Below are 144179 nucleotides of genomic sequence, written 5' to 3' on the forward strand. Positions count from 1 at the left end.
GGCTCAAACCCGTGTCGCCTGCATTGGCAGGTGGATTCTTAACCACTGCACCTCCAGGGAAGCCCTTATTTTCTTTCTAGTCATACCTCCAGATGTAGAGTCAAAGAGTAATAGCAGAAATCTTAGAAGGACGAACAGAGTATTTTAGCTGGTGAGGGGGTAAACAGGTAGAGATATGTCAGCTGATAAGGATTAAAGAAAAGCTCTGGTCTGAAATAAGTATGCACAACCTATGTGATGCAGACAGAATCCATAGGAGTCAGACCCTATGTCCTGAGTGAGTTAATTTAACTCACACTCGGGGGCTGAATTAGGTCACTTAAGAAACAATGAATAGGACTCCCCTGGTGGCACAGTGGTTAAGAATCCTCCTGCCAGTGCAGGGGACACGGGTTAGAGCTCTGGTCCGGGAAGATCCCACATGCCGCGGAGCAACTAAGCCCGTGCACCACAACTACTGAGCCGGTGCTCTAGAGCCCGTGAGCCACAACTACTGAAGCCCACGCACCTAGAGCCCGTGCTCTGCAACAAGAGAAGCCACCGCAATGAGAAGCCCGCTCACCGCACCCAAGAGTAGACCCCGCTCACCGCAACTAGAGAAAGCCTGCGTGCAGCAACGAAGACCCAACGCAGTCAAAAATAAATAAATAAAATGAAAAATAAAAAAGAAACAATGATAAGTTGTTGGTTAATGAGAGAGGCTGGGTAGCATTTAAAGTTTTGTATTTTTTTATTCTAAGTTGTGCCTTATTTATAGATAATAGTTTTGACACTACTGATCAAAGCACTGTTTTAAAAATAATGTTCTGGGCTTCCCTGGTGGTGCAGTGGTTAAGAATCCGCCTGCCAATGCAGGGGACACGGGTTCGAGCCCTGGTCTGGGAAGATCCTACATGCAACAGAGCAACTAAGCCTGTGCACCACAACTATTGAGCCTGTGCTCTAGAGCTCACGAGCCACAACTACTGAAGCCCATGGCCTAGAGCTCGGGCTCCGCAACAAGTGAAGCCACCGCAATGAGAAGCCCTCACACTGCAACGAAGACCCAACACAGCCAAAAATAAATAAATATAATAAATAAATTTATAAAAATAATGTTCTATATTCTAGAAATGCCATTACCAGGTAGGAAAAGCTTATTATTCTCCTACTTTCAGTTAACTATTTCTCTGGGAAGCCTAGGTGTTTAGAGTTTAAGTCCAAGGGAGTATACCAACTGTTAGCTCCTCGGTCTCACTGAGAACCTAGAAAGAAATAACACCTGCATTGTTGGCCTTGCAAAGCCAAATCTAAAAAGTGCTGCCTAAAAAAGGAAATTCATGGATTTTTTTTTCCAAAATACATCTCCCCTTAACCAGCAGCCTTTTCTTCTCTAATTCCACCATTACAGATTCATTCCTTTGGGTTAATAAAAGTTAAAATATTAAGCTTTAACTCATGCTTTAGTGTGACTTTGTTTTTTTAATTAATATTTCTTTATAGCTAGCTGACAAAAGGGCCTTAAGGAGAGAAGACCCTGAAGCTGGAAGAGAGGACTGGGGGAGTGGATTCTGGAATGAAGGCAATACCCTAGAAAGGTCTGGTTGGGTAGGAAGCTCTGTAGGGCAGTATCTCTTACTTATTTATGGGTATTGTATACAGATGGCATTTGGTACATATGTATTGACTGTGTGAAGCAGCACCTTGAAGTGAGGAAGGAAAATAGAAAATGGGACGTCAGAGAACTCAGAGACAAGCTTACTTGGCAATTTTGCGTCAGATGGTCCTGCTAGACCATGATTGTATAGTTCTGCATCATGTATTATGCATTATGTATATATCCTGTGTGCTGGTCTTGACTGGCCCAGTGTATTGTAAAGCCTTAAAAGCAAAACTTTAGCTCCTGTTTTGTTTTCAGTTCTCTTTGGTCTCTGGACACCATGGGCACTCCACAAACATTGCTGAGTGACTGACAGCCTGTGCTGGCAGCTATCAGCCAGAGGGAGGAAGAAAGCATCTGAGCCAGCCTAGAGTCAGTCAAGAAATACAGTCAAGTGTAATTTTCTGCATAAACATTACAGGACCTTCTCATGCTCAAAAACAAACAAAAATCTGAAGGACACATTTTATAGGAATGAACCTTAGCCATGCTCTATTTCAGCATAGCTGTAAGAAATAAAGGAAAATGAAAACTGAATCAGTATCTTCAGGAGCGTAAACATCTCCCTAGAAAGAATAAGTCAATCAAAAATTCCAGCTAGAGATCATTTCTAAAAATAGTTTTTATATCCTCTGACTTTTATTAAAGAGGGCCTATGGTTGGTTTTCACAGCTGGAGCAGGGCCCACCACCCCTGCCATTTGCTGGCCTAACGAGGCCCCTTCTGATGCAGGACTTAGATATAAACTTGATACCAAAAACTTGGTTTCCTCAGGACCCCATTATTTTAAATTATCAGGTTAAAATAAGTCAGCATTATACAAATTTGTTTGCTCTCTCATTATACTTTGTGTGTCTAATCTTTTTTTGCATGCAATCTACATGGAATTAAAGGTTTACAATTCACATTTAATAGTAATAACAAATACCTCTTTAGTGCTTATTTTGTGCCAGTCTCTGCTGAAAACATTTTCGGTGTGTTATTTCATCTTATCCTCACAATAATCTTAAGAGGGAGGTAGCTGTCCTTAGTCTGCAAAGGAGAAAAAGAAACCCAGGGAGGTTAAGCAACTTGCCCCAGTCAGAGGCAATGGTTTTTAGTATATTTACAAGGCTGTGCAACTATCAACATGGTCAATTTTAGAACATTTTCATCTCCCCAAGGAATCTGTACCCATTAGCAATCACTTCCCATTCCTCCCTCCCGTCATTCTTAGGCAACCACTAATCTACTTTCTGTTTCTATAGATTTGCCTAGTCTGGACATTGCGAAAACATCAAATAATACAATATATGATCTTCTGTAACTGACTTCTTTGTTGGACATTTGGGTTGTTTACGTTTTTTGGCTATTTTGAATAACGCTCCTATGACCATTCATGTACCAGTTTTTGTGTGAACATAAATTTTCAATTCTTTTGGGTACACACCTAGGAGTGAAATTGCTGGATCATATGGCAACTCTATGTTTAATCTTTGGAGGAAATGCCAGACTATTTTTCAACACAGCTGCATCATCTCTACCAGCAGTGTGTGAAGGTTCCAATTTCTCTACATCTTTGTCAACATTTATTATTATCTGGCTCTTTGATTCTAGCCATCCTATGCCTATGTCTAGCCAGACCATGAAGTGGTATCTTAACTGTGGTTTTGATTTGCATTTGTTTCATGGCTAGTAATATTGAATATCTTTTCATGTGTTTATTGGCCATTTGTATATCTTCTTTGGAGAAATGTCTATTCAGATCTTTTGCCCATTTTTAATTGGATTATTTGTCTTTTATTACTGAGTCGTAAGAGTTGTTTATATATTCTAGATACAAGTCCCTTGTGAGGTATATGATTTGCAAATATTTTCTCCCATTCTTTGGGTTGTCTTTTCGCTTCTTGATGCTGTCCTTGGGAACCAAATTTTTCTTCAACCTTGTCTTCTTTATTTCCATTATATAGATGCTGTTATGATGAGTTGAATTGTGTGCCCTCAAAATTCATATGTTGAAATCATAACCCCCAGCACCTCAGAATGTGACGTTATTTGGAAATACGGTTGGAAATGTAACTAGTTAAGATGAGGTCATACTGGAGCAGGATGGACCCCTGCTTCAATCTGACTAGTGTCCTTATTAAAAGGGGAAATATGGACACAGACATGCACACAGGGAGAAGGCCTTGTGAAGACTGGAGTTATACTGTCACAAGTCAAGGAACTACCAGAAACTAGAAGAGAGGCCTGCCTGGAACATATCTTTCCCTGGTGCCTTCAGAGGGAACATGGCCCCACTGACACCTTGATCTTGGGTTTCCAACCTCCAGAACTATGAGACAACAGCTTTCTATTTTTTAAGTCACTCAGATTATGGTATTTTTTTATAGCAACCCTAGCAAACTAATACAAATGCCTAAGATATTTTTCCATTTTGGTAGTTACTTTCAGTTCAAAATTCAAGGTTGAATAATATATCATTTCTAGGTTTGTAATCCTAGTTATATTGGTCAACCATATGAAAAATTACATTGAATTGGGCTCTGTCTTTACATTTCCTGTACAAGTGTCTTAGGGTTTTGAAAAAATTATCAAAATATCATTAAAATATATCAGTATTCATAACATTAAGTGGACCTACCTAACATTTTGGTTGCTTAACCCCTTTTCCTTTCTGAATAATAAAAATGATCTTGTCCAAGTGTTCTCTTGTTCCCCCATATGAAATAAGGGAAGTGATGCTAGACTCTGCTTTGTCTAAGACACCAATCGCAGGAACCCCATTTTCATTTCCGTGGACTGGCTTACAGTTTTGGCCAGTGAAACCTAAGAAGAGTTCTAGTAGGGTGTTTCTGAGAAAAGTTTCCTTGCTCTTAAGAAAGAGACATCAAAGAAAAGGTTCTTTCTTCTTCCCTGACACAGCCACCTTGTTGACTACACGGTCCTCAGACTTTCAGAAAACTGCTCAGAGCGTACACAGAGAGAGAAGCTGGATTTTTATGAGGTTGGGGAGCTCCGACTGGGGACGGCCTTACCTCTGCACTTGTTATGTGAGATGGTAAATTTGCATATTGTTCCAACTAGTTTAATTCAGCATTTTGGTTTTGTAGTCCAAAGCATCTGAGCTAGTATATAACTGCCCCTTCCTGATAACCTTTCACTTCATTTGGCTGAATCTTTTTGCTAAAGTCTAAGCTATACCAGAACTCTGTTGGAGAATTATTCTGCTTTCCTCTGTGCTCTAAACATTTCTTAATTAGATACAATTTCAAGCATCATAATTGATGCAGAGCATGTGTGCTGCAAATATTACAGGAGTAATGAGATACTGACCTCTCCAGTCCTTGAAGTGGCTGGAAACCTCACGGTGGTCATCTGTGTCCTGGCAGCAAGCTGCATCCACCACTTATTCAAGAGTGTTGAACAAATATCATTTTCAAATGTGTACACTGAACCAGTGTATTTTTAATTATTTATTTCAAAATAATTAGGAAGCATATTTAATAATGCTACGCCTAAGTGTGACATGGAACTCAGTAAATTATATTGGAATATCAACTGAACGATGAAATAGCAGTCCAGTAGCCTGAAGTTAGCTATATTTCTCTATTTCATATCCCTCCCATGGATTATTGTCATTGACCTTAATTTCCCTGTGGGAATAGGGAAGAAACAGGAAACTCCAGAGCTCTGGTTTAGAACACAGACCACCTGAGTTCTAGTTTGTCTGCCACTGGACTGTGCGTAAATCCTCTAACCTCTTAGACTTCTGTCCCCTCCTCTGTTAAATGAGGTCTGGGTTAGCTGATCCATGGTATAGGAAGTGCTTTATTTTGATGAAAAAAAAAGTTCCTGTTTTCACTGATCAGCACGTTTGTTGCTTCTTTATAAATAAATGCTGTTCGTTATTCAAGGAGCTCATATTTTCCTTTCATGCTATTTATTATATATTATAATTAGCCCTCAAAATTTTTGGTTTGCAAATGTTAAATGGTAGACATCAAAGATTCTGAAAATAGTAAATGAATATAGTAGATAATGTCACACTATCTCCTCTGATAGTAAATAGTTATTTCATAATAATTTAAAGTATTATGCCCTTAACTAAAAAGGAAGTAATGAGATACTGACTAAGTTCTGTGTGGGAGGGTAGGAGGAGGTTAAAGACTGAAACATAATGGGTTTCAGTAGTGAATTCGTGAAATTGTGTTCCCTCAAAAAGGCTTTATGAAGTGAAATGTAAAATGGTATCCAAAAAATAAAAACCCAGAATCAAACAAAACAAAATTCACTTTCATTCTTTTGAGGGTAGGTAGGATTCTGAAACATTTTGATTTTCTTTCCTCTTTTTACCTCCAGTGCCAACCCATAAGCCTTTAAATGGTCCTTAATGTATTTGTGTGTGTGTGTGTTTGTGTGTGTGTGTGTAGGAGCAGGAAGGATGGGAGGCAAGAGGTGGGCAAAGGGAGGATAAAGAAGTTATTTGTCTCTATGCCATAGAAATCTCAAAAGACATGATGATCCACCTATATTTGCTAGTGCAATGGTGAAGTCTTTTTACAAGTCTCTGTAGAACTGAAGTATTTAAGACCAAACACAAGGTAACGTGTTTCACACTTAAAAGCATGATAGACTCTAGCTTACAGGTGAGGTGAGGTGAGATGAGGGGATTTAACAAGCTGTGGAGTTTTAAATATCTCTGATACTAAGTGCTTTGATTGCAAAAATAACTCCAAAGGAACATGACATGACCTAAAATATAGGTAAGAGCCTCTTATCTAAGCAATACAATGTGTGGGGTCCTTTTAACAAAATCCAGCACTGCATATACTATATAATATTTGAACACTTATGTACCAGCCCCTGTGGTTCACTTCCTATTTTTGGTTCTGAAGTTGGGAGGGGGGCATTGAGGAGGCAGCCTAAAGGCTCTGATTATCTTTAACACAATGGGAAGAGAGCAGCTTTGAGGTATCATATGATATAGACACCTTCTCTGTACTGATCACAAACACACCACTCAATATAGAAATGTTCTCTGGAAGGGTTTTCAACATTGCACGTGAACTAGAACTCAAAATACCATTGCATCCATTCACAAATTATTTATTGCATACTTATCTAGGGATTAGGATACAGCCCTTTATGAAGGTAATGACCCTGACTTCGTGGAGCTTGCATTCTTGAGAGGGAGATTGATAATAATGAAAGAACAAACAAAAACATTGTTTTAGACAGCGATGACTGTTGTGAAGGTATTAAAGCAGGGCTCAGTCTTTTTAGAGTAGACCATGTTTGGACCTATTTTCGATTGTGTGGTCAGGGAAGAGCTCTCTGCAGAGATGACATTTGAGTTGAGACCTTAAAGACAAGAAGGAACTGGCAGGTAAGGTACCAGGTAGAAGGAACAGTTCTTGCACGAGGAACATGCAACAGGAATGATTGGATGTAACTTGGTGACTAACAGCCAGAAGGCCTCTGTAGACAAAGTATCGTGAGCACGTGCAGGAGAAGAGGTCCCAGAGTTAAGAGTTTCGCTTTTATTCTAAGTGATTGGTATCCACGGGAGGTTTTAAAGCGGAAGTGGGTGATTTAATACAATCGACACTTAAAAATACAACATTGCAAAATACAATATTGCACTTCGATTCTACTTCTTTGAAACCTAATTTCTAATTCCCACGCGGGTCAAAACACCGCGGGCATCCCTGTTTGCCCGGGCAGTTTGCGCTCGCCTGCAGCTTGTTTGCAACCGACGCCCTGCCGTTGACAGCCTCGGAGGAGCGTGTGACAGTTGGCAGGCGCAGTGAGGCATCGCGGGAGCCAAGTTACTGCTGGGGCCAGGGCTGCGCTAGGGGAGGAGGGAAGAGGCACAGTTGGCGGTGGCAGCACTCTGGGAGGGCTGCGAACTCCGCAGCGTGGCGGCGATGCGCACGCTGAGCAAGGGATGAAGAAGCCGGGCCCCGACGAGCCTCCCGGGGCTCACGGGGCCCCTGGTTATTTCATCCCGAAGGTTCGCTGTGCCTGCCCGGGTTTGCCACTGGAAACAATGGGGGCTGGAGGCTAGAGCGCGAGTGCTGTGCGGCGGGGGCGACCAAGAGAGTTTCCGCTTCTCCGGCCTAGCTCTGCCTGGCCTGGCCGCGGGCCGCAGAGGCGGCACCCCGGGGAGCCGCAGGTGTTGATTTAAGGCTCTGCTGGGCTGCCTTCTGCCCACATCCTGCGGCGCCCGCGGCCCCGGCGGATCCAGTGCCGGGTTTTGTGATCCGCCTGCACGTAGAGGCCGCGCCCCAAACCGCTAGCCCGAGGACAGGACCGCGGGTGCCCTCTGCTCCGCTGGGGTCCCCGCCTCCCTTCTGTCTCCAGGCCACCGAGCGCTTGGGACCACTGTGCTGTGAGCACGCAGCCCTACAGAGACGACCCACAGTGTCTGCTCCCTCGAGCCTTGGCGGAGTGAGCTCCCGGAGTCGGACTCCCCAGGGAAAGCGAAGCTTCGCTGTCAGGGGAGCGACCTTCGCCCGCAGCCTCCTACTCTGCCTTCAGATCTCGGCTACAGTGGCATCTCCCAGCCAGGCTTCTCCTCACCAAGCCATCCGAATTAGCGACCCTCTCGTTCTCCATCACATCACCCTAATTTAATGCTCAACGGGGCATTTATTTCAGCCTCGTGTGTCTTGTGTTAGTTTATTGTCTGTCTCTGGAATGTCTGCTCCACGGGGCAATGACCGTGTTTTACCGGCGCGGTGCCGGGTTCCTGGCGCCTACGGCCCAGCCCGGCCGGACGCAACAGGGCATCACATTTGCTTGATGACTGACCGCTGTTCTGAGCCCTGGACGAGACAGAGCCGCCGGCCTTTCTGCCAGGGGCGGGGCTTGCTCCGGCCACGCCCATGGACCCGCCCCCAGATCTAACCCGCTCCTCCAGCTCCTCTCCCAGGAGTCAGCCAAGGCCTGTGTGGTGCTTTTTCCTCTAGTTTCCCTCGCTCTTTCTGCAGCTGTCGCGAAAACCCGGAGCGGCGGATCTCAGAGCGGGCGGAGCGGCGCCGCCCCTCGCGGCACCTCCCCGACAGCCTTCGGCGCCGCGCTGGGCATGCTCAGTCGGCAGGGCCGCTTCAGCGCTTGGAGTAGGAAGCTTGGGCTCTCCGGCCGAAAGGAGCCGCGGCGGGGGGAAAATGGAGCCCTTCACGGATGGTGAGTGGGCGGCCAGAGGAGCCAGGGCCGGTACCGGTGCTCTCTGGGGCCCAGAGGGTCGTGGGCAGTCGTGACACGCGAGGTCGAGCTGCAGTCGCCCCCGCCGCGGTTTTCCCGCGAGCGTTTGGGGGCGGTGGAAGGGGACCGGGGGAGGCAGTTCGAGGCTCGGGGGAGGGGGCGGGCGGCAGCGGTCGCTGGCCGGGGGCTGGCGTGAAGGTCAGCGCCGCCGCCTGCCCCGGGTGGGGGCGGTGTCGGGTGCGGCCGGACCCCACGCTCCGCTGCGCGCCCAGGTGGGCGAACAGCAAAGTTTGGGCTGCTGTGCGCAGAGGAGGGGGCAGCGGGAAAGTTGGCGGCCTGGGTTTGCCCCGGGTGAAGGGGGTGTCGGCTATGGCTCTGGGGCAGGAAGGGTTAAACCGCGACCAAACCCAACTTCTGTGGCGCGCTGGGAGCTGTCCCCCCCGTCCTTCAGCGAGTTGCTGGTGTGACTTTTCCTAATAGGACGGGGTGGGGGCTTGGCAGGTTAATTTAGTGGAAGGAAGAGAAACTTGCGGAAAGGCTTGATCACCCCTGCTGGGTGCCGAGGAGGTTCCTGCCGGCATTGCCACCCTCCCGTCTGTTGCGGACGCACTCCGCAGGGCGTTCAAGCCTCGTTTCCCTGGCTCCCGAGAATGTCAGTTTTTCAGTCGAAGACTCATTAAACATCAAGGGTCCGTCACGGTGATAGCACGGTGTGACTTGAGGCAAGAGTCAAAGCAGGAGCCTGCAGGATGTTCTGCTAACAGCCACAGCCCTTTACTGAATGGAGCGAACAAATCCCACCCTACTTAAAACGATGGCTTTTGTTTGGACCAGAAGTGCCAGAGTCACAGTGTAGGGGTGAGATGTCTTACAGTTTGCGGCGTTGAGTAAATGGATTCCCTTTTGGGATAGAAAGTAGGAAAACTGCCAGTAAGGGAGAATTCACACTAAAATGAGAGGGTTCACTTTCTAGTTGACATGTTTTCCTGCGGGTGGTTGGTTACTTAGATAACCAACCAGTAGATAGATATCAGTAGTTTGTCGCATTAATAGAAGACAAAATATATCCCTGTTTGGGTGGGTCCGTTGCCACCCAGGAGACAGAGACGTTGTCCAGTATGTCCTAAACCCTAGCCAGACTTTGTTGTATGCGGTGTTTCATTCATGGGACTGCGAACTACTCATTATGTTCTCCCTGTCCCTAATTCAGGATGCTTTATTCTACTGCCATCTTCCTGTCTGTACTGTTTAATTAGGCTTAATGATGACAACTTTAATTCTGAATTTTCTTTCTCATTCAGGTTCTATTTGTAATTACTAAGGCTCTAAGAATAGTCTGGTAAGGTTACTAAGAAAAATAAGGAAGATTTGAGCTGAAAGGAAGCTTAGAGACCATCTAGTATTTTGGTATAGAATATGTTTAATACAAATCCTTAAATCCCTTCCAATGAGTATTCCAAGGCTTTTTCTTTGTTCTAGATAGAAAGCTTGGAGATTCCATGTTTGTAGGATTTTAAACGAGAAGTTTCCTCTAAATTAAAAAAAAAAACCTCACAACAAGGCTGAGTCACCCAGTTGGTCAAGATTTTTGCTAGCTGATTTGGTGAACCTGTGCCTACAGAATTAAAGTACATTCTCAAGTCTTAAAATTGGGGCCTTTTCTCCCGTCTTAGAATAGTTTTAGAATATGCTCCTCTAGATGTGAATATTTGCAAATTGTCACATTTGGGAGGGCAGTGGAAAAGCCCCAGAGAGGAGAACAAAAAAGAAGCAATGCTTCAACTTTCATGTAGGAAATTGGATTTCTAATCCTTTCCTGTCTATCTTCCAAATTTTTCAGAGTCTGTGCTGGAGACAGTTTAGCAATGCATCATTTTAGTTAATGTATTAATCACTCCTCATCTAGCGTCCTTTAACAAGGAGAATAGAAACTACAACATCTAAAGTCAACAAGAAATTAGGTCCTAGCAATTTGAGGTGCTTTTCAGGTTTAAGGTGGACTCATTATTTATTTCAGAACTTTTGAAGAATAACTGTAGAATTTTCTAGTATCTTCAAACAGGACAGGGTATAGCGTAAAGTATGTTTATCTTTGTACTTAATCCTTTTGAGTACAAAGAATAGGTACATCTAATTCTCCCATAGGTCTGGGTGTTCTGGTGCAGAGTATTCCATTACCCATAGAATTTATTATTGCAGCGTTTATCAAGTTTGGTGTGGGCTTTTGTTACACATTTATTCTCTTTTAATAAAATCGTCACCACTTACATTTTCTCATATATCCCTGTATATGGAGAGAGGTGTGAGAGCTTAACAAAAAAGTTTCAGTAACTTGGGACCCACGTATCTTTCAGTTAAAATCTTGTCAATGATTTCACCGCCTGAAAAGGGGCAAATTTAGTTTGTTTTGCTAATTTGGTTTTCAGTACTCATCTGTTCCAGTAAGGCTTTTTCTGCTTTCCGTGTTTTCTGTCAAAAGTTGCTTCAGGTATGGCTCATTTTTCTTGGACCCTGCTCTCTGCCTGCTGATAATGGATTTATTTGATGACCATCCTATGTTAACCTGTCGAGGTAACACACTGCTGTAATCCATTTAAGATGCACATCTCCAGAAAGGGCTTACAAGGAGGCACCTTATTGCCAAGAATTTCCATTTGGCTCAGGAGGTATTTTTGGTCTTGCCCTTGGTGGGGACTCCTGACTATTATGCTGAAGACTAGATATCCAGTCTGGCTTTGGATCTTTGGTGCCTTTTTTATGGGGAGAGAAATGTGCTGGACTAGTACTCAAGATTGGTTTGGTAGTAACTATTATGTTCTGTTAGGCGGGTAGAAGTGAAACTGCTAGGGAGCAGTGATTGATATATTACCAAAAACCAAACAAAAAATAGATAGCAACTCTAGAGGTCTTTTGATAGGTGTACTAGATTAGGGCAAGTAATTATTTGATGACCACCTAGTTTTATTTGTTCTCATTTGCATAAAGGGTTGGGGTATTTTAGAGTAATTTAAATTTATGTTAAGGAATGGAAATACAGAGCTCACCCTCAGAATCTGATTGAGGAGGTCTGAGGTTGGGTCTAGGAATCTGCACTTCATTTTGAGCATACTAGAAGTATTCACCAGAAGGAAGCTTTTGAGAAGTTTACTAGATAAGCAAATTCCGTATGTATATATTTGTGTGTATATGTGTGTGTGTATTTTTAAATGCTTTCTAGTTTGTGGTATGGCCCAAAGTAAATCTTCAGAGGGTGGAAAAGGATGATATTTGGAAGCTCCAGCACTGAAAACATAATTTAAACAGTTTTTTTTCCCCAAAGCCCCCAATAATCACTTTAGTACTACAGCCTTGTGCATAATCAAACAAGGGGCACTTTCCTGTCTTATAAAACTATTTTTTTGTTGTTATCAGATTGGCATTCAAATGCAAGTATTTCCCAACTTCCAAAATGGGAAGTCTGGACAACTAATTAGATATTCATGGATTGTAAGGCAGTATAAAATTGTGATTTCACCTTTTTAATCTTACAAATAACATTTATCCTATAGGTATGCATTTGTTTTAAATTTTTTTTTTTAGCAACTATCAAAAATGTGAGCTTACCACATTCTGTTCATGTACAGTTTTCTTTTGTTCTGTGATAACTTACCATATTGAGAAAAAAACGTTAAAAATGGAAGATAATAGTTTCTCTATATGATGGGATATAAGTTAAATTCTGCTTTTATCCTTCTGTCTTAAGTATTTATTTCAGTTAAGGGAAATAGGAGTGTACTGGATTCGAATGTCAACATCATTTAATAGTATAAGGTTGAGGCTGTAACTAGAAACCAATCCAGTTTTTAACTGGAAAGCAGAGGTGGAAAAGTTCTTTACTTTACATAACAACTTCCCCACAAAAGTATCTTGAGACAAGATAAATAGACAGCATATTTTAGAAACAATTAAAACCAGTGATTATCATTTATCTGTAGATGATTCTTGAGAACTCAGTTTGAAAAAGATAGAACCATAAAGATTGGTTATAAGGGGGCTTCTCTGGTGGCGCAGTGGTTGAGAATTTGCTTGCCAATGCAGGGGACACGGGTTCGAGCCCTGGTCTGGGAAGATCCCACATGCCGCGGAGCAACTAGGCCCGTGAGCCACAATTGCTGAGCCTGCGCGTCTGGAGCCTGTGCTCCGCAACAAGAGAGGCCGCGACAGTGAGAGGCCCGCGCACCGCGATGAAGAGTGGCCCCCGCTTGCCGCAACTAGAGAAAGCCCTCGCACAGAAACGAAGACCCAACACAGCCATAAATAAATAAGTAAATAAATAAATAATTTAAAAAAAAAGATTGGTTATAAGGAAATTATCATATAGAAAATAAGCAAGGGGTGATTTCCTCCTCAGTAATTCAGTCAGACACCATTTTTGAAATGCCTGTTTACAAGTAGATTTTCTGCTAGGCACAGTTACAAAAAGCCCCACAAACCTGCTATCAGTTAATGCTAACCTCAATAAGAGAAATGAAATGGAATAATCTAGTTTTATTTTCATGCTAATATGAAAATAATAGAATATAGAAGAATATGAAAATAATAGAATACAGAAGAAGAATATATAGATTTATAATTATGAAATAAATGTACAGGATTGTCTTTATAACCTGTTCATATAATATCTGTCAACAATAAGTTCACATTTCTACTGATTAAGTGTAACACTTCTGTTAGAAAACAGCCTCATTTTGACTCTCTCTGTGAAAATGTTAGGAGATTGAGATATAGAGGAGTTTAGCCAGAGTTACCCCAGAAGTTGGGATGGAGCTAAATCAGACCTGTGGTTCTTGGCATTTGAGGTGAGGAGGACAGTGCAGCCATGTTCTGTTAATTAGCGACCACATGTCTTGAAAACTGTAGGAGGTTGGAGTTGGAGCTAATGCCACTACACTTTTCCATAATGTCATTGGAGCAAGCTGAGAAACAGGTTTTGTTTTTTTTTTTTTAATTTGAATTCCTAGATATGTGCCTTTTAAGAGTGTTCACTGGAAACTAGGGATGGGAATGAGGGAAATTTTGGAGCCCTTGGTGGTACAGCTCCTTTTTTATCCAGTGGTCTTTGTAGAGAAGGCTGCTCATTGCCCTGGTGTTTCTGTGCAGTAAATGTGACAGTAGGAGTTCCTGTGTCTATGAAAGAGTGGTCAGGATTCCCCTGTAACCTGATTCATTGTTGTAATCCATTTGTGATTATCCTGGGAGTGCCTGTAGGACTCTGAATCCAGAGATCTTTGGGGAAAATTGGGACTTAAGAGAATTAGTGATGAAGGTGAGAGCTATGTAGGGATTTAAGGCAAGGAGGAAGCTGATAGGCAGAGATTTTCAAAATGGTCATACCTTGAGCCTTGCAAGTCTTTGGCTTGGAAATGAGTCTCTTTTGGAGAGTAGGACACTGTTGTGTGAGGTTGAAAGATAGAGTCAAGGTTGGAAAGGGGAAGTAGGTGGGTCTGGTTGGACAAAAGGAATGGAGGGGTGAGGGGATGAATGAGTTAAGACTGGCATTTGGAGGCCCTAGAAAGAGATAGAAAACATTTGCCATGAGTTTAATCATACTGTGTACTTCTCTTTCCTAGTCAGAAAAGTCATAGTTACTTGTAAGTTGGTACTCTTCACTTTCCTGAATGTTTCAGATTTCAAGAAAAAAAAAAAAAAATACAAAGTACTGTTGAGCCGTTGACCTTGTGGGACCATCGTGGTGGCAGTCACTGTTCTTTATTGCCTTGTTTTGTTTCACCTTTCTACTGATGCTTATGGTTGAACAATGAACCAGTTTTTTTAAAATTCCAGGGCTTCCCTGGTGGCGCAGTGGTTGAGAATCTGCCTGCCAATGCAGGGGACACGGGTTCGAGCCCTGGTCTGGGAAGATCCCACATGCCGCGGAGCAACTGGGCCCGTGAGCCACAATTACTGAGCCTGCGCGTCTGGAGCCTGTGCTCCGCAACAAGAGAGGCTGCGATAGTGAGAGACCCGCGCACTGCGATGAAGAGTGGCCCCCGCTTGCCACAACTGGAGAAAGCCCTCGCACAGAAACGAAGACCCAACACAGTCATAAATAAATAAAAATTAAAAAAAAAAAAAAAATTCCAACATTGCATCTAAACTAGAAATCAGTTCATTTTCCAAATAAAGAAAATGTAGGCTTCCAAGGGAGTTTGAAAAAACAGTGGAGAATCAAGTTCAAATGTAGAAGACCCTTTGAAGCTCTTTTCCTTAATGAAGGTCCTCCTGGGAATTCCTCCCACTTAGTTAAAGAATGAAGTCACCAAAGCAAAACTCCAGCCAATTGTCTGGACTTCTGTAGATTGGGGGATTTGATGGTCCAGAGTCTTCTCCAGACCTCTGGTGCTATTGGGGGAGGCCAAGCCAGAGATCTGGGAGGAAGGGTGTTTAAGGAGGTTTTCTGATGTTCTACAGGGAGAGCTTCATAAGCTGGGAGAACAGGAGAATGGGAAGTGCATTGAGAGAACTGGTACCTCTGTGGGTTGGATGTGCTCCTTTCCTTCCTGGATCTCACAGCAAATGATGACCAGGACTGTGTGGTAGTGTTTCCCAGACAACTGCCTCAGGTGTCATTTGGTGTCATAGAGGAACTTTCTGGCGGGTAAGGAGGCTTTGGGTCACAGCTGAAATTGTTATTTTATAAGATTTAAAACAGTTGTTAGAGTATTCATCACCTCAACAACATTACACCATTCCAGAATTCTGTTTAGAGGAAAAATGGAGTTTAGTGGGAGTGATTAAGGAGAGCTAAATGTTTAAAAGATCTTTAAGTTGGTATTAGTAGTGTGATTTGAAGACAGAAGTAGTATAATATTTGTCTAGTTTCTTCTTGTCCCATAATTGTCAAAAGGGCCTCAGTGGTTAAGTAAGGCCCTTGGGGCTTGGTGGGAGGAACTAGCGTGTCCTAGATATATTAAGATCATGCCTGTAAGTTTGGGCTGGTTTCCCCTTATACTTTTAGCAGTAGTTTCTCCACTCTTTAAACGCTTAGTACCTAAACCTTTTGGGGCACTGACATTGTCCTTTCAGTATCTAGATTGGACACCTAGATTAAGAAAACAGCTCAAACTGAGGGTAGAGTGTTGGGTGTTTGTGGGAATAAGAAATGCATTGCTGTTTAAAACAGCAGCCTCACTTCCATCTGCATCCATACAAGCTACCAAGACGCTTAGTAATTTTCCATTTGGAGGAAGCACACAGAAAAATAATTCAATGTAGGAAGGAGGGTCTAGTGTGACTTGGAGATTAGATAAAAATCATAGTGTGCTGAGTTGGATAGAAATAAATGCACGTTCACTAAAGTGTGGCTAGCCTAGAGTGCAGTTGTTCATTGCAGTTGGGTACATAGTTCTGTTGTAATTAATTGCCAATTTGGGAAATGCTATTGAGATAAAGACTTGAAGAATTCATATATAGAAGCTTTTCTTGGCAAATAATCAAGTGACAATAACTATGGGTAGAAAAAATGTGGTTACAATCCCAGACTTATGAATAATCACTATTTTTAAAAAAAATAGGTTCATGATAATCAAACTGACTCTCAGTAAGTTGTGTATTGACGGCAAAGTTTTTGCTGTAGATTTGGTACTATCATTTACTTTGTGTTTTATCAATCTGATGGAGAAGTATTTCAGAATTATCAGTAAAATAATTATTTGTTCAAATCCATCTGAGATCAAGTCTAGCAAATTTATTCACCAACTGAGGTATTATCTAACTCATAAGCATTCTGTATATTGAAGAGTTCTTATAAACTTCTTCTGCAGGTCTCATGCAGTGATATGCACTCTCTGTTAAATCACTCATAATAGACACTCATAATAAAACTCATAATTTATTATGCTGAATGCCATTTTTCATGTTAACTAAGGAATTATGCAGTTAAGATTTTTTTGAAACAATATCCAGGTAGTTGATGGAATTAAAGATAAACTTTTTAGCTTTAGATTTTACAAAGCTATGTAGCTTTGCCCGAGAGATTAATGAGCATAAATATTTAGTCATCAATGACATTTTCAATTACTTTTTATAGCTAAATCTTTTTAAGAGGTGCCCTGAGGATTGTCAAGGACTGTGGGACCTATGTTATGAGGAAAGATTTTTAGAAATATTTTGTAAGATAAAGATTATAAGTTTGGCTGGAGGACATATTTGATATAAATATAAACATTAGGATAAAATAATTAGCCTAGAAAAGGAAAAGAAAATTGAAAATTAAGCTAAAATAATTTTATTTTCCCCACAAGGATATTGGCTAACTTTTAAGTGACTAAAATGGCATATCTTTATGTGAATTCTGATCATTGTCATAATAATAAATATAAGGATAAAGGAACTAAATGCTCTCAGTATTCTGAACTGGTCTATTTTTAGTCCCTGGACTATTATGTTGCACTAACTTGATGCTTTTTGGTGTCTTCTAGCCAGAATTGTTTAACTAGATTATTTCCTCTGTGGAATTGACACTGTTTTTGAGTGCTATTCAGTAGAATTAAATGGTTATTGTTAGAAACTTGTACATTATCGTAAATTTTACATTTTCTCTTGGTTCCATATTAATTCCACTGTGGATAACAACCAGAGAAAATAAATGCAGAAATATATAGTACAAAAAATTTTGAAGAAGATGAGTGCTTTGGGTTTAATTCTTTTTCACTGAAACCGGGTAGTGCTGGGGTTCAAATCTACTTAATTATTTTCTTCTCTTTTTTGTTGTTGTTATTTTCCCCTTTTTTTCATTTTGAATTTCTTCCTGTTTACATCATGCTAAGAATTTTTCTTCACCTCTTATTTTTATCACCAAGATTAAAAATATAACAAACCAAAATTAGTTTTCCGTGTCTCCTTGCTGCATTCTTCTGCATTGGCGAGTCAGGAGTGGGGGTCAGAGAAGAAGCATACTGTGAATATTTTAATACAAATTTTCTTGCATAACATTTTAGACTACCTCAATTAACAGATTTTTTTTTAATTTGTCTTTGACACATCCCCACTTAACTCTTTTTTAAAAGATAATAGTTTTTAAAAAGATACCCCCTCAAATAAATACCTTCACTGTATGCTAACTTAGTCCAAGCTTTATTCTTAAAGCTGGAGTACAGTATGAATGCAGAATGGTCTCTGCCCTTGAGGAGCTTACACTCCAGTAGAATTAATTTTTTTTAAAGGTATACGGATGCACAAATCAGTACACTCTCTTCAAAGACTTTCAGACTTTGAGAAGGACAGGTCCCATCCCACACCATTTTCCTTGGGTACATTTGGTTTTGTACTTTTATTTCTTTTTTTTTTTTAATTTAATTTTATTTTTTTTACAGCAGGTTCTTATTCATTATCTATTTTATACATATTAGTGTATATATGTCAATCAGTACTTTTATTTCTTCATTTTGGAGATCTGTCCATGAATCTACCTCATTTCATAAGACTACTGCATAGTGTAGCGTAATAGTGAAGAGCAGGTCAGACTGCTGCATTCAAATCCTAGCTCCTCACTCACTAGCTCTGTAATTCTTATTTAAGGATATTACCGAGATGTTTTAATATCTTTAGTTAAAAAACTAAAATATGCACAGAAACTCAAAAATTTTTCTGATATTCACTGAAGTTTAAGATACATGATGGTTTGGCATATTCCAGCCATGGTGAGATTTTGAAATGGTGAACATATGGTATGTCTTGTATCTTGTTTACTAAAGGCTTGAGGCTAGTATAAGGGAGGATTCTTTCCATTTCATATTTATTAACAATTATTATGCATTTGTAACACTTTCAGGGAAGTGTTGCCTAACTAGAGGAACTACTCATTTCTACACCCAATTTAATTCTGGCTTAGGTGCGTTCTTCCTGTTCCTTCAAGCAAATGTAATATGCACCACCTCATTATTCGTACAAGTACAACTTATTTCAGTCTTAGGTATTATATATATTTTGTCTGTTAGGTGGGGTTGAAATAGTGAGGAATTAAAGACCAAAAGGGGTAGTGTTAACATGAGGATATAGAATAAACGTACTTCATTTACTGGCAACAAGACCTACAAATATCATAGGCATCAGGAATGCAAACAAACATGTCTATAATATAGTGTATATTTAAATTCATACCTATTTTGTTATGTTTCCTCACAGGAAGCTTACTAAGAAGCTAGTTTTACTAGTGAATTTGTATTTCTGCTAGTGACAGTGACACCCTTATTTTATTATTATTTTTGCTGAATAAATGTAACTTGGCAGCAGCTTTTGGCTCTAAGAATCTATTATGAATTATGGCAGTTTACCTCCTTACTTCAACACTGCCAGGAGGCTCTGGGTCTGGTTTTTGTTTGTTTTCCTCACAAAGATAACATTTTGAACTTCTGAAACATATAAGGTAGTGATTTTGATCAAACATCAAGGTAAAGGATGTAAGGAATAATCCTTCAAGTGTTTGGTGGCTATATGGATGGATTGCATGGGAATGAGGAGAGGTATTCCTCATCTTGGGCTATAATTGCCCCTGGGATACCTCAGGGTTAAGAAGATAGTGTTTTCCCACAGGAATAAGTTACTGGAGTCCACATTTATTCCCAGGGATGCTCAAAGAAGCATAAAGTATGTTATGAAAGCAGAGGTACCACTAGTTTAGGATTCATTTTCTCTGGTTAAAACCACATTTTGAATTCTGTGTGAAGAACATACATGCTTGTTCAGCCAGGAACTGTCAATCACATTTAACAGATTAAAAACACAGTTCTCTTGTATTTGGTTGCTACTAGAGTTGGCACCTAATATAGTGTTTCATACATATTGGATATTCAGTAAATGTTATCTAAGACTAATATTACATCAAACAACTAAAACATTTAAATAGCAATTTTGTTTTGTTTGTGCTCTTTTAATTCGGAGGTTTTTTTCTTTTATTTTTTGCAAGTAAAGTTGAATTTCAGTGCTCTTCCTTTTTCTATAAATATCTCTATAACAAATAGAGTAATTTCAAGGCACTTTTTTTGAATATTCTTATCAATGTTCATTCAGCTTCCCTTTCCATTGAAATGCATTTTGAGCACTTGCTGTGTTTCAGACCCTGTGCTTTGTACCGGGAAGATAGTGCTAAATAAGACATGGTCCCTGTGTTTGAGGGGAGGGAAGATGATGCTTAGAGAGAGGGTGTCTCTTACTCTGAAGCATTTTCAAAATCAAAATTAAAGAATGACCCAACATTTTCCTCCCTTGTCCTTTCATCTTCCCTGCCTTTTTCATAGCTAGAGAGCTGCTGTGCATTTGAGACCAAAGTGGTGCAGTTAAATCAATTTCTTTTCCTGCAGTGCTGTAGGGCCTTCTGGCTGACCTGCCATTGGGCTATTTTGCCCTTCATTAGAGAGCCACAAAAACAATTACCAAGCCAATTAGATTTGACTTTTAGAAAGGAATTTCCTAATATCCAAGAATTGGTAAGAGGCATGAATTGGTTATGCATGAGCATTCAGGTGGCCTTAGGGAAAGAGTAAAGGAGGTGAAGCTGTGTCATGGCTGTCAAGTAGGTAAAGCCATTGACAGGCAGGGCTCTCTTGACAAAATAGAATAACTAATGGTATGAGTTAGTTATAGTATGAACTGAAATATGAAAGCATGAATTTTAGACCTGAGAGTAACCAGTAGGAAAAAATGTGGATGTTTCTGTCCTGATATTAATCAAAGGTAAAAAAATAGGTGACATTTTGAGAAGAACAACACTTAAAACATCTGCTTAGTGGCCATGTAACATAAATAATGGTGTGTGAACTGTAAAGACATTTATTCAACATCTCCTTCCCACTTAAAAAGTCTCCTTTTCCCCCTCTTACTCAGTATATTTATGGAGTGCTTATATGGAAACAGAGTATAGGCAGGGTACCACAGACTGGGTAGCTTAACAAAAGTTTTCCTACAGTGTGAGGGTTAGGAGTTCAAGATTAAGATGCCGGCATGGTTGGTTTCTGGTGAAAGTCCTCTTCCTGGCTTGCAGATGGCTGCCTTCTTGCTGTGTCCTCACATGGCCTTTCTTCTGTGTGTATAGAGAGCACTGGTGTCTCTTCCTCTGATCAGAACACCAGTTCTGTCAGCCTGCTCTTACGACCTCATTTCACCTTAATCACCTCCTTAAAGGCCCTGTCTCCCAAAACAGTCACACTGGGGATTAGTGCTTCAATATATGAAGCTGGGGGTGGGGGAGGAACAATTCAGTCCATAATAGGCAGCCTTCGTTTTGGATAATTTTGTTTACCTCAAGGTAAAGAAGGTTGTGTTTTTTCATAGGGACAAATTATTGAAGTCCACATTCCTGCCTGAGGATGCTCAAAGGAGCATATATGGTTAAAATCCTTTGTCCCTTCCGGCCCTACTATAGAGTGATTCAGACCTTCTATATTTACTTTCCTTACTTTATGTGTTTACTCTATATACATTTTCTAACAATATACTGAGACGTCCATGCTTGAATCAAGATGTCTGGCGAGTTTGGGAATTTTTTTATCTTTGAAGGCACAGTTACGCTTCTCAAACTTTTTCGTCTCAGGACCCCTTTTATATACTCTTAAAAATTATTGTGGACCCCTAAGAGCTTTTGTTTGTGTGGGTTATGTCTCTAGATACTTACCGTATCTGGATACTTAGAACACTGAGAGATTTTTTTAAATGTTTATTAACATATTTCATAATAACAATAAAAAGCCTTTTACATGTTAACATAAATAACGTTTTTAATAAAATAACTATTTCCAAAACAAAAATATTAGTGAGAGACATTATTTTACATTGTTGCAATTTGTTTTAATGTCTGGCGTGACAGAAGGCAACTGGATTTTCACATTTGCTTCTGTGTTTAGTCTGTTATATGAAGCGTCATGTAGCCTATGGAAAACTCCACTGTACACTCATGAGAGAATGGGCATGAAAACAGCAAATAACATCTGAATATGAAAATAGTTTTGACCTTGAAGACCAGCTGAAAGAGTATCAGAAATTCCCAGGGGTACCCATACCACATCTTGAGAACTGTTACTCTAAACATTAAACCTGTCTTTTATAGAGACTGGGGTAGAATACCTTAGGAATCCACAGCAGGTAGAAAGTGGGGCTGTTGGAATTGGGCAGCAAGTTTCTTAAGACAGATCTAGGTCACAGGAGAAGGAAATGTTCTAGCCAGGCATATCTGACAAACCACACATCAGATGCCTTTGTTACTTGAGTATTCTACCGTCATTTATTTCATCCCTGGATGGTTCTAAACTAGGGAGGACACAGAATTATTTAAAATTTTTTAATTAGCTTTAAAAAATAATAATTGATTTTATCTATTTTCTGTTTATACCTGAAGGGTTTTCTTCTTTTTTATTATTAAAAAAGAAAAACAACTTTATTGTTATTTTTTGGTGGTTGCCAAGCCATGATGTTCCATTTGGCTCAATCATTTTACATTTATTAGTTCCTATCAGATCTATCCATTTATTGAAGTATAGTTGATTTACAATATTGTGTTAGTTTCAGGTGTGCAGCAAAGTGATTCAGTTTGTTTTATATATATATTTCAGATTATTTTCCATTATAGGTTATTACAAGATACTGAATATAGTTCCCTGTGCTATACAGTAAATCCTTGTAATTAACCTATTTTATGTATAGTAGTGTGTATCTGTTAATCTCATACTCCTAATTTATCCCTCTCCCCCTCCCCCCTTTTCCCTTTTGGTGACCATAAACTTGTTTCCTATGTCTGTGAGCCTGTTTCTGTTTTGTAAATAGATTCATTAGTATTATTTTTTAGATTCCACATGTAAGTGATATTATATAATACTTGCCTTTGTCTGTCTGACTTACTTCACTAAGTATGATTTTCTTTAGATCCATTCATGTTGCTGCAGGTGGCAATATTTCATTCTTTTTTTATGACTGAGTAATATATATACCCATATATATATATCCACCACATCTTCTTAAACCAGTTGTCTGTTGATGGGCACTTGGGTTTTCAACAAGCTGCCCCTCTTTCCCAAAACCCTCTCCCTCCAGCATACACATAATATGGAAATATCATTTAACTTCTCAGTCCTTTGGTGATTTCTTAGACTTATCTTAATTTTGATGAATTAAAGTCCTACAAGGTTAAGTTTAATTATTTTTTTCTACTTGTCCTGATCTACTGAGTCCAGAATGATAGAAAATCCTTTGTCCCATGCCTGTCCCACCATAGAATGATTTAGACCTTTAAGAGAACTAGAATCAACTCTCTTTTTTTCTCTGGGTTCTTTGGGGCCATGAATGACTAGGATTGATCTACTTAAACTATCTTCCCCTTCAAAAAATATCTGTACCCACCATGTTCATAGCAGCATTATTTTCTGTAGCCAAGACATGGAAACAACCTAAATGTTCATCTGTGGATGAATGGATAAAGAAGTTGTGGGGGGGGGGTGTGTGTGTATGTACGCATATGTATATATGTATGTATATATGTGTGTGTATATATACACACATGCACACACACGCAGTGGAATATTATTCAGCCATAAAAAGAGGAAATCCTACAATTTGCAACAACATGAATGGACCTAGAGGCTAAGTGAAATAAGTCAGGGAAAGACATATACTGTATGATCTCACTTATATATGGAATCTAAGAAAAAAAAAAACAAACCACACACAAACACACATCAAACTCATAGGAAAAGAAATCAGATTTGTGGTTACCAGAGGTGCAGGGGAGGGGGAGGAGAAGTTGGAGGAAAGTGAACAAAAAGTACAAACTTACAGTTATAAGGTAAATAAGTACTAGGGATATAATGTGCAACATGATGACTGTAGTTAAGACTACTTTGTGATATATAGGAAAGTTGTTAAGAGAGTAGATCCTAAGAGTTCTCATCATGAGCAGAAAGTTTTTTTTTTTTTTATTATATCTATATGAGGTGATGGATGGTAAATAAACCTATTGTGGTAATCATTTCACAATATGTGTAAATCAAACCATCATATTGATACCTTAAATTTACACAGTGATGTATGTCAATTGTTTCTCAGTAAAACTGGGGGAAAAAAACTGTCTTCTCTTTCTCTACCCCCCAAATAAGACATATGGTGAACTGTGATGAAATGCAGACACGGACATCCTGGCATGTGCATGTATGTTAAGCCAATTGAACTTAAAAGTTCTCTAAAACTTCTGTAAAAGTAGATGATATACCCACCCATCCTAACCCATCTATTTAAAGTACCTTGAAATATTTGTATACTTACTAATATTATAGAGAATTAGCCCTTCACTGTGTTCGTGTTTATAGTGTCAGGAATATTTTTGAACAGAAGACCTTTTATGGTTCCTTTGGGTTAGTGGACAAAAAATACTTGTGGAACAAAGGCCTGGAGTGTGGCATGTGAATGTGCAGTAATTGTTCAAATGAATAAACCTCTCAGATTGGTCTTTGTATAATTAAAATCAGAGTACCGAAATGTTGTATATTCCTGATTCTTGGTGTTACATTTTTTAAAGTCAAAGAAAATAAAATCCCTCCCTCTTTCCCCATTCCTAGGCAACCACTGATCTGTTTTCTCTCACTATAGATTAGCTTACATTTTCTAGAATTTTACGTAAATGGAATTATATAGATTTTACGTAAATGGAATCATATACTATTGTTTTTGGCCTGGCTTCTTTCACTCAGCATAATTATTTTATTTTGAGACTCATCCAAATAATATCAGTAGTTTCCCCCCCCCTTTTCTTTGCTTTTTTTATTGCTGAATAGTATTCCATTATATGGATAAATCATAATTTGTTTATCCATTCACCTCTTAATGGACATTTGTTTCCAGTTTTGGATTATTATAAATCTCCTGTGATCATTCAAGTACAAGTCTTTGTGTAGACATTTGTTTTTGTTTCTCTTGGGTAAATACCTAGGATATGATTGGTTGGGTCATCTAGTAGCTGTATGTTTCAGCTTTTTAAGAAACTGCCAACTGTTTTCCATACTGGTTTTACCACTTCACATTTCCATCAGCAGTGTATGATAATGCTTATTCTTCACATCCCTGCCAAAATTTGGTATGATTAGTCTTTTTAATTTTAACCAATCCAAATGGGTGTGTAATGGTATCTCTTTGGTTTTAATTGGCATTTCCCTGATGACTACTGATGTTAAGCATGTTTTCATGTGTTTTTTTGGCCATTAGTTCATTTTCTTTTGTGAAGTGGCTGTTCAAATCTTCTGCCCACTATTTTGAGTTGTAAGAGTTCTTTATGTATTCTGGATACTAGTTTATGCAAAGATATAAATATATTTGTGTACTATATGTAACATATGTATCATATGTATTGTACAAACATATATAATAGTTCCACAAATATAAAAACACTAAAGACTATCATTTTCTGGTCTCCATAGTTTTTTGTTAAGAAATCCATGGTATTTGAATTGTTGTTATCCTGTATGTCACCTTTTTTTTTCCTAGCTGGTTTCAAGTTTTCCTTTACTTTTGATTCTTAGGAATTCAATTGTGTCTTGGCTTGGTTTTCTTTGGACTTAGTCTTTTTTGATGTTCATTGAACTTCATGAATCTGTAAATTTGTGTCTTTCACCATATTTACAAAGTTTTGGGCCATTGTTTCTTTGGATAATATTTTTGCCCGAGTATTTTATTTTTTTCCTGTAATTCTGGGACTCCAATTACATATGTGTTTTTAGTTCTTTTGGTATTTCCTAACGGTATTTGAGGCACTGCTTATTTTTTCTCAATCATTCTCTCTCTGTTCTTCAAATTGAATGATTTCTGTTTATCTTTAGGAAATGTTTACTGTCTGCTATGAGAGTCATAATTAAAATTGACCTTCAGTTGAGCTTCTAATCCCCTGAAAAATAGCTGGAGTTAACAGCTGCAGCGAAACTTGGTTCAATGAATAAATCTAAACTATAACTTTAAAAAAAATCCTATGCAGTATGATTTGTTGTAAACTTTGTTGTTAATTGAAATGCATTTTTAAGCAAATTGGCCAAATTATGAGGTACAGGGGTATCATTTCCTATATTGGTACTCTTATCATCCAGCACACTGAGTTCTATGTCCCAACAAGCTTCAGTGCAGTTATTCTTTCCCAATGATGACCGTATGTTACGTCTAGTCTTTGTAAGAAGATGGGAAAGTAGTAAAATGTGTTAGAAATATTTGCATCAAAAAACAAATTTTAAAAATTAGTAAAGTTTCATCACTTAGCCAGAAAACGCCTATATTAGTAATTATACAGATTCTCTCATCTCAATGATCATGTTTTACTGTACCAGGATTCAACTAGTACTACAGGGAAAAAAGGAGACACACACAGATACATTTTCTCAAAAAATCAACTACAAGGATGACGTGAGAAATTTCTCCAAAAATATAATTTTCCAATACATATCGATCTCTGTTTTGTCTGAGATCAGGATGAAACCATGCTTCTCAGTCTTGAACTGTCAGCTTGTCTCTTCCTTTCAATGACTTTTATTCTTCTGGTTTGGTCTTAAAGTCTTGAGAATTCATTTTATTGTAAATTGTAAAAACTGATTAAAAAAATTATTCTCTTTGTTCTTTTTAAAGGAAAGAAGGATATCTAGATTAGCGTAATAACTTGTAGCATCTTGTAGACTTGTTATTTTAGTTGATGGGTGCTTGGACAATGTTAAGATGTTGTATTACCTAGAAAGGACTCATTAAAAAAAAAAAATGTCTCCCACAGTGCAAGAACACATGACTTCTCTGAGGTTGCTTAACCATTTCCGTTAAGTCTGAGAAAGTGGTTGTTTTCAAAATCACCCAGCTGAAATTTGGGTAGAACTAAACTTAGCTGAACAGTTCTGTGGGTTAAGCTCACTTATTGTTTCACTTCCACCTTCCTGTAGAAAAGTTAAAGTTTAAAAATTAAAAAAAGAAATCTCCTTGGTTCCAGTCATTTTTGCTAATCAGCTAAATGACTTTAGACAAAAGTTCATTGTTTTATCTGTAAAACATAGTAGGCTTAGAGGATCTCTAAAAAAGCTTCTGTTTTTCTGAAATAGCAAACAATAAAGTTTCAGTAAAATGAGCACGCATTGTTTTATATTTGGATAATTTCATAATCATAATGGGCAGGGGGAGAGAGGGAGTTAAACTTACTGCCCATAATGGAATAGTAATACAGTGAATGCAGTTGGACAAAATCAAACAGCACTCTTTGAGTACCTACTAAGTGCTGGCTCAGAGAATTGTGGAACCACAGTGCCATTGTCTGACACATTGTTGTGTTAATCTCTGAGGCCATCCTGAACCTCAGCTCTTCAGCTCTGATCTAGAGGTGGCTCTGTGATCACCCTTGCCCAACTCCAGAGGCTGTGAAGACATGCAACATGTCCTGGCACAAGGAGTCTGGTTTGACACTCCTCAGCTACTTTAAGTTATGTCACATGGTGCTGAAGGGTTTAGCTACTGCAGTTCAGAAAAATGTGAGTTTGGAACTCAGTGCCACTTCCTAGCAAGTTCTTCACCTCCCTGACACTTCTGCATCCATAGAATGTTGTGGGGATTAAATTAAATGAGATGACACATGTAAAATGTTGATTACATAATACAGAAAACTAATAATTATTGAGCACTTACTGTGTGCTAGGCTCTGTTCTAAATGTTTTACACGTATCTCATTTAATTCTCACAACTCAGTGAGATAGATACTGTTATTATCTCCATTTTACAAATAAGCAAACTGAGCTTGGAAAGATGAAGTAACTTGCTCAAGGTTACACAGGAAATGGCAGAGCAGTCTGGATCCAGAGACATTCTTAACTACTTCGCTGTGTTCAGCCCATTGCTAGCATGTGCTAAACCCCTCAGTGAATGTTGAGTTTTATCATCATCATTATTGGTGGTGGTGTTAGAATGGTGGGTAGTGATTGTGAACTTGGTTTTACTTTTTCAGTGTCTAACCTGGTCCTGTTCTGGGACACCAGGCAGAGCAGCCTCACATCCACTGATGAGGGAGTGAGAAACTATGAAGTCAGGTACATCAAGGCCCTTGGGCTTTGGAAGAAAAGACCACAGCTGCACACAGGATTTTTGTATAAAGAATGTGAAGTGTTCTGAATACCCAGTGTTCCATTCTCTCCTTATGTGTCTGAGTTGAAATCTAAAATAACCATGAGGCCCTGCATATGTTCCATTTCAAAGATGCCAGAGAATCATAGAACTAGTATGTACAGTATAATCTTAATTTTGTTTTAGGAGGATAAATTAGTCTATAAGAATAGTACATCCAAAACATGAATAGTATACTATGTGGATGATGGGTAAATTAGTCATCTTTTGCTGCGTAATAGATCACAGAACTTAATGGCTTAAAACAGCAACCATTTATTTGCTCATGATGTTGTATGTCAGCAATTTGTGCTGGGCTCAGCTGGATGTTTCTTCCACCGTTCTTGCCTGAGGTTACTTGTAGCAGCCATCATCTGGAGCTTAATTTGGAGCTGGAAGATTCACTCCCATATCTGGCAGTTAGCACTGTCTGTTGGCTGGGCTTGTTTTTCCATGTGATTCCTCACCCACAAGGAGGCTAGCTCAGATTTCTTCTAATGGGGCTCCCAGGTCAGCAAAAGAGAAATAGTGAAAGCTACAAGGTCTCTTAAAACCTGGCATTGGAAATTTTACAGTGTTGCTTCTGCTGCATTCCATTGCTTAAAGCAAGTTACAAGGCCAGTACAGATTTAAGGGTTGGAGATACAGACTCCAATTTCTAATAGGAGGTCCCATGAGAGATTAATAGCAAATTCTATCCTGGTATCCAGGTTTGTCGATTTCACTATCTAGGGCCATTTCTAAGACACCTCAACAGTGTTGACAATTTTTCATTAATTTAATAAATTAAATTGACAGATTAAAACATGATCTGTACATGTTGGAAGGCGTTTCCTGTTTTCTATGTATAAAAAGTAGAAAATATAAATAATAAAAACACCCAACATACCTATAACTCCACCTTTCAGAAATAACCACTAACATTTTTATTTACAGTGTATCCAGCAAGATGAATGTTCATTTAAAATTCTATAACCTGCCTCTTAATACTATATTTTGAACACCTTTTCAAAGGTGTTCAGCAGTGTAAAATAGATGTAAAAATTTTTATGTATGCATAATACTTTATTGGGTGTGAATACACCTATCCCCTGATGTTACACATATAGGTTTTTTCCTTTTTCTTGCTATGTAAACAAAACTACTGTGAACACTCGTATACATATGTGTCTGTGCAGTTACTCTTAGGAGAAATTCCTCTTGTGGAGTTACTTGTTCAAAGAACGTATTTTAGGCTTTTGATGTGTATTGATGAGACATGATTTTTAAAATTACCTGGTTTAAACTCACTAATGAGTATAACATTGCAGAGCTAGGTTCTTAAGTGTTATAGTAAAATTGTTCTTTAGACGTTCACAAGTAAATGCATACATTATAGTTTGTGTTTGGGGAAACAGATGTGTGCTCTTGACTGTCAGGATGAACTCCTAGGTGTGAGCCTTAGACTTATATCAACTTCCCTTTAACATGATCTCAAACATAATGAATAATTTTTAAAACCTTGTTAAAAATGGAAACCATAAAGAAAACTACATTCCTTTAGCATTTCAAGTCAAAATGTGTAAACTTAGTTGCTAATAACATCTTATCAGCTAAAGCTTTTATTTTGCATGTGGGTCCACTGATTAGAGTTCTACTTCCATCTTCTTCCATATGTATGTGCTACCCGCGATACATCTGTCATTTCCAGGTCCTTTTTTTTTTTTTTTTTTTTTCAAGTGGTTTGAGAACTTAAACACTTTGGAGCCTGGGGTAAACATTTTTCTAGGACACCCTCTCGCCCAATCTTTTTTGTTTTTCTTGGCTAATACTTAATTTGGCAGCAGTGTTAATTTTGGGGACTCGCCTTTGTAGGGTCTTTCTGGTGCATAGCTCAGTTTTCATAGGAACAATTTTCTTTTTGTATTTTTTTCATTTAATGCAATACTTAATTATTGCATAACTGTAATTATAATGTTAACTAGCATAAACTGACTTGCAAGCAGACACTAATTCTTGGTGTCTGCTTTGGTGGGGGAATAAGTGCTTGAACCTTCTAGAGAGTAGCCCTTTAGTTGGAGATATTCAGTGGGCACTTGGCATCAGAAAATGTTGCACAGAGGGAATGGGGAACGTTGCTTAATTTGGAGTTTTATTAAGTGCGCATAGGTTAAAAGAACATATACCTTGTTTGTTGAGGTAGAAAATGTCCTTCCTTTACTGAAGGAAATGACTCCTTCCTCATTTTTTAATTCTTGTTTTACAGTTAAGGTTTGTATTAAACTTCAGGTGTTTATTTGTTCCTCTTGTCGATCCTTTACATTAAATTCTATATCTGAAGCATTTCACGGTGGGATTCTTTATGTGCTATGGCTCTTGTTTCTGTTTGGTACTCTCCTTGGTCTTTGGCATTCTCTGGCAAAACACCTCCTTTTCATTTTAAATGTTCTCCTTGATATTTAAAATAATGTACTTCATAGCTGCAACATTAAACTAGCAAGTAGTTCATCTTCTTTACTCCTTCCCTGTAGCAATGAAATGTTGATTTTTGCTCATAGGACCACAAAACTGCACAGAAAAATAGCAGCTGTGATTAGACTCAGTAAATATAATGCAGTGTAGAATTTGAAAATGGTAGGAAATTTATGGACTGAATGTTTTAGTTTGGTAAAGTAAAATCAGTGTCTGTGTAATGCTGCCTTTTAGGTTATTTCAGCCAGAAAATGTTGGGCATTATATAAGTTTAAATTGCCTTCTTACAAATTGTAGCTGTCATTGGATATCTGAGTAAGTGCAATTATAGCAAATGAGTGTGGCCTTTAGATACACTTAATCCCTAGAGATATTTTGGGAAGAGTTGTAGTGTCTTTACAATCAAGGCAACCATTTGACAAATGTCTTAGGAGTCAGATGACTTAAAATGTAAAACCTGTGTATTAAAATCTCTGAGAATCAGATACAATTATCTGAAGTTATCCTGTTCCACACTGGCTGACGTCCTCTATGGACATTGCTGTTGCTGAGCCTAAAAGACATCAAGAGGTCAGAGTTGTTGCTTATGCTGTCATTTGATATTTATGGTATAGAAGACAAAATGAGGTTTCCAGACTCTTCTTCCTTTATGAATTTATTTACTGATATGTGCCAGGAGTGACATTTAAGCATCATATTTTATAATAAAAGATGTGAGGGGGGAAATTATACTGATGGCTCTTAAAGAGAAATACTAGTGTGCTTGGCTGAAAAGTAGAAGATACATTTATTTGCTTATGATTTTGAAATTCCTACCCTAATTATGTAATATGTTAGCAATAAACTATTAACGTAGCACTAAATAATTTGCATAGTGTTATGACCCACTTACCTTATTTGACCCTTAGGATAAAGCAGACAGGGAAGTTGTTATTCCCATTTTAACAAGGAGGAAAGTGAGGTTCCAACACACACTAAGTGGTGGAGCCAGAGCTAGAACCCCCAGCTTCTCTTCACTATACTTTATGCCTCCTAAACCATAATTGATTTAAATTATATGCTGGCTTTGAGGAGTGAAGAGGAAATGTAGTCTGTAGAATCAATGTCCAGTAAAAATGAAGTGCAGTGACTCAGAGCTCATAATCACTGAAGTACTACTAAACCTAGCCTCATAACAGGTGTTAGAGAAGGACTTCCTTAACCTCATAGCTAGCATATTAATCCTGTCTTATGCCAAGCTTCAGTAAACCTGGGTTTAGCTCTCAAAGAGTTTATGAACGGACATGGATGTAATTTTCTTTAATTAATACTTCATTTTAATGTGTTGGGTATTGCTGCTTTGATTTCAACATTTATTGCAGCCTTCTTCCCTGCTAGGTACCAGGCATACAAAGATGAATGAGATAAGAGCCCCTCCCTGGAGCAATTATCTAAGTGTGAAGCAAAATTTAAAATTATAGTTCACTTACGCAGAAATTCTCCTCTCTATAGGATAAACGAGGCCTTGAAAATTTTCTAAACCTTCTCTTCCTCAACCTGTAATTCTTTGCTAAGCAAAAATTTACCAGGATTAAAATGTATTTTAGAAAGTATATGGAACAGGTTTTGGAACTTAGTATTTCATGCTAAATGTGAGAGGCTATGTAAGCATGTAGTGTGCACAACTTCCATTTTCCAGGTTTGAGAGGCTGCCAGTGGTGTGTAGTGTGGAGAGGCTGCAGTGACTCATAACTGGGGAATGATTGTTTTGATCTCTCGCTGTAGTCTCTGTAGAACATTGGCAGGGCAGCCAGCATAATTAACACTACACAGTCTAATAATAAATAAAACGTTATGGACAATGGCTACCAAGAAGCAAGCCTGCACTGGATAATCTTCCAAGCTGGCAGGATTACTTTAGAGAGATGACCAGATAATGTCAGGTTTACTATAAATCAAGCTGCTTTTCCTAGATTGTCCATGGAGTTACCGTTGAGGGGGCAAAGAATATCATCTGTGGAAGTCTCACTGAGTTAATTTTTTCAGGGCTCATTTAAGCATTTTATTATTGCAGTCCTTCTAACCTTTTCATCCTAAGAGAACAGTTAGGCATCTTAGTTTTTATACTATTTTAAAATAGTGTACTATTTAGGGAGGGTAGTGGAAGAGGTCAGAGTAGGACATTTGTTGAATTGATTTTAAAAAGCTGAAAGAAACTAGGGATTTGAAAAGATTACATTGGACTAGTGTATTAAAGAGGGAGAAAAGAGAGGCCTTTGGGCTAAGGAGAGTGGAGAGGTTGGGATACGGGTACGAAGATGAAGTGGCCACACCAGCCATGCGTGTTTGAGAGAAACTGAGATGTTTGCAACATGTGATGGTCTCACATATGGGTCAGAGGCAGAGCAGGCACTGTGCCTGGTGGCTGTGTGTCCTTTCAGGATTTGAGGAAGCATCGCTTAGAGCCAAGGACTAACTTAGTTTATATATAGGTTTGGCCATTGGGTCACTGAGATTCAGAACAAAGGTGCTAGCTATGAAGATTCCTTTCACATAACTGTAACCTGAACTACTGCAGGATGGTTATATTTCTGCATAATGAGACCCAGAGTTGTGATTACCCTAAATGAAGTGAGCACTTTAAAGCAAATGCTTAAAAATGAGGCCAGTTTTTTTTTCTTTTGCATTTTCCTACTGAGAAGTACTCAGTTAAAATTTTAAATGGAAACTTAAAATAAAAAGGGATTTCCCTTTTTAAGAAAAAATGTACAAAAATCTAAATACAGAAATAGTTAAGTATAGTTTTTTGCTTAAGAATATTTTACTTTTGAAGAGATCATAAGAGGTTTCCTTTAAATAGTAGCTCTCTAATCCATTTTAAATACTAGGATTTACCACTGTGCCCCCCGCCTCAAAGAAAAAAAATTCCCTAGTTTTTTATTTAAGAGGAAGGGTAGAACATATGTTTTTTCTAATTTTGGGTATAGCTAGCATTATCGCTGGCTAAATGGTTTTGTGTTTGCCAGGTCTTCTTGAAAGAGGGACAGAGATGTAAGACTGTTGGGCTCTCTGCCTGTAGCTTAGGAGCTAGTTCTGATCTGTCTCTGTAATGCAATTAGACTTTTGAGGAGTAGTAGAATTTCGTCTTGGAGATCCACCAGGACTTGATATATGTGGATTTTTAGGCCAGTTTCTGGGAAAATATGAATTAGAGCCAATAACACTGGTTTCTTGCCCTCCACCAGCATGTTTTGTTTAATTTTCTATTGTTTCTCTGTTTTCTATTTCATTGATTTCTGCCCTTTATTATTTCTCCTTCTTACTTATGTTTAATTTGCTATTCTTTCCTAGTTTCTTAGGGTGGAAACTTAGATCATTGATTTTAAACCTTTTTCTTTTTCTTTTTTTTTTTTAACATCTTTATTGGAGTATAATTGCTTTACAATGGTGTGTTAGTTTCTGCTGTATAACAAAGTGAATCACCTATACATATACATATATCCCAATATCCCCTCCCTCTTGCGCCTCCCTCCCACCCTCCCTATCCCACCCCTCTAGGTGGTCACAAAGCACCAAGCTGATCTCCCTGTGCTATGCGACTGCTTCCCACTACCTATCTATTTTATATTTGGCAGTGTATATATGTCCATGCCACTCTCTCACTTCGTCCCAGCTTTCCTTCCCCCTCCCTGTGTCCTCAAGTCCATTCTCTACATCTGTGTCTTTATTCTTCTCCTGCCCCTAGGTTCTTCAGAACCATATATATATATATATATATATATATATATATTTTTTTTTTTTTTTTTTTTTTTTTTAGATTCCATATATATGTGTTAGCATACAGTATTTGTTTTTCTCTTTCTGACTTGCTTCACTCTGTATGACAGACTCTAGGTCCATCCACCTCACTGCAAATAACTCAATTTTGTTTCTTTTTATGGCTGAGTAATATTCCATTGTATATATGTGCCACATCTTCTTTATCCATTCATCTGTCGATGGACACTTAGGTTGCTTCCATGTCCTGGCTATTGTAAGTCGAGCTGCAGTGAACATTGTGGTACATGACTCTTTCTGAATTATAGTTTTCTCAGGGTATATGCCCAGTAGTGGGATTGCTGGGTCGTATGGTAGTTCTATTTTTAGTTTTTTAAGGAACCTCCATACTGTTCTCCATAGTGGCTGTATCAATTTACATTCCCACCAACAGTGCAAGAGGGTTCCCTTTTCTCCACACCCTCTCCAGCATTTATTGTTTGTAGATTTTTGGATGATGGCCATTCTGAATGGTGTGAGGTGATACCTCATTGTAGTTTTGATTTGCATTTCTCTAATGATTAGTGATGTTGAACATCCTTTCATGTGTTTGTTAGCAATCTGTATATCTTCTTTGGAGAAATGTCTATTTAGGTCTTCTGACCATTTTTGGATTGGGTTGTTTGTTTTTCTGATATTGAGCTGCATGAGCTGCTTGTATATTTTGGAGATTAATCCTTTGTCAGTTGCTTCATTTGCAAATATTTTCTCCCATTCTGAGGGTTGTCTTTTCGTCTTGTTTATGGTTTCCCTTGCTGTGCAAAAGCTTTTAAGTTTCATTAGGTCCCATTTGTTTATTTTTGTTGTTACTTCCATTTCTTTAGGAGGTGGGTCAAAAAGGATCTTGCTGTGATTTATGTCATAGAGTATGCTGCCTGTATTTTTCTCTAAGAGTTTCATAGTGCCTGGCCTTACATTTAGGTCTTTAATCCATTTTGAGTTTATTTTTGTGTATTGTGTTAGGGAGTGTTCTAATTTCATTCTTTTACATGTAGCTGTACAGTTTTCCCAGCACCACTTATTGAAGACGCTGTCATTTCTCCATTGTATATTCTTGCCTCCTTAATCAAAAATAAGGTGACCATATGTGCGTGGGTTTACCTCTGGGCTTTCTATCCTGTTCCGTTGATCTATATTTCTGTTTTGGTGCCAGTAACATACTGTCTTGATTACTGTAGATATGTGGTATAGTCTGAAGTCCAAGAGCGTGATTCCTCTAGCTCCGTTTTTCTTTCTCAAGATTGCTTTAGCTTTTCTGGGTCTTTGTGTTTCCATACGAATTGTGAAATTTTTTGTTCTAGCTCTGTGAAAAATACCATTGGTAGTTTGATAGGGATTGCACTGAATCTGTAGATTGCTTTGGGTAGTATAGTCATTTTCACAATGTTGATTCTTCCAATCCAAGAACATGGTATATCTCTCCATCTGTTTGTATCATCTTTAATTTCTTTCATCAGTGTCTTATAGTTTTCTGCATAGAGGTCTTTGGTCTCCTTAGGTAGGTTTATTCCTAGGTATTTTATTCTTTTTGTTGCAATGGTAAATGGGAGTGTTTCCTTAATTTCTCTTTCAGATTTTTCATCATCAGTGTATAGGAATGCAAGAGATTTCTGTGCATTAATTTTGTATCCTGCTACTTTACCAAATTCATTGATTAGCTCTAGTAGTTTTCTGGTAACATCTTTAGGATTCTCTATGTATAGTATCATGTCATCTGCAAACAGTGACAGCTTTACTTCTTCTTTTCCGATTTGGACTCCTTTTATTTCTTTTTCTTCTCTGATTGCTGTGGCTAAAACTTCCAAAACAATGTTGAATAATAATGGTGAGAGTGGGCAACCTTGTCTTGTTCCTGATCCTAGTGGAAATGGTTTCAGTTTTTCACCGTTGAGGACGATGTTGGCTGTGGGTTTGTCATATATAGCCTTTATTATGTTGAGGTAAGTTCCCTCTATGCCTACTTTCTGGAGGGTTTTTATCACAAATGGGTGTTGAATTTTGTCAAAAGCTTTTTCTGCATCTACTGAGATGATTGTATGGTTTTTATTCTTCAATTTGTTAATATGGTGTATCACATTGATTGATTTGTGTATATTGAAGAATCCTTGCATTCCTGGGATAAACCCCACTTGATCATGGTGTGTGATCCTTTTAATATGGTGTTGGATTCTTTTTGCTAGTATTTTGTTGAGGATTTTTGCATCTATGTTCATCAGTGATATTGGCCTGTAGTTTTCTTTCTTTGTGACATCTTTGTCTGGTTTTGGTATCAGAGTGATGGTGACCTTGTAGAATGAGTTTGGGAGTGTTCCTCCCTCAGCTCTATTTTGGAAGAGTTTGAGAAGGATGGGAGTTAGCTCTTCTCTAAATGTTTGATAGAATTCGCCTGTGAAGCCATCTGGTCCTGGGTTTTTGTTTGTTGGGAGATTGTAAATCACAGTCTCAATTTCAGTGCTTGTGATTCGTCTGTTTATATTTTCTATTTCTTCCTGGTTCGGTCTCTGAAGGTTGTGCTTTTCTAAGAATTTGTCCATTTCTTCCAGGTTGTCCATTTTATTGGGATATACTTGCTTGTAGTAATCTCTCATGATCCTTTGTATTTCTGCAGTGTCAGTTGTTACTGCTCCTTTTTGATTTCTAATTCTATTGATTTGAGTCTTGTCCCCTTTTTCTTGATCAGTCTGGCTAATGGTTTGTCAATTTTGTTTATCTTCTCAAAGAACCAGCTTTTAGTTTTATTGATCTTTGCTATCATTTCCTTCATTTCTTTTTCATTTATTTCTGATCTGATCTTTATGATTTCTTTCCTTCTGCTACCTTTGGGGTTTTTTTGTTTTTCTTTCTCTAATTGCTTTAGGTGTAAGGTTAGGTTGTTTATATGAGATGTTTGTTTTTTCTTGAGGTAGGATTGTATTGCTATAAACTTCCCTCTTAGAGCTGCTTTGGCTGCATCTCATAGGTTTTGGGTCGTCGTGTTTTCATTGTCATTTGTTTCTCGGTATTTTTTGATTTCCTCTTTGATTTCTTCAGTGATCTCTTGGTTATTAAGTAGTATATTGTTTAGCCTCCATGTGTTTATATTTTTTACAGATTTTTTCCTGTAATTGATATCTAGTCTCACAGCATTGTGGTCGGAAAAGATACTTGATACGATTTCAATTTTCTTAAATTTACCAAGACTTGATTTGTGACCCAAGATAAGAACTATCCTGGAGAATGTTCCATGAGCACTTGAGAAGAAAGTGTATTGTGTTGTTTTTGGATGGAATGCCCTTAAATATCAATTAAGTCCATCTTGTTTAATGTATCATTTAAATCTTGTGTTTCCTTATTTATTTTCATTTTGGATAATCTGTCCATTGGTGAAACTGGGGTATTAAAACCCCCTACTATGATTGTGTTACTGTCGATTTCCCCTTTTATGGCTGTTAGCATTTGCCTTATGTATTGAGGTGCTCCTATGCTGGGTGCATAAGTATTTACAATTGTTATACCTTCCTCTTGGATCGATCCCTTGATCATTATGTAGTGTCCTTCTTTGTCTCTTGTAATAGTCTTTATTTTAAAGTCTGTTTTGTCTGATATGAGAATTGCTACTCCAGCTTTCTTTTGATTTCCATTTGCATGCAATATCTTTTTCCATCCCCTCACTTTCAGTCTGTATGTGTCCCTAGGTCTGAAGTGGGTCTCTTGTAGACAGCATATATATGGGTCTTGTTTTTGTATCCATTCATCCAGTCTGTGTCTTTTGGTGGGAGCATTTAATCCATTTACATTTAAGGTAATTATCGATATGCATGTTCCTATTACCATTTTCTTAATTGTTTTGTGTTTGTTATTGTAGGTCTTTTCCTTCTCTTGTGTTTCCCGCCTAGAGAAGTTCCTTTAGCATTTGTTGTAAAGCTGGTTTTAGCGGTGCTGAATTCTCTTAGCTTTTCCTTGTCTGTAAAGGTTTTAATTTCTCCATTGAATCTGAATGAGATCCTTGCTGGGTAGAGTAATCGTGGTTGTAGGTTTTTCCCTTTCATCACTTTAAATATGTCTTGCCACTCCCTTCTGGCTTGCAGTTTCTGCTGAAAGACCAGCTGTTAACCTTATGGGGATTGTATGTTATTTGTTGTTTTTCCCTTGCTGCTTTTAATATTTTTTCTTTGTATTTAATTTTTGATAGTTTGATTAATATGTGTCTTGGCGTGTTTCTCCTTGGATTTATCCTGTATGGGGCTCTCTGCGCTTCCTGGACTTGATTGACTATTTCCTTTCCCATATTAGGGAAGTTTTGAACTATAATCTCTTCAAATATTTTCTCAGTCCCTTTCTTTTTCTCTTCTTCTTCTGGGACCCCTATAATTCGAATGTTGGTGCGTTTAATGTTGTTCCAGAGGTCTCTAAGACTGTCCTCAATTCTTTTCATTCTTTTTTCTTTATTCTGCTCTGCAGTAGTTATTTCCACTCTTTTCTCTTCCAGGTCACTTATCCGTTCTTCTATCTCAGTTATTCTGCTATTGATTCTTTGTAGAGAATTTTTAATTTCATTTATTGTGTTGTTCATCATCGTTTGTTTGCTCTTTAGTTCTTCTAGGTCCTTCTTAAACGTTTCTTGTATTTTCTCCATTCTATTTCCAAGATTTTGGATCGTCTTTACTATCATTAGTCTTAATTCTTTTTCAGGTAGACTGCCTATTTGTTCTTCATTTGTTTGGTCTCGTGGGTTTTTACCTTCCTCCTTCATCTGCTGTGTTTCTTTGTCTTCTCATTTTGCTTAAGTTACTGTGTTTGGGGTCTCCTTTTCGCAGGCTGCAGGTTCATAGTTCCCATTGTTTTTGGTGTCTGCCCCAGTGGCTTAGGTTGGTTCCATGGCTTGTGTAGGCTTCCTGGTGGAGGGGACTAGTGCCTGTGTTCTGGTGCATAAGCCTAGATCTTGTCTTTCTGGTGGGTAGGACTGCAACTGGTGGTGTGTTTTGGGGTGTCTGTGACCTTATGATTTTAGGCAGCCTCTCTGCTAATGGGTGGGGTTGTGTTCCTGTCTTGCTTTGTCATAGGGTGTCCAGCACTGTAGCTTGCTGGTTGTTGAGTGGAGCTTTGTCTTAGAATTGAGATGGAGATCTCTGGGAGAGCTTTTGCCGTTTGATATTATGTAGAGTCGGGAGGTCTCTGGTGGACCAATGTCCTGAACTTGGCTCTCCCACCTCAAAGGCACAGGCCTGACATCCCACCAGAGCACGAAGACCCTGTCAGCCACACGGCTCAGGAGAAAAGGAAGGGTGGGAGGGAGGGCGGAAGGAAGGAAGGAAGGAAGGAAGGAAATAAACAGAAATAGTTATTAAAGTTAAGAAATTTAAAATATTATTAAAAATTAAAAAATTAGAAAGTAATAAAAAAATAGAAAAAAGAAAGAAAGAAGCGTGCAACCAAACCAAAAAACAAATCCACCAATGATAACAAGCAGTAAAAACTATACTAAAAAAAAAAAAAAAAAAAGACGGACAGACAGAACCCTAGGACAAATGGTAAAAGGAAAGCTATACAGACAAAATCACACAAAGAAGCATACACATAGACACTCACAAAAAGAGAAAAAGGAAAAAAATATATATATCTATATGTAAAAAAATAAAATAAAATAAAGGAAGAGAGCAACCAAATCAATAAACAAATCTATCAGTGATAATAAACTTGAAATACTAAACTAAGATAAACATAAAACCAGAAACTTGTCAGTCGCATACAGCAAACCCCCAGTCTACAGTTGCTCCCAAAGTCCACTGCCTCGATTTTGGGATGATTTGTTGTCTATTCAGGTATTCCACAGATGCAGGGTATATCAAATTGATTGTGAAGATTGAATCCGCTGCTCCTGAGGCTGCTGGGAGAAATTTCCCTTTCTCTTCTTTGTTCACACAGCTCCTGGGGTTCAGCTTTGGATTGGCCCCGCCTCTGCGTGTAGGTCACCAGAGGGTGTCTGTTCCCACCCAGACAGGATGGGGTTAAAGGGGCAGCTGATTAGGGGGCTCTGGCTCACTCAGGCTGGGAGGAGGGAGGGGTACAGAATGTGGTGTGAGCCTGCGGCAGCAGAGGCCAGCATAACGTTGCAGCAGCCTGAGGCGCACCATGTGTTCTCCCGGGGAAGTTGTCCCTGGATCACAGGACCCTGCCTGTGGCGGTCTGCACAGGCTCCCGGGAGTGGAGGTGTGGATAGTGACCTGTGCTTACACACAGGCTTCTTGGTGGCTGCAGCAGCAGCCTTAGCATTTCATGCCCGTCTCTGGTGTCTGCGCTGATAGCCACGGCTTGCGCCTGTCCCTGGAGCTCGTTTAGGCGGTGCTCTGAGTCCCCTCTCCTCACGCACCCTGAAACAACTGTCTCTTGCCTCTCAGGCAGTTTTCCTGGACTCCCTCCCGGGTAGCTGTGGCGCACTAGCCCCCTTCAGGCTGTGTTCATGCATCCAACCCCAGTCCTCTCCCTGGGATCTGACCTCTGAAGCTGGAGCCTCAGCTTCCAGCCCCCGCCCGCCCTGGCGGGTGAGCAGACAAGCCTCTCAGGCTGGTGAGTGTGGGTCGGCACCGATCCTCTGTGCGGGAATCTCTCCGCTTTGCCCTCTGCACCCCTATTGCTGCGCTGTCCTCCGTGGTTCCAAAGCTTCCCCCCTCCGTCACCCCCTGTCTCCACCAGTGAAGGGGCTTCCTAGTGTGTGGAAACTTTCCTCCTTCACAGCTCCCTCCCTGAGGTGCAGATCCCATCCCTTTTCTTTTGTCTCTGTTGCTTTTTTCTTTTGCCCTACCCAGGTACATGGGCAGTTTCTTGCCTTTTGGGAAGTCTGAGGTCTTCTGCCAGCGTTCAGTAGGTGTTCTGTAGGAGTTGCTCCACATGTAGAAGTATTTCTGATGTATTTGTGGGCAGGAAGGTGATCTCCACGTCTTACTCCTCTGCCATCTTGAACGTCTTAAACCTTTTTCTAATACAGGTATTTAAAGCAGTAAATGTCTCTCAAGTTTTGATATCTTGTGTTTTTATTATTTGTTTCAAATATTTTCTAAATTCCTTGTGGTTTATTTTTGACTCATGGATTATTTAGAAGTGTATTTTCTATTTTCCAAACACCTAGAGATTGTCTAGATTCACTATTATTGGATTTTAATTGTTTCCATTGTGGTCAGAGAACATAGTCTCTAAAAAGACTGTTCCAGTCTTTTGAAGTTTATTGAGATTTATGGCCCAGCATATCGTCCATCTTGGTGAATGATCCATATGTATTCTGTAGTTGTTTGGCATAATGTTCTTTAAATGTCAGTTAGGCATTTAAATTGGTTGATAGTATCTTTCATATATTCTATGGCTGTACTTTTTTGTTGTCTACTTGTACTTTTTTGTTGTCTACTATCAATTATGAAGAGAAAGATGATAAAATCTTCAGTTATGGTTGTGGATGTTTCTATTTCTCTTGAGTTTTGCCATTTTCTGTTTATGAATTTTGAAGCTTTATTATTGGGTACATACATATTTAAGAATGGTGTCTTATCCTTATATCATTGTAAAATTTCATTCTACTTTGTTAACCTATTTGTGTCTTTAAATTTTAAATTTGTCTCTTATAGACAGCGTATAGTTGAATCTTGCTTTTTTTTTTGTTAATACAGTATGACAGTCTCTGCCCTTTAGTTGGAATGTTTAATCCACTTACAGTTCATGAAATTATTTATGTGGTTGGGTTTAAGTCTACCATTTTACCATTGTTTTCATTTGTCCCTTTTGTTTCTGTTTCTTTCTCTTCTAATGCCTTCTTTTTGGGTTAATTGAGTATTTTTTTAATATTTCCTTTTATTTACAATATTGGTTTTGTACCTATGCATGTATTAAATTACTTTTTCATTGATTATTCTAGGGCTAATAATACGCAACCTTAACTTTTCTTTTTTTTTTAAGGGAACTAGGAGAGTTGTATAGGTTTTTTTTTTTAATTTTTATTTATTTTTATTTATTTATTATTTTTGGCTGTGTTGGGTCTTCGTTTCTGTGCGAGGGCTTTCTCTAGTTGCAGCGAGTGGGGGCCACTCTTCATCGCGGTGCGCGGACCTCTCACTGTCGCGGCCTCTCTTGTTGCGGAGCACAGGCTCCAGACGTGCAGACTCAGTAGCTGTGGCTCACGGGTCCAGTTGCTCTGCGGCATGTGGGATCTTCCCAGACTGGGGCTCGAACCCGTGTGCCCTGCATTGGCAGGCAGATTCTCAACCACTGCGCCACCAGGGAAGCCCCGCAACCTTAACTTTTTAAAGTCTGTTTATAGTCAGAATTGTACCACTTCACATTTTACACCTGACCTTTCTCACTTCCTGCTTCACAGCTCCTACTCCTCAGTTGACACGTCCATTTCTCCTTCTCAATTCACAAATATACTTTAATATAATTCTTATTCACCCTCTCCATTTTTCATGCTCTTGTTATCATACCTTTTATTTTTATATATGTTCAAAACTGCTCACATGTTATTCTTGTTTTATGCAGATAGTTTTTTGTTTTTTTGTTTTTTTGGGTTTTTTTTCCGGGCTGGGCTCTGGCTTGTGGGACTTGGCGTTCATGCAGATGTTGAGCAGCTCGCGCCCAGCCCACGTGGGTGGGACTGCCCACAGCCCCAGCAGGAACTGCCACCAACACCCCATGGCTTGCTACAGAGAGGAGCCCCGTTTTCAAAGCAGGAGCGGCGCTCTCCCGCCTCCAGAGATTGTGAGGCTGCAGATAGTTTTAAAACATAGTCTTTTAAAGAAACTTTAAGAAGAATAAAAAATATAAACTTTTATTTTGTAATAACTTATTCATCATTTTTTGGTATCCTCTTTCTTTCCTGAAGATCTGAGTTTCCATATGGTATCATTTCCCTCCAGCTTGAAGAACCTTTTTTATAATTTCTTGTAGTGCACATCTGCTTGAGAAGAACTTTGTCAGCTTTCATTTTATTTGAAAGTACGTTTATCTTGTTTTTGAAGGATTTTTCACTGATATAGTATTCTGAATGGACAATTTTTTTTCTTCTAGCCCCTTAAAAATGTTGTTCTATCATCTTGTGGTCTTCATGGTTGTGATGAGAAGTTAGCATTCTTTGAATTATTTTTCTCCTGTATGTAACATATTGTTTTCGGGCTCCTTTAAAGATTTTCTCTTTATCTTTAATTTTCAGTAGTTTAACCATGATGAAGCTAGATATGATTTTCTTTGTATTTATTGTCTTGGAGTTTGATCAGCTTTTAAGTTTGGGATCTGGTAAATAGTGTTTTCATCAAACAATAAAATTTTAACTATTATTTCTTCAGATATTTTTTTCTACTTTATTCTCATGGTCTTCTTCTGGGGCTCCTATTACATATGTGTTAAACCATCTGATATTGTCCCACAAATCTCTGATGCTGTGTTCATTTTTCTTCGACTCTTTTTTTTCTTTTTATTCCTCAAATTGGTAATTGATAGTGATCTGTCAAGTTCATAGACTCTTTCTTCTGCTATGTCCAATCCAGTATTAAGTCTATTCAATGACTTGTTCATCTTAGTTATTGAACCTTTCAGTCCTAGAAGTTCCATTTTTTTCTGCCATTTGGTTCTTTTTTCTAGTTTTGATTTTTCTGCTGAGATTCCCATCTGTTCATATATTCTCCTCTGTTGTTGTTTATAAACACATTTTCCTTTACTTTTTGAGACATGTTTATAATAGCTGCTCTAAAGTCCTTACCTAGTTTAGATACTGTATTTTTAAAAAATTGCTCTGTAGAGTGTTGATTTTTGTTTTAGTGGGCAGTTTAGTTCCTGGCTGATCATCTTGTGTAGGCTTGGCTTTATATTTTGCTATGGCAGATCTGTGGAAAGCTCAAGGTTTTTTCTCAGGCTCCTTTAACCTAGCAAGACTCATCATCCATATTCTGTTTCTACTGTGGATTTTTATTAGGGCTTGGTTTTAGACTTTGTTAGTGTGAATCTAGAGTAGGCCTTACTCTGGGTGTGTCTTTACTCCTAAAGGGAAGCCTTTCTAGTGTCTCATGCTCAGAGTGTTAATGAGTTCTCTTTGTTAAGACTGGGTCAGACTGCCAGTGTTTCCCTTAAGCTGCTTGACCTCTCGTATTTCTATTCCATATTAACCTTAATACAGCCACTCTTTTGTAAGCCTTACGTAATTATGTGTCCTGCATTGGTTAAGGACTCTCAGGAAACCCTTATACAAACTTCTGTGGTCCCCCCTCTGTACACCTCCCTCCTCTGCAGTGCCCTGTCTCCGCCTCCCAGCCCTGCTCTGCTTGGACTCCAGCTCACTGTACTACAGTTAAGAATATGTCCCAAGGCAGAGAACCAAGCAAATGTGGGCTCACGCTTTCCTTCTCTCAGAGGTCACATTCTCGCTCTGTCTGTTAGTGGGTACCTGAAAATAGTTGCATCATTTTGTCCAGTTTAGTAGTTGTTTATGAGAGGAGGGAAAGTCTGGTACCAATTACTCTGTCATATTGGAAGTGGAAGTCTCCCACAGCATTTTTATATGTACTGAAGTGAACTTTAGGGTAGCTTGAAAGGGAAAAATAAATCTTAGTCTCTCTTAGAACCAAATAGGTAAAGTGAGCTTATGGTGCTTATGAACTGAATCATTTCTCTCTGATCTTCCCACCTCCCACCCCCAATTGTCCATTCACTTCTCTTCTCTCTTCACAAGGGAGACAAGGGGGGTGAGGGGAATGGAAGAGAGAGGGACCTTACTTGGATCCTGCATCCTGGGCTCTGAACCTTGGGCCTGTCAACTGGAAAATTAAATGAGGTTTGTGAAAACGCATTGTTATTAGTGGCAAAAGTAAGAATGTATGCAGGACTTTCTGTGTTTGTATTTTATGACCCTGCTTATACTTTGAGGTGTAAGCAAACAGGATGTGTCAGAGAAAGGAACTACAGTACTTAAAACTTCTTCCAAAGTTATTCAGTGTTAATGACCGCCCTTCAGATTCTGGTGAGAAAATTATATATCTAAACTTGTAACTTATTAAAGTGGGCATTGTGGTTAATAGGAAGAGGTTTTCTTTGATTGTGGTCTGGGGGTTGGGTAATGTTTTGCCAGATAAGACTTGTATAGAAAAATCAATTTTTTGTTATAAATTCTAGTCTTTTCCTTTTCTTTTTCAGCTTAAACTTCTTTAAAATAAAGCCTCTTTTTGATGGAAAAGGATTGCTCATTAGAGAAATAGTTACTTTATTTGATAATTAGCCATCCCTTCAGAAATTTAGTGAAGTTTCCATTTGGAAATGGTCTAGAAGATACAAATGCTGTCTCACACATAGAGCTTTTAGTTCTATTCAAATATGTCTTAACGGCCTCAGAAGAAGAGTACTCCTTTATTGTTAGGGCCTAGTTTGAATATAGCAAGTTGCTATAGTATACCTAATTGAATATACCAATTCTTGTATCTGCCCAAGAAGCCTTATTTAGATTAGGCTTATTCTTTAAAGTTGTTTTGGTTTGTTGATTTGAAAATACATCCCATTTCATTTCATTTTGTCAGAAAATGTGATAGCAGTTTAAAGGGACTAATGTCTGTGGGAAGTTTGCTCTTTTTATTCGAATCGTTCACTATGTTGTTTGCCATAGCTTTACTTTTTGTCCCCTTTTCTAAACTGAACCCCTCATTTAAGCACTTACTCTCTTGCCACCACCCTCTGTGCATTTTCCCTTTAGCTTCTCATCACGTCCTCCCTACATGTTTAACCCTGGATTAACCATCTGCTTTCTCTCTCTTTTTAAATTTTCATTTTTTTAAATTTTTAATTATGGTAAAATACTACATATAATACGCTTTCTCTTCTTTTAGACCTGGGCTGGTAAGCACTCTAAAGACATATTTATAGAGACTGGAGGTATGACAAATTCCGGTGGGCTTACTGAACTTCCAGGCATGCTTTGTCCCTGGGTCACCCCTGCCTGCTCCTCTCCCATAGCATCTGTTTTTTATTTTTCTCCTCAAGCCTCCTATGCCTCCTCCACAACTGCCTTGGCTCTGGGCAGATGGCCTTGCCACCTCTGTCACAGAGAACATGGAGGCTGTCTGCTGTTCACCCCCTCAGCTTGGCGTGCTCCTGTGTATCCACACCTCTTCCCTAAACTCCACCCCCTGTCCTCCAGGCCTGGAGGAGAGTGCCCAGCTCCCATCGAAGTTAGTGCCTCTACTGGAGTTCTTGATGTCTTCCTAGCCCTCTGGAATATTCCTCCAGCGTTGCCTCTTGTCTGCTCCACCTTCACATTTTGTTGTTCTTTGCTTTTCCTTCCTCACAAAAATACACCTTATTTCCATCTTAGACGCAAACAAAAACAAAAGGATTTAACACTTCTCTATGCCGTATTTTCTTTTAGTTTGACCCTATGTTTTCTCTTGGTGCACAGCTGTGTACCTTGGAAGAATTGTCTGTAGCACTTGCCTTGCCTGGTTAACTTCCCATCCTTTCTTTGGGCCACCGAGGTCAGGCTTCCGTTCCCACTGCTCCACTGAAAGTGCCTCGTAAGAGTCACTGATTCTCTGGTTGCCAAATCTAGTGGCCTCTCTCAGCTTCATCGTACTTGACCTTTCTTTCTTTTTTTTTTTTTTTTTTTTGGCCACACCCCATGGCATGCAAGACCTTAGTTCCCCAACCAGGGATCGAACCCGTGCCCCCTGCACTGGAAGCGTGGAGTCTTAACCCCACTGGACCACCAGGGAAGTCCCCTGTACTTGACCTTTCTAAGACATTTAACACCAACCACTTCCTTCTTCATGAAACTCTTCCTTTGCTTTCTACTGTCCTGATTTTCCTACCTCTGGTACATTCTTCTTCTCCTTTGCTGCCCCTCTTCAATGGTGATGTTCTCTGACTCTTACTTCCCTTTCAGTAGTCTCATCTATCTGCATGATTTTAATTATCACGTATACGCAGCTGATTCTGAAATCAGAATTTTCCACCCAGATGCTTCTTTTGAGTCCAGGCCCACATAACATAATCCTTATAACAGTCCTACAAAATAGTATTGTTTTCCATATGTATAGGTGAGGAAATTGAAGCTAAGGGATGTTTGTTAACCAGTTTGAGATCAAGCAGTCAGTGGAAGAGCCAGGATTTGAACCTCTGTCTAAAGTTAGGCTTTTAACTCTAAAGTATGCTATTAATCAAACATCTCCATCTGGCTCTCTGACAGATAAATATGTCATGTCCCATACCAAATGCCATCTCACAACTCCATTCTCAGTCCCCCACCACCACCCACACACACAAAACCAAGAGGGAGAATATGAAACCTGTATTCTCATCTCAGTGAGTGGCATTCCTTCTTCCAGTTGACGTCCAAGCCAGAATGTCATAGGGAATTGAATAGATTTCCCTCTGTCTCCATCCTACAGGCCTGTCCAGCCCAACAGAGCATCAGTTCCTGTGTATTCTCACTCTTTAACGTAACTTGTACTCATTCCCTCCTTTTCACTTCCACTGCTACCGTAATAGTTGTTAACTTTATATCCACCTGGATTGCCGTAATAGTGACAATCCAGCCCATTGCTTCTCATGTTATCTGAGCTGAAGAATCAAGGTTCCTTGTTTCTTTGTTGCAGAAATTTTGTAGCATAAAAAAATGAATAATTGGAAAACTGAAATGAAAAAAGACATGTAAAATATAAGCTCCATTTCTAAAATTACTAAATTCGATAGACATAACATTACCATCAATTAGCTATAAAAGTTTTTAAATACCAATTTTCTGTGTGTATCCTGTCGCAGACGGGTAACAAACAGTTTGTGGATTGGCACTGGTCCACAGACAACATCGAGGAGCACCCGTTCACGGTATCTGATGAAAAGAAATATCTTCAGTTTTCTTAGATTATAACCACATGGGCCTATGTTATTTAAAACTGAAATATTTCAACTAGGACGTTCTTTGTTTTGGGCTTATAGTTAGCTTGTATATGTGGATTGAAGAGGTTTTAGAAAATTTCCTGTTTCTTTAGGCTCCCTTCTTTCAATACAAATAAATCCCTTTAGAACAAAGGGTAGTCGTGTGTTACATTAAAATTTTAATGCTGAGATCAAAGTGTACTCACTTAAGAATCCAAAACAAGATTTCTTAAATAGACTTGAAGTACAGTCTTCATGGGCTACCTTAATAAAAGTGTTTTCCCTTGGTTTGATGTATTTAACTTGATATGATTGTACACACATACAAAAGTTTGCTTCTAATATGCAGTAAAAATACAGCAGATGGGTTGATGTGTTCCATTTACGAAAGATTAAAATTCTACATAGGTATTAACCTGATTGGGTGATAAATAATTAAATTAAGTTATCTGGGTGTTGCCAGGCATCTGACTAAGCCCTGGTCAAAAGATTTGGAAGTTAATGAAGTGTAGACAGGAGATGCTAAAATGGTCAGACTGCAGAATACCCCTTGGCTTTAAACAGGGCATGGCTGAGAAATCAAAGACAGAACAGCAAAGTTCCAAGGGGGTGGAATTCAGGTATGAGAATGCTGTAAATATTAAGCTGAGATTATACCTACAGTTAGTTTAGAAATTTATTAATTAAAACCGTACTGCTCAGACCCCATAGTTGTCTACATCAGGCATCAGGTCTGATAAAGAACAGAGCACATGGGCAAATACCTAAGAGAACATAATCTTCCTATATGAGGTAAAAAAAGTCAGAAAGGCCTTTTAGACATTTTAAAGTGAAAAAGCAAATTAAGCAACTAACCTGCATTACTGTACCAGGTACTTAAAACTACCACAGAAAATTTCTAACCACTGAGAGTTCATTAATAATTAAAAAATTTTTTTGAGTTCAATTACAGCAGTATTTGCTTTGTTAATGAAATGAATGAGTCTCAAACACAATTAATTATCAAAACAAAACAAAATTATGTCACAAGAAGTTGGGGCACTATAGGAAGTTTAGGAGATTAAATTCCCAAAGCAGAATGTTATAACTGTCACCCTTCTTACATTTCTAGACAAGTCACAGGAGATGGGTAGACGGCAGATTGCTGAACCCACACACCTGGAAAGTGATTAAAAGTTTTATTCAAAGAAAACTTTTAAAGCAGCATAGCTTTTATAAATTTGGGGATGGAGAGGAGGTAGGAAAAGGCAACCTCATTGGAGTCTCTATGCTCCCCAAAGCTAAAAGGAGTGAGATGAAGTGAAAAGAAAATGTATTTTTGAAAGGTAATAAAGAGAAAGGAAGAAACAAAAAGAAAATAACTTTTTAAATTTACACTGTAGCAAGTTGAGTTATGGAATAACAAGTGTTCACCAGGTGGACTGGGGTGGGAGAAATGATGACATTGCAGGCAAAGGGAACAGACAGGAAAACGGAAGTGGAGCATGGCGTAGAAGAGCAGCCTGTCTTGTCTCAGACGAGCGAGCAGTTGGGATGGCCAGAGCACACGCGAGGATGCAAAGTCCCATGCTGCCCAGGATCTGACCATGGAGAAGGCTTAGACCAGTGCTTCTCAAACTTATGTGCACATAAATCTCCTGAGGATTTGTTAAAATTCAGATTAAGGGAAGGGACTTGAGAGTCTGCTCTTCTAAATAGTTGCTGTGTGATGTAGATGCTCTGGTTCGCAGACCACACTTGGAGTAGTAAGACACCAAATTTTATCCTGATGTTTATTGGCACTTGGTTTCATGTATTATGAGCTGCCACTCTTTAGTTAGTACTTATTGAGTAGCACTAAACACATGGCATTTATGTCAAGCTAGATATTAAGGAATTTTATGTAAGTTTTGCCTTGCTGATGGTGAAATAATACTCTAAGCAACTTCATTGCCAAATACAAAAGAAATAAATAGGTACAAGCTCTCATCCTTTGAGCTAATTGAGTAGGGAGATGCAGTATAATAATCGAAAGAATCTAAAATTTGGAATCAGAGTTTTAGACCTGAGCTCTAGTATCAGTTTTGTGACTAAATAACTGTGACTTTGTGAAGGTAAATCAACTCTTATTTCTGTTTTTGGCTCGTTTGTTTTCTTGTGTCTGAAATTGTATAATACTTGCCATTTTATAGAATTATTGTGAGGATTAGAAATGATATGTATAAAGTACCTTGTAGGGAAAGGTTAATGGGGGTTTCATTTATCAAACTTTCAATCTAACCGTAGGAATTATTGATCTGTATGCTATTATTTACTCCTCTACTTTTGGAGTCTTTTTTTTTTCTTAGTGATTCTTGGCAAGTTGGAGAGTGCAGCTTTTTTGTGTGGTTTTAAAAGTTCCTACCACTACCCCACCCCAGAATCCACTTACACTTATGGTGTATTATGTGGTTGTTACAGAGGGGAATCTCTTGTACTTCTAAATGCTCTGGAAGCATGAAAAGACAGGTTGGATTGTAGTTTTATCTGATTTTTATAGTTCTTTTGTCTTTTTAAAAATTATTTCTTTTCTTTTTTTTTTTTATAAATTTATTTATTTATTTTTGGCTACATTGGGTCTTTCGTTGCTGCGTGTAGGCTTTCTCTTGTTGCGGCGAGCGGGGGCTACTCTTTGTTGCGGTGCCCGGGCTTCTCATTGCTGTGCCTTCTCCTGTTGCGGAGCACGGGCTCTAGGCGCGCGGGCTGCAGTAGTTGTGGCACATGGACTCAGAAGTTGTGGCTCGCGGGCTCTAGAGCGCAGGCTCAGTAGTTGTGGCACACGGGCTTAGTCGCTCCGCGGCATGTGGGATCTTCCCAGACCAGGGCTCGAACCCATGTCCCCTGCATTGGCAGGTGGATTCTTAACCACTGTGCCAGCAGGGAAGTCCTAAAAATTATTTCTTGATTATGGAAATTTTCTATATAATTTGCCCCTTGCAGTTTGCCGTGGAACAAAAACATCCCTCTTCCAAGGGGGAAAAAGTAATCCAACCTGTTGCTTACCCATCATTCAAACTATGAATGGGCATTCCAGCTGTGGTCCTCCCTAGGGAGAATGGAACTCAGAGAGGAGACCCACAAAGGCCATAGAAGCAGGTTTGAGCCTTTTAGGCAGGAATTCTGGGGATTCTGGTACCTAGACTGCAGAAGAGGGACATGGACTATGGATGGGCATTCTTTGATCTTACTGACTCCTCACCCTGTTGGGGACATGCACAGCTAGAGACGGGCAAAAGCCTCTAAAGCTCAGGACAAGGGCCCAGGTTGTTGGGCAGGAGTGTATTAAGGAAATCAGTATTTAATCTCGGCTGCCTTTTTTGATACTAGCCTGTTTGTTTAGCTTTCTTATTTTAAGACTGTGATATGCTCTTATCTATGCTTGAGTTTTTAATGGATGATACAAGAATATTATAAGCATCTTATTTAATTCAGCAGCTCTGAGACGGAAATAAGTCTTAGTGATTAAAAAAAAATCCTGAGATTAAACGTGGTATTATGAGCTTTTTTTTTTTTCTAACTCTGTGCCTGGTCCTTATGTTTTGGTTTTTTTAGATCGGCTTCAGCTCCCCAGGAATATGATTGAAAACAGCATGTTTGAGGAAGAACCAGATGTGGTGGATTTAGCCAAAGAACCTTGTTTACATCCTCTAGAGCCTGATGAGGTGGAATATGAGCCCCGGGGTTCACGACTGCTGGTGCGGGGTCTTGGTGAGCATGAGATGGATGAGGACGAAGAGGATTATGAGTCGTCTGCAAAGCTGCTGGGCATGTCCTTCATGAACAGGAGCTCGGGCCTTCGAAACAGTGCAGCCGGCTACAGGCAGAGCTCAGATGGGACTTGTTCAGTACCCTCTGCGAGGACCATGGTGGTCTGTGCTTTTGTCATTGTGGTTGCTGTTTCTGTAATCATGGTGATTTATCTACTGCCCAGATGTACCTTTACCAAAGAAGGCTGCCATAAAAAAAACCAATCAATGGGATTAATTCAGCCAATTGCAACTAATGGGAAGTTGTTTCCATGGGCACAAATCAGGCTTCCCACTGCCATTATGCCAGTACGCTATGAACTTAACCTACACCCAAACCTAACCTCGATGACATTCAGGGGCTCTGTGACAATTTCACTTCAGGCTCTTCAGGCCACATGGAACATAGTTCTTCACAGCACAGGCCATAATATTTCAAGAGTGACCTTTATGTCAGCAGTTTCAAGCCAAGAAAAACAAGTTGATGTCCTGGAATATCCATTTCATGAACAAATCGCCATTGTTGCCCCTGAGGCCCTTCTTGAAGGGCACAATTATACCTTGAAGATAGAGTATTCGGCAAATATATCTCGTTCTTACTATGGGTTTTATGGCATCTCCTACACAGATGAAAATAATGAGAAAAAGTATGTAGCCCTCTTAAATGATTCTGCTTCTTTGCTCTCTGATGACTTCTGCAATATGGATCCCTTTGCCCACACTAGAGACATTAACTGCAATTTTTTTTTTTAAATTTAAGAGGTTAGGTGCAAAATAGTAGAATGGTGATTTGGAAGAGTATACTCTTTCTCTCTTAGTCAAAGCCTTGAGTATGTATCATATATATGATATGTCACGGTGGGGCTGGGGGCATGCTGATGGAAGGAAATGGACAAGGATTATATCAGTTACATTCTCTATCACAAACACTTAAGTTATCTTGAGCTTTTCATATCTTATAAGATGAATCTAGTTTTCTATCACCTTCAAAGTCTCCATGTGAACCAAATATAGAAGAATACGGGTTATTCTTTCAGTCTTAGTTTCCCATTGTGTGGAACTTTTAGGAGGTGCTTACTGAGATGGAGAAAGAAAGCATGAAGAAGTGTTGTATGCTTACATATGTAATTTTTGGTATCCTTAATCTTTGCTTTTTTTTTTTTTAATGCCATTCTATTTTGGATTTCTGATGGAAAAGTAAAAGAAAAAGACATCTTGGAGAGATTAATTTTTAAAAAGTGACTTAAAACATAAAATTATTCAGCTCCCCATTTAAACCACATATTTTGTTCTTTAATCTTAGTATTCATAGATGTAGTTTGAATTTCTGGAAAGATGCAGTGCACAGTTGCATACAGACTATTCTTAAGTAGCAGTAATGTCACTTCTCTTACGAGTACAAAGTCCTTGTCAGATCTGCTTAGTGCATTGGAGCATTCTCTCATGTTCCTTTGCAAACCAGTATGTGAATTACCATTGATGGCCATTTCGCTAATGTATGTTGGTATATTGAGAAAAATAGAAATGAATATTTTAAATCTGTCTTAAGTTTTTTGATCCTTCTTAACTAGAGAAAGAGACAAAGCAAGATCTATAGTCCTATTCAGATATGTAATTTTTCTCTTTCCCCTTAATGTAATACTTTTAAAATAAATGGCATGCTGGCTCTTGCCATGAGATCTGACATGAAAAGCAAATTTATAATTGCAGGGGTAGCTTGAGGCTTCTCGGCTTTACTTCTCCTTCTATAATCTCCATCATCTCTAGGAATTATAGGATATACATAAAAACAGTGTTCTTAGTATGCAATCAGACCTTTAAGACAAATACCCTAGTCATCTCTTCCAATCAGATTATTGCCCTTGGATTCTCTTGGGCCTGTCTGTATATAATGGGAAGAATCAGTGTTGTGTGGCAGAGTGAGGTGGTTTTGGATATGGTCACTTGTTGACCCTTTGCTGTGGGCTGGATTGAGTTGTGGAAAATGCTAGCAAAATGGAAGACATTCTTTTTTTTTTTCCACACACACACTATTTTATTTTTACAAGAGATAAATAAACTGACACCAAGCATTGTAAATGGATGACCACAACAGAAGCAACAATGATTGCAATTACCAAACACGAAACACACTCATACTATGGGAAGACATTCTTAAAATTACGAAATAGAGTATTTTTTTTTAAATAGTACTTTAAAATTTGTGAAACTCTGCTATTACAAAAAATATATAAATCCATTAACCTACCTGGTTCCATAAAATGAATGCCCCACATGATTGTATATCTTGATGCAACATAGAAGTTTAGAAGATTATTTATACCTTTCAAGAGGTCTGAAAACTGTAATTCAAAACAAGTAGATAAAGTAATTAAGGGATATATTTCTTATTGATTGGAAAATCAAAGTATGTGTAAATGTCAAACGTACTGACACTGCTTGTGGTAAAGGAACTTTACCTGTGTCCTCTAAGAAGTGGAGATGATCAGTAACCTTGCAGTTAAATCTAGAAGTTGTTGACCATAGATTTAAGGTTCTAGATAACAAACTGATACTAAAAAACTAGCAAAGGAATTTAGGGTGGAGATGTGTTTTATTTCTTTGTCCTTCAATCTCTCAGTGTCTTTTTCTCGAACTCTTGAGTCATCTTCTTAACTGGACCCCTGACCTCTAATCTTACTACAGCTTTCCCCCTCCTCTATCCCCCATCTTCCACACTGCTGCCAGACTATTTCTAGAAGTACAGACCTGACCATGTTGGTCTTTGGTTTACGATCCTTCAGCAGTTCCTCATTTTTAACAAGATTTAGTTCAATTTCTTTCAAGATCTGGGCCTTTTTTTTTTTTTTTTCTCTCACAGCCCTCACCTGCCTTAATGAACTTCATGTGCACTTTCCTGAATTCCAGTGATAATGGCAGCCCATATTTACTTGAGAACTGAAGTGCTAGAAACTGTTGCAAGCATTTTATATGTTTAGTCTTTTATCTTGTCAAACTCACTAAGAGGTGGAAATTATATTTTACTCACTTTACAGATGAGGAAGCAGAGGCACATGAAGTAATTCATTCAGCATCTTATGGCTAGCAAGTAGCAGAGGGGAACTCAAACCCAAAGTCGTTTTAACTGCAAAGACCACATTCTTAACCACTGTGGTGCACTGCCTCCTTAGTTTTCACCTCTTTACCCATTGTTATCACCAGTGCTTAGAATTCTCTTACTGACCCTCAGCTAATTCATAACTGTCCTCAGTGCTCCTGGAGGTGGTGCTCAAACTGCAACTAGTATTTCTGAAGGCAAATGCAGTCGCTAATGAAAGAACAAGCTTTGAGGTATTCAGCTTAGATAGAATAGATTGTAAGTATCATCAAGCAGAGCAGCCTTTTCAAAGGGACTTCTCTGTAAGATAGTTCTTATTGCATCTCTTTTAACAATAATTTAAGATCTTATTTGTCTTAGAACATTATAATCCAGTTTTTATCCAAAATGATGGTCCAAGTAGACTCTCATATGAATAGTATGGATGTCATCAGACTTTATCCCTTGGTCCCTTGTGGCCTTCTTCCAAAATCTTCAGTTAACTGGGTAAGAATTTGGGAGTTGGGTGAAGAAATGGAATGTTCGAAACATATTTTTAAATTGTTTCATGTACGTTGATTGCTGTCGTTCTTGCAGTTTACCCTAACAAACAGTTATTTGGGCAAATCCTTACTAGGACAGAAGCACAGTAATTCTAAGCGTGAAGGAAGAGTTATGACTATCCAGCATTTATAATAGACATCTGTGTAGGGATTTATGGCATACAGGTGGTTGTTACTATGAATAGTCTTATTCGATTCTAGCAAAAACCCTAAATGTTTGGTAGGGGATCCTACCTTGATCCTAGTTTAACAAATAAGGAAATGAGATGTAGATCACTGATTTGCTGAAGTCATATGGCTGGTAAGTTGCAGAGTTTGGGTCTTCTGACTCTAAATCTTACACTCTTTTCTACTTTCCTTTTTTTTTTTAACATCTTTATTGGAGTATAATTGCTTTACATTGTTGTGTTAGTTGCTGCTGTATAATAAAGTGAATCAGCTATACGTATACATACATCCCCATATCCCCTCCCTCTTGCGTCTCCCTCCCACACTCCCTATCCCACCCCTCTAGGTGGACTAAGTCCTAAGCAAGCGAGGCAATCATGTCCACAGTGGTGGTTATCTATGTACCATATTGACTGGTAGCTGATATGTGCATACCAGGGCCACACTTGTCCTGATTCCTTATGACCATGTTTGTATGATTTCCCAAATGCAGATCTATTTTATTCCTCTGCTTAACTAAAAATCTGCATTTCTCCTCTTTTTATGCTTTTCTCCCAATCTTTAATTGAGGACTTATAGTTAAATTCTCAAGTGTTGTTGCTGTAGGAGAGGAGGAAAATTTTTGATTCGTTTCTGAAGAGAGTAAAGAACACCAGCATACTATAGGACACCTAGTTTTTTCAGTCCTCATGAAAGTGCAGGTTGTGAGTTTGAGGTTTAGTGTTATGAAGCCATAGTCTGTACAGAGAATAATGGCAATGGATGACAATCTTTTATAGTGATCTTTCATCAGAAACCTTTTTAAGACCTCAGTGGCCAGCTGTAGCCTATCTTTGTGGCTTCATCTCCAGCCACATTGGACACCCACCCCCAGTCCCTGAATATGCACTGCTCAGTCCTTCCTTGTGCTTCCTACTCTTTCTAGGCTGCACTGTCTTCCTTTCTCTACCTTTTCAAATATTCCTCATTTTTAAAGGCCCTCTTCATATTTTGTCACCAGTTTTCTTACAGTGTCTCTACCGCTAGGCAGAATTTGTTTCCTACCCTTTGTTTCCACCACTTTGTTCGCACTATTAGGACATGATTCGCAGCCTGATAACTTTCTACTGTATAACCTCTGCCTCTCCCAGTTGATTGAGAATCCTTTAATGTCTGGGCTTGTATGATATCTATCTTAGTACCCCTAGAACTTGGCAAGATGCCTTGAATAGTAGGTACTCAATAACTATTGGATGGATTTGCATTTGTTTTAGGTACTTTGCAGCAACTCAGTTTGAACCCTTGGCAGCAAGATCTGCTTTTCCTTGTTTTGATGAACCAGCATTTAAAGCCACATTTATCATCAGGATCATAAGAGATGAGCAATACACTACTTTATCAAATATGCCTAAGGTACTGTTCTATTCCTTGAATGTAAAATCTTTGAGTGGTCTCTTTCTTTGTTTTGAATACTTGAATTCTTCTTTGCCATACTGTTGAGAATGATTAAAGTCATATACATTCTTATTCTTTCTTAAAATGCTTAAATAAAAGTAAAATATGTATTGGAATCAATTGGGAAGTCAGCCTGAGAAGCACTTGAGGAAAGAGAAAGACTGGATGTGGAAGGTATGGGCAGGAAATGTGAAGTCTGTGCTATTGTACTAAAGTTCTGCAAATATTAATACTGTGAACTGCTACTAAAGAGCACAGTGATATTTTCAAAGACATGGTGAATTTGCTATTCTAAACAGTGATATTTGGTAGTGTTGAATCATGATTGACCTTGGTGTTTTACTGGTTACTGAGAAATCGAGATTGTAACATGGAGGTTGAACAACAAGAACATGGACATCTTTCTTGGCTGTGAGCTCTGCGTGGAAGTAGTGGGGGTGAAATCAGGCAGAATTGTTTTTATGCTAAACAGAACTTGGGGGGGGGTCCTTTTGTTACACCTGAGAGCTATGTGCAGCCGATAGGAACCTCTCAGAAGCCATGTGACTGGGGGGGGAGGAGCAGCCACATCTAACAGACTATGAGTCAGCCCTTGAGTCAAGGAGAGGACATGGGCTGTCCTTCGACAAGGACATCACTTCAGCAGCTCTACTCCTAGCCGTACTCTTCACCTTAGTCTTTCTCTAAGAGAGGTCAAATGCTTACTTGCCTAGTAACCCAAAACATATTTTAAATTCATGGTTGGAAAATCCTGCAAGGTTGCCCGCCTTCCCTTATCTTGTGTCTGCTGCAGACTTTTCTAGTGACTTATCACCTTTAATCCCACTAAGCCTTCTTGTGGTCATCAACACGGTCCTTTACGAAGCCATTTCAGATTGTTTGGAGGGATTAACCAGCTGTAGCTCCTTCTTGTGTGAATGTATTTGTAGCAGTAGCATGGAGTACTCCTAGGTCATAAGGAAGGATTTTTGGTTTTGATGGTGTTTTAAAGGGGAGAAACAGAGCCACTGCTACTTACTGTTTCTAACTTACATTTATTTAAAGCCATTGTTTGAGACTAGGAACTTCTTAAGGATTTTTGCTGTACTCAGTATGTCCTCATGATGAAGGATGGTAGAACAGACTGAGACTGAGGGCCGTGTTGTTTGGAAACTTGTGCTGAGAGATTAAAATATGCCAGCATCTTCACTACTTATTTCCTATTTGAATCTTCAGTTTCCCAGTCTATATGTCACTGTCGTTTATTCTCATAGTTACAGAACTGTCATTTTCCCCATTGCTTGTAGAAGTCATCAGTCATTATGGAAGATGGACTTGTTCAGGATGAGTTTTCTGAGAGTGTGAAGATGAGCACTTACCTGGTTGCTTTCATTGTGGGGGAGTTGAAGAATCTGAGTCAGGACATAAATGGAACCCTGGTATGTATGTTGTTGTGGTAATTGTCTTGAAAACCTGTATTCACAGGAGGTTGAGAGGAATCCTTTCATGATATCTGGTAGCTGCTTTATGAAGGAAAACAAGCTTTTGGTTCACAACTGACATTTTATACCAGCAGTGTTACTTTTTACTTAGTTGTTATTTACTGTTATTATTTGAATACCTAAAAAATCAATAATTTTTAAGTTCCTTTAAATTTTACTTTTATAAGAGAATTTCAGTAAGACAATATATGTATAAGAAAGCCTCTAGAACTGTGCTGTATAATATGAAAACACAGAAAGACAATTTAATTAAATCAAGAAACAGTACATGAACAAAATGAGATGTTTAACGGAGACATAGAAATCATAAAAAAAAAAAAGAACCAAACAGAAATTCTGGGTCTGAAAAATACGGTGAATGAAATGAAAAATGCAATACAGACCATCAGCAGCAGAGTGGATCAAGCAAGAAAAACAATTTGCGAGTTAGAAGACAGGAAATTTTATATTATCTGGTCAGGGAAGAACAAAGGAACAAAGGATGAAAAAGAAGTGAAGAAAGCCTACGTGATTTGTGGGACACCACCAGAAGAAACAATTTGTGAATTATTGGAGTTTCAGAAGGAGAACATAGGGAGCAGGGGGCAGAAAGCTTACTTTAAAAAATAATTGCTGAGAACTTAGCAAATCTGGGGAGAAATTTGGATATCCAAGTTCATGAAGCTCATAGGTTACCAAACACACTCAGCTTAAAGAGGTCTTCTCCAAGACACGTTATAATAAAATCGTCAGAAGTCAAAGAGAATCTTAAAAGCAGCAAAAGAAAAGAAGCTTATAACTTATAAGGGAACTACCATAAATCTATCAGTGGATTTCTGAGAAGAAGCCTTAGAACACAAGAGAGAATCAAATGATATATTCAGAGTGCTGAAAGGAAAAAACTGCCAACCAAAAATACTCTATCCAGCAAAGTTATCCTTCAGAAATGAAAGAGTGAGAAAGACTTTTCCATACAAGGAAGAAAAGCTGAGAGATCCCCTTACCCCTAGACCTGCCTTAGAAGAAATGCTGAAAGGAGTGCTTCCAGCTGAATTGAAAGGACACTAGTTAGTAACATGAAAACATGAAAATGTACAACACACTGGAAAAGGTATTTATATAGTAAAATTCAGAATGTTCTAATAGTATAATGTAGTGGTATATGCATTCTATGGGATGTATCAAAAGCAGTTCTAGGAGGGAACTTTAGAGTGATAAATGCCTACATTAAGAAAAAAGAAGATCTCAAATAAACAACCTAACTTTACACCTCAAGGAACTAGAAAAAGAATAACAAACTGAGCCCAAAGTTAGCAGAAGGAAGGAAATAAGCAAAGATCAGAGCAGATAAATGAAATAGATACCAGAAAGAGAGTAGAAAATATCAACAAAATGAAGAGCTGGATTTTTAGAAAGGTAAATGAAATTGACAAACCTTTAGCTAGACTAACTAGTAAAAAAAGAAGACTCAAAATAGAAATGAAAGGAGACATTACAGCTGATACCACAGAAATACAAAGGATCATAAGAGCCTACTGTGAATAACTACAGACCAAGAAATTGGATAACCTAGAAGAAATGTATAAACTCCTAGGAACATACAATCTACCAAGACTAAATCATGTAGACATAAAAAAATCTGAACAGATCAGTAATATAAAGAGAGACTGAATTAATAATCAAAAACATCCCAACAAAGAAAAGCCCAGGATCAGATCAGTTTCTCTGGTGAATTCTACCAAGCATTAAAAAAAAAAAATCTATAGATTCAATGCAACAGAATTCCAATGGCATTTTTCACAGAAATAGAAAAAAATAATCCTAAAATTTGTATGGAACCACAGAGACCTCAAATAGCTAGAGCAATCTTGAGAAAAAAGAACAAAGTTGGAGGTATCACACTTCCTTGATTTCAAACTATACTACAGAGATAAAGTAATCAAAATCATATGCATAGTAATCAAAGAGAGTGGTACTGGCATAAAAATAGACACAGACCAATGGAAAAGAATCAAGACCCCAAAAATAAACTCCTGCAAAAATGGTCAACTAATATATGACAAGGAAGCCAAGAATACCCAGTGGGGAAAGGGTAGTCTCTTCAATAAATGGTGCTGGGAAAACTGGATCATCACATGCAGAAGAATGAAATTGGACCCTTATCTTTCACCACTCACAAAAATTAACTGGAAATGGATTAAAGACTTAAATGTAAGATCTGAAAGTATAAAACTCCTAGAAGAAAACAGAGAGAAAAAGCTCTTTGACATGGGTCTTGGCGACAATTTTTTGTATATGACACCAAAGCACATGCAACAAAAGCCAAAATCAACAAGTAGGAGAACCTCAAACTAAAAATTTCTGCACTGCAAAAGAAACAGTCAACAAAATTAAAAGGTAACCTGTGGAATGGAAGAACATATCAAATATCTGATAAGAGATTAATATTCAAAATATATAAGGAACTCATACAACGCAGTGGCAAAAAAACAAACAATCTGGTTAAAAAAGGGCAGAGGAACTGAATAGACATTTTTCCAAAGAAGACATGCAGATGACCAACAGATACATCAAAAGGTGCTCAGTATCACTAATGAGAAGGAAAATGCAAATCAAAACCTCAGTGAGATACCACCTCACACCTGTTAGAATGACTGCCATCAAAAAGGCAGATAACAAGTAACAAGTGTTGGTGAGAATGTGGAGAAAAGGGAACCTTTGTGCACTATTAGTGGGAATGTAAATTGGTGTAGCCACTGTGGAAAACAATATGAGGGTTCCTCAAAAAATTAAAAATAGTACCATCATATGATCCAGCAATCCCACTTCTGGGTTTATATCCACAGGATATATGTCAAATCAGGATCTTAAAGAGATCTGCACTTCCATGTTTGTTGCAGCATTACTAACAATAATAATATTATTATTCATAATAATAACAACCTAAGTGTCTGCAGATGAATGGATAAAGAAGATGTCGTGTGTGTATATATATATATATATATATATACACACACATACATACACACACACACACACACAATGGAGTGTTATTCAGCCATGAGAAAGAAAGAAGGAAATCTTGCCATTTGGGACAACATATATGGACCTTGAGGGCATTATGCTAAGTGAAATAAGTCAGACAGACAAAGACAAAGATATATGACCTCACTTATGTGTGGAATCTAAAACTGAACTCATGGAAACAGTGGACTCGTGGTTGCCAGGGCCTGAGGGGTGGGGGAGATGGGGAGATGTTGGTCAAAGGGTCCAAACTTCCAGTTATAAATAAGTTCTGGGGAGCTAATGTACAGCATGGTGATTATAGTTAACACTGTATTATATATTTGAAAGTTGCAAAGACAGTTGCTTAAATGTTTTCACCATGCAAAAGAAATGGTAGTTATGTGAAGTGATGGAAGTGTTAACTCGTGCTACTGTGGTAATCATTTCACAATATATAAGTGTATCTAATGAACATGTTGTATACCTTAAACTTACATAATATTATATGTTAATTATATCATTAAAGCTGCAAAAATTAATTAAATTTAAAATTCACTTCCTTAGTCTCAGTAGCCACATTTCTAGCATTCTTGTGGCTAGTGGCTACCTTATTGGATATCAAAGATATTGAATATTTCCATCAATGCAGAAAATTTTATTGGACAGCAGCAAATCTAGAACATTGTGCAGACTTAAAAGATAGCATAAAAATTTAGTTAGAAGAAGAACTCCAAGTTGTAAAAGTCATTTGAATGCACCTTTTGAAAAAGCAAGTCCTGATTGAATTTTCTTCATCTTAAAGAGAGAAGATTGTTTAAATGTCTGGTATGTCTGTAATTTGTCAAAATTGACCCTTTGTCCTAATTAGGCTCCTCCGCTTTTCTTCGTCATTTGAATCTGTCTGTAAATGATTGTTTGATTGGATTTTATGCCTTAATTTCACTGTAAAGACCTTAAAAAGCTAATATCTTCACATACTAACAACATAGGAGAAAAGGGTCTTTCAAAGCTAAAAATGATTATTTTTCATGATAGAAATATGATGGAATTCTTTAATTTTTTTTTTCATATTTTTGATCCCCACCAGGGTATGTTTTCTACCCTTTGAACACATCCACTTGGATTTGGGCTTCCTTTCCAGACCAAAGAACTTTATTTTAATCACAGTGTATTTGGATCTTATTATTTGCTAATTAAGAGGGGCATACTCCTGTTAGAAAAGATTATCATGTCTGCTCCATTAACTCTTAGAGAGAAGGGGTGAGGTGAGGATTATCTGGCTCTTCATCAGCAATAACGCTGCCATATGACTTTATGCTCAAAGGGTGGAGACCTGTTTGTGTTCAAGGGTAATGTGGACTACATTGAGTGAGTGCTCAATGTCATTTACTCACCTTTGGGTTTAAAAGAGTTTTTGGCAAGTCTAAACCAAAGAGTTTTTCGAAATCCTTTCGGAAGGATATTAAGACTGGTTTAATCCTGAAAAAAATTAAATTAATCTCTCTTCAAGTTTTGCACCCCACATTTAGCCCTTGATGCAGATGTTGCAGCCTTGATAAAACCTAAAAGGTTCCATCTTAAGTCAGGTTGCTTCTTCAAGAGCCAGCTGAGTACCACCCTCTCCTTGAAGCTTTTCATTCTTTCCCCAGCTGGGATTAATCATTCCCTCTCTGATATTTCATAGCACTTTAGTTACATCTCTGTTGTAGTTCTTATCACACTCTTTGATATAAAATCCCCAGCACTTTTTATTGTATCTCAAAATGTATGTAGTCTTGGCTTTTTCTTTTCCCTCTCTCTCTTTCTCTCCCCCTCCCTCCCTCTCTTTTTCTTTCTTTCTCCCTGTGTCCCTCCCTCCATCCCTCTCTCATTCTTTCTTTCAACAGCTATGCTGGCTTCTTACTGCCTGTAGGATTACATTCAAACTCATCATTCTGTGATATTCAACGCCCTCATAAATTTGGTTATATTTCCAATTGCTCCAATGGAATTCTTTCATCTAGTCAGGCTGAATTATTCACTGCTCAGATATATACCTCATATATAATATATATATATATATATATATATATCTCATATATATAACATATATATACAACATATATATAAAACATATATATAACATATATGTATAGCATATATATATATATTTTGTCCACAACAGTTGACCCTTGAAGAACACGGGTTTGAACTGCGCAAGTCCACTTATTGCAGATTTTTTTCAATAGTAAATACTGCGGTACTACACCATCCATAGTTTGAATCCTTAGATGCAGAAGACTGACTATAAGTTATACTCAGATTTTCAACTGCTCCGAGGGTTGTTGCCCCTAACCCTGTCATTGTTCAAGGATCAACTGGAAAGAGAGAGAGATTGAAAGAGAGAGAGGAGTTTCAGGTGACTTTTTTTGCTTTTTATTTACATGTATTAGGAAGCAACATGGTTAAACATGGACTCTGGCATCTACCTCGGTTCAGATCTCTCCTATACAGCTTTCTACCTATGTGCCCTTGGGCAGACTGCTCTGTAATTCTCTAAACCTCACCTGCCACAGCTCTAATACTATATTGTCTATATTAGCCTGCTCTCTCAAGGATTAAGTTTTTTAAATTCCTGTAAAATCTTCGGTACCTGGCAGATAGTAATATACACACAGAGAAACTCCCTTGTATGTATGTAAACTCCCTTGTATATATAAATATAAATAACCTTTATCATTTTTAATGCTACCCAGTAGTAAATGTGTTTTGAAAAAATTACAAATAAACAACTGTTTTATTAACTTTCTCTTTTTATTAGGAAATGGGGAAGACTTTAGCATGTGTGGAGTTATACTCTGTGCAGGCAGTTGTCTTGAGCTCTCATTTATAAACATCTTTTTATTTTATAAACCAAATGAGGGGAAGGCATTGGCCTCATATTGCTGATGAAGAAACAGTGTACCAGAGAGGTTAAGTAATTGACCTAGATTACATAGCCAGTAAATGACAGTCAGAATTTACTGTCTACCACAATATACTGCTTCTTACACCAAATGACGTAGTTTCTGTAGGTATGGTGATCAGAAATTCAGACTTAGAGTCTAATAAAGGATTTTTGTTCCACTAAAATGTTGTAATCTCTAGGATATGTTCTATTTTGTAATATTTGACATTAGGCCTATTTCACAAGATTCAGGAATAAGGCAGTAGGGCTTTACTTATTAATGTCAGTCATAGTAAACAACTGAAAATGTCAAAGTTGACTGTGGATTATTAAACGTGGCCTGTTCAGTGATAAAGATTACTATGTTGTCAAAGATCTAAAGAAAGAGAGAACATTTGTTTTATCATTTCTGTCCATTCTTCAGTGTTCCTTAAACCTCTCTCTGCCTTCAGGAATGCCAGAATTACCTAGAAAATTCTAGGCTAGTTTTGAAATACACTTTATCAGTTTGTCTTGAGGTTTTTATTTTGTTGTTGCCATTGCCTGATTTTGTTTTTACCATAGACAGATCTAATTTGTAGAATCAGAATCCATTGGTGGTTAGTCAGATGTGGACATCATGTCGGTTTAACATCCAAACAGAACCTTCAACGCTATTATCCATGTGAAGTTATAATTTTAATTTATTCTTATTTAGTCAGGAACATGACTTAGCTCCAAATTTCCACAAACAACATTTCCTCAAGTATCCTTCCACCAGCTAGGGACATTATACGTAATTTATATCATTCTCCTAAAGTCTCAAGTCCCATGTAATCAGTTATTCTGGATAGACTTCATTCTGGTGAGGTTTTTTTGTTTTTTGGTTGTTTTTTTTAAGGAATTTATGCTTTTTGTATGTTCAGCTGTCTGTTTAGGAAAGCTGGTGTTTTTCAGGAAACTTAGTATTGGAAGATTCCAATATTTTCTATCTTCGTAAATCTTGCAGGCTGTATTGTTGTTCTTTTTGGGGGGATGAGGTTTGGTTCTGGTTTTGCTTTTATCTAGCTTTTGCTTCTTATTAAATTAAGGAGCAGAGTAAGTTAAACCTAACAAACCTGCTATTCCTCAGTCTTAACTCTTTTCTCTGAGAGCTGACTAGGAGACTATTTTGGTGTCTTTTATAAATCTCTCAGGTCTTAGCAAGAGATGTTGTAGGAAAAGTTTTAAGTTGTAAGCCTTAAGGCCTGGGCACCAGTTGACTTGCACTTAACAGTGTTTAGAGCGCTCTTACCAAGTGCAGGGTGCTGGTCAGAACTTCTTTGTTGAACTAGATTGCTTTCTTTGTTTATTTCTTACTGCTTCTGTTGCTCTTAAAACATGATAATTAATATGATAATGAGCATGAATCATTATCAGCACATTACAGCACATTTTTTAAAGGAAGAGAAGTAGAAGGCAAGAGAAAATGCCAAACTACCTTTTTTCCTAGTCATTGTATTCCAGAAATGGGACTCAGTGGATCCTTTGGTCAGATTTCAGTTCCATGTGAACTTCTTTTTTCTCCCTTTACTTTCCATCTAATGAAAGATGCGTTCATACATAGTGATGGGAGTGGCCGAATGGTGTGTTTGGGAGAAGGATGTTTGAGGAGGAACCTGGAGTATATGGGTGGTGTTTCTATTAGGACAGCATCTTCTAGATGGTTACATTGACTGGAACATAAAATATGTATGTGTGGAAAGAACAGGCAGAAATAATAAAGACTGGTCTCAAATTCCAAGTGATCTTGGTACAGTCATATACAATGGTAGTTAGATTTAAGAAGAATATGTCAGACTTTGTTGTGTGTGCTTGTGTGCTAACACTTTCACAGGGGGAATGATGCAGGAAGTGTGCATGGTCCTTTGGCAGGTGGTGACTGAATTCAATAAGCTGTGGTCACAGTCCTGTACCAAGGGCTGCAGATGTTTGAGTGCTGGGCTGGTGAAGTACACTTGGCCACATGACGTGATACGAAATTTCTTCCATAGTTACTTTAGAAAGTAACATATTTTAAATGGGCTAACTGAACTCCTAACACTTCATTCTTCCTGTCACTGTTGCCACAAATGCTCTGCTCATACATATTTTACCCCATTTCTGATGGGATTCTATTTGTAATAATGATATACTACTATTTAGTATATAATGATAATAACTACTATTTATTGGACACTTATTTTGTGTCAGGCACTATTCTAAGTTCTATACATATTAGTTCATTTAATCCTGACAGCAACCCTGTGAGGATAGGAGCTACTTTTATCACCATTTTATAGATAAGGAGATTGAGGTTAACTAAGTTCACACAACTAGCAGAGATTTGAACCTGGCAGTCTAACTACAGAGCTTGCACCTTTAATTTTGTTGTTTGTTTACTTAAAATTTTTTCTTTATATTTAATTTTTGATGCCATGTTACCTCCATGTTTTTGTGATTAACGCATATGTTCTATAGACTAAGGCCCCACATAAAGACAATTAAAGCTGAAATTATGACCTCTGAGAAACTGTTGACTGTTTTTCAGGGCTTTAATGAAAGACCAAAAATAATTTGGGGTTAGAGTTCACCAATGTATTTTTTCAAATGATGAATTATTCAGTAGGTCTCCATTTCCCACCTGTTGGGATCTTTGTTTTGAGGTTTTTATCTTCTTCTGTGTCTTGTCCATATCCTACTTTCCCAAGTTGAGTACAGAGGGATTTTTTCTTTCAGTCAATTGAAAAACAATAAATATTGCTTTTCAAAACCTGTTGCTTTTAATGTAATTGCTTAAATTTTGCCTTTGATACTTACTGATAAGACACGTATAGTTAGTTACATCATATGTGTTTAACCTATGCACTTAATCAGAAAAAGAGAGAAAGAATAACAATTTAAGTAATGTGGGCAACTGCATCTTCCCTGGAGCATGTGCCCTGAAGTGAGTGGGCAGTGTGGGCATGAATCCCAGTATCCGCTTACTTGGTTTTAGTTACCGTGTGCCACTCACTGAGTGTTTCACTCTGCTGGGTATGGTTATTTTTGATACAACATGGTCCTTAAAAACAAGCCAACAACTGCAAAAAAAAAAAAGGAAGCAGTTCCAAGGCTGGAAGAAAAACTGTCTGTGCCATACTTACTGAAAGAGAATGTGTCGGTCTCTAATAGGTTTTCCCAGGGTAATTTCAACATTTCTGTCTTAGATGTTTATGTTAGAACTAACTCCCTTGTAAGCTGTGACTTCTCTGTATTGAATGCCTGCTCAATGCCAGGCACTGTGATAGGTGCTAAAAAGATGAAAACTTAGTTTTGGCCTTCAAATAATTCACAGTTTGATAGCTCATAGACAAGGAAGGGCCACTGTAGGTAATGGAGAGGAAGAGAAGAGTATCATAAAATTAAACAGGCAGATGCTTATAAATTGCTATATGATATAAAATAGTTTATTTTGGATATCATGTTAACTTAAAACTTACTGATTGCTTTTTTTTTTTTTTTAACATTGTTGTATGTATGGAAATGACTTGCTAAATCCTATAGGGGTTAAAAGAACTATAAGCGAGAGTTGCTGTCCTGAAAAATCTCGTATAACTCTATGTAGTTCTCAGGTATGCTAATCTTGACAGTGTTCACCTGAATATCATGCCATTTTAATTGTACCTGTCTTTACATCATACCTGTTACCTTTTAGGTTTCTATATATGCTGTCCCAGAAAAGATTGGTCAAGTTCACCATGCCTTGGAAACAACTGTGAAGCTTCTTGAGTTTTATCAAAACTACTTTGAAATTCAATACCCACTAAAGAAATTGGGTAAGAATCAAACAGTGCCTCTGATTTTCATTATCATTATAACCTAGATTTATGTTGCAAATGTTTTTTTAGGAAGAACTTTTGCCGAAGTTATTTTAAAGGAAAACCAAGAAACACTGTTAATTGCCTTCAAATTGTTTCTATTTGTTAAAGATTATTTAGATTCCATGGATGTATCTGAAAGTGGAGCTTAAAACACTTAGAAGTTTATGGGACTATTTCAGAGGTGCTGTGTAAGTGGGGATTTGCTTAGGGCTTAGTCTGAAGTTTGACTAATTCTAATTTCCTAAGAAATTCCTAATTCAAATAATAATAGGAGTAATGAGAGCTCAGGAAAGCAAGAGCATTTCAGTGCTGTTCAACACGGAGCTGGTTTTAGCTAGAAGAACGTTGGCCCTGCATTTTGTCCTCCTTGCTCAGGGAACTTCTTCACTGTGAAGGAATTAGGTATCTTCTCTTGCTCAGGGACAGAGCAACAGTGACTCTACAGGGGGTTGGTCAGGTCTTCCTCAGCTGAAAGGTAGGTGAGGAGCATACAGGGCTAGGAAGGTTCCTTTCCTTAGGAGTATAAATGAATTCACTGCCTTCTGATTCAGTGATAGACCAATGGGTAAAATATTTTGATTTAATTAGGGAGTGCCTTAGATGGGGTAAAGTTGATCACTTCTTTCTTGTTATGTCCAGATTTGGTGGCTATTCCTGACTTTGAAGCAGGAGCAATGGAAAACTGGGGTTTGCTCACCTTCCGAGAAGAGACACTTCTGTATGATAATAATACTTCTTCAGTGGTGGATAAAAAACTGGTTACTAAAGTCATCGCTCATGAGCTGGCCCATCAGGTATCAGCAACCAAGGCTGTTATATCTCACACCTGTGGTCTGTTTCATATCCTAGAGTTTTAGAATACATTTAGATGCTAATAATAATTCAGCTTTTTATTATAGTATTGCCTTCTTTCATAATAATATGGTACTTTTTAAACAAACTTAATTTTCGGATAAAAATGCTATTTAATGTTTTGTATAGGGTTTTACAGTTTATAAAGCATTTTCACATCCATTATCTCTCTTACTTTTCATAACTTGGTGAGGAAGAAGCCTTTTCCCTGAGTTGTGCTCTTCTTCTTACGACTCTTGGACTGTAGTTGTCAGGGCTAGATTTATTGTTTTGTCTCCTGCTAAAACTGGGTTCTTAGTTAATTTGGGAGAGGGAAGGTACTCTGTACAACGTAGAAAAAAAGAAAGAAAATTATATGAGTACATGAACCTCCCTCTTTCTTCCCCAACACCTTGTCTCTCTTGTGCCCTCGATGAGGTGTTTATGAGGGTAGGGTATGGTATGGGGGTGTTGTGATGGTGGGAGGATGTGGAGGAAGAGTGGGACATGCACTGGCAGTTGACACCCTACCTCAGACACAGTCTGTAGCCCGCCCTACAGCCCTCGTGAGGGCTTCATGACATGCTGGCATATGAAGCGTATGCTTATTTACTGTTACAGTTTTAGGCATGTAGACAAGTTGTTTTTCAGGGGATCTGCTCTAGGTCTGTTATTTCTGGGTCCGGCCGTCACCCCTGGGGGAGTGTTTCTCATTTACTTCTTCTTTAGGACTTGCAAGCCATCTTCCTCTGAAACAGGTTTTAAGATAATATCTTTGAAAAATATGCTTTTGTAATTCTCAAAGCTGTTTTGTTTCAGTACCTAGTAACCCTGTCATTTTGCTGATGGTTCGAGACAAGCCCTTGGCCACACTGACTAAATTGCACACCCTTTATTTCACTCTTTATTTCAGGGATTTTGAGATGCATTTTTTTTAAGGGAGTCTCGTATCGTTTTTATCCTTCTTACCACCTCATGGAAGAAGCCATTTAAAGATCTTTCTGATTTCATTTATTTGTATGCATGCCAAATTTCTTATGGAATGTTATTTGAATTCTGTTTTGAATCATGTAAATACTGCCCTTAACTTGGGTGACTGAGGAGAAACCTGCAGTCCAGGCTCTCTGACTATAGGAACATCCCTCACATAGAAATTTATTTTTTAGTTGTCATGATGATTGTACATACAATGGAAAATAATATTACTAACTTGACATTAGAAAGTAGAATTTCATTATCTAGGAAATCTTACTTTTAATGAGGTGACTCGTTTTTGTTTACCTAGTATGTAACGTGTGTTAAATTGATAAATATGCTAATTGTCTTTCTTGCCTGTTTCATTTAAGGTAAAATGTTACATTTTTTATTTTACTTTTAAAGTGAATTTATACAATTTATGCAATTTTACTTTTAAAGTAAATTTATATTACAAATATAATTTATTTGCAAGTCTTTAATTTGAATATAGTTTGTTTTAACTATAATAAGTATATTTTTCAGTAATTGTAATCTGGTTATAGGTGATTAATCTGACAATTCAATTATTAGAAAATTCTTGAGAGTGTAAAGTTGGTTAGTAGTTTGTTTTTTCCCGCAGTGGTTTGGTAATCTGGTAACAATGCAGTGGTGGAACGATGTATGGCTAAATGAAGGTTTTGCTACTTTCATGGAGTATTTCTCTTTGGAAAAAATATTCGGAGAGCTCTCCAGTGTAAGTACACTATTTGTTAGGCCTACTATGAATGCCAGGGGGAAAAATAGCCAAATCATATTCAACATGTATTTTCCATTCCTTTGGAGTAATGAAAATGTTTCTAGAAAGATACGATAAAATTGACCCTTGTTATTGATCTCTATACCTCTTGAGATTTGACAGTGAAAATTGTGCTTTTATTTACTGATGTATTTCAGAAAGCTGAAATTTTGTGAAATTATTTTACACTTTGTCATTAAGATGAACATTTTAAATTGCTTTGCTACATTTTATTTTAATAGATGTGGCCCTTCTGCTTGAAGGAATTTAGATAGAGTTGAAAAGCCTCTTTTTGCAAAACAAAACTTTTTATCCTATGTATAAAGAGAAAAAAATTAAGACATTTTGTAGCAATGCTGTCACTCTGTTATCACTGTGATCATTCTTACGACAGTGATACATAAGTTGATACAGACAAATAATTTGCTCTTTTTTAGGTACAAACCATATATTGTGCCCTTTTCAAAGACGTGGAACACCATTCTGTTACAGGGAGCATGACAATATTGTTACTATGTTCTTAAACTCTCTGGACATGTTTCTTATCATTAGAGATATTTGGACACACTAGGTCATATATGACAGATATTGCCAAGTAATTCAAGCAGTAGGTGGAAAAGTATGAAGATCCCTTTCAACTCTAAAGTTCTGTGACTTTCTATTAAACTTCCTGAATATATGATCCAAGATTGCTTCAAAAAAGGAATACTCTCTGTAATGGCCTATGTGGGAAAAGAATTTTAAAAAAAAAGAGTGGATATATGTATATGTGTAACTGATTCACTTTACTATACACCTGAAACTAATACAGCATTGTAAATCAACTATACTCCAATAAAATTTTTTTTTAAAAAAGAGTACTGTTAGAGCTTTCAATTTGAAATGTTTATGTATGGCCTGTTCAAAAATTTCAGGTGGTAAAATGAACTCATTTTAAGCTAGAATATTAATAAGCAAGGTATTCTATATCTGTGTATGCTACTTAATTAAGCAAAGAGATATACAGTTTCACCACTTGGTGGTGCCCAGAATGTTTAAAAACTTCTAATATACATTCTAGAGGAGCGCATCTACTGAGCTCTCAGACTTCTTGCTGTTTAAGAGTTATATTTTACTTCGAATGAACCTTAGTTAAGGGAAATGTATATTATCTTGACAGAAAAGCTGGATTATGTATGAGAAATCAGCTTAAGGAACAGTTCCTATTTTTTTTATTTCAGATTTTATTTTACAGATATACACTAGCCATTTTTAAATATTCATTTTGAATATCTGGATTTAGCATTTGGTTGCTTTAGTAATAGATTCTCAGCTTATACTGTTGTTTAGGAAACCCTGTTTTTCATGGGGCCAGGAGGTTATAATTCTACTTTCAAATGTAAGGAATATGCATAAATGTCACATTCTTCCTACATTTTCAAAAGCTTATTTCTGAAGTTTAGTGAAGCTAGTTAATTTTTTATAATGACCTTAAACAGTAATTAGTCTAATTCATATAAATAATTACTATACTTGCCTCTGTCTTTAATACTGTTCATGGTTTCTTAATCTGTTTCATTTTTTGCTAGTATGAAGATTTCTTAGATGCTCGATTTAAAACCCTGAAGAAAGATTCCTTGAATTCATCTCATCCAATATCATCATTATCTGTTCAGTCTTCAGAACAGATTGAAGAAATGTTTGATTCTCTTTCCTATTTTAAGGTATTGCTATGCACAAAAAGTACCTGGAGTAGGTTACAAATTAATTTCATATGTGAGCAAGCTGCTTGATTTAGATTATTTTAAAGATAAAATAGGTGAAATTTTCAGGTATCCTGTTAAACTTTAAGATGTTTGCTTCTATTTAAATCTTGGTCTTAACTTTATATGGGTTTTTCTTTCTTTCTCTGTCTCTTGTTTTAAGTTCTCTAACTAGTATTCTGGGTAGTTAACCAGATCTTATAGTAATGTATTTTTTGAAGTTGGATCACTGTCCAGATTTGCAGGTAGAATATGTCCAGGGAAGGTTCTAAGCCCTTGGCTGTGTTATTCAGGATTGAGGTGTGTTCCAAAGTCAGAATTGCCAAAACAAGTAAGCAAAAGGAGATTTTTAAGAATTGAAGACTTTGTTGTAGAATTAGAAACATAGACTCCAGGTTTGGGGGTGAAGCAAAAACAGAAACATAGAAACCTGATTAGGATCATCTTAAGAGAACAGGACAGGGATATCAGTGCCACTCACATTTGTGTAGGGAGGAAGGGCTGAATGTTACAGCTTGTTGACCCCCTTAGTCTGGCTATCAGATTAAGATCAATAAATTGAATTCTTGTCCTGGACAGAGAGGAATATATACAGAACATATGAGTTCATGTCATCAAGAAACTCAAAGTTTAGGTGGTAAGTACTTGTGAAGCAGTAAGAGATAGTACGTGCTAATTGAATGGTACAGAGTATTTTTGCCTGGGATTATGGAGAGAAATTTTTTGGAGGAAAATGGAAATTGAGATGAATTAAATAATAGGAAGAATATAGGTAAAGAGGAATGGGAACAATAGAATAGGGCAAGAGTGGGATGATGAGGTCTGCAAAGAAAAAGTCAGGAATACTAATGGGCAGGGAAATTTTGTTTAGGTAGCAAATGTTTGCAGTGGAAGCCACATGTAGAGTAGGGGAAAGATGAGAAAGGTAGGTTGGGGCTCAGTTGTAGAGGGTCCTGAATGCCATCAGGAATCTGGACTTTTTCTGTAATCAGTGGGAAGCTTTAAAAGATTTTTCAGTAGAGGAATGGCTTGATCAAGTGACTATTTAGGAAAATTAATTTGTTTCAGTTTATAAAGTAGATTTAAGTGGAGAGAGACCTAAAATCAGGAAATTGCTGCTGAAGTACAAGCATGAAATGATAAAAGTTTAAAATTAAGAGTGGTAGTGAGAGTAGAAGGGAAATGATGGGTGTGAAAAAACCCTGAGTGTAGGGAAGTACTTAAAGGACTTAGCGACAGGGTAAAGCGAGTAAAGAAGGAGGCAGAAATGTGTTCCAGGTTCAAGCCTGACTGGCAGGGAGAATGGTAGTACTGTTAATAAATGAGGAAATCAAGAGTTCAATTAGCTATATTAAATGTATTCCAATTAGAGCTACTGCTATGTGTTGTGATTTTTAAAGCCCATACTTGACCTGCCAATAAAGAAAATTTTACAACTTGCAATTCTTTTCTTATACAGAACAGTTATTTCAGGATCTCTTGCTACAGAGCTCTTTCTTCCTCTGACCCCCACCTTCCAAACCCAGAATTCAGTGTCTTCTGAGCATGTTGTCTCCACAGCATACCTTATCCCTGTCAGCATGGGAACTACTTATTTCAGAATTGGGAATCTGGCAAATATCCCACATAACAGAGAAAAATAGGGCACTGGATAATTTACCATTATTGTGTGTAAGAAGTAGTAAGTGTCACTAGGGAAATGTGTTTGACAGACATGTTCTATTTGATCTTCATGATCTGCAAGCCTAATTCTGATGCGGGTTGCCTTGTGAGAATTCAGTCATTTAGCAAATCGTACAAGTACCAACCATATACCTAACATTGTCCTAGGTGCTGGGGATACATCAGGAAATAAGGCGACCTATGTCGCTTGTACCATGAAGCTTCTATTTCAGGGGTCAGAGATAGGCACAGACACAATACAAATGAATAAATAAATAGATATTTTGTTTGGTGATTAGTGCTAACATGAAAATAAAGCATGGTAAGGGAAATGAGAATGACAAAGGAAATGCTGTTTTATATAAGATGGTTGGGGAAGACCACTGATAAGGTGATATTTGAATACCATCTGGAGGATGTGAGGGAACAAGGCATGTGGACTTCTGGGGGAAAAATGTTCCAGGCAGAGGAAATAACCAGTGCATAGGGCTTGTGTGCAGAAATGAGTTAACGTAGTAGGCCTGAGACTGCTGTCCTTAGAAAGGCATAATTGTAAAGCTGGCTCTTGGCTGGTATCTGGCAACTTGGATTTGGGGAGAGTTTCCACCATTCCCTGATAAGACTGACTCACTGTGCCCACACTGTTTGTACAGACAATGTGGTTTATGCTAAACATCTGTTTTCCTTCTGGGAGTCTGGAGTTTTGGTACTTGCTAGGCAGAGGACACTTCCATGACTAGCCCCCAATAAAAATCCCGGGTACTGAGTCTCTGATGAACTTCCCTGATAGACAACATTTCATACATGTTGTCACAACTCGTTCCTGGGAGAATTAAGTGCATCCTGTCTGACTCCACTGCAGAGGACTCCTGGAAGCTTGTACTTGTTCACCCCATGAACTTTTTCCCTTAGCTGATTTAGCTTCATGTCCTTTCACAGTAATAAATCATAGTGGTGAATATGACTACTGAGTCCTGTGAGTCTTCCTAACACGTCATCATACCTGGGACTTGTCTTGGGGACCCACACAGCTTGAGATGAAGATTGGTTGTTAGGTTCAAGCACCAGCAAGGAGCCAACGTGTCTGGAGTGGAATAAACACAGAGGAAAGTAGTAGATGAAGTGAGGAGGATTATAACGGGCCAGATCATTGTAGATCATCTTATTAGACGTAGTAAGGACCTTGATTTTTTGCAAAGTGGAATGAAAAGCCATTTGATGAGGGAAGTACCATAGTATGATTTTTTTTTTTTTAAATCAGCCTTCAACATCATATGGAATCAAGATGACTAGTTAGGAGGTTGTTGTAATAGACCAGTGGCAAGATATTGGTGGCATGGACAAAGGTGATAGTACTGAAAGTGATGAGCGATGGTTGGTTTTGGAATATATGGTAAACGTTAATCCAGTAGAATTTGCTAATGGATTAGATGTGGAATTAAGAGAGGAGTCAAGGACGACTTTAAGATTTTTGCCTGAACAGTTGGAAAAATGGAGTTGTTATTTGCTGAAATGAGAAGATTATTGGAAGAGTAGATTTGGGGCAAGAAGAAAAAAAAGTTCAATTTTTGAGTAAGTCTGAGGTGCATAAGTGGAGATAATAGGCATGTAGTTGGATATGAGTCTGGAATTGAGGGGAAGTCTGGTTAGATATATAAATTTGCAGGTCATTTAAAACCCCTGGGGTTGAGAAGATCATCTAGGAAGTAAATTTAGAAAAGAAAAGAAGTCTGAAGATTAAATGCCAGGGGCACCAAAATTTAGTCCTTGAGAAAATAAGGAGGATCCTACAAAAGAGACAGAAAGGGATGGCTAGTGAATAGGGGAGGAATCAAGAGTGGTGTGCCAAGGCCAAGTGCAGAAAGACTTTCAAGGAGGAGTGGGTGATCAGTCATATCAAATGCTACTAGTAGGTTGATAAAGGTGAGCCTGAGAATTGACATTGGATTGACACCATGAGATTCACCAGTGACCTTGATAAAACCACTTTCAGTGGAGTGATGGTTGGAGGATGGCTCAAGAGAAAATGGAAACAGAGCAAATGGAGGTGGCAAATGCAGACAACTCTTTTAAGGAGTTTACTTCAAAGGAGGAACAAGAAATAGGGTGATAATTGGAGGAGGCACAGGGTTAAGGAAAGGAAGGGCATCTTATTTGTTTAAAATGAGGACTGATACATAGTTTTTGTTAATGGAATGTTACAGTAGAGAGGGAAAGTTAATGATGCAGGAGAGAAGGGGATCTATTGGGAACAAGAATGAGCATTTAGAGGACATGCCCAGAAAGGGAGAGACAGCACATCCAGAGGAGGGCCTCTGGAGTGCGGAGTTCCAGTGTTTGGAGTTCTGGAGGGTGAAAGTCCAAAATCAAGGTGCTGGCCAATTTGGTTCTTAGTGAGAGCTCTCTTCCTGGATTGTAGACGGCTGTCTTCTTGCTGTGTCCTCACATGCCGTGTGGCTGACAGGGTCTTGGTGCTCTGGCGTGGTGTCAGGCCTGAGCCTCTGAGGTGGGACAAGGGAGTTCAGGACATTGGACCACCAAAGACCTCCCAGCCCCATGTAATATCAATAGGCGAGAGTTCTCCCAGATATCTCTGTCTCAACGCTAAGACCCAGCTCCACGCAACTGTCAGCAGACTCCAGTGCTGGACACCCCATGCCAAACAACTAGCAAGACAGGAACACAACCCCACCCATTAACAGAAAGGCTGCCTAAAATCATACTAAGTTCACAGACACCCCAAAACACACTACCGGATGCGGTCCTGCCCACCAGAAAAACAAGATCCAGACCCACCCACCAGAACACAGGCACCAGTCCCCACCACCAGGAAGCTTACACAAGCCACTGAAGCAACCTCACCAACTGGCGGCAGACACTAAAAACAACAGGAACTACAAACCTGCAGCCTGCAAAAAGGAGAACCCAAACACAGTAAGTTAAACAAAATGAGAACACAGAGAAATATGCAGCAGATGAAGGAGCAAGGTAAAAACCCACCAGACCAAACAAATGAAGAGGAAATAGGCAGTCTACCTGAAAAAGAATTCAGGGTAATGATAGTTAAAGATGAGCCAAAATCTTGGAAATAGAATGGAGAAAATACAAGAAATGTTTAACAAGGACCTAGAAGAACGAAAGAGAAAACAAACGATGATGAACACCACAATAAATAAAATTAAAAATTCTCTAGAAGGAATCAAGAGCAGAATAATTGAGGCAGAATAACGGATAAGTGACCTGGAAGATAAAATAGGGGAAATAACTACCGCAGAGCAGAATAAAGAAAAAAGAATGAAAAGAATTGAGGACAGTCTCAGAGACCTCTGGGACAACATTAAATGCACTAACATTCGACTTATAGGGGCCCTGGAAGAAGAACAGAAAAAGAAAGAGTCTGAGAAAATATTTGAAGAGATTATAGTTGAAAACTTCCCTAACATGGGAAAGGAAATAGTCAATCAAGTCCAGGAAGGGCAGAGAGTCCCATACAGGATAAATCCAAGGAGAAACACGCCAAGAAACATATTACTCAATCTATCAAAAACTAAATACAAAGAAAAAATATTAAAAGCAGCAAGGGAAAAGCAACAAATTACATACAAGGGAATGCCCATAAGGTTAACAGCTGTTCTTTCAGCAGAAACTCTGCAAGCCAGAAGGGTGTGGCAGGACATATTTAAAGTGATGAAAGGGAAAAACCTACAACCAAGATTACCCAGCAAGGATCTCATTCAGATTCGACGGAGAAATTAAAACCTTTACAGACAAGCAAAAGTTAAGAGAATTCAGCACCACCAAACCAGCTTTACAACAAATGCTAAAGGAACTTCTCTAGGCAGGAAACACAACAGAAGGAAAAGACCTACAAAAACAAACCCAAAACAATTAAGAAAATGGTAATAGGAACATACATATCGATAATTACCTTAAATGTAAATGGATTAAATGCTCCCACCAAAAGACATAGACTGGCTGAATGGATACAAAAACAAGACCCGTATATATGCTGTCTACAAGAGACCCACTTCAGACCTAGGGACACACAGACTGAAAGTGAGGGGATGGAAAAAGATATTCCATGCAAATGGAAATCAAAAGAAAGCTGGAGTAGCAATTCTCATATCAGACAAAATAGACTTTAAAATAAAGACTATTACAAGAGACAAAGAAGGACACTACATAGTGATCAAGGGATCAATCCAAGAAGAAGATATAACAATTGTAAATATTTATGCACCCAACATAGGAGCACCTCAATACATAAGGCAAATGCTAACAGCCATAAAAGGGGAAATCGACAGTAACACAATCATAGTAGGGTACTTTAACACCCTGCTTGCACCAATGGACAGATCATCCAAAATGAAAATAAATAAGGAAACAAGCTTTAAATGACACATTAAACAAGATGGACTTAATTGATATTTATAGGACATTCCATCCAAAAACAACAGAATACACTTTCTTCTCAAGTGCTCATGGAACGTTCTCCAGGATAGATCATATCTTGGGTCACAAATCAAGCCTTGGTAAATTTAAGAAAATTGAAATTGTATCAGGTATCTCTTCCAACCACAACACTATGAGACTAGATATCTATTACAGGAGAAAAGCTGTAAAAAATACAAACACATGGAGGCTAAACAATACACTACTAAATAACCAAGAGATCACTGAAGAAATCAAAGAGGAAATCAAAAAATACCTAGAAAAAATGACAATGAAAACACGACAACCCAAAACCTATGGGATACAGCAAAAGCAGTTCTAAGAGGGAAGATTATAGCAATACAATCCTACCTCAAGAAACAAGAAACATCTCAAATAAACAACCTAACCTTACACCTAAAGCAATTAGAGAAAGAAGAACAAAGAAAACCCAAAGTTAGCAGAAGGAAAGAAATCATAAAGATCATATCAGAAATACATGAAAAAGAAATGAAGGAAACAATTGCAAAGATCAATAAAACTAAAAGCTGGTTCTCTGAGAAGATAAACAAAATTGATAAACCATTAGCCAGACTCATCAAGAAAAAAAGGGAGAAGACTGAAATCAACAGAATTAGAAATGGAAAAGGAGAAGTAACAGCTGACACTGCAGAAATACAAAGGATCATGAGAGTTTACTACAAGCAACAATATGCCAATAAAATGGACAACCTGCAAGAAATGGACAAATTCTTAGAAAAGCACAACCTTCTGAGACTGAACCAGGAAGAAATAGAAAATATAAACAGACCAATCACAAGCACTGAAATTGAAACTGTGATTAAAAATCTTCCAACAAACGAAAGGCCAGGACCAGATGGCTTCACAGGCAAATTCTATCAAACATTTAGAGAAGAGTTAATACCTATCCTTCTCAAACTCTTCCAAAATAGAGCAGAGGGAGGAACACTCCCAACCTCATTCTATGAGGCCACCATCACCCTGATACCAAAACCAGACAAAGATGTCACAAAGAAAGAAAACTACAGGCCAATATCACTGACGAACGTAGATGCAAAAATCCTCAGCAAAATACTAGCAAACAGAATCCAACAGCACATTAAAAGGATCATACACCATGATCAGGTGAGGTTTATCCCAGGAATGCAAGGATTCTTCAGTATACGCAAATCAATCAATGTGATAAACCATATTAACAAACTGAAGGAGAAACCATATGATCATCTCAATAGATGCAGAAAAAGCTTTTGACAATATTGAACACACATTTATGATAAAAACCCTCTAGAAGTAGGCATAGAGGGAACTTACCGCAACATAATAAAGGCCATATATGACAGACCCACAGCCAACATTGTTCTCAGTGGTGAAAAACTGAAACCATTTCCACTAAGATCAGGAACAAGACAAGGTTGCCCACTGTCACCACTATTATTCAACATAGTTTTGGAAGTTTTAGCCACAGCAATCAGAGAAGAAAAAGAAATAAAAGGAATCCAAATTGGAAAAGAAGAAGTAAAGCTGTCACTGTTTGCAGATGACATGATACTATACATAGAGGATCCTAAAGATGCTACCAGAAAACTACTAGAGCTAATCAATGAATTTGGTAAAGTTGCAGGATACAAAATTAATGCACAGAAATCTCTTGCATTCCTATACACTAATGATGAAGTATCTGAAAGAGAAATTAAGGAAACACTCCCATTTACCATTGCAACCAAAAAATAAAATACCTAGGAATAAACCTACCTAAGGAGACAAAAGACCTGTATGCAGAAAACTATAAGACACTGATGAAAGAAATTAAAGATGATACAAACAGATGGAGAGATATACCGTGTTCTTGGATTGGAAGAATCAACATTGTGAAAATGACTATACTACCCAAAGCAATCTACAGATTCAGTGCAATGCCTATCAAACTACCAATGGCATTTTTTACAGAACTAAAGCAAACAGTTTCACAATTTGTATGGAAACACAGAAGACCCCAAATAGCCAAAGCAATCTTGAGAAAGAAAAACGGAGCTGGAGGAATCAGGCTCCCTGACTTCAGACTATACTACAAAGCTACAGTAATCAAGACAGTATGGTACTGGCACAAAAATAGAAATATAGATCTGTGGAACAGTATAGAAAGCCCAGAGTTAAACACACACACATATGGTCACCTTATCTTTGATAAAGGAGTCAAGAATATACAATGGAGAAAAGACAGCCTCTTCAATAAGTGGTGCTGGGAAAACTAGACAGCTACATGTAAAAGAATGAAATTAGAACACTCCCTAACACCTATAAAAAATAAACTGGATTAAAGACCTAAATGTAAGGCCAGACAGTATAAAACTCGTAGAGGAAAACGTAGGCAGAACACCCTATGACATAAATCACTTCAAGATCCTTTTTGACCCACCTCCTAGAGAAATGGAAGTAAAAATAAACAAATGGGACCTAATGAAACTTCAAAGCTTTTGCACAACAAAGGAAACCATAAACAAGATGAAAAGACAACCCTCAGAATGGGAGAAAATATTTGCAAATGAAGCAACTGACAAAGGATTAATCTCCAAATTATACAAGCAGCTCATGCAGCTCAATATCAAAAAAACAAACAACCCAATCCAAAAATGGGCAGAAGACCTAAATAGACATTTCTCCAAAGAAGATATACAGATTGCCAACAAACACATGAAAGGATGCTCAACATCACTAATCATTAGAGAAATACAAATCAAAACTACAATGAGGTATCACCTCACACCATTCAGAATGGCCATCATCCAAAAATCTACAAACAGTATATGCTGGAGAGGGTGTGGAGAAAAGGGAACACTCTTGCACTGTTGGTGGGAATGTAAATTGATACAGCCACTATGGAGAACAGTATGGAGGTTCCTTAAAAAAATAAAAATAGAACTACCATATGACCCAGCAATCCCACTACTGGGCATATACCCTGAGAAAACCATAATTCAAAAGGAGTCATGTACCACAATGTTCATTGCAGTGCTATTTACAGTAGCCAGGATATGGAAGCAACCTAAGTGTCCATCGACAGATGAATGGATAAAGAAGATGTGGCACCTATATACGATGGAATATTACTCAGCAATAAAAAGAAACGAAATTGAGTTATTTGTAGTGAGGTGGATTGACCTAGAGTCTGTCATACAGAGTGAAGTAAGTCAGAAAGAGAAAAACAAATACCATATGCTAACACATATATATGGAATCTTAGAGAAAAAAAAATGGTTCTGAGGAACCTGGGGCAGGACAGGAATAAAGACGCAGACGTAGAGAATGGACTTGAGGACACGCGGAGTGGGAAGGGTAAGCTGGGACGAAGTGAGAGAGTAGCATTGACATACATACACTACCAAATGTAAAATAGATAGCTAGTGGGAAGCAGCTGCTTAGCACAGGGAGATCATCTTGGTGCTGTGTGACCACCTAGAGGGGTGGGATAGGGAGGGTGGGAGGGAGACACAAGAGGGAGGGGATATGGGGATATATGTATATGTATAGCTGATTCACTTTGTTATACAGCAGAAACTAACACAACATTGTAAAGCAATTATGCTCCAATAAAGATTAAAAAAAAAAAAAACCAAAAAAAAAAGAATGAGCATCTAAATTTATAGTAGCACTGAAGTGTGATACAGAAATAAGAGAGTAATAGGTATTAAGTAGTAGGTATTAAGTTCAGTTATGTGTATCTGATAATCTTGATGACTTAACATTGCTACATTTTTATCAGAAGTGAAATTCATTCAAAAAGTATTTGAGTGCCTCCTATGTACCAGGCATTATTTTAGTCATAGGAATTGAGCTTTTCAGTTTTTCCCTAAATTAACTTACAGTCTAGAAGAGGAAATAAAAATATATCTATAGCAGATGCTGGAAGTGTGGTATAAATTGCTTTTGAATATGGAGAAATATGATTTGTGTCTCAAATCGGGGAAGGCTTCACAGAGGAGGCAGTTATTTTAAGACTGGAGAAGATGACGTGCATCAGTGAGTATAGTGTGGCCTTAACAGTTGCATGTCTGACTCTGAATTTTTAGTGTATGCTTACTACCCTATATGTACATTCATATATTCCAAACATATTTGAAGTGAGTCTGCAGGAAGAAGAGAGATCTTGAAAACAACTTCAGCAGCATGACATACTAAAATTTGAAATTAATGTACTCCCTAGCAAAGAGACCTTTGAGAGTTCAGCTACTTTATTGTCTCCAGCAGTGTGCTTTAAGCATTGGAGATAGGGGTGGGGAATGCCACAGAAAATTTGGCATGTTTTAAATTAAAAATATATTTATACTTGTCCTACAGATAGGTTCATCTGTACCATTTTTCCAGAGTCCACATATATGCGCTAATATACAATATTTGTTTTTCTCTTTCTGACTTACTTCATTCTGTATGGCAGACTCTAGGTCCATTCATGTCTCTACAAATGACCCAATTTCGTCCCTTTTTAAGGCTGAGTAATATTCCATTTTATATATGTACCACATCTTCTTTATCCATTCATCTCGGTGCTCTGTGGTGACCTAGATGGGTGGAATGGGGGGGTGGGAGGGAGGTCCAAGAGGAAGGGATATATGTATACATACAGCTGATTCACTTCATTGTACAGCAGAAACTAACACAACATTGTAAAGCAACTATACCCCAATTTAAAAACATATATATATATAAAAACACTTAACTTTTTTTTTTAATTTATTTATTTATTTTATTTATCTTTGGCTTCTTTGGGTCTTCATTGCTGCGCGCAGGCTTTCTCTAGTTGCGGTGAGCGGGGGCTACTCTTCATTTCAGTGCGCGGGCTTCTCATTGTGGTGGCTTCTCCTTGCGGAGCACGGGCTCTAGGCACATGGGCTTCGGTAGGTGTGCCACGCAGGCTCAGTAGTTGTGGCTCACAGGCTCTAGAGCGCAGGCTCAGTAGTTGTGGTGCCCAGGCTTAGTTGCTCCGCGGCATGTGGGATCTTCCTGGACCAGGGCTCGAACCCGTGTCCCCTGCATTGGCAGGTGGGTTCTTAACCACTGCGCCACCAGGGAAACCCAAAACACTTGACTTTTTAACACTAACGCTGAAACAGTGAGTAACTGAGAGACCACACAAAATGGCTCATAGAAGAATTAGTGCAAATAGGAATTTACTCCATTAATTCTTTTTCAAACCTATTAAAATAATTTTTAAGACAATTTCAACATAGTACACAACTGGTTATATGAGACTAAATAACAGTGTATTATCACTGGGTTATGAAAGTATTTGCTTACAGTGATTATATTTTGAATCTTAGATTCTTATCTCTATAAATCTATTGTATTCTATTATTTTCTTCTCTTTTTTGCTTTTTTTTGAATAGGGAGCTTCTGTGTTGTTGATGCTGAAAACTTACCTTAGTGAAGATGTATTTCAACATGCTATTGTTCTTTACCTGCATAATCATAGCTATGCATCCATTCACAGTGATGATCTGTGGGATACTTTTAATGAGGTAAGTGACCTGGATATTTTATTTAGCTCTTAAACTAAGAAGAGAGGAGTTCTTCTATTTATGTTTTTATCAAGTATGTAAATAAGCTATGGTACCAAGGATAGTTATTTAAGAGAGAGGGGAATGGAGCTTAGTATATAAATATTTATGAACAAGAGCACAGAATTATAAGTCATGAAATGGAAGTCCTGGTTTTAATTGTTGAAAAAATTGCATGAGGCCTTGTGTAAGCATCTTTAGTCTATATCTTAATCTCCATGCCTACTTTGTAAGAAAGTTCTCTTTTCTGAATTAGTGTATATTATTATGTTTTCATTATTTGATTTATTTTTCAAAAATCTCTTTTCCTTTCCTTATGTTTTTGCAGTCTTTCTACCTTACATTCATGATTTTTTGCTCTATACTCTGCCCTATGAATCCTCCTATCTTTTGTGGCCATGTTCCTCTAAATTAGATGATATATCACAGTCTGGCTGCCATGGCTCCATACTGCCCTTGGATCATTTTGCTGCTTGGATTTTGTTGTGCCTAGAATTCTAGCAAGCAGTGTCATCAGTTACAAGTTATGCTTCCTAACAGTGTGTGAACCCAGCCTGCATCGTGCACATATGCTGACGGCATAGCCCTTATAAGCGTTTGAATTTGTTACCCTGATCTAGATCAATGGTTTTTAATGTTTGGAAGATCACAGACATATTTGAAAATTTGATGACAGTTCTGGACATATTCCCCCAAAAAACCACAGATATGCAAAATATCACACACAGATTCAAAGTTTTATGGATCCTGGGTTAAGAACCCCTGCTCTGGATCTTTTCCATGTGCTCTCTCTGCTCCCTTGCCTTATCTGAAATTTGGTATCTTCTAATTGTTAACCCTTTTCCCAGAAGATGTATCTTCCCTACTCTCTTGAGTTCTTTTTGAGAAGAAGAATGAGTCCTTATTACCTAAGAGTTGCTTCTAAATCATTGTTTTTCCTCTTATCAGGTAGTAGCATTTCAAATGAAAGCCACATTATTTGCTTTATACTCATTGTATTATCTCCTGACGTTTAGAATATATTTCTGCCTTCCTCACTGACTTCAACTTTTGCATCACAGTGTTTTCCTATCCAGACCTAGCCCCTTTACATTATCGTCAGGTTTTTCAGCATCCACATCAAATTATGCACCGGACTCTTCATTTCAGTTCTGTTTTAGAGACCCAAACGTGCCTTGCTTTGGGGCAAGCTTGTTTTCTTCCCAACCTCTTGTCCAGAAATAAATAGGTCAGAGCCATGAGAAACATAAGGTTAATATCACAAAGCATTTGGGAAGATTTTCTCCATCCTTTTCGGCTCTAAATAAATAGGCGTGTGTCGACTGAGGTGTAAGGCCTGCCATAGTGGCGTGATATTACAAAACATTTTAAGTACTTGATAATTTGAGTTGCTTGCAGAGCCATAGGTCATCTAGAAAAATAATTTGAATCGTAAATTTAGCTCACCTGCTTCAAAGAGATAGTTCAAAAATTGCTTCTTAATCATTGACACCAGATGTCTTAGGGACAGTGAGCTTTGGAGGGTCTGTGAACCTCTGACAGTGGATTCTAGATTTTGTAGATAAATGCATGTATTTTATAGGAAAAAGGGGTATGTGACCATGAAAAACATTCACTGCTGTTCTCTAGAGAGACCTAAAGTCCAGGCAGCCGACCTGTTTATATTTCACTCCTCTGCTGCTGCGGCTCCTGCTCCCAGGCACTCCCACAGGATGAGCTCTTTAAAAGATGAACTTTAACATTTGTGAAAGCAGAGGGTCTGGGGAATAAAGAGAAATCTGGACCGAGAAATCTGGACCTAGCTGATTCACAGGAGTGAGTAGCAGTGCTTCTGATTCTAGACTGTATATCATTATCCATAACTTCTAAATGTTAGTATTGTGACCTGAAGGAGTGCTTATATCTTGTTAGGGGTTTTAATGAACACTCAGTTGGTTGATAGCATATGTGCTGCTTTTTCAACGTAGTTCCTCTCTCACTCTCTTTAGTTATCACTTAGCTGTATTCCAGGTTACTTTCCTTTTAGCAGTTGCTCAATTACCTAGAGTAAAAATGTAAATTCAACTCAGCATTTGTGCTTCTTTTTTGTATTACCATTAAATGTAGTCTCCATAGAATGTGGTAGGGAAAGAGGGAAAGGTACTATAAAATTTTTAGACTGTTTAAGCAAAAATAATTTATTATTTTTTTTTCTATAGGTCTCAAACAGAACACTAGACGTAAGGAAAATGATGAAAACCTGGACCCTGCAGAAAGGATTTCCTTTAGTGACTGTTCAAAGAAAAGGAAAGGAACTTCTGGTGCAACAAGAAAGATTTTCTTTAAATACGAAGCCTGAAATTCAGCCTTCAGATGCAAGGTGAGTGCCCACTCTCTCTCCCCGCTATCTCTTTTGCACCCTCAGGTTAAAGTATTTTTAAATGTTTTGTAATCCTAAGTTCTTAAGAAACCTAACAAGATTATCCCTTTCTGGGAATAGCTTGAAAAATGTCACCTTCCTGCCAAAAAAAAAAAAAAAAACACCCAACAAATTATGTGTAACTGACTGAAATATTGGAGAGAGTGATAATCTTCCAGTATTTTCTTTTTACAGCTCTCTGTGGCATATTCCACTATCCTATGTCACTGATGAAGGAAATTATTCAAAGTATCGATCAGTATCATTACTGGACAAGAAATCAGGTTTGGCTATATTTAACACTTTTCTGAAATGAAATTAGAAACAGCATATTTTCTAAAAATCTGACCAAGCAGCAGAAAGGAGATTACACTTTCCAATGTACACAGCTCTCTGAGCTGGTTCTATGAGACACCTATACAAAATGTGACTAAGGTGAGATTGATTCTATATATCATGCATAAAACTGGTCTTTCTTAGTCATGTGAAATAAGGTATAAAAAATTGCGCTGAATATGCTAGCAGTTGTGGTAGAAAATAGCGAATGCTGTGTTTTTGTATCCTAGATAAATATTTTGTTAGAAGTAGTAGATCAGTTTCTTAAAGTATACTCTGCTGTCTACTCTCTAGGGGTGGGCTGAGGCGACTGCATTTTAATAAGCACCCTAGATGATTCTTATGCATGACAAAGGTTGATTCATGAGACAGATTTGTAGTAAATAATTATTACAAAATGTCCTGTAGACATAGTATACATTTTTTGATAATGAGAAAATAGGGCAAGAAATTATGATTGTGGGAGGATAATAAAATATAAAGATTGTATATGCTGACCCACAAGGAGTCTATAAAAAGAAATTGAAGTGTAGTTTCTAACCATCTGTTAAATACCACTGAATGCTACACCACGTATCCTCTTAATTTACATCCTGAAAACATGAGGCTCTTGGGTTCTGCAGGAACCATTAGTGATACTTTAGATTTATGGAAAGGGAAAATTTCTTGTTTGAATTTGGATCTGTTGTTCAATCCTATATCTTTGAGAGGGGAGTGTAGCTCAGTAACAGTCTGACTTTGGAGCCACATTGCCTGGTTCAGTCATATGATTTTAGGTGAGTTATGTGACCTCTCTGAGCCTCTTTCCCTGAGCTATAGAATGGAGAGAGTAATTATACTTGCGTTATAGTGTTATGTGAGGATTAATTGAGCTCATTTATATGAAGCACCTAGAATACTGCCTGGCACATGTTATGTGCTATATAAGTGATAGTTATCATTATTAATGTTACTATTGAAAAAAATAATTTTTAAGCATAACATAGCCACATTACATAAAATCCAGAAGATGGAGAACAAATCTTACTACCCTATTGTAACTACTCTCATGATTATTTCTTTCTAGTCATTTTTTTAAAATATTTTTTTACTTGGTTGATATTGTGTACATGTGATTTTTATATCTTACCTTTTTTTTTAACTTAACGTATGCACTAATTGACTTAATCTTTCTTACTGTTGGACACTTGATTTACCATTTGTATCTATAAAAAAAATGCCTCAATAAAATTTGAGTTCTTAAATGCTTTCTCATTATATGCGCTATTTCATAGGAATGCATCTCAAAAATGAAGACCGTGTTACCTTTTGTGGTTTAATACCTATTTCCAAGTTGCCCTTCTGTTGTGTGGTAACAACTTATAAGGCCAGTTGAAATATATGAGCATACCAGCTGCATTTCAGTCTAACTGGCGTGTTACAACAACAATTTCATTATTTAAAACACTAAGTACAATTGATGATGTCATCATATCTTTGATTAATACAGCTTAGCTGGAGGTACAAGGAAGTGCTGCCTTCTTGATAAAAACAAAACTTCATACTTTAAGTGGGCCCTGGAAGGATAGTCTCTGACCTAAGAGAGAACAAATAATCCCATCTCCCTATTTATTTTATTTTATTTTATTTTTATACAGCAGGTTCTTATTAGTTATCTATTTTGTACATATTAGTGTATACATGTCAATCCCAATCTCCCAGTTCATCCCACCACCCCACCCCCCCCACAGCTTTCCCCCCTTGGTGTCCATACATTTGTTCTCTGCATCTGTGTCTCTATTTCTGCCCTGCAAACCGGTTCATCTGTACCGTTTTTCTAGGTTCCACATATATGCGTTAATGTACGATATTTGTTTTTCTCTTTCTGACTTACTTCACTCTGTATGACAGTCTCTAGGTCCATCCACGTCTCTACAAATGACCCAGTTTCGTTCCTTTTTATGGCTGAGTAATATTCCATTGTATATATATATGCCATATCTTCTTTATCCATTCATCTGTCTGTGGACACTTAGGTTGCTTCCATGTCCTGGCTATTGTAAATAGAGCTGCAGTGAACATTGTGGTACATGACTCTTTTTGAATTATAGTTTTCTCAGGGTATATGCCCAGTAGTGGGATTGCTGGGTCGTATGGTAGTTCTATTTTTAGGTTTTTAAGGAACCTCCATACTGTTCTCCATAGTGGCTATATCAATTTACATTCCCACCAACGGTGCAAGAGGGTTCCCTTTTCTCCACACCGTCTCCAGCATTTGTTGTTTGTAGATTTTCTGATGATGCCCATTCTAACCAGTGTGAGGTGATACCTCACTGTACTTTTGATTTGCATTTCTCTAATAATTAGTGATGTTGAGCAGCTTTTCATGTGCTTCTTGGCCATCTGTCTGTCTTCTTTGGAGAAATGTCTGTTTAGATCTTCTGCCCATTTTTTTTTTTTTAATTTATTTTTATTTATTTTTGGCTGTGTTGGGTCTTTGTTGCTGCTCATGGGCTTCCTCTAGGTGTGGTGAGCAGGGGCTACTCTTCGTTGCGGTGCGCGGGCTTCTCATTGCGGTGGCTTCTCTTGTTGCAGAGCATGGGCTCTAGGCTTGTGGGCTTCAGTAGTTGTGGCACGTGGGCTCAGTAGATGTGGCTCATGGGCTCTAGAGCGCAGGCTCAGTAGTTGTGGCGCACGGGCCTAGTTGCTCCGCAGAATGTGGGATCTTCCCGGACCAGGGCTTGAACCCGTGTCCCCTGCATTGGCAGGTGGATTCTTAACCACTGCACCACCAGGGAAGCCCCCTTCTGCCCATTTTTTGATTGGGTTGTTTGTTTTTTAAATATTGAGCTGCATGAGCTGTTTATATATTTTGGAGATTAATCCTTTGTCTGTTGATTCGTTTGCAAATATTTTCTCCCGCTTGTCTTTTCATCTTATTTATAGTTTCCTTTGCTTTGCAAAAGTTTTTAAGTTTCCTTGGGTCCCATTTGTTTATTTTTGTTTTTATTTCCATTACTCTAAGAGGTGGGTCAAAAAAATCTTGCTGTGATTTATGTCAAAGAGTGTTCTTCCTGTGTTTTCCTCTAAGAATTTTATAGTTGTCCGGTTTTACATTTAGGTCTTTAATCCATTTTGAGTTTATTTTTGTGTATGGTGTTAAGGAGTGTTCTAATTTCATTTTTTTACATACAGCTGTCCAGTTTTCCCAGCACCACTTATTGAAGAGACTGTCTTTTCTCCATTGTGTATCCTTGCCTCCTTTGTCATAGATTAGTTGACCATATGTGCGTAGGTTTATCTCTGAGCTTTCTATCCTGTTCCATTGATCTATATTTCTGTTTTTATGCCAGTACCATATTGTCTTGATTACTGTAGCTTTGTAGTATAGTCTGAAGTCAGGGAGTCTGATTCCTCCAGCTCCGTTTTTTTCCCTCAAGGTTGCTTTGGCTATTTGGGGTCTTTTGTGTCTCCATACAAATTTTAAGATTTTTTGTTCTAGTTCTGTAAAAAATGTCATTGGTAATTTGATAGGGATTGCATTCTATCTGTAGATTGCTTTACCCATCTCCCTATTTTTAAAAGGGACCAATAAGGAAATCTTGCAAACCTCCCAATAGTATATAATTTTTTGGTGGTATTAGAAATAATTGGACAATAAGAAATCTGCTTTTATTAGCCCTCTACTTTTTAGCTCAGTTCATATGCCAGTTTCTTAAACTCTTTCTGAGATTCACACCCCAAAGTCTTGCTCATATTTTCCTGCTATTGCCGTTTCCTTCTAAGTCCTTACCTGGCACTCTCTGCTTCCACTGCACAAAAATTGTTTCAGCAACTCAAACATGCCGCACTGCCTCTTGTCTCTGGGCCTTTACATATGCTGTTTTCTCTTCTGGAATAACACTCCTGCCTCCTGATTCCTTGGTTTTACTCCTATGTACTCTTCAGATCTCAACTCATCCATTGCTTGCTCTAAGGAGCCCTCCCTCACCCCAAGACAGGTTAGATGCCCTACTTATGTGTTTTAATGATATTCTCTACTTTTTATATACTATAAGTACTGTTTTGTTTATATTTATCCCACATTAGATGTATCCCCCATTGAGGGTGGAGATCTTGGTTACACAAATCACTTTTGCAACCTTATCACTCTATAGGCACATAAAAATTTATTGAATAAATAAATTTAGTCTATAACAACGTGACTCAATTTCAAATCTCACTGTAAAAAGTTCTAGGAAAAGAGCATTCCAACCTTGATGAAATGATACCTTCTGTTTCTCTTCATTTGAAAATATTCTTAGTAAAGGGGAATATATGAAATGCACTATAATATGATTGGTTTAACCTAGAGGTGGAACTGAGCCAATATGTGCTGAAAGCAGTGTCTGCTAATTCCTCTTCTCAACTGTGTTATTTACCTTGCTGCTGCAGTTTTAATTCCTGGCAGTTCAGGTTTTGAAAGTCCACACTGAAAATGTCTGTCCTCACAAAAAGTGTTTGAGGACAGTTGGGTCTTCTTGGTTCCTGATGCTCCTGTGAGAACCAATTTTGGTTTAATTGAATTTTAATTTTTTCTTTTCTCAAAAGAAATATAGCACAGACAGTGACTACAGAGGCTTATTTTATGCCATATGACTTCAGTACAATGTGTTATCTTGGTGGTTTGTTAAATCTATAGTATAGTTTCGTGCGTTCTAATGTCAGGGTTGCTGGGTTAGTCCATTAGCTCAGTCAAATATAGAAGTTATATGTGGTCAATACTTTTGTCACTTTTCCCCATGTACATGGATTTTGAATGGTTAATAGTTTTTTTGCATGAGAAGGGCTGAATGGGACCATTTTTCTAAACTACCTATTGAGGAAATTACACTAAAATGTCTCCCTCTCCCTTCTCTTCCTTCCTTTCCCCCCTCCTCTTTCCTCTCTCTCTCTTCCACATTTTATTCAAACCTAATCTCTTTCACTATAGGAAATTTTTATATTAACTCTAACTTGGAACATTCATGTTTCTAAAAGGATATCACTGTGCCAGAAATATTTCTCTGAAACTAAAGGACATGGCATTGAAATGAAAGGCAGTTGAAAAAAAGAGGAAGGAGGAAGGGCACGTAGTTAGGATTGGATATTTATCATGTGCCATTCTCTGCTCTTGCCTTTTCCCCCTAATAAAATAAGGGGAAGAAAGGAGTACTGGAGAAAGGAATGCTTTTGAACAGAAGGGGATGCATGCAGTTCAACTGCATGTATCATGCTAGCCCTCTGGAGCAAGCTACACAGGAAATTTTGCAGCTTTGTAGTGAAAACATATTTTTTGTTTCTGTGCTTTAATGTTTCTTTATAAAACAGTAGTTGATTTTCATAACTCATTGACAAATGTTTTTTTAAAGTCACTATTAGATTACTTAATCTGGGCTTCTGCCATTTAACATCGGAGTTGCTCACTCTTGTTTTACGACTCAGTGGACTGTGAAAATTGAACTGTTAATCTGTTAATGATTATAATAAATTAAAAACATATGAGGATAGCCTCATCCACATTTGAGCTGCAGGATGTAGTTACCTCCCTTGTGTGCAAAGCTATTATTTTTTGATACCTGTGGTTTTAAGGTCCTCCATTCTGGGTCACTCAGAAGACCTGAAAGAGACTAATATGTTGATTCTTTAAATGATAAATTTCCTCTCTATGCTGTCGCTGCACTGCTTTATATTCTGTCATCGAAATGACAGTAATAATTTCAAGCACACTCCCAGCTGTGTTCCTCCTCTCTACCATCTGGACTTGGCTAGGTTTACAACATGGCAAGTTGCTTATCAGAGAAGATGCTCTGTATTTCAATATTTTCCTGTATCTATCCAATGGGAAAATTGCCATACTTATCATTCCTTGCCTCCTTTGTTGGGAAAGGGAGATTTGAAGCTCTTTAGTTCTTCTTCCCAAGGTCCTTTCTTCATAAAAGCTCTGTAGGAAATTGTGTTTGGTGACCCGGAGAGTGTTGATATTTTTGCGTTAGCTAATGATAAAGTTAATTTCATTAGTCATAGGTTTGTTAAAAATATCTCCAACTTGGAGCAGCTACTGTTGCCATCACAAATAATCCTTAGAACGGCATTCTGCTCTAAAAAAGGAATAAACCCTATTAATGTAATTAATCTTTCCCATGTGTTGCTATAGCAGCAATAAAACAAATTAGTATGGAATTCTTTTTAATGAAAAAGACTGATTATCTGATATGTCATGGTAAGACATGATCAGAATGTAAGTCTTTCCATCTTAAAAATCTTTTACAGTTTCAGTAGAATTTGAGTAACTAAGGCATTAAGAAAATCTGATAAAGTTAAATAATTCATGCTTTTGAAGTTGATCAACCCTAAGACTTAAGGTACTAAAGGGTTTAAATGTGTTTCCAAAGCATTTTATGTGTAAAAACCTTTATATATAATTATTATGATAGTGAATATTTTAAAACAGCCTGAATATTTCCAAATAGGAGATTGGTTAAGCTGTGGTAGGTCTCGAAATAAAATATTCTGAAGATACTTGAATACTGCATATGATGACAGTGGGAAAATGGCAGGAGGTGAAATCTGATAGGTGAAAAGACAGTATAAAATAAATGTATATAGATCCAGTGTATTAAATATTAACTCAGTTAAAATGTTTGTAGGAAAAATCTTGGCAGGAAATATGCCCTGTAATGCTTTTATCATCTGAGTTTAGATTACTTTTCTTATCTCTACTCTTTCTCTTATAATTTAAAAAATTGTATTCTCTACTTTAAAATGGGGAAGAAAACTTACATCATAAACATCGACAAACTTTATTTAGATTTGTTTGAAACAACTTACCATGACATAATCGTTTTGTTCATTCGTTAATTCACTGAGTATTTTTTGAGTACTTGCTAGGAATATTGTTCTAGTGCTGAGGGATTAGCAGTGCACAAACTAAAGCTCATGGGGTTTATAGTCTAATAAATATTAAACCTTAAGATGCTTAGAAGCATACCCTTAACTATTGTTTTAAATTCATGTCCTCACTGCCAACTTTGAAGGACATTTCTTGATTGGTAATTTTAAAGGTTTTTAAAATTCCTATATACATTTTGTAGTCCAGCTTTTGCAGTAATATTTTTTATAGTCACATATTTTTAGCTTCTTGTTAATTGTACGTTAATTGAAATCATTCCATATAAATTTCTAACAGTTCTCTCAGCATTTATATTTAATGGTAGGGGCCAAAAAATGCATTATCAATTTTCTGTTATTTTAACTCAGTAATTTCTTATTTGTGCTTAATGAGACCTTAGTCCTTCCCTAATGTTTATTTTGCTGTCTTTGAATTATGTGACTTTTTAAATGGTTTTGTTTGTCCTTCCTTTGCTAACATAAACAAAGACAAAGGCTGAGATGGAACACATTTTCTATAGTTCTCTCACTGTCTTCCCCTGTGCCTCACCCTGCACACACTGCCCGTCTCCCGGCCTCTCTCCTCTAGCTGCAGTGAACTTGGGAGCCGGTTCAGTGCATGGACTCCGTGTACACTTTCTCTCTGGGCCTTGAACACTCAGAGTCCCTCTTACTTGGCTAACAACACCTGTGTATCCTGAAGTCTCAAATTTGATGTCATTTCTTCCAAGAAATTTCTCCTAACCTTCCCTAGGGGGTGAAGCATTTCTACTCTGTGCTTCTACAGAATGCCATGTTTTCTTTTTCCATAGACAACATTTATATGATATTCTACTCACCTGGTTACATTAGATTGTAAGGTCTATGAGAGAAGGCACATGTCTACCTTGTTTACCATTAAATAAATAATTGTTAAGTGAAGGAGTGGTGATCTTTGTTAACACGAAAATAACTGCCCTGGGAGGCAGACATTTAGTCTCTTAGTGGAATATTACATAATAATACCATATTAACTTTGAAACAAACAAAGTATCTGTTTAATATTTTTCTTTCCCTATTACCTTCTCTCTCTCTCATTTTTTGGTCTGTATTAGTTGTCATCAATCTCACAGAAGAAGTGAAGTGGATCAAGGTCAATACAGACATGACTGGCTATTATATTGTACATTATGCAGACAACAACTGGGAAGCACTGATCAAACAGTTGAAAATAAATCCTTATGTCCTGAGTGACAAAGATCGAGCCAACCTCATCAACAACATCTTTGAACTTGCAGGGTAGAGTATGCTTGTCTTGGGTCTTATTTTGTTTTGTTTTTAAATAAGTATTCTCGAGGAAAAGGACATTATAGAAAAGCAATTCAAAAGAACTAGCATGTATTGCCTGTTAGGTATAATTCATTTTGGAGGATTGGGAAGATATAAGACATATTCCTTGCCTTCAGGGGCTTTATAGTCTATCTAGAAACATCAGCTACAAACATATTGAACAGTTGTGTAATAAGATTTAAATAATATTTCAAGACTGTAGATACCAACAAGCAGGACACATGTTTGCTGAATAAATTGATGTAGAAGTTCCGCATTTGCTTTATTTCATGAGAGGATTCTTGTCAAGCAGCAGGTGTTTTCAGCATAAAGCTTGGTGCTCCCTCACCAGTTTGAGGGACATCTCTGAGAGCTGGAGCACCACTTACCTCCCCAGCCATCCCGCAAGCCACACAGTCCCAAAGCCAAGAATGGCCGTGACCCCGTGTATGAATATCCTCTGAAGAGCAAGATTACTGGTTTAGGTTGTAAATGGGTCAGACACACAAGGAATATTCAAATGTGTTCCTTCTGACTGCTCTTGACCGTCCTATTCTGGTTCATATTTTATGAAGTGACCTTACATCATCTCAGCCATCATTGTTTCTATAAAGTGGTTAATTTTTAAAATGTGCTCACCATAAATTCACAGGAGACCTTGCCTTAACAAGTTTGACAAATTCCCATACAAATAACAAATAAAAAAGTTCTTCCTGATTCAAATCCCCTTTCTGCCACCTGCTCTCACCTGATAAATAAAAGTAATTAATACGTAAATAAAATTAGCACTCTTCATCTTTTCTCACCTAAAATATTACAGTACTTTTCCTGAATCAGTAGCAATTTACAGGTGACTTATATAACAAAAACTGAGCTATTGTTTATTTCTCCTGCGATGTGTCTTTAACCTTGAGTCACACACACGAACTAATCAAAGATAATATTTAGTCTAACTTTACAGAATACCACCCAAAGCTTAAAATTTAGGTCTTCAGGATCCCCCCACCCCCCATCTAGCCATTTGTCTCTCAGCATACATACAGTTCATCTGCCTGTCTTGGCATATTTACTTTTTTGTTCTTTTACCCTTTAGCCTAGGCAAGGTGCCTCTTCAGAGAGCTTTTGATTTGATTGATTATCTTAGAAATGAGACCTCTACTGCACCCATCACGGAAGCCCTGTTCCAGACGGAACTCATCTATAACCTTGAAGAACTGGGGCACATGGATCTGGCCTCAAGACTGGTGGTAAATCTGCCTTTTTGCCAAGTTCTCTTTGTTGCTTGCCTTTCCTGGTGTTATGCGTGTTCCGTTCAGCACTAATAGACTGAAAAAGCAACCAGTTGAATTCCATTTTCTTCACTTAGTTGTGAAATCTTTACTTTGAATCAAAATGTCATTTCTTACCTTGAGTTGATAAAGGGTTAGCATGACATGATCTTGTCTGAATATCAAAATATAGACTTCTGACAAAATGGGGCCACATGAAAAGAAAACGTCTCTATTCAAATCTTGGTTTATTTTTATATAATAAATGCTTGAAATAGGCCCTTTTGCAAAGTAGCGCTCCCCATTAATTTCCTATGGTCATTGTAAAATGACAGTTATGTTTGTACTGAGAATATTCTGTTTTAGGAGTCCTCACTGATAACTGTCTTATGGATGGTGATGCTGGTGAACATAAGTTTCTCTGCAAAGCACTAAAGGAGCCTTGGTATTGGAGACTGTTTTACCTTTTTTAAAACCAATTGCCTGATCTTAACAGTTGTTATTTTAGACACTTTCAGTTATTAAATTGTTGACAGTGTCTCTAAAAGTTTGGGAAGGAGTGATGAATTCTTTGTCTTATCTAATTCTCTGAATCACATTCTGACAACAAGGTTTGCTTTATAAACTAGTCAGGTTTTCCAAGGACCAGGCAAAAGGCAGCTTTCAGGAAAAAGAAGAAGGTGATGGGCCAGGAATTAGATTAAGTCTTTTAGGATTTTGGTGTCCTCACTGTTAAAAAGAAGGTGTTGGATTGCTTTTTTTTTTTTTTTAATCCTCTTTTCTGCTGCTCTTTCTGTTACGCCGCACAACCCCTGTGATGACTTCTCTCATCACGTGCGTGATTCTCAGTGCGGGGAGGGAGTGCAGGACAGGGGGCCATATGGAGTCTGAAAAGCACCTTTCCTACAAGTTTCTGATCTGACCCCAAAGGAGCCACCCCCAATCCCTACCCGTAAGTGAGATGCTTCAGTTAGATGATTTCTGAGGCATCTTCTAATTACTAAGATTTTTATCATTCTTCTATTTCATAAGGCTTTCAACTACCAGCCTTAGTAAAAACCAGCACCTGCAATGTGACCTGGCCCATAGTGACACTCAATAAATGTTGAATGAATAAGTGAGTGAAACATACCAGAAACAAGTACATTTCAGTGCTTATTATATTCTGCACACCCTGCTTAGTGCTTAGTGCAGATTACCTCATTTAATCCTCACACAATGCCAAATAGATATTTCTACCCCCATTACATAGATGAGAAACTAAATAACTTCCCCAGAGTCACTTACCTAGTAAATGATAAAGCTGAGATTCAAACCCAGATTACTTTCACTCCAGACCCTGCTCTTTGTGTTATATGGCTGTATTTTAATTTGTGTTTTAGCAATGTCATCTTTCAGAGGATACCCTTTTATTGGAAAAATCAAAGCCGTTTCTTGCTATCTTTTTTCCCCTTTTTTAAACTGATATTTTACATCAAAATAGTTTGAAGCCTTGTTAAAGTTCATGATGGCAGAAGCCACTCTTCTGCCTGCCTCTCTCCATTAAGTCTGTTGAGGGCCTGGTGTCAGGAAGCACTTGATACTCAGGCTGTCCCTGTGCTGAGAACACAGATGCTGAACTCAGTTCAAGGAGTTAGATCTTTTGAATATTTTCCTACTGTGACACTCAACTAACTCTGCATCTTCATCCCAAATGATGGTTTCCAGTTTACTGGGCAGGTATGTGTTTATTCAGAACATAGCAGAATATACATAACCCCAGTCCATGGGATTAGTGGTTAGAGGGCAAGGGCAGGAGGCTTAGTATGTGTTTGTAAGACCCTTACTGCTGGAGGTCTTCATGCACTTGATTGTTAGTTAAAAGTCATGTTAGCTTTAATTCAAGAGGGAGAAACTGTCTCTTTAAAATTCTTATTCTAATCTTAGGGCATTCTAGTAGCATTAAAATTCTCAAAATGTGAAATCTGACACACCATAGATGAGATTAGAATGGCAGACCTTTCTGAGACCTTAGATCCAATCTTCAAATAGTATTTGTAATTAAGACTGATGTCTAATTAATTTAAGTCAGTGTCACCAGAGCATTGTGTACATTTATTGGTCACTGTGTTATTTCAGCTGCACAGACCCACATAACATATATTACCCATATATCGCATTTTGTGATGTCTGCTGTGGTGTGTGGTGGGTAGGGTCTGGAAGCACATTTGAGTTGTGTCAAATTGTTCACATCTGATGCTAAAATCTGATCTCAGTCATATTCCTGTTTCATCACTTATAACTCTGTCACTCTTTTACATATGAGGGCTTGGTGGGATAAACCTTTTGCAATAAAAGCTGACACTTCACTTTTAAGAAGCTCAGTTGACCCAAGAAAGAACTCCCTGGGAACATCAGTGTAAAATTAAAGCAGTAAATCAAAATGTAATATATAACATAAGTGCCAGCATCTTGCCCTGTGTTTTATTTTTAAAACCATTTTGTGTTATTGTTGTTGCATATTATTGCATGTACATAGCTTGTATAACTCATCAGTTTATTCCCTCTCCCTACCATCTTCACTTTATGAAATCAGAGGATTGAATTCTATTGTTTAATGAGGTTAAATTTCAAAAAATTAATGCAGAACCGTGGAAAAACAGGTTTAATTTTATTTGAAGCACTTGCTGTGATTTATTAATATTAAAAATATAACTTGAATTACTTACAAAAAGATTTTATAATCCAAATTTTCTAAAAACAGAATTATTCTTTTTTTAAATAAAATCTTTTACTCTTTTATGTTATCATTTGAAATATTTTTTTCAAATGATAAAAATGATCCAGCTTGCAGGACATTAGTTCCCCAACCAGGAATTGAACCAGGGCTGTGGCAGTGAAAGCGCCAAGTCCTAACCACTGGACCGCCAGGGAATTCTCCTGAAATATATTTAAAATCAACTGTTTGGGGACTTCCTCTTGACTCTTTGGTACAGGGTATAAATAGTAAAGTTATACCCCATAATTCCAATGGAGTAACTGCTCAGGAATTAGCTTTAGCATCTTCAAGTGTCAGGTTTCCCATACTGCCGGTACTTTAAAGTTCTATTTTTCCCCACTGGCTTCTTTGTTTTAGTAAACTCTTAAGGATCATTGCCATTTTTCTCCACTGAATTTTTTTTAATGGTATTGTAAGTATGGAACTTTTTTCTCTCTCTCTCTCATTCTTCCTTTGTTTCTTTTTGACAGTTATGAGTAGCTTTTAAATTTCTTTTCTGCATCATAATGCTATCATGAAGCCATTGAGAAAGTCAGGACAGTGGAAGACAACATGTGCCAGTGCAGTCATGTGTATCCAGCAGGATCTCCTGCATTGCTTTTATGTTCCTTGCACTATCAGTCAGCATGGCAAGTATTTTTCCACTCTACATCTTCCCAATGACTGGCAAGCTTTGTTACTCACACGTTCCACAAGGTGTCTGTTCTCTATTTCATTGCTTTTGAAGCAAACAAACAAAAGGGAGTTGACATGTTATCACAAACTTTGAGTCCATCTTCTTGTACAGATTCTTTTTTCCATTCTCATAGTCAGATCCACAAGAGACTTATTCAGAGAAGGTCTGGTGAGAAAATGGCCTCAGCAGTTTAAAACTCTCCAACTAGGATTCATTTTAACTATTGACAGAGGCACTCTAGAAGAATATTATGCTCTGTGAGGAGCCTGAACTAATTTGGGGGGGTTAAGAGGCGTTGTATGTGGTCATCTGTGGCACTTGACTACTTGAGATGAGACGTGGCGGTGATGGTGTTAGAGTACCAGTGGGAGGAGACCCTCCTGTGCCGAGAACCCTGTGGGCCGGGATGCCTCTAAATTGTTTTCGTTTTGAGTCTCCTTATTTGTAGCCATGAAGGTTTTCTAAAAAAATACATATCAGCATTTTTATATTAGAATTTTTGTTCCTTTTAGTGACATTCATAAATGCATATTTTATATGGTGATTTTTTAAAATCCCCTGTGTCCTCACTCCTCCCCCCTGCACCACAGCTTGGAATATGGAAATAGTTCCATATACTATGAACAGCTTCCACACTTTTGTTCTGAGAAGAGATGAAAAAGACATAAGATATCTGTTGGTTTCTTAATACCATAAGTATATATTTAAGAATGACATCTCATTCAGAAGTAATTATAACAATGGACTTAATAGTAGATGATTCTATTGAATAACTGTTAATTTTCTTAAGTGTGATAAGGTATTATGGTTACATAGGGGAATTGCATGCTTAAGTATTTATAAATGAAATATCATGATATCTATAACTCACTTTCATATAGTTGAGCTAAAACCAGAAAAATATGTGTGTATGTATTGCTATACACAAATGTAAGAGTGTTAAAAAAAAAAAGTGAATCTAACATATGGGTATTAATTTTACTATTCTTGTGGCTTTCCTGTAGGTTTGAAAATTTTTTAAATTACAAGTTGGGGAAGGAGAAAAATAACTATAAACAACTATTCTTCCCTGCAGGCCTCATTTTCTTGCTAATTTGATTAGATTAATTTGTTATAGCATCAAACTAGATGATATTTTAAATATTCCTTTAACACTGGATTCAGAAACATTTAAGCATCTACCCATCAGTAAAGAAGTATATTTTTCTCTCACTGCTGAATGGATTTATGGATTCTAAAGTCACGAGGTCAGGAAGTTCCAGATTCCTTCCAGCAGTGGTGATAGGTGATACTTTTTGGCAGGAAAATAACTTCTAGCTGAGTATACACAGAAGAAAGGTTCCCTACTGCACAGAAGTCATTAATTCTCTGTCTTATGTCATTAAGTCCACCTTGGCTATAGCAACCTTATTTATGGCCTTAGTTATTGAAGGGTTCTATCCCAGCTGTATGTGGACTTCATATGTCAGTTGATACTTAGTGAGTAGTGCCTGTGTCCCCCTTTTTTTTCTCTTTGGGTTAGTGTTGGGAAAAAAGAGACCTAGTTGTCCTGATTTTTCTGGTTGTCCTAATTATGATCACTCTGTTACAATCCATTCTGTCTCTCTAGAACAAGGTATTTAAATTGCTTCAAAACCAAATCCAACAGCAGACGTGGACTGATGAGGGCAGCCCATCTGTTCGGGAACTGCGCTCAGCCTTGCTAGACTTTGCTTGCACCCACAGCCTGGAGAACTGCAGCACTGCCGCCATGAAGCTGTTTAACGACTGGATGGCATCCAATGGAACTCAGAGGTGATGTGCGCATCCACTCAAATGACCTCGCTTTCTCTTCTGTGCCCTACATCATATACTGAAACCAGGACCTCTACGTCCTGGGTCATAAATGTTATACAACAGTGTTGATGTAGGTGAACTCTACGTACCTGATTCTCAAGCACGACTGTTTTTTTTTGTGTGTGTGTGGTAAAGTACATATAACATAAAGTTTAGTATCTTAACAATTTTTAAGTGTACGGTTCAGTAGTGTAAGTATATTCACACTGTTGTGCAACAGATCTCCAGAGTTCTTTCATCTTGCAAAACTGAAACTCTTTACCCAAACAGCAGTTCCCCATTTTCCCCCAACTCTGGCCCTTGACAGCCACCATTCTACCTTCTGTTTTAGGAGTTTTACTGCTCTGAATACCTCATATAAGTGAAATCATACAGTATGTGTCTTTTTGTGACTGGTTTATTTCACTTAACATAATGTCCTTAAGATTCATCCATGTTATAGCATATGTCAGAATTTCCTTTCTTTTTAAGGCTGAATAATCCATTGTATGTATGTACCACATTTTGTTCATCCATTCAGCCATTGATAGACATTTGGGTTGCTTCCACCTTCTGGCTCTTGTGAATAATGCTGCTTTGAACATAGGTGTACAAATATCTCTTTGAGACCCTGCTTCAGTTCTTTCATATATTGTACATACCTAGAAGTGGTATTGCTGGATCATATGGTAGTTTCATTTTTAATTTTGTAAGAACCCCCATAATGTGTTCCATAGGGGCTGCACTATTTTACATTCCTACCAACAGTGCCCAAGGGTTCCAGTTTCTCCACATCCTCACCGACACTTATTCTCTGGGTTTTTGATAGCAGCTGTCCTAATGGGTGTGAGGTGTCAAACAAGTCTCTTTTTATTTAGGAATAAAACACAGCAGGTGGAGTTAGCAGTTAGTAGAAATGTTTTTGATGATGATTGGTTCTCTCCAGGTTCCTTACTGGGCATTATGGGAAAAGATTCAAGCATCGGGTGGGGTATTTGGGTAACCCGTTGAAGCCCTCTTCAGCTCTGAGATCTTAATAAGGCAGCAAACTGTGCTTCTACCCCTCTTCTCACCCCTCCTGCTACATTTGCTGCTGTATTTCGACCGTGGGACTTACCACACTGTATTATGATGTATATATTTACTGTTCTGTACTTGGTGATAGCCTGTGAGTTCCTGAGGGCAGAGACCGTGTCTCATTCTTCTTCCCCTCCACAGTGTCCAGCCAGTTGCTTGCCTGGTTCTTTGTGGGTACACAGTGAATAATTATTGTGTTAAATTGAATTGATATTCTTTTAGTCACACCACTAGGAAAGTAGCAGCCACTGAATTAATCATTTTCTTGACAATTAATTGTACAGTAAAGACTCTTATTATTACCTGCTCTGTACCCCAGAACACTACCGCTAGTCAACTCCTTGCCTTTGTATTCAGGGTTTTTTTTTCTTGTTCTTCTCATATTTGACCACCTCTCTTACAGCCTACCCACTGATGTCATGACGACTGTGTTCAAGGTTGGAGCGAAAACTGAGAAAGGCTGGTCATTCCTCTTCCGCAAATATGTCTCTATAGGCTCTGAAGCAGAGAAGAATAAAATACTTGAAGCTCTTGCCAGCTCAGAGGATGCACGGAAACTTTACTGGTATGAAACCACCAAGGGAATATGATCTATAGAAACCAAAAGCATAAAAGCACAACGCTCCTCAGGTAGGGAATCCCGCTTTTCCTCCCTTTGCTCCCAGGCCGGACCTGACTTGCACACTATATGGTGAGGAGCCTGCATGTGCAGGGCTTCGTCTCAGGGATCGGACCTGTGCCCACAGGAGACAGTGCTTTGCCCAGAGAGACTGGAGGTGCCGAGAGTCACAGCCCTGCTTTCTCCTTAAAAACGTCTTCATCCCCTTGGCATGTTGTCTTTAATTCCACAGTTAGCGCTTCATTCTTTTTGGTCAAGGCATTGTTCTGTCGCAGCTGTCATTTTGAAAATGCAGACACTTCAGAAAAAGGTACCATGTAAAAGCTTATAGGTTACACCTTCATGCGAGTTTGTCAGACTTTTCCTTTTTAATGACTCAGCTGATGAAGACCTGAAAATGGAAGCCTCACATGGGGAAAGAAGGGCAGTGAGTAGGGCCTCCCGACAGGAAGAACAGTCAGTGGCAGGGGAGAGGAGCTCTGAGTAGCCTAGAGAAATAGGAAGTATCTCGAAAGAAAGTCAGTGCCAGGAAGGGGTGGAGGGAGGCACTTGGGTCTCGTTGCTTCTCTTGTATAATTTTGCTCATATAAATCATAATAGTGTCCCAGAGATGTCTTCAGCACCTGCCCAGATCCACTTTCCAAAGGATACACTGTAAATGGTCATTTTCTTTAAAGTAGTAGCCAGCCTCTGACCCAAGCAAATAGAGAAAAGGTTTTGTTTTTAAATTAGTAATAATTTTGTTTTAGACTATTAATACACTGATAAATTTCCACGATAAAGTATTTAAACAGTACCTAAGAAAATGGTGTAAAACGTGAAAGTATCTCTTGTTTGATCCTTTACTTCTGTTCTCATCCTCTCCTATGTTAACAGTGTCAGTCCTGGTCTGAGTATTTATAGGTTTATACTATACCCAGTGTTTTGTGATGTTCTCTTTAATGAATGATCAGTCTTTGAGATCTACCATAAAGCCTACTTCATTTTTTTATAGCTATGTATTATTCCATAACATGGCTCTATCATAGTTTATTTAATCCATCACATCTCGATGAGCATTTGGGTTTTTTCCCCTATTAAAAATACTGCTGCATTCTTTTAGGGGTATGTGTTTTCTAACTATAAGCAGATATTATCACATAGTAAATGCTTACGTTCAAATGCCCAGCTTTAATATTTATTAGCTGTGTAACTGGGGCAATTATATAACCTCAGCTTCTTAAACTGTAAAATGTGGATAGGTAGTAATGACCTATTTCAAGCATTGTTATTCAATAATTTAGAACATTATCTAGTACACATGAAGTATCAGTAAATTTATTGAGTGTATTCTGAAATGTATCTTCATTTTCGTATGACAGCCCAGTTTTTTAAGAGTAATAAGATACCTCCCTATTCAAATCAAATAGTTTTTTAACAGAAAAAAATACTAGTCTTCAGAATTATAATAAACTCTACTAGAATTTATTTCCTAAATGTCCTTATTACATCAAGAACTATTTATTACTATGTGACAGTACATTAAACTGCTTATCTCATTGGTGAGTTTTTCCTTCATTTAAAAAAAAATGACAAGTTTTCACTCTATTAATGAATCTTAGACTAACACCAAACTTATATCCCTTGAATTGCCACAGAGCTTTACTTCGGAGACCAGTATTAATTTAAATTCAGTCATCACTTCATCATGAATAATTTTGGAAGCTAAATCTGCTTTGCTCTTCAGGTTAATGAAAACTAGCCTCAATGGAGATACCATCCGAACACAAAAGCTGTCGTTTATCATTAGAACAGTGGGCCGGCATTTTCCTGGACACTTACTGGCGTGGGATTTTGTCAAAGAGAACTGGAGTAAGCTCGTACAGAAGTAAGTTTCTCGAAGAATCCCTAATTTTTAGTGTTCGCAGGCTCTGCATTTGAAAACAGTTCCCAGGGTTGTACTGGTTCACAAGAGTTACGTGTTGCTGTGAGAGGAAAAATGCTTCAGTTCTAGTTTAACTGAACACCCGGAAATCCGTAAACATAATTCCGTAATTCCATGGCACGAGTCACGTAACGGTGCTCCATGGAAGATCCACTGAAGTGCTAATCAAGCCCAGCCTTGCTCCACGCCAGCTCACTCAGCTTGGCCTGGCCACGGACTATTTCAGAATAGCTGTTTAGTTACATGTGCTGAAAATACCTCCTCGCTACCAGGGGATTGGTTAGGAACTCACACCCAGCTCAATAGCACATGTAGCTCATTTTTTCTTTTAAATCAATAATGACACCTTCTGGGTGTATGATGTGATTTTTGAGGAGAAAATGGGCTAAGAATTTCTCTGGAACTCCTCCTGCCCACTCTTTCCTCCCACTGGCAGAGGTGTGTATGGGAGGACTCCTGATGTACCGAGCTGCCGTTCCCAGGAGCAGGACTCCTCTCTGCCTTGGGCGTGTATAGCTTACATTAAGCATTTCCTTTGCACTCAGGAACTTTGCTTACCAGCAGCTGACTCATTTTTTTGCTTTTCACCCTTATGTTTGTGTTGCTTCAGGTTCCATCTGGGGTCCTATACCATACAAAGTATTGTTGCTGGATCAACTCACCTGTTTTCAACAAAGGCACATTTATCTGAGGTTGGTTGTATAAAATGCTACTGGGGAGGCTGGGTATCCCTTTGCCCTCAGGCTGCTCAGTTTAAGTCAGATGGTGGCTTCTCATGCCAAATCCTGACCCTTCTCTCTGTCTGCCTTCATCAATGCTAATGATTCATACAGCAATGAGGAAAAATTCTGATTCCATTCTCAACAATATTCCTTTGTCTCCCTAATACAAATGACTTTTTTGAATTAAAATCAACATATGCCAAGTTTCTTTTTAAGTGGTGATTAAATTGTTTTTGAAGAATTCCATTCCAAGGGTAAAATTGGGCACCAGGCCTAACTTTAGACTCTACCTTATTTACTGTTACTTGGCCTTTTTTTTTTTTTTTTTTCCTACTTTAGATTTGAAAAATTCATCCTTGTGGGAGTAAGGGGAATTCATTTTTAAAATTACTTCAGATTTCACCATACTTGATCAGGAACTCGATGTAAATACCTCAAATATTAAAATATAATCTTTCTCGTCTCTACTTCTCTTAAGACATCAGCACAGCCATCACTAACTTAAAGCTTATTTGAAAAGGATATTCAGAGTTACCTGAGAAAATACCATCCTTTTCTTCTTTTGAAATACTTCTGTGTGCAACTTACAGGTCCAGGCATTCTTTGAAAATCAGTCAGAGGCAACCTTTCGACTTCGTTGTGTCCAGGAGGCTTTGGAAGTCATTCAGCTGAACATCCAGTGGGTGGAAAAGAACCTTAAAACTCTGACGTTTTGGCTGTAGCATGCATACCTGCACCTCATTCGGTCACCCATTCAGACAGCTTGTTAACTTGGGCTCTGCTGCTTTTGCAAAAGCCAAGGTGAAACCAGGATCGCTGCTGAGTTGTTTGCACTCTTAGGAGTTCTAGTTTGCTCAGGGCCCGTCTGTATTTTTCATCTGTCTTTTCTAAAATGTCCTTGGGCAGTGTGTAGTTATTACCAAATTATATTCACCTACATGCCAACCATCTACAAAAACAATGGGTAATTTTCTACTCTGAAGATATTCAAATGGAGAAAAAATATCTGTTTTGGAATTCTGTTCTCTCTCTCAGTATCTGGAAAGTGCTGACACCGTGAAATAAGGAAAGAGCTACCATGGGAGCCACCATCTTTGCAGGCTGTTGGTTTATTAGCCACTTGTTGCTTCTTGTTGAGAGATGTTATTTGAATGTGGTTCAAAGTTAGCTTCAAAAAGTATGGTAATGAAGTTGACGAAGCATGCAACCATAGAGAACTGACCTCAAGTGTGCAGATCTACTTTGACTGGCTGTTTTGAATAATCCTTTATTTTCTGGAAGAAGTTTGTAACTATTATATTTTTTTTCTGAAGAATAGCCAGGTGCTACAGAATTTTTAATTTTTTGTTGTATTGTAAAGCTAAATAACAAGGCCAAAAGATTAAATTTTCCAAATATTTAACACTTCCTTTTTCATCTTTCAGGAAAATATTTCAAACCGAGTTAACGTTAATTATAATTATTTTACTTATGAATTCCAGTATTCTCCAAACCTCTGTACACCTTTATCACTCCCTGCCATAGATACACCTTATGTTATAAATAAGTATTTCTACACTTATGGCAAGCATTTTTTTAATACTGGTGTCTCTTATCATGACTTTATTACTAAGAATACAATTTGTTTAAGTTGCTTTTTGGCATAATAGATCATAGACACTTTCTCTGAATCATACCCGTTGGGTGGATTTTCATTTTATATGATAAAATTGCATATTAGAAGCATATTTTAAAATAGGGCCTTTGAGAAATTGAACATTTTTATTTAAAGTTCACCACAGTACCTTAAAGGAATAAAGAGAATGTGGGTAGGAGTAACTTGATTTAGGTTTAATATGGTGGGCTTTGAATTTTTTCTACTGTCAGAAACAGTACTTTTCTTTAGTTGAAAAATCAAAGTTTTCTTTTGTAATGGCCAAACTAACAGATTATAAGGAATGGCCATGGAAAGAAAGAAAGAAGGGAAGAAGAAAGAGAGAGAGGAAAGTATCCAAAACTGTATGGCAATCTTACTCCTTCTAAAGGAGGAATACTGTACTTGAATTTTTTGAGCTATGCAGACTTATACCTAGATTGTTGTGTTTCTTTGATTCTTAGGAGAAAAGCTTTCTTCGTAATAATTCTTGTACTTTATATTTTGCTTGAAAACATCTACATATATAAAGAGGATATTTACCCATTTTTCACCTAAGATTTTCCCATGGAATTCCATACTTTTTAATGTTATGCTATCCCATCTATATGGGGCTTCCAAAAACTAACTCTAAGTCAGGAATATAAGGTTAAATAATAGGTAGAACATGTAGTATAATAAGTATTATTGGAGCTTTTGAAGTTTTTTTCCCCCAGAATTTTATTTCACCACTGTATTTCTGAGAACTCAAATAGATTGAAGCACAGCAGAATAGGATTCTATTTTACATGAGCACTTAGATCCATGACACAATTAAGTACTGTTTGACAAGTGTTATATTCATTGCAGAGAGACGGTCTACTTGAATTAATAAAAAGGCACATCATACTAGATTACTAGTATGATGTGCCTTCTTATTGTAGAAGAAAAAAATGTATGCTTTGGAGATCTGAAAGGCTATGAAAGTAGAAATCTAAGGAGTCCAGTTTGTTTATATCTAATCACTTGTTAATACCAAGTGATTAGACATAATTAAACTGAAGTAGTGTCAGCTGCCACCATAAGTTTGTGCCTTCCTCCATCTTGTTTTACATAAATCTCTTTAAGTGAACTTGTGTTGTTTGCCATTGTTTTGGTGTTCATGCACTTTCTTACTATCACTGGTTCTACTTAACGCTAATGTCCTTTGCCTTTCGTGTTTTCATTTTACTGTACTTTAGCCACTGTAGGAACAAAGAGCTGTCAGAAGAGTTCTGGGTATATAGAGGATATTGAGCCACGTCAGTCTTACTGGGTACAGAACAGAATCCTTTCTGAATATTGGAAAGAAAGAAATGAAAGTTAAGTGATGAGTTTGTTGGATTACAGATAACCTGTTATTGAATTGGATTTTAAAAGAGTCTACTCCATCTAAAGCACCTGGAGTGATAATCTGCAGTCAGATTGCTGAACATTCACATAGTCCCCATTTATTTCATGGGGCTGCAGGGAAGGTGTATGCATCTCAGGAGATGTGTCATCAGCAGGAACAGCAGTTCCTGGGCTGAGTTTGCAAAACAAGACCTGAATTTCGTAGGTATGGTGTAGCTCTTCTTCTCCCTTTTGCCTTTGTTATTTTTTTTTAATTGGAATTAACTCTCTTTTTAAAGAGCTTTCTTCCTCCTTCTGCCCTCACACCCCCATTTGTACTTTAAAAAGCTTATGTCAATATATATATATTTTTTTTTTGCTGGGTTTTACTTTCTTTGATTTTGTGCTTCATTCTCCACATTGGCAAGTAAGTACCAAATGAAAAGTGGAAGTCCAAAAGTATGATAAACCTCCTCTTCTCCCTTTCCCTTATGGCCTGCATGGGCAATAGCTTATAGAATAGTTGATTGATTTCTTTGAGTGGCTCTTTGGGGGAATATACTTTTTAAATGTATGTATGTGTTTTGAAATATTTTTATATTCTTTCATTTTAATATAGTTTGTCCTGTTGAAAAGTAAAATATTGTCCTGTGAAAATCTCTTCTACCTGTCCTATTTTTCCTGTATGGACAACAGCTACAGAGTAGTTATCTGATTTCCCTTTTTGGAAGGAGATGGAATAGTGGGAGAAGAGCAGAGTATGTTCTTTTTAAAATGTGTACAAATGAGTTTACTGCTATTTTGTGGGTGTTGTTTGATTTTGTATTTCCTTCATCCTTCTCATGGATAAGTAGATATCTAATGAACTGTGAAGGTCCAAAACTATGACAAATGTCCCATTTTCCCCTCTTCTTATTGCCTGTGTGGACATACTAAGAGAGTAGTTGTAGTTTCTGTTGTTTTGATCTAATCTGTTCTTGAGGGCAGGGAGAGGGGAGGGTTGTATATTCTTCTTTCAAGTGTACGTAAATGTTATGCTACTTTTTATTTTTTATTTTTTTTTAATTTATTTTATTTATTTATTTTTGGCTGTGTTGGGTCTTCGTTGCTGCACGCAGGCTTTCTCTAGCTGCGGCGAGCGGGGGCTACTCTTTGTTGCGGTGCGCGGGCTTCTCATTGCGGTGGCTTCTCTTGTTGCTGAGCACAGGCTCTAGGCGCGCAGGCTTCAGTAGTTGCAGCACGCAGGCTCAGTAGTTGTGGCACGTGGGCTCAGTAGTTGTGGCTCGCGGGCTCTAGAGCACAGGCTCAGTAGTTGTGGCGCACAGGCTTAGCTGCTCCGCGGCATGTGGGATCTTCCCGGACCAGGGCTCGAACCCGTGTCCCTGGCATCGGCAGGCAGATTCTTAACCACTGCACCACCGGGGAAGCCCTATGCTACTTTTTAGTATTTCATTTTTATATGTGTTCCTTTGCATGAATGCATATATACTTAATGAAAACTGAGGTTCAGAGTATGACAAATCTCTTTTCCCTTTTCCTTATTGCCTCCTTGGGCCATAGCTAGAATAGTAGTTTTTGTTTTGTGGGGTGGGAGAGAGTGGGGTATGTACTTAATGTATATAAATAAATCTACTACTTTGTATTATAACTAATTCATTTCGTACTACGTCCTTCTCATAGGATGTGAAAGTACCTAATGAGACGTGGAGGTCCACATGTTTGACAGTCTCTTCTTGTCCCCTTCCCTTGCTGCTCATGTGGGCAGTGGCTAGTAGTTGATTAGTTTCAGAGGCTCTTTTGTGGGTATTGGGGTAAATACTTTTTAAATATATATTCATGTTTTTACTTCCTTATTATAGTATTTCATTGGGTACCGAGTCCTTCACTTGGACCCGTAGGTTGCTAATGAACCACAGAGTTCTGGATGTGTAGCAGTCTTCTCCCTTTCCCTTTTTATCTGTGTAGGCAATAATTTTAAAGTAGTTTGGGCTTTTTGAAGTTTTGGGGGGCGGGAAGGGACTAAGGGCAAGATAAATACTTTTGAAAATTGTATATATACAGTGCTAGTTACATACTGTGTTATTCCATTTTGTACCTGTCCCTTGCTTGGACGTGCAGGTACCTAACGAGATGTGGAGGTCCGGATGTATGAAAATCTCCCCTCTTCCCCTTTCCTTGTTGCCTCTGTGGGCAATAGTTTTAGAGTAGTCTAGATTATTATTTCTACCTCTATCACTCCCTCTCCTGGGAGCGTAGGGATATGTACTTTTTAAAATGTATATAAATGGTTTTTGCTCCTTTTTTCTGTTACTTCATTTTGTACCTAAACCTTTCCATGGATACTTAGGTACATGATGAAAATTAAGCTTCATTCTATGAAAAAAATCTCCTCCCCTTCCCTGTTGCCTGTCTAGGCAATGACTAGTAGCATAGTGGTTTGGAGTTTTGTGTTTCTTTTTTTTTTTGACAGGGTAGTGGGGGATTTCTGGGTTTGCATTTTTTTTTTTTTAGTGTATATAAATGTTTGCTGCGTTTTGTTGTTCTTTCACTTCAAACCTAGTGTTTTGTTTGGACTTGTAAATATCAAATGTAATGCAGAGGCCCAGATCCAGAGATGTAATAAATCTTTTCCCCCTTCCCCTATAGCCTGTGTATACCTGCAGTAGTATGAATACTTGAGGATTTGGTTTTCTGTTCTTTGTTTTTAATGGGGAATGAGCTTGTTGGGCAAGATATGTAAATTTTTAAATGTATATAAATGTTGCTGCCTCTTTCGGTGTTTCATTTTGAATCCAGGTTTTTGCATAACTATTTAGGAACTTAATGAAAGTTGAGATTGATTCTACGGAAATATCTCCCTGCTCCCCTTCCCTCATTGCCTGGTGGGCAATGGTAGAAGAATAGATGTTTGGCTTCTGTTTTTGGAGAGGCAGGGATGGGAGAGGTCTGAGTGTGTGTGTACACACTTTTTTAATATATACAAATGTTTGCTACATTTTATGTGTTATTTCACTTAGTACCCAGTCCTTTGCTGGGATCTATAGGTACATAATGAAACATGGAGGTCCAGATGTATGATAAATCTCCTCTACTCCCTTCCCTCACTGCCGACATGGGCAATAGTTTAACAGTTTGGGGTTCTTTTTGGTTTTTCTTGTTTTTTTTTTAAGAGGGAGGAATTATTGGGTTGAGTAGTAGTTAGTGGGAAAGGACAGGGTATGAACTTTTAAAAAATGTGTATAAATGTTTCCATGTTATTGATTTTATACCTAGTCCTTTGGGTAGATGTCGAGGTACCAGATGCAAAATGAGGAGAAGTGTATGACAGCCTCCCCTTCTCCCCTTCCCCTTGTTGCCTGTGTGGGTAACAGCAAGTAGAAGAGTTGTGCATTGTTTGCTTACTTGTTTCATAGAGATTTATATTTTTGGCAGGGGAATGTTAATACATATGTTTTCATTTGTTATTATTTTATTTTGTATTTAGTCCTTTACATGGCTATGTAGGGACTAATGAAAATTGAGTTTCATAGATTAAGTTACTTCTTCCTTTCTCACATATTTGCTCCTTCAGCTGCAGCTAGTATAGTTATTGTTTTGTGGTTTTGTTTTAGTCCCTCGGATATATGCCTTTTAAGATGTAAATATATACACGCACGTATATGATTTGCTTCTTTTCTTCCCCCATTATTTTCCTTTAATACTTTTAGTCCCTTGCAGGGCTCTGAATGTATCTAACTAAAAATGTCCCACCAGATCCCTGCCATCTGACCTAAAGGTGTAGCATTGTGGTGGTGTAGCTAATGGCAATAGGCATGCAGCAGATAAGATGCGAGAAGACACTTGGACATGGTTGAGTTGTGAAAGCTAATCAGATCCAGCATTTCTTAGGTTGATTCAAACTGAATGAAATGATGAGAAGGGACGTGTACTTTGGAAATTCCAAAAAGTCAAAAAGACGACAGTACTTCAAGTGTGTTTGTTTAAATATTTTTGCTGATTCATCTCTTAGTGGTAAGCCAGTTGACATGCTGCCTAGAACTCACTTGAAGACCCTTGAGAGTAGCTTCTTTCTGAGGCCTGGATTCTGACTCAGTTTGTTGCAGTTTCATCAGTAGCATATTCTTGTGTACTCAGTAGAAATTATTTTGGTTTCTGGAATGAATCTTTTGAGTTATTGCCATCATTCTAGTAAATGACAACATGGGCCCCGAAAATTAATCCAAGAAGAATTTGGGTGGCAAACCCTGTCTGTCTTCAGCACCTTACACATGGTAGGGCGAGTTGGCCCTTTCCTACCCAGAGCTTTTCTGCGTGGCTGCATCTGTCTCTCCTCACTTCTTCACTAGCTGAACCATTCCTGTTCATTCTTCCTTTTTGTCTTCAGTGCTTGCACTGTTAGATGTTATCTTATGGTTTTGCATGCATTTCATACATCCAGACCTGTTAGCTTTCAGCATTCTTGAGTCATTATTTCACATCGACTCTTCAGCCACCACATGGTAAATGTTATGACTCCACATTTGTCTGTATCAAAGAAAATGCATGTGTAAAATCCATCCATCCCTCTCTCCCTCCCCCCCTCCAAGCTTCTGAGCACTATTTGTTTGTTCTGCAATTTATAATGAATATAATGCTGAAGATTTACCATATTGTTATTTTTAGAAACACTGAGTGATAGGACTCCTAGAAAGTTTGCAAAGAGATGTTATTTACCATATCAAACTCTCAGGTTCTAGTGATGAAAAATTTGCTTATACTTTGCTGTTACTTATACCTGCTGCTGTAGGAAAAATAAAAGTTTATTCATGCCACATTTAACTTCTTTGATCATAAAGAAAAGGGGGCACCTTTTTGGAGTTAGTCATGGTCATCTTTCTTTAGCGGTATTTCTCAACAGTTCTTAATCTGAAATACTTCAAAGGAAGTAAAGGTCAGGGCTTAGCTGAATGAAATGCTCCAGAACTTGAACTGTATAAAGCATCAGTACAGTAATACACTCATGTGTATAAAATGAGAATTACAGCATAATTGGAATATTTGCATTAATCAACAAACTCACATCGAGACAAACAATCTTACAGCTATCTTGATTAAAGCCAAATGTTCCATATTGCTGTGAAGAATAGTCTATCAATGCTTTGAAAAGTAATTACTTCAAAACTTGTAAAAGGTATCACATTTTTGTATCTAAACACTTCTTGTAGAGATCTCCAATTCCTTGAATCTGAGCTTGTGGGTAGAATTCTAAATTTGTATCATAATCTTGTCTTTTGTGAAAGATTTTGAAAATAGTATGTATATATAATATTATATATGCAAATTGTGTTTTGTCACTGGTGAAGGGAAAGGCTTATTTTTCTTTATACTTCTGATAACTTGTTTTGCATATGACCAGCACTGACTGAAAGGCATGTGTACCTGCAAACACTGTTGCTTTTTTTGTGAAATGAAAATAAAAGTATTTAAATATAAATATTGTGTAGACTATTTGGATAAAAAAATTACATATAAAGTGGTTTATCATCTCAGCCCTACCAGGACAGCAACCATATTCATTGTCTTTCATAGCTTGCCTCCTACCTCACCAGTGCTCCAGTATCCTTACTGCATGTAACTCAAGGGTTCTCAAACTCATTATCGCCATGTTGGGCTGTCCTGGGCATTGTATGATTATTAACAGCATCCCTGATCTCTAATGCAAATAGCAGCTCCCCTACTCACACTCTGACAACCAAAAATGTCTCCAGACATTGCTATTAAAAGTTTTCAGTGGATGCGTGAGACTCACTCAGCTACATGTACTCCACACAGGGCAATTTTTTAGAATGAAGTGGTTCTTGTAAGTACGCAGATCACCTGAGTAGCCATTTGACACAGTAACAGTGCAGTACCTAAATCAGTATGAGATATGTAACTTGTTATGCCAGTGAAAACAAGGAACTCTTATTTTGAAGGTGAAAGACATTGGATGCTAGCGGGGAATTCCCCTTGCCTTGATTCACACATAAGTGGAGTATGAGTGCACAGCTTTTTTGGGGGGGCACTACCAGAGTTAACAGTTCTGGTCAGGTCTAAAATAAGAGCTTCCTTGTTTGATTTGCATGAGTGGTCTTGGGAGAGAATTGAGAATGTCTTAGGCTCTCAGATGTGGGAACTAGAACCAGTATTCTTATGTATTAATTGTTAGCACTTAAAGTTGGGCATTGTAGGGCAAATACATAGGGTTTTAGGTAAGAGAGACACTATTTCTGGGCATACAAAAACACCTTGAAGCAATACCCTTTTAAAATATTACCATTAATAATATATTGGGGAAAGGTTCTTAGGAATTAAAGATTTTGATCAAAAGCTGCTAGTTCAATTCTGATAACTTTGTTTACAGATACTGTACAGTAAAAATTGAACTAAAACCCATTATAAATGTAGAAAAAACATTCTGATTCCAGTGGACTTTTTGGATGTTAACTGACAAAAGTGCACAACGTGTAAGTTGAGAATTGTTTTATTTGAAGCCATTACTGAGGACTATAGTCCGGGAAGGCAACCTCTCAGCACTGACAAGCTGTTCCAAAGAGGTAAGGGAGGGGCCAGGATATACAGGAGTTTTTGCTGAAAAAATGTAGGTCAATATCAAAAGATTACTGCTAATCACCAAAAAAAAAAAAAAAAAAAAAAGACATCAAGTTAATGATTTTAGTGCCTTTCTATTTATGAGAAGAGGCAAGAGTCTGGGCTCATTGAAGTTATTCCTTTGATATGGTATCTTACCTAGGGCCAGTATCCTGTTCTTCTCCATTCCGAATTACCCTCAGAGTACACCACTGGGGGCAGCTGCAGTGGCTGAGGGCTTGACAGTGGGCCAAATTCATTGATTACTGAAATGGCAGGCAACTTTGTTTGTTTTAAATCTTTTGGCTGCACAGCATGTGGGATCTTAGTTCCCCGACCAGGGATCAAACCCACGTCCCCTGCATTGGAAGCATGGAGTCTTAACCACTGGACCACCAGGGAAGTCCTGGCAGACAACTTTTTTGTCCACAGCAACTCCTTGTGGTCATAAATTCAACCAAGGTTCGGGAGGCATTTCATGCCGAATTTTCCCACAGCACTAGGAAATATGATCCAGGAAATGTTTTCCCTTGTTGCTTCTCCCCATTCCTACAGTTCACTATTACAGTTATTCTGTGTAGAGTTACGTATGATCAACGGCCTCAAGACGTTCAGCCATCATTAGTTTTGTCAGAGGCTGGTTACACGTTGGATAGTGCAAGAGACAACTATCTTATATCAAGTAGACAGGATATAAGTAATACAGCTAGTATCATTAATAAAATCATAGTACAGCAGGTAGAGGCAAGGCATAAATAATTTGAGAAACAAGAGAACAGATTAAAATGATGATTAGTATAACTAGATGTAATTTGGTCACAATAAGCCATCAAGTCTACAAGGGAGCCAGATGGAGAAGGCAAATTCTGGAGGGATCAAGTAGAGAGAAAAAAATAAAGTATACCCTATCAACTTGTTGTAGGTCATAGTTAGCACAAGAGGAAAGGCTTTCTGGAAAACAAAGATTAAAAGCCAGTATTTCAGAAAAGTCAAAATTATAAGTCATTTATTGTTCATTCAGTCTCATATAATTAATTCCTGTTGATCTGGATGAAGCCAGGTTTTCCATTAGAGTTTTGTAATTTCTTACCCATTTTAGTGGTATGATCTAAAAGTCATCAGAAACTTGTTTGTCAAAAAGTCCTTCTTATGAGTCTTCTTGAAGATCTTCATTTTATAAAAGCATCTGAGTAAAATAATGATTGTCTATAAATGACCGAAGACTTAAAATGGCATGGTTAAAGATCTGATTACAATGCAGCTGACAAGAAACTCGGCTATTTCTGTGACATCCAGCATTTTAAGATAACTAGAATTATGACTGATAACATACCAGGACATACCAGATTTTTAGATTTTGGAACATCTATATTAATGACATCTACCCATACAGTATAAGAAAATTGTACCACCACTTATTTGACCATGTTTCCCATGTAATATACCAAATAAATCTATTTAGTATCTCTCTTTGGGATGTTTCAGGGGCCCTTTGAAGCCTCCCAAAGCTAGCTACAGGTCAGAAGAACTTTGGTTAGAATTTGACTTAGGGAAGTGTGTCAGAGACATCAAAAAGTTTTAAAACAGTCTATAAAATAGGATCATAGGTCACTGTGAAACAATACTTATTCAACCAAAGTGATGAAAGATTTTTAAGGTAAATACAGATCATTTAGAAGACAAAGAAACTCATATCTAGTATCAAAAGTAGCTCAACATTTCAAGAAAACTTTTTCCTCTTAACAGAAAACAAAACTCCAATATGCACCAGCTCACCTTCAATAACTAACTTCATTTACCTAATTAAATTTAATCCAATCTCAGCCTGATCATGCACAAAACTGTTCTCAGTCCTCCCTTCCCACAGCCCTCCACAACTTTCTGAACCTATATTTGTTTATCCCTTATTTTTTTCTTTCACATTTAGAATTAATCAGCTTTAGGACAAAAATCACTTTCTTTCCCCTTAACACAATGCATTTCCATTCCTCATACCTTCTTTTGCTGAAAACACACATCCTACTGTCCTTGCATACTAAAATATTTCCCTTATTTCTAGTAGCTTTACTTACATATTTTAATTAGAATTCTCAACTCTGAAAAACAGTTTCTAGTGAAAACTAAGAAGCAATTACGAACACACCAGTATTTCTTGATTGGCAAACTTATGAACATATTCTATAACCTCTAGAAACATACACTTTCACATATAGTATTACATCAATGTGGTACAAGACGTGTGTCTAATAGAACCAAACATCGTTAGTTTTCCTCTTATAAAGACAAATGTAGGTAAACTTAGACCTGTTTAGCAATTAATGTTCCAGAATTTTATCTTATTTGAAAGAATCTGGATATTCAGTGAATTCCACCATTTAACTTAGCAAAACTCTAAAGTTTCAAGTTACCAAAAATCTGGAGAAACTATTTTAGATAGACATACTCAAAACATTATTCCTAAAATGTCCCTTTATATTTTATAACTTATGAAAATAATATACCAAGTTAATTCTTGCTGACAAACTCTGCAACAGAAATAATGAATTTATTGACCTTCAGAAAACCTAGGTATAATAAAAATAAGGCATGTCTGTTGATTAAACAAACAAGCTTAAGCTAGCTTTAATACCAGATATTAAAATTTCCTAGATCACATGAACCTGAAATTCTTTCTGGCCAATTTTCTTTATACTTAGAAATATTTAATTTGCAAGCACTTTTAAGTCAATTAAATAGATCTCTTTTATAATTTAATTTTGGTAATACTATCTGGAGGTAGAGACATACGTATAATTTGCACAGACATAAACAGACATAGCTAGAGATCTCAGAGCTTTACTTTAAAACCTTGGTTATGAATCAGGTATTACAATATAAACTTACTAGTTTATAACAATTGAAATAAGTTTATTTGCTCAGATGACTAAGGCTTTACTCTTTGTGGAAAAGACTTAAGATTTGTGTTTGTCTATGATAAATCCTTAAGGAAGCTGTGAATTTGATTTTGGTGAGGGAGACTTTTTCAGAGGTTTGAGTTTAAAAAGACCTCCTCCCCCTCCCCCTTTTTTCCCTTTGGTTTCAGATTCTACCTGATTGAGCTAATTAGGCTCAGTCTCAGGTCATTGTGGACTGAAACTTCTGATTTGTAGAGATTTGCAAGACAGTTGCTTTTAATTCTCCTAAGAACTGGTTTGCCACATAGATGATATTAAAAGATTGATTTGCCCAACTACATTTTCTTTAGTTTTTTTTTTTAAATCAATAAGAATATTTCCAACTACACTGAAAATCAAAAGTTCTATGTTCTAGAACTTTAGGGTTCAGTTTATTAGGGCTTCAAAAGTTTGCACAAGGCATTCAAAGAAGACCCTCTTTCTGAGGGTACAAGTTAAACCCAGAGCAAAAAAAAACAAAAACAAAAAAAACCTATTATTGTTTTTATAAACCCCTGAATATTAGCCCCCAGTTTTCATTTAATATTTTGTGGGCTTAGGTAACCCTATTGGTTTCCTTTGGTATGTTTAATTAATATGGCCTGATGGGCAGATTTATATGCCCCATCTTAAAGTACCAGTCAGGGGAAGCATTCCCCAGTGAGACATAATGTCTATCCCACAATATAATTAGGCAAAAAAGATGTAACCATGTTATATAAAGTCCATTTAAGTATACCAATTTTTATAAACTTTCACTCAAACTCTATCCACTTTTATACCTTTAACTTTAGTTTCCAGTAGGACCCTATCAACAAGCCTTGGTCTTATAAGGAGTCCCAGAAGCTTTCCTTTTTATCCTCCAGCCATTTTATCTATTTTTCTATAAAGGCTTTGGGGTCCCCAGTGAGTTGAGCCAAGGGACTCAGGCCTTTTGTTAATCTTTTAACTTGATTAGTTGCCACAAGCAATTACTGGTCAGGTATCTCAGTGTAATTTTTTTCCCAGCCTTTTGAATATATATGTATTTTTTAAACTGGGGTAAATACAGCAGACTTGTTTGGGGCCCTTCAAGGTTAAATGGGACAAAGGGACCCCCTATTGGTCCCCAACATTAGGTAGTATTGTATCAAACCTTTGTTTTAATCCTATTAACATCTGTTTTATTTACCCCATTTCTTAATAACCACTTGAAGATTTTTTCATCCTTTTGGAACAAGTCCCTTTAAAATGTCCACTTTGTTGGCAAGAAGTCTGTAGACTTTCCGTCAGCTTCTTACTTCCCTGTTAATCAACCTAATTAACAATCTAATGTTATATTAGCATCTAAGACCCATTGAGGGGAAGACTAGACCAGAAATAAGGTTTCCCAGACTTTTGTTTGTTTATTTTAAACCCAGCGAGTTTCTAGGTTAGCCATTTTATATATATTTAAAACCTTCTAATTTGTTTTTTTCCCCCCATAGGTATCAATAAAACAGCTGTTTAAAATGAGAGCTCTCTAAATATTTACCAATTTAAAAGCTTCTCCAGTTTAAATGGTCCATCATCTGGGCATTGACAAGTAGTATCTTAATAGCAACTCAAACCAATAAGATGCAAGAAGTGTCCCCACAAGGGAGTGCTAAGCATGTAGCCTTCACAATATCTACAAAGGTTACTCCCCAAAACAGTCTAAGAATGTAACGGGCCATCACTGTATAGGCAGACACAACAGAGGTTAAGATGACAAAGGCCCTTTATGGGCTGGGACCCCTTATGACAAATTTCCCTGAGAGTTGGCACAGATAGACAAAAAGACTACTCAACATCCCAGTCTATTCAACTGGCTGCCAAATGTACACCGCATGTGTACCTTCTGGATGACAGAGACCAAGCTTTCAAAATAGAGTGGGGGTTTGGGGGGGAGATGCCTAAGATCAGGTAGAATATTTACATCTCAAACACACAGGGAGAGAAATGTAAGTTCCTCCTAGAGGGGCTTTTGTTCCTTTAAGGACAGAATTCTGAAAACATGTTTTATCAAGCCGGATTTTCTCTAGCTGCGCACACACACAAAAGATTAATTTTGTAATGTCAAAAGAACCCCAGTTTGGCCAGCTTTAGGGCAAGATTTTCTTTAAGTACCAGTTAAGTACTGGAAGCATAAGTTCTATATGTACATAATAAAATCTTCCCAGTGTCTTTCAACTGAGGATAACCCAGGTACATCTTGCAAGTAAGCTTCAAAGAAAACCTTCTCCTCCAGAGAGGAGTTTAACACCACCAAGTAAAACTTAGGATCATCAGCTAATAAACGGATATCTGAGACCTAGGAGAGACTCACCCAAACTCATCTGGACTTTGCGAGGAGGGGCAGACAGGAACAAGGGGGCTTCTGCTGATACCAAAGCTCCAGTTCCTTGTACAGTTCAGGTGAGGGAGAGAAGTCTGCTCTAGATCCCTTTGTTGGTTGCCAAAACTGTCGACTGAAAAAACAAAAAAAACCAAGAACACACAACCTAAAATTTTAGAACTATATTTTATTCAAGGACATTACTGAGGAATGGAGCCTGGGAATGCAGCCTCTCAGATAGCTCTGAGGGACTATTCCCTCAGAGGTAAGGGAGGGGCCAGGATATATAGGAGTTTTTGCTGGAAAAAAAAAAATGTAGTCAAACATCAAAAGATTACTGCTAATCACACACACAGACCCACAAAGACATCTTCAAGTTAATGACTTTAGTGCCTTTCTATGAATGGAAAGATGGAGGATTCTGGGCTTATTGAAATTATTTCTTTGATATGCATCTTAAAATACCTAGGGCCAGTATCCTGTTTTTCTCCAGTCTGAATTCCCCTCAGGGTGCACCAGCAGGGGCAGCTGTGGTGGCCGATGGCTTGACGGTAGACGTAGTACGTTGTTTCCTGAAATGCAGGCAATACTTTTTGGTCTACATGTTATATTTTTCAGACTTTTTAGAATTAATGGCACAGAAGAGTTGGATTTGGCGTATTTTCTTTTATGTTTTACTTCTTCAATTCTTACCACACACGCTCTCACAACACACACAAACGCATCCAGCACTTACTGAAACCTGTGTGCGAAGTGAACATTTGACTCACACAGTATACAGGGGTGTCACTACCAGAGAACAAAAACACACATTACAGCCCACACTCTAGACCCGACAACTGGTGATCCGTTTCCAAAGCTTTATGTTTATTCTTCACTTTTATTATTTTTCATCATGGATGGACATCCAATCATACAGCCAAAGTCCAGTTGACATAAATGTACTTTGGGGACCCCAGTGATTTCTGTTGTTGGCTGAGGTGAATTATAATCAGGACTTTTGCTTACATGTATAACAACCTTCATTCTTGTTTCCCACTCATTTTTCTAAAGGGAAAACATAATTAATAACATAATAATAGAGTTATCAAAGTTGGTGGTGCTGCCAAAGTAGAACCATTGATGAGCAGGTAACACCAGGAGGCAAGAGTGCCCAGATCAGCTTAGGAGAGGCTACTGAGTGGTGTCAACATGTTGCTTGTTCCAATGCCATTTGTATACAAGCCAAGTATGGGAAACTGGAAGCCTTTCTGTTCTACATTTTTTGATGCTGTTGCTCTTCTACGTGAATGTAGCTGATCTTCGGATGTTTCGTGCAAGACTGCACATTGGCTGGCTTCTGGGTTTAGTGGTTGTTTTTATCTTCATTTTCTTTGCCTCCCAGGCCTTCGAAATTTTTAATTTGAACAAAATTATTTGAATAAAAAAAAATTATTTGTATATTACTATTATTACAATAATAACAAAAGGTAATGATTTCTAGAAATTTAAACTACTTGAAAGGCTATGGAACATAGACTGGCATCAATCAGGACTGGAACTGATTCTTGGTTCAATCATTTCCCACTTGTTACTTAATTAGCCTCTATTTTCTCCATTAATAAAACAGGCATACTATCTACTTTTCAGGCTTGTTAGCATTAAATAAAATACCTATAAAGTACTTAGCACAGTACCTATGAATATCACAGTGACATAGTAAATATCACCTGTTATTGTTAAAACTTCCAGCTGCTTTCTGACTTATATGGATGTTAAAATCGTCAGTTACAGATGGAAATGAGTTTTTTTTTTAATTGAATAAGGTTATTTAACTTGCCAGTTAGGAAGTTAGGAAAGTAATTTTAGTCTAATCCTCTTTTTTATAAATTTAAGCATTAAATTTGCAAATATATTTTTGTTTAAGAGGTACTATATATTAGAAAAAGCATGCTGATATAAAACTAGAAATCAATTACAGAAAGAAAAATGGGAAAAACACAAACACTAGGAGAATAAACAACACACTACTAAAAAAAAAAAAAAAAAAGAAACCCAGTGGGTCAATGAAGGAATCAAAGAGGAAAGCAGAAAATACCTCTAGACAAATGAAAATGAAAACCATAACTTTCCAAAAATTTATGGGATGCAGCAAAAGTAGTTATAAAGAGGGAAGTTTATAGCAATACAGGCCTACCTCAAGAAAACAAGAAAAATCTCAATCAACCTAATCTTCAAAAGAACAAACAAAGCCCAAAGTCAGCAGAAGGAAGGAAATAAAGATGAGAGAGGAAATAAATAAAACAGAGACAAAAAAAAAAATAGAAAAGATTAATGAGGGAGGCTGAGCTGCAGCTGGAAACTCTGCTGACTCAGTGGTGACGGAGTACAGATGGGGCCCCATACAAAGATCGATGTAGACCGGGTCTTTCCCACTGGAGCATGGCCTCAGCCAGAAGAGGCAGAGCAGAAGGAAAGGAGAAGGAAAATTGGGGATGTTGGTCATTTCTAGGTACTGGTATTCTGGCTTTATTGAAAAGAAATCATCCAGACAAGATGGTGGAGTAGAAGGACTTGAGCTCACCTCCTCTCATGAAAACACCAAAATCACAACTAACTGCTGAACAACCACTGAAAAAAGACTCAAACCTACCAAAAAAGATAGTCTATATCCAAAGGCAAAGAAAAAGTCACAACAAGACAGTAGCAGGGGCACTTTCATGATATAATCAAATCCCATACCCACCAAGTGGGTGACCCACAAACTGGAAAATAATTACATCACAGAGGTTCTCCCAGAGGAGTGACAGTTCTGAGTCCCACATCAGACTACCCAGCCTGGGGGTCTGGCATTGGGAGGAGGAGCCCTCAGAGCATTTGGCTTTGGAGGCCAGTGGGGCTTGAGTGCAGGAGATCCACAGGAATGGGAGAAACAGAGACTCTACTCTTGGAGGGCGCACACAAAGTTTCATGTACACTGGGACCCAGACCAAAGCAGTGAGTCCATAGGAGCCTGGGCCAGACTTTCCTGCAGGTCTTAGAGCATCTCCTGGGGAGGTGGGAGTCAGCTGTGGCTCACTGTGGGGGAAAGGACACTGGTGGCAAACCCCCCAGGGAATACTGATTGGCATGAGCTGTCCCAGAGGTCACCATTTTGGCAATGAGACCTGGCCCCAACCAACAGCCTTCAGGCTCCAGTGCTGGGACGCTTCAGGCAAAAAACAAACAGGGTGGGAACACAGCCCTACCCATTAGCAAACAGGCTGCCTAAAGTCATCCTGAGCCAACAGCCACGTATAAACATACCCCTTGACACAGCCCTGCCCACCAGAAGGAAAAGACCCAGCTCCACCTACCAGTGGGCAGGTGCCAGTAGCTCCCACCAGGAAGCCTGCACAAGCCCCTGGACCAACCTCACCCACCAGGAGGCAGACACCAGAACCAAGAAGAATTACAATCCTACAGCCTGGGGAACGGAGACCACAACACAGAAAGTTAGACAAAATGAAATGGCAGAGAAACATGTTCCAGATAAAGGAACAAGATAGAACCCCAGAAGAACAACTAAGTGAAGTGGAGATAGGCAATTTACCTGAAAAAGAATTCAGAGTAATGATAGGAAAGATGATCCAAGATCTCAAAAAGAATGGAGGCACAGACCAAGAGGATACAAGAAATGTTTAATAAAGATCTAGAAGCTTTAAAGAACAAACAAACTGATATGAACAATACAATAACTAAAATGAAAAATACACTAGAAGGAGTCAATAGCAGAATAAATGAGGCAGAAAAACAGATAAGTGAGCTGGAAGACAGATTGGTGGCAACCACAGCTGTGGAAGAGAATAAAGAAAGTAGAATGAAAAGAAATGAGTACAGTCTTAAGAAACCTCTAGGACATTAAAAGCACCAACATTCACATTATAGGGGTCCCAGAAGGAAAAGAGAGAAAGAAAGGGCCTGAGAAAATATTTGAAGAGATAATAGCCAAAAACTTCCCTAACATGGGAAAGGAAACACTAAAGTCCAGGAAGTGCAGAGAGTTCCATACAGGATAAACACAAGGAGGAACACACCAAGACACATATTAATCAAATTGTCAAAAATTAAAGACAAAGAGAAAATATTAAAAGCAACAAGGTAAAAGCAACAAATAACGTACAAGGGAATCCCCCCATAATGTTATGAGCTGATTTTTCAGCAGAAACTCTGCAGGCCAGAAGGGAGTGGCACAATATATTTAAAATGATGAAAGGGAAAAACCTACAATCAAGAATTCTCTACCCAGCAAGGCTCTCATTCAGATTTTTTTTTTTTTTTTTTGGTTGCGCTGGGTCTTCGTTGCTGCACACGGGCTTTCTCTAGTTGCAGTGAGCAGGGGCTACTCTTCATTGTGGTGCCCAGGTTTCTCATAGCAGTGGCTTCTCTTGTTGTGGAGCAAGGCTCTAGGTGCACAGGCTTCAGTAGTTGTGGCACACAGGCTCAGTAGTTGTGGCTCATGGGCTCTAGAGCGCAGGCTCAGTAGTTGTGGCACACGGTCTTAGTTGCTCCACGGCATGTGGGATCTTCCTGGAACAGGTCTCGAACCAGTGTCCCCTGCATTGGCAGGCAGATTCTTAACCACAGCGCCACCAGGGAAGTCACTCTCATTCAGATTTGATGGGGAAATCAAAAGCTTTACAGACAAGCAAAAGCTACCAGAATTCAGCAACACCATACCGGCTTTACAACAAAAGCTAAAGGAACTTCTCTAGGCAGAAGAGAAAAGGCCACAACTAGAAACGAGAAAATTATGAATGGAAAAGCTCACCAGTAAAGGCAAACACACAGTAAAGGTAGGGAAATGATCCACACATGAAGATAATATCAAAACCAGCAATCGTGAGAAGAGGAGAGTATAAATGCAGGATACTGGAAATGCATTGGAAATTAAGAGACCAGCAACTTAAAACAATTTTGTATATATATAGACAGCTAAATCAAAACCCCACAGTAGGGACTTCCCTGGTGGTGCTGTGGTTAAAAATCCGCCTGCCAATGTAGGGAACACAGGTTCGATCCCTGGTCTGGGAAGATCCCACATGCTGCAGAGCAACTAAACCCGTGTGCCACAACTACTGAGCCCATGTGCCACAACTACTGAAGCCCACGCACCTAGAGCCCGTGCTCCGCAACAAGAGTAGCCACTGCAATGAGAAACCTGTGCACCACAGAGTAGCCCCCGCTCTCACAGCTAGCGAAAGCCCACACACAACAATGAAGACCCAATGCAGCCAAAAAAATTAAAATAAATAAAAATTAAAGGAAAAGAAAAAAAATAAAATAAAACCCCACAGTAACCGCAAACCAAAAATCTACAATAGGTATACAAACAAAAAAGAAAAAGCAATCCAAACACAACACTAAAGACAGTCATCAAATCACAAGAGAAGAGAACAAAAGAGGAAGGGAAGAAAAAAGACCTACAAAAACAAATCCAAAACAACAAGATGACAGTAAGAACATACATATTGATAATTACCTTAAATGTAAATGGATTAAATGCCCCAACCAAAAGACACAGAGTGGCTGAATGGATACAAAAACAAGACCTGTTTGTATGCTGTTTACAACAGATTCCCTTCAGATCTACAGACACATACAGACTGAAAGTGAGGGGATGGAAAAAGGTATTCCATGCAAATGGAAATCAAAAGAAAGCTGGAGTAGCAATGCTTATATCAGACAAAATAGACTTTAAAATAAAGACTGTTACAAGAGACAAAGAAGAACACTACATAATGATCAAGGGATCAATCCAAGAAAAAGATACAGCAATTGTAAATATATATGCACCCAGCATAGGAGCACCTCAATATATTAGGCAAATGCTAACAGCCATAAAAGGAAAAATCAACAGTGACCCAATAATAGTAGGGGACGTTAATACCCCACTTACATCAATGGACAGATCATCCAGACAGAAAATCAGTAAGGAAACACAGGCCTTAAATGACACATTAGACCAGATGGACACAATCGATATTTATAGAACATTCCATCCTAAAGCAGCAGAATACACACTCTTCTCAAGTGCACATGGAACATTCTCCAGGATTGATTGCATGCTGGGCCACAAAGCAAGCCTCAGTAAATTTAAGAAAACTGAAATCATATCAAGCATCTTCTCTGACAACAACACTATGAAATTATAAATCAACTACAAGAAAAAAACTGTAAAAAACACAAACATGTGGAGGCTAAACAATATGTCACTAAACAACCAATGGATTACCGAAGAAATCAAAGAGGAAATCAAAAAATACCTAGAGACAAATGAAAACAAAAACACAACGATGCAAAACCTATGGGATGCAGCAAAAGCAGTTCTAAGAGGGAAGTTTATAGCAATACAATCTTAACTCAGGAAACAAGAAAAATCTCAAATAAACAACCTAAACTTACACATAAAGCAACTAGAGAAAAAAGAACAAAACCCAATGTTAGTAGAAGGAAAGAAATCATAAAGATCATAGCAGAAATAAATGAAACGGAGACAAAGAAAACAACAGATCAGTGAAACCAAAAGCTGGTTCTTTGAAAAGATAAACAAAATTGATAAACCTTTAGCCACAATAATCAAGAAAAAAAGGGAGAGGGCTCAAATCAATAAAATTAGAAATGAAAAAGGAGAAGTTACAACATACACCGTACAAAGGACCATAAGAGACTACTACAGGCAACAATATGCCAATAAAATGGACAACCTAGAAGAAATGGGCAAATTCTTAGAACGGTACAATCTCCCAAGACTGAACCAGGAAGAAACAGAAAATATGAACAGACCCATTACCAGTACTGAAATTGAATCAGTAATTTTAAAATTCCCAACAAACAAAAGTCCAGGATCAGATGATTTCACAGGTGAATTCTATCAAACATTTAGAGAAGTGTTAACGCCTATCCTTCTGAAACTATTCCAAAAAATTGCAGAGGAAGGAGCATTCCCAGACTCATTCTATGAGGCCACAATCACCCTGATACCAAAACCAGACAAAGATACCACAAAAAAAGAACATTACAGGCCAATATCACTGAGCACATAGATGCAAAAATCCTCAACAAAATACTAGCAAACTGATTCCAACAATAATTAAAGGGATAATATACCATGATCAACTGGGATTTATTTCAGGGATGCAAGGATTTTTCAATATCCACAAATCAATCAGTGTGATACACCAAATTAACAAACTGAATAATAAAAACCATATGATATCTCAAGACATGCAGAAAAAGCTTTTGATAAAATTCAACATCCATTTATGATAAATACTCTCCAAAAAGTGGGCATAGAGGGAACATACCTCAATATAATAAAGGCCATATATGACAAACCTACAACTAACATCATACTCAATGGTGAAAAGCTGAAAGCATTTCCTCTGAGATCCAGAACAAGACAAGGACGTCCACTCTCACCACTTTTATTCAACTTAGTTTTGGAAGTCCTAGCCATGGCAATCAGAGAAGAAAAAGAAATAAAAGGAATCCAAACTATAAAACGAGGAGTAAAACTGTCACTGTCTGCAGATGACATGATACTACACAGAGAAAATCCTAAAGATGCTACCAGAACGCTACTAGAGCTCATCAATGAGCTCAGTAAAGTTGCAGGCTACAAAATTAATACACAGAAATCTGTTGCATTTTTATACACTAACAACAAAAGATCAGAAAGAGAAATTAAGCAAACAATCTCATTTACCATTGCAACAAAAAGAATAAAATACCTAGGAATAAACCTACCTAAGGAGACAAAAGACCTATACTCTGAAAACTGTAAGATGCTGATGAAAGAAGCCAAAGATGACACAAACAGATGGAAAGATATACCATGTTCTTGGATTGGAAGAATCAATATTGTTAAAGTGACTATACTACAAGGCAATCTACAGATTCAATGCAATCCCTATCAAGTTACCAATGACATTTTTCACGGAACTAGAAGAAAAATTTTTTAATTTGTATAGAGACACAAAAGATCCTGAATAGCCAAAGAAATCTTGAGAAAGAAAAACGGAGCTGGAGGATTCAAGCTCCCTGACTTCAGACTATACTACAAAGCTACAGTCATCAAAACAGTATGGTTCTGGCACAAAAAGAGAAATATAGATCAATGGAACAGGATAGGAATCCCCAAAATAAACCCATGCACCTATGGTCAACTAATCTATGACAAAGGAGGCAAAAATATAAAATGGAGAAAAGACAATCTCTTCAATAAGTGGTGCTGGGAAAACTGGACAGCTCCATGTAAAATAATGAGATTAGAACACTTCCTCATACCATACACAAAAATAAACTCAAAATGGATTAAAGACCTAAATGTAAGACCGGATACTATAAAATAAAATAATGCCATTTGCAGCAACATGGATTGACCTAAAGATTATCATACTAGCCAGACAGAGAAAGACAAATCAGATGATATCGCTTATATGTGGACCCTAAATATAAGACCGGATACTATAAAATGAAATAATGCCATTTGCAGCAACATGGATTGACCTAAAGATTATCATACTAGCCAGACAGAGGAAGACAAATCAGATGATATCGCTTATATGTGGACCCTAAAAGAAAGATACAAATGAACTTACATACAAAACAGAAATAGACCCACAGACATAGAAAACAAACTCGTGGTTACCAAAGGGAAAGGGGTTGGGTAGGGATAAATTAGGACCTACTGTATAGTACAGGGAACTATATTCAATATTTTGTAATAACCTATAAGGAAAAAGAATCTGAAAAAAAAATTATATATATGTATAAAGATCAATGAATCCAAGAGCAGGTTCTTTGAAAAGATACACAAAACTGATAAACTTTTAGCCAGGCTCATCATGAAGGAAAAATGAGAGGATCCAAATGAACAAAATAAGAAATAAGAAAGGAAAAATAACTGATACCACACAGATCCAAAAAAAAAATATGAGAACTATGAACACTTATATGCCAACCAAACATACAACCTGGAAGAAATGGACAAATTTCTAGAAACATACAACCTGTCACAACTGAATCAGCAAGAAATAAACAATCTGAACAGAGCATTCACTAGTGAAATTGAATTTGTAGTTAAAAAAAAAACTGCCAGCAAACAGATGTCCAGGACCAGACAGCTTCACAGGGGAATTCTGCCAAACATATAAATAAGACCTAATACCTATCCTTGGCAAATGATTCCAAAAATTGAAAGGCCAAAACACTCCCAAATTCATTCCATGAGACCACCATAACCCTGATACCAAAACCAGTAAAAGACACTACAGGAGAAAAAGGAGAGAGATACAAGCCACCATCTCTGATGAATACAGATGCAAAAATCCTTAACAAATTAGCAAACCGAATCCAAGAATATATAAAAAGAAACATACACTATGATCAAGTGGGATTTATCCCAGGGATACAAGAATTTATGGATATGGACTTCCCTGGTGGCACAGTGGTTAAGAATCCGCCTGCCAGTGCAGGGGACACGGGTTTGAGCCCTGGTCCGGGAAGATCCCACATGCCGCGGAGCAACTAAGCCCGTGCGCCACAACTACTGAGCCTGCGCTCTAGAGCCCACGAGCCACAACTACTGAGCCCGAGTGCCACAACTACTGAAGCCCACGCGCCTAGAGCCTGTGCTCTGCAACAAGAGAAGCCACCCAGTGAGAAGTCCGCGAATTGTCACAAAGAGTAGCCCCTGCTCACTGCAACTAGAGAAAAGCCCGCGCACAGCAACAAAGACCCAGGGCAGCTAAAAATAAAAATTAATTAATTAATTTTTTTAAAAAACTTAAAAAAAAAAAGAATTTATGGATAGCTCATATAACTCAGTATCAAAAATAAACAAATGGACCTAATTAAACTTAAAATCTTTTGCACAACAAAGGAAACCATAAACAAAATGAAAAGACAACCTACAAAATGGGAGAAAATATGTGCAAATGATGCAACTAACAAGGGATTAATCTCCGAAATATACAAGCAGCTCATACAGCTCAAAACAAAAAAACAAACAACCCAATCAAAAAATGGGCAGAAGACCTAGATAGACATTTCTCCAAAGAAGACATACAGATGGCCAAAAGTCGTATGAAAAGATGCTCAACAGTACTAATTATTAGAGAAATGCCCATCAAAACTACAATGATGTATCACTTCACACAAGTCAGAATGGCCATCATCAAAAAGTCTACAAATAATAAATGCTGGAGAAGGTGTGGAGAAAAGGCAACCCTCCTACACTGTTGGTGGGAATGTAAATTGGTACAGCCACTATGGAGAACAATATGGAGGTTCCTTAAAAAACTAAAAATAGAAGTACCACATGATCCAATAATTCCACTCCTGGGCATGTAGCTGGAGAAAATCATCATTCGAAAAGATACATGCACCCCAATGTTCATTGTAGCACTATTTACAATAGCCAAGACGTGGAAGCAACCTAAATGTCCATCAACAGAGGAATGGATAAAGAAGATGTGGTACATATATACAATAGAATATTAATCGGCCATAAAAAAGAATGAAATAATGCCATTTGCAGCAACATGGATGGGCCTAGAGATTATCATACTAAGTGAAGTAAGCCAGACAAATATCAGATATCACTTATATGTGGAATCTTAAAAAAAGATACACATGAACTTATATACAAAACAGAAATAAACAGACCCACAGACATAGAAAACAAACTTATGGTTACTAAAGGGGAAAGGTGGGGTGGGGGAGGGATAAATTAGGAGTTTGGGATTAATATACACACACTGCTATACATAAAATAGATAACTGGGAATTCCCTGGCAGTCCAGTGGTTAGGACTCCACGCTCTCACTGCCAATGGCCCGGGCTCGATCCCTGGTTGGGGAGCTAAGATCCTGTACGCTGCGTGGTATGGCCAATAAATAAATAGATAACCAACAAGGACCTACTGTATAGCACAAGTATCTATACTCAATATTTTGTAGTAACCTATAAGGGAAAAGAATCTGAAAAAAAATAGATATATATGTACATATAACAATCACTTTGCTGTACACCTGAAACTAATACAACATTGTAAATAAACTATACTTCAAAAAAAAAAAAAACACCATTTTATTCTTAAAGACTTCAGCATGCCTCTTCTAAGAATAAAGACATTCTCTTACATAAATATATACATATATATCAAAGCATGTACTGTAAAAAAAAAATTTTTTTTAAGGGAAACTTCCTACATGGTTGGTGGGAATGTAAATTGGTACAGCCATTATGGGAAATAGTATGGAGGTTCCTCAAAAAGTTAAAAATAGAAGTATCATTTAATTCAGCAATTCCACTGCAGTATTAGTGAAAAACACTAATTTGAAAAGATACATGCATCCCAGTGTTCATTGCAACATTATTTACAATAGCTAAGATATGGAAGATATGGAAGTGTCCATCAACAGGAAAAAGACAAAGATGTGGCATATATATATATAATGCAGTATTACTCAGCCATGAAAAAGAATGAAGTTCTGCCATTTGCAGCAATGTTGATGGACCTGAAGAGTATTATGCTTAGTGAAATAAGTCAGAGAAAGAAAAATACTGAATGTTATCACTTGTATGTGGAATCTTAAAAAAATAAATATAATATTGTAAGTCAACCACACTTCAATAAAAAAACAAAAAGCATGAAAGTTATATAGGTTTCACAACTTAAATATCATTCACAGTCACTGAATGTGGTCAATTATAAATAAGTATGCAATAAAATCCTGACTGTTGACTAATCTGCAATGAGGGTAATAGTATCTAGTTTGCAGTAATAACACGAGGCACAGGTATATGGAAAAATAGACCTGGTGCTTCACAGGTGCTCAATTAACATTCCTTTCTGCCTTTTCTCTCAATTTATTTGTCTTAAATGTGCAAAGGAAACAAGCACACCCAAGTCTCAATTTTAACTAGAAAACATTGTGTACAATTTATGGCATGAAAGAGAAATTGGCCAAATCTTTTAGGATCTGTTAGTACTTGAAGGAACCTTCCATATGACCTAATCTAACTCCTTTTTACAGACAAAGTAATGGCACCAGAGGTTATGCCTTAGCTAAGACCCCCATAATGTAACATTATATGCTAAGTTTATGTGTTTATATTAGAAACAGTTTGTGTCACCTCTGAGGCAAATGTACAATTGCCTGCAGGATATTGTCTCCTTGGAGACAAGCATATTAGAATTTACTATTGAAAGGAAGCTTTCCATTATTATAATGTGAAGCTAAATTAAGCTGTCCTAGTATTCTAACTTTTCACCTTGATGTTGTGAACAATCCAAACATTGCCATCTCAAAGGAATAGCGCTTTTTTGTACGTTTCAATGAAGTGGTTGCATGGCAGCAGTCTCTCTCAGGGGGAAGATACCAACGTTGGGGAGAGGGGGCCAGACCAACTTCTCTCACCACCAAAGGAGATACCAGGGAGAATGGAGGGATGACTAACCACAGCGAGAGGCCAAGTACTGAAATGGTTGATGACCATTTGGAGGGAACATAAGTATTAGCTTTGCCAACTACAGGTAGAAGGTGAAAATGAACCATTTTCTTTAAGTAGTGTGAGGTCAGCCTGGGGTGGGTCTTCTGTCTCAGGGTGGGGGTGGGCGCCATAGGCTCCTAGACTGTGGGTGCAGGCTGCTCCCCTTTCCTACATTTCGACAGACCTCTTCACGTTGCCAGAAGGATAGAATCTTCAAGAAGTTTACAGTCATGGGAAAAAGAGACAATATTAAAAGAAAGTTTGAAAATCCTCTGTTTCACACATTTGGTCTTTGTTTAGGGGGATATAATCTGGATGTCAGTTGTCCCTTTTCTTCCCTGCATCCATGCCTGTAGTCTTTTTCTGCCTTGAGCAAACCTGGACTCAGAGCTCAGCACGTCTTCAAGATGACTTCCCACAGAACTCACTGCAGCCAAAGCATTCCTGAGCAATGCAGCTTTTCCAAGATTCCATAGGAGAGAGTCTGAGGGGGAAGTTAGTCTCACATGCCACAACAGACAGCTTCATCCTCACTTGCTATCTCCCTTCAGAGCCCCTCCCTTACCTTGTCATTTCTGGGGGGAGCTTTTCACTTATCGTACTCATCCAAAGCACATATGCACACATGTGTGCATATACACACAGGCCTTGATGACTGCTCACTCTTGCTCCTAGACATCCCCTTGAACTTGAAATGTCTCTCCTCTCTGGCATTGGGCCTCAGCATCTACACCCAATGCACACGGCCAAGTGCATCAAGCACTCAAGGAGACTAATGGTCTGTCATCAGCAGCTGGCACCATGACTTAAAGGGCTGGTCTGTGGCCTTGTGCTATTTGGACATACTCCTGGGAGTCTCACCCCTTCCTCCCAGCAGCTGATCAACAATTTAAAACGAACACGTTGCTCTCCTAAAAGGAAACTTTAGCTACTTCTTTGGACAGGAAGCTGATTTCTTCCTAGTTTTTTCTAGGCTAATATGAAAATTGGCTTATAATATTTGAGTACATCCTGACTTTGCGTGAGAGAAAGTAGCCACAAATCGCACCAGTAGAAAAAGGAAGACGGGGCATACTTTTAAAACGTTTCTCATCGATCATTTCAATAAATATTTGTAATCATCTATTGTGCACCAGCCTGCCGTGTTAGGTGGGTACATGAGGCTTGACTGTGTAATGTGAGCAGCTGGCTCCAGCTGGGAGGATGCCACCTGGGTCTTATAAGCACTGCCTGTGGGGTGGCTGGTAAATAGTTGAGGGCATTTGGGTTCATGAGGAACAGAAGCGAAGAGGGTCGCAGTGGGAGGTTTTCAGCTATGAGGCTGGACGTGACTGCAGTACTAGTGTAACAGCAGCCGTCCTGAGGGGGGCAGGGCTGGGGGACACTCATTCCCCAGCCAGAATTCTTCCGCTGCTCATCTGCGTGTGCAGTGCAACGTGAGAAGTGGAGGCCTCTCTCCAGATGCTGCTTAAGTGCCCACATTTAATGCTTTGTGTCACATGATGGGAACCAAAGACTCCTTTGATCTGTGCTGAGTAACCACACAGGTATTCGTTCCTAGGGGTGTTCCAAGCGAACGACGAGAGGTGGGAAATTAATTGCCTGTTTCAGTTTCAAGCCAGGTTTCCCCTAAATTCTAATTAGCAATAAATGAGCTTGGCTCACCTCAGCGTGAGTTGTAAGGGTGCTTTCTTGTTGGAGTTTCTCAGTGTAGCTAAGCAAGAATAAGGAGAGTGTTTCAAGATAGACTTATAAAGCAAGGAGTCTTGACTTACATGTAAGTTCAATAGAACAGAGAGGGTCTGTAGCTCCCTATAGTTGAGAATCCATAGATGAAGTCCCACAGTATGATTAATTAAATCTGCTACACAGGAAAGGCCCGGCCTGCTTGGCTTCTAGATGACAGGCACTCGCCTCAGTTATTCTAATTACTACCCTCTAGCCTCAATAATTCAGAATAGGAGTTCTGATCTTTGACCTCTCGAAGACTCTCACCTTAAGTTAGAAGCGGTCTGCAGTAGCCTTTTAGAATGTGCTTGGGATGCAGTTTCAGCTGGCCAGTGGGAGAACTCTGGTGGCTTCTGTCCTTGCCCAGTGCTCACCAGGCATGACCAGGAACAGCTAGCTAGACATGTTTGTCCCGAGATGGCTTAGAGTCCATACAACTCTCATGAGATGAGACCCAGATTTACACAGAGACTAGGGAAATTTTGGATGAAACTGAAGGAATCCCGGGAAGTGTGCTCCTTGGGAGAGGACACCGAAGAAAACTAGTTTCAGGTAGAGTGGCCCAAAATCGAAGTATTTACACCTCTGTATTTTGAAATGGAGGGTTATCTAGCTCTAAAGGATATCCCATGCCATCCTGTAAAGTGGCCAGGCAGAGCTGTGGTCCGATTTAGGCAGCCCAGAAATCTGACGACCAAGAAAGAAGTTGAGCTGTCCTGAGCAGGACTCACTCCAGGAGTTCTGGAAGGTGCTGCTTTCCCAGGGCAACCAGAATCTCCCAAGGACGAGGCAGGGCATTAGCATGGGTGGAGGCCACCTCATCCCAGAGGTGGAAAAGTGCTGCCAGGTTTCTGCAGGCAAGGAATCTTCCCTGGTATCTGTGAGACAAGGGCCCTTATGGGGGAGGCAAAAAGAGTGCTGGTCCTCAAGTGTTCCTTTGTGTCACTGATTGGGAAATGGTTGCAGATGGCTGTCCCAAATGAGCCCATGAGCCTGTAGTACTGACTCTTGGTTTGCTATGGAATGTGGTTCCAAGTGACATCACCTGAGTGTACATAAGAGAACTGCCTCTCAGCCTCCTGGGCCTATAGCTGTTCCATGGAAATGTCCTTTCATTCCTTACCAGGCCAGTTCTGCAAACAGGCAGAAAAACATAGGACGTGCATTCAGACAACATTAGTAAGTGGGATGGGTATTTGGAGATACTGGGCACTAGACTTCTGTGAGAATGCAGTCTGACAAACTTTCCCTTTATGATTTTTGCAGCTTCAGTCTCCACAGGTGTTTGTTCAAGGTGCTGTTTTTGAGACAGCTGCTTCATGATTTAGAATACTGAGCTCACTGATGCTCCATACATACTAACAGTCTACTTGCACAGACCCTCTTCTTAAGACAGAAGAAGCATCCCTGGGGGCAGCAGAGCGTCTCCTTTGCTTCATGCAGGCCAGCCATTGACTGGTGATTGGATGGAGAGAAACAGGTGGATCACGGCTTCTAAGTGGCTCAAGTGTATGGGGTTGCTTAGTTCTTTTAATTCTTGTGTATCACTCTTATCCCCTTACCTACTGTTGATATAATTTCTGGCCCTAGCAAAATAGTAGAGGCGGAAGCAAAATAGTAGAGGCAGAAGCTATCACAAGAAAAGAAAACTACAATCCAATATCCTTTATAAATAGAGATGCAAAAATCTTGAACTAAATATTAGCAAACTGAATCTAACAACATACATGAAGGATTATAATCATGACCGAGTGGGATTTATTCCAGGATTCCAAGGTTGGTTTAACATTCTGCAATTAATCTAACCCATATTAATAACATATCACAGAAAAAAATAAAAACGTGATTATCTTATCAGATGGTGGAAAAAACACTTGACAAAACCTTGACAAAAACCAACACACTTTCATGATAACAACACAGAACAAACTGAGAATATAGGAGAACTTCCTTAACCTGCTAAAGGGTTTCTATGAAACTGATAAATATCACACTTAAAAGATTTTCTCCTAAGATCAGGAAAACAAAGATGTCTACTCTCACTACTGCTATGCAATGTTGTACTTGAAGGTGTACCCAGGGCTACTTAACAAGATTAAACAAGTCAATGATTAATAAAAAATAATGAAAAGCATCCAGATTAGAAGTCAAACTATCTCTATTTGCAGATGACATACAAAATATCAAAAAAAATTAGAGCTAGTAAGTGAATTTAAAAGGTTGAAGATTTACAGAAGTCAGTTGTTTCTAAACACAATGAACAATCCAAAGATGAAATTACATCAATTCCATATACAATAGCATCAAAAAATTAAAATACTTCAAAATAAATTTAACCAAAAAAGTTCAAGATTTGCACACTGAAAACTATAAAATATTGCTGAAGGAAATTAAGATTAGAACAATATTGTTAAGATGTCAATACTCCCCAAATTGATCTAGAGATTGAACACAAGTTCTATCAGAATCCCAGCTGGCTTCTTTATTGAAATTGATAAGCTGATCCTAAAATTCCATAGAAGCTCAAGGAACCCAGAATAGTCAAAAACAATCTTGAAAGAACAAATTTGGAGAGCAAACTTGTACAATTTCAAAGCCTACTACAAAGATATAGTAGTCAAGACAACGTGGTACAGGCATAAGGACAGACATATAGATTAAGAATAAAATTGAGTCTAGAAATAGACCCATACATTTACGGTCAGTTGATTTGACAAGGATGCCAAGACAATTCAACGGGTTAAAGACAGTCTCTATTCAGCACATTGTACTGGAACAACTGGATACCATATGTAAAAGAATGAATTTTGACCACTGACTCACACCATATATAAAAATTATCAAAATATATTTAAGGCCTAATGTTTTGAAATGGAACAACCTCTATTAGTTTAATTGAGCATAGTTTTGACAGTGTCAAGCTTTGTGTAATGTCCTCGTAGTAACCCTTTGAAGGCATTGTTCTACAAAATGGTGGGGCATAAAATTTCTGGTACAGCTTTTGGTTCCACGTCTGGTGTAGGGTAGCATCCCCTGTCATCTCAGTTGAGGCTGTACCTCTTGTACCCCTGAGCTTACACTCAGAGCTGATTTCAGCCGGAAGGCACATGGACCCCCTTACCTGTCATTTACTACCAGTGCCCTTTCCAATTGGTCTAGGCATGGGCATGGCAGTTGTTACATGTTTTAAATAATCTGGAGCACCTCTGTTGGAAATTTCTGAACTGAGACTGTATCTGGAGGCCACAGAGCAAAGCTGGGAAGGGAAAACCTGGTTTCCAATGTCAGCTTGTCTAGTAATTGGCTGTGTGATCTTGAGAAAGGTAGTTATGGCCTCAGAGCCATGTGTGTAAAGCGCTTATCCCAGTAACCGGCATGCAGGACGCATTTAGTAAGTGGTGTAGCTGGTTTTATTTTTTTTTTGAATATCCTCAGAGATAACAAAAAGTAAATCACTTGCAAGCAGGTAATACTTGCTGGGTAATGTAATTTTGGGTCCATGACGATAAGTCATTGTAAAGTAATGAGACTCAGACTTGTAAACCGGCTCTGGAGTCACTTCTAAAATCAGTGACAGGACTTCCCTGGTGGCACAGTGGTTAAGAATCCACCTGCCAATGCAGCGGACATGGGTTCGAGCCCTAGTCTGGGAAGATCCCACATGCCACAGAGCAGCTAAGCTTGTGCACCACAAGTACTGAGCCTGCGATCTAGAGCCCACGAGCCACAACTACTGAAGCCCGTGTGCTGTAGGGCCCGCGTGCTGCAACTGCTGAGCCCACGTACTGCAACTACTGAAGCCCATGCACCTAGAGCCTGTGCTCTGCAACAAGAGAAGCCACTGCAATGAGAAGCCCGCGAACCACAACGAAGAGTAGCCCCCGCTCACCACAATTAGAGAAAGCCCATGCACAGCAACGAAGACCCAATGCAGCCAAAAATAAAATAAATAAAACAAATAAATAAATAAATGCAGAAGGAAAAAAATATATATATTTATATATATTTAAGGCCTAAATGTAAGGGCTACAACTATTAAACTCAGAATAAACACAGGTGTAAATAGTTCATGACCTCGTGTTACTTTACCAGGTTCATTTTGCCCAAAGTGCATGAGAACCAAGGTTTGCAGCAAAGAGGGTTTATTCACAAGGCAGCCAAGCAAGGAAACTGGAGAACTAGTCTCAGAGCCACCTCCCTGAAGGCAAGGGGCTGGGGTATTTATGGGATAAAGAATAAAACATTATAAATCAACTATACCTCAATAAAAAATAAATAGTTTTTTAAAAAAGAATAAAGCAGCAGGGCTGTGTGAAGCACAGGGAGTGTGAGGAAAGGTGATTGGAAAAATGTGTGGTAATGGTTGTTCCAAGCAGGCCTACCTAAGCTACAGGACTCTGCAGATTCAAAAATGGAGGCACTTACCTGAAACCATAAAACTCCTAGAAAAGGACATAGGCAGAACACTCTGACATAAATCACAGCAATATTTTTTTGGATCTGTCTCCTAAGGCAAAGAAATTAAAGCAAAAATACACAAAAGAAACCCAATTAAATTTAAAAGCTTTTGCACAGCAAAGGAAACCATCAACAAAATTAAAGGCCAACCTACTGAATGGTAGACAATATTTGCAAATGATATGACTGATAAGAGGTTAACTTCTAAAATATCCCAACAGCTCATACAACTGAGTATCAAAAAAAAAACCTGATTAAAAAATGGGCAGAAGACCTGAATAGACATTTTTCCAAAAAAGACATACAGATGGCCAACAGGCACAAGAAATATTCATCATTAATCAGAGAAATGCAAATCAAAACCACAATGACATATCACCTCACACCTGTCAGAATAGCTAACATCAGAAAGTCTACAAATAACAAATGTGGAGAGAAGTAAACCCTTGTATACCATTGGCAGGATTATAATTGGTGCAGCCACTGTGGAAAACAGTATGGAGGTTCCTCAAAAAACTAAAAACAGAACTACCATATGACCCAGCAATTCCACTCCTGGGTATATGTCCCAAAAGCCAAAACACTACTTCGAGAAGATGCATGCAACTCCAATGTTCAAGTCAGTAATAGCCAAGATACAGAAGCAACTTAAGATGAATGGATAAAGATGTGATGTATATACATACAATGGAATATTACTCGGCCATAAAAAGGAATGGAAATTCTGCCATTTCCAACAAGATGAACCTACAGAGTATTATGCTTAGTGAAATAAGTCAGAGAAAGACAAATACTCTATGTTATCACTTATATGTGGAATCTGAAAAACAAAGCCCAAGCAAACTCCCTCCTGGTAGAGGGAGATAGCATTCCTATCTCTCAACCGTCAAAGAAGGGGCAAGGGGCAGTGGGAGGGGTCAGGCGGTGGCAATGAAAGTGCAGCAGTGCCATTATCTCCTTTCGTTAAAATCAAGGAGAACAAGTTTCTTCACCTTCCCATTCTGTTGGGCCATAACTTTCCATCTTCTTTGCACAGGTTTCTTCTGATAAAAGACTGTACATAAGGTATTTCCACCCCTTTTTCTTCCTGTTTACAAAATAAATCTAGGGCAAAGTTGTACTATAATTGAAAGACCCATTTTCAGTCCATTTTTCTCTGAGTCTAAAGGATGTTTTGGCTATGCAGCGTTACAAAAAAATACGATCTTTTTCTTTTCCATGGATTCAAACTTAAAGTCGCCCAATTTTGGATAACGTATTGCCTAGAAGGCTGCAAGGGGAAATTGAATTAGCATTTCTCATTTTGAAAGGGCTTTATTTCTAGATGGTTGCAGCAATAAAATCTTTCTAAGGGTCACCAAGAAGCTCAATTCCCAATAGTCAATTCTTAACACTTTAGACAATCAGACATAGGCAAAGAAAGAAAGAAAATCAGAGCCCCGGGCGTTTAACCTGGATATGGATGAAGTGCTTCAGCAGCTGTAAACTTTTATACTGTCTGTCAAAATCCAGCAAGGTGGGCCTCCAACCCACCATCTGCACAGGACTGCCAGACAATTCAGGCATTTCCAACAAGATGAGCCTACAGAGTATTATGCTTAGTGAAATAAGTCAGAGAAAGACAAATACTCTATGTTATCAGGTGTGTTCAGGTGTGTTTCTTTAACAAGGTTACTCACCCAAAAGACGTCTTCCAAACCCAAAACCCGAAAACCGTTTCTTTGCTGCAAAACAAAACTTAACTCTGAAGGTAGGTGGCACCTCGCTGGGGAAATCAGGGGGACGGTTCGTGGTACAAACAGACCAAGTAGCTGCTTGGATGCGTCCCAGAACTCTCAATACCCGCAAGGGGCCAAGAAACCACAGACGAAATGTCTGTCTGGGCTTACCTTCTGGCTGGCTCACCAAATTTGTTACTGAACCAGGTTCTATTTTGTTCTATTCAACACACAGCAAGGCAAAACTCTGAGACGCCAAAGTTTGCAGCAAAGGGAGGATTTATTCGCAAGGCAGCCAAGTAAGAAGACTGAAGAACAAACCTCAAAATCACGCTCCCTAAAGGCAAGAGGCTGGGGTATTTATGGGATAAAGGCGGTCTGAGGCGTGGTCTGAGGCGCCGGGGCATGCACAGCTTGTAGAAGGGTGATTGGAAAAAGATGCGGTAACTGTAGTTCTGCGCAGGCGTAATTAGGCTGCAGGCCTCGGCACGGTTCAAACGTGGAGGTGTTTAACAGGATCTGAGGCTCATCAAAAGGTCACTGAGCACAGATGGTCCTGTTCATTCTTAACCAGCTCAGCTCCAACTAGACACGTCTGATTCCAAGTCCCTGGAAAATAACTGGGGCAAACATCTTATTGTTTAGGCTACATGCTGCTCGGAGGACATGCAAGCCTTTTGTAGAGAACCTTGATTAGTGAAGGCAAGTGAAATAGATTTGACTGGTTACCCATGGTTTCACTTGGATTAGGCAATGGTTTTTTACCATTTGACACCACAAGTACAAGCAACATAAGAAAAATAGATAAATTTGAGTTCATCAGAATTAAAAACTTTTCTGCATCAAAGGGCACTCTCAAGAAATGAAGGGATACACTGCAGAATGGCACAAAAATTTTTCAAGTTATATATCTGATAAGAGTTTGATATCCAGAATATATAAAGAATGCATACAATTCAACAATAAAAAGACAAATAATCCAGTTTAAAAACGAGCAAAGCATCCAAAGAGACATTTCTCCAAAGAAGATATAGAAATAGTCAATAAGTACATGAAAAGATATTCAACAACATTAGTCATTAGGAAATGCAAATCAAAACTCAATTAGAGGGCTTCCCTGGTGGCGCAGTGGTTGAGAATCTGCCTGCCAATGCAGGGGACATGGGTTCGAGCCCTGGTCTGGGAAGATCCCACATGCCGCGGAGCAGCTGGGCCCGTGAGCCACAATTACTGAGCTTGCGCGTCTGGAGCCTGTGCTCCGCAACAAGAGAGGCCACGATAGTGAAAGGCCCGCACACCGCGATGAAGAGTGGCCCCCACTTGCCACAACCAGAGAAAGCCCTCGCACAGAAACGAAGACCCAACACAGCCAAAAATAAATTAATTAATTAATTAATTAATTAATTTAAAAAACAACTCAATTAGATACCACGTCATGGTTGTAATTTAAAAAATGGAAAATAATGAGTGTTGGTGAGGATGTGGAGAAATTGGAACCCTCATACATTGGCTGATGGGAATGTAAAATATGGAGAACAGTTTAGCTGTTCCTCAAAGAGTTAAACATAGAGCTATCATAGGACTCAGCAATTTCACCCTCAGCTATCCAAGAATTCAAAACATGTTTATACAAAAACTTGTAGATGAATGCAAGGTTGAGAACAGTGACATCCACGATCTTAATGGCTAGGAACAGGAAACTTCAGCAGACAGTTTAGACATGTGCTTTGGATGAAGAAAACTTCCAGTGCTGTTTCAAGAGTTCTCCAATGAATCCTGGATGTACACACTAGACCAGTGGCTTTCAAATGTTTTTGACTTGTACCCAGAGACAGACATAGAGTAAATGTAGTAGATACCACCACAGATTATTCTGTAGCAGTTAAAAGGAATGAACCAGAGTATAGATAGTGTCTTTTTAATTTGTTTAATTTTATATAAATTATAAAAAACAAGCACCCAAAGTAAGGTAGATTTTGTAAGAACATACAAATACATATAATAAAAAAGGTAATACATTAAACACGTTATAATGGTTGCCTATGGAGGAGGAGGGGAATGGAAATGGAGGATGCAGAAAAAAGGAAAATAAAATCTTTCATTTGTTTTAGAGAAGATATGGAATAAACTAGTTAGTGTAACTGAGATTTTTTTAAAATGCATTTTACCTTGCAACCCAGTACATATATGTATATGTTTAGCTGCAAAAATGTTTTGCAAATCATTATTTACCTTCACTATGTTCAATATTCTCTAGTTTTATTCCATTTGATATTTTAAAGTGCTGGTCACGACCCACTAAATTGCTTTCATATCTTGCTAATGTGACAGGACCTATAGTTGGAGCACTGTACCACCCCTCAGTGAAAAGTGCACGGGCTCAGTAGCTGATCATCCAGCAGCTCTAAATTTGTTTGACAAAGACTCCAAAACCAATTAAGCAAGGAAGTTTTTGTAAGGAGTGAAAACAGTTTGCTTTTCTTCCATCTTATACAGATACATTTTGGATTCATTTCTACTTCTGACTGAAGTTTAGAACTACAATGTGGTAGGTAAAAAATGGTCCCCCAAAGATGTCCACATCTTAATCTCTGGAGGATTTGAATTTGTTACGTTACATGGCAAAGGGGAATTAAGTTTTCAGATAGCATTAAGGTTGTTAATAGCTGACCTTAAAATGGGGAGATTATCCTGGATTATCTAGTTGAGCCCAATGGAGTCACAAGGGTCCTTAAGGGTAGAGGAGGGAGAGAGAAGAGGAGATCAGAACGGTTGGTTGTGA

At 38.2% G+C, this 144179-nt stretch overlaps 1 protein-coding gene across 1 annotated transcript; it reads left to right on the plus strand.

Moving 5' to 3' along the window:
- Positions 1-8695: 8695 nt before the first annotated feature.
- On the plus strand, positions 8696-107608 carry LNPEP (leucyl and cystinyl aminopeptidase). The gene is made up of 18 exons (XM_061188009.1): positions 8696-8809; positions 51647-52487; positions 56901-57039; positions 58368-58499; positions 68168-68288; positions 68973-69127; positions 70762-70875; positions 72486-72620; positions 84155-84286; positions 86524-86684; positions 86919-87007; positions 95042-95225; positions 96349-96502; positions 101567-101751; positions 103253-103414; positions 105195-105335; positions 106003-106084; positions 106705-107608. The coding sequence occupies exons 1-18, from the start codon at positions 8791-8793 to the stop codon at positions 106834-106836; spliced, it is 3078 nt and encodes a 1025-aa protein (XP_061043992.1). The 5' UTR covers positions 8696-8790; the 3' UTR covers positions 106837-107608.
- Positions 107609-144179: the final 36571 nt, after the last annotated feature.

The sequence above is a fragment of the Eubalaena glacialis genome, chromosome 4, assembly GCF_028564815.1.
Source record: "Eubalaena glacialis isolate mEubGla1 chromosome 4, mEubGla1.1.hap2.+ XY, whole genome shotgun sequence".
Lineage (NCBI taxonomy): Eukaryota > Metazoa > Chordata > Mammalia > Artiodactyla > Balaenidae > Eubalaena > Eubalaena glacialis.

Bases quoted from the DNA above. Each gene is read 5' to 3' on its own strand.
- LNPEP (XM_061188009.1), top strand. The intron at 84,287-86,523 runs GTAAGTGACCTG...TTTTTTCTATAG, and splicing joins TGTGGGATACTTTTAATGAG to GTCTCAAACAGAACACTAGA. The intron at 86,685-86,918 runs GTGAGTGCCCAC...TTCTTTTTACAG, and splicing joins ATTCAGCCTTCAGATGCAAG to CTCTCTGTGGCATATTCCAC.